At 47.7% G+C, this 123,881-nt stretch overlaps 6 protein-coding genes across 10 annotated transcripts; 3 read left to right on the top strand and 3 right to left on the bottom strand.

Moving 5' to 3' along the window:
* Positions 1–7,324: 7,324 nt before the first annotated feature.
* On the top strand, positions 7,325–26,090 carry DNAI3 (dynein axonemal intermediate chain 3). Its single transcript, XM_078622998.1, has 23 exons — positions 7,325–7,675; positions 8,497–8,659; positions 9,098–9,142; positions 10,384–10,565; positions 10,933–11,037; positions 11,484–11,630; positions 12,095–12,288; positions 12,466–12,582; positions 13,212–13,405; positions 15,012–15,136; positions 15,850–15,939; positions 16,241–16,330; positions 17,205–17,330; positions 17,957–18,030; positions 18,685–18,835; positions 20,188–20,275; positions 21,576–21,700; positions 22,436–22,499; positions 22,742–22,872; positions 23,217–23,496; positions 23,939–24,030; positions 24,388–24,549; positions 25,377–26,090. The coding sequence occupies exons 2-23, from the start codon at positions 8,515–8,517 to the stop codon at positions 25,509–25,511; spliced, it is 2,862 nt and encodes a 953-aa protein (XP_078479124.1). The 5' UTR covers positions 7,325–7,675; positions 8,497–8,514; the 3' UTR covers positions 25,512–26,090.
* A 41-nt stretch (positions 26,091–26,131) lies between these two features.
* TRAPPC5 (trafficking protein particle complex subunit 5) lies at positions 26,132–30,788 on the bottom strand. The gene is made up of 4 exons (XM_078622986.1): positions 30,112–30,788; positions 28,829–28,985; positions 27,688–27,804; positions 26,132–27,480 (listed from the first exon to the last, which is right to left on the bottom strand). Exons 2-4 carry the CDS (start codon positions 28,979–28,981, stop codon positions 27,184–27,186), a joined length of 567 nt encoding a protein of 188 aa, XP_078479112.1. The 5' UTR covers positions 28,982–28,985; positions 30,112–30,788; the 3' UTR covers positions 26,132–27,183.
* Positions 30,789–31,178: 390 nt separating this feature from the next.
* TMEM205 (transmembrane protein 205) lies at positions 31,179–36,666 on the top strand. Of its 4 annotated transcripts, none has more exons than XM_078622970.1 (5): positions 31,179–31,219; positions 32,865–32,986; positions 34,316–34,479; positions 35,198–35,371; positions 36,014–36,666. In XM_078622970.1, the coding sequence occupies exons 2-5, from the start codon at positions 32,887–32,889 to the stop codon at positions 36,188–36,190; spliced, it is 615 nt and encodes a 204-aa protein (XP_078479096.1). In that variant the 5' UTR covers positions 31,179–31,219; positions 32,865–32,886; the 3' UTR covers positions 36,191–36,666. The 4 variants fall into 4 exon arrangements, with proteins under 4 accessions (XP_078479096.1, XP_078479104.1, XP_078479083.1 ...); XM_078622978.1 differs by lacking the exon at positions 31,179–31,219 and adding an exon at positions 31,595–31,948; XM_078622957.1 differs by lacking the exon at positions 31,179–31,219 and adding an exon at positions 32,001–32,128.
* A 2,397-nt stretch (positions 36,667–39,063) lies between these two features.
* Positions 39,064–65,987, bottom strand: LOC144740062 (tissue factor-like). The gene is made up of 7 exons (XM_078622947.1): positions 65,770–65,987; positions 51,566–51,653; positions 51,050–51,170; positions 50,302–50,492; positions 48,128–48,306; positions 40,083–40,242; positions 39,064–39,521 (listed from the first exon to the last, which is right to left on the bottom strand). The coding sequence occupies exons 2-7, from the start codon at positions 51,633–51,635 to the stop codon at positions 39,355–39,357; spliced, it is 888 nt and encodes a 295-aa protein (XP_078479073.1). The 5' UTR covers positions 51,636–51,653; positions 65,770–65,987; the 3' UTR covers positions 39,064–39,354.
* Positions 65,988–83,084: 17,097 nt separating this feature from the next.
* LOC144740034 (uncharacterized) lies at positions 83,085–89,861 on the bottom strand. Its single transcript, XM_078622920.1, has 4 exons — positions 89,702–89,861; positions 87,959–88,072; positions 85,360–85,548; positions 83,085–84,958 (listed from the first exon to the last, which is right to left on the bottom strand). Exons 1-4 carry the CDS (start codon positions 89,763–89,765, stop codon positions 84,501–84,503), a joined length of 825 nt encoding a protein of 274 aa, XP_078479046.1. The 5' UTR covers positions 89,766–89,861; the 3' UTR covers positions 83,085–84,500.
* Positions 89,862–98,589: 8,728 nt separating this feature from the next.
* Positions 98,590–121,797, top strand: LOC144740044 (TLC domain-containing protein 4-B-like). 2 transcript variants are annotated; one of them, XM_078622931.1, is made up of 7 exons: positions 98,590–98,744; positions 106,912–107,181; positions 110,575–110,664; positions 113,306–113,364; positions 113,848–113,942; positions 115,012–115,085; positions 116,487–121,797. In XM_078622931.1, the coding sequence occupies exons 2-7, from the start codon at positions 107,003–107,005 to the stop codon at positions 116,839–116,841; spliced, it is 852 nt and encodes a 283-aa protein (XP_078479057.1). In that variant the 5' UTR covers positions 98,590–98,744; positions 106,912–107,002; the 3' UTR covers positions 116,842–121,797. The 2 variants fall into 2 exon arrangements, with proteins under 2 accessions (XP_078479057.1, XP_078479064.1); XM_078622938.1 differs by lacking the exon at positions 98,590–98,744 and adding an exon at positions 98,780–98,800.
* The last annotated feature ends 2,084 nt before the right edge of the window (positions 121,798–123,881 follow it).

Here is a 123,881-nt window from a genome sequence, read left to right as displayed (position 1 = left end):
GCGAAAAAAACGTTCAACATACATACAAATGAGTATATCCACGCATGCCACCACTAAACTGTGGGCAGACCAGCACTGGCGAGCGCACTGCGTGGTTCACGTCGACCGAGTGGAATAGCTCGTGGCCGTTGTAAAACCGCCTCATCATCTGCGACAAAGAGCTTCACAGCTCATCGGTTTTCGCCAGGATAAATACATGATTTTGATATGCGTGACCCAGGTCACTCTTGCAAATGAGACTATATCCCGGTTCTCTTGAGTTCTCATCCGGAAAACAAAATCAACGTTGACCTTGGATTTGTCAATCGAGGCTCAAATTGTAAATGTTGTGGATTTGCTCTCCAACGCACCGGTGTGCTGTACTTGTAACGAATTGGCACGTTCTGTTTACGTGACAAACCTTACTAAATTGGCTGTGTCGAGTGGTGGCGGGTTTCAACGACACATTTATATATTTACGCGATATAAACCCAAACACACACCTCGATTGTGGATGATGAGAGGCTCCCATCGAAAGCCACGTGGGGCCCTCCCTGCGAGAGGCCAGCCCCATTGCCACACCTGAGCCCCCCCCCCACCCTCGGGCACCCGCGAGTTGCGATTCGATTCCCGTGCCACTTCTCCAGAGCCGCTCGATTCCCTATTCCCTTTGGTGTGGTTACGAATTGGAATCTTTTGCTTTCTTCGATTTATAGAACTCCTGTAGCGATTCCGATTGTTGATCCCATTTGGGGCCGTCCATAAATGACGTCACGCACCTAGGAGGGGGGGGGGGGTCAGACATTTGTGACGATGTGTGACGAGGGGGGGAGGGTGAGAAATGTGACGTCACGTAAAAATGCGCAACTTTAAATAAATACTAGCAGAAGTACCCGGCGTTGCCTGGGTGAAAAATATATTTCTTAATAACCTTACATATATACACAGAAGAAATAAATAAATAAAGTTGAATAACACTAAATCGATCATTAAACCACTTTAAAGGTGACGGATAAAAAAAACTGACATGCCTATTCCCATCGCGGGGCACGGGACGTGCCTCCTGGCAAATCCATCGCAAGCGAGCGTACACAGACGGACAGACAATTTTTGAGTACGACGTTTCGCTGGTAATTGCATCCAGCATCAGCGAAACGTCGTACTCTGAAATGGTAATTGTTGTGGTTTCACGCTTCAACACACCGGTGGGCTAAAGCAGTGAACTATTAGTCTTTTATCAACGTGACACTTTTTTACTGATTGGCCGTGTCGGGTGGTGGAGGGTTACAACACATTAATAAATAAGGCGATCTAAACCCAATAACGTTGTTTATGAATAATGGTCGCGAAAGCCTACGTGTTACAAATTGACTCACTTTACTTAATAACCAGGCTACAGTCTACATTATAGACTGCCAGTACACCCACCCAGCTTAATAACCAGGCTACAGTCTACATTATAGACTGCCAGTACGCTCACCCAGCTTAATGACTATTTGTACAGTCAACATTTAAAGAATCGATTCTTGGCGCGTCGGGTTTAAAAGTAATTACACAGTAGTTTTTTCATTGGTATGTAATGTTTGAAAGTTTTCAGAAGATTTTAAATGTATTTTCCCCCCGGGCAACGCTGGGTATATCGAGTTTATACCACAAAGTCGTCGCTTGACACGGGTGGGGTGTCGAGGCCTAGTACCGTGCAGAGCCTCCGGCCTCGCCTAGATTGCCCACCCGGCTGAGGCTGGGTACTGGGGCCGTTACCCCCCCCCCCCCCCCCGCGCTACAATAATACTATCTAATCGCTATAATTTTATTATTTACCGACCCTATAATAGTAATTGCACACATTGGGGTGGGGGGGGGGGAGTGAAGAGGACGTGAAACTTTGATGAATTTACCTCAGAGTCGCGTATTAATGTGTGCGCATATTTTTAACGGGAATTAAAAATGGCGTCCACCCCACAGCGAATGCGTCGCTACCCGTTGCCAGGAGCAACCACCGTGTTCCGCGCCGGTCGTCCAATGAAACTGCGTATGGTCCGGCGACACACAGACAGACAGACACACACACAGACAGACAGACAGATTTGCGATTTTATATATATAGACTAGCAGAAGTACCCGGCGTTGCCCGGGTGAAAAATATATTTCTTAATAACCTTACATATATACACAGATGGGCTGCTACCCCTTCCCCCCCCCCATCCACGATCTCCTCGGCCGCTGTGCAGTAATATGTACGGCCTATAGTGTGGTGGGGTGTCGAGGCCTAGTACCGTGCAGAGCCTCCGGCCTCGCCTAAATTGCCCACCCGGCTGAGGCTGGGTACTGGGGCCGTTACCCCCCCCCCCCCCGCGCTACAATAATACTGTCTAATCGCTATAATTTTATTATCTACCGACCCTATAATAGTAATTGCACACATTGGGGTGGGGGGGGAGTGAAGAGGACGTGAAACTTTGATGAATTTACCTCAGAGTCGCGTATTAATGCGTGCGCATATTTTTAACGGGAATTAAAAATGGCGTCCACCCCGCAGCGAATGTGTCGCTACCCGTTGCCAGGAGCAACCACCGTGTTCCGCGCCGGTCGTCCAATGAAACTGCGTATGATCCGGTGACACACAGACAGACAGACACACACACAGACAGACAGACAGATTTGCGATTTTATATATATAGACTAGCAGAAGTACCCGGCGTTGCCCGGGTGAAAAATATATTTCTTAATAACCTTACATATATACACAGATGGGCTGCTACCCCTTCCCCTCCCCCCCAGCCACGATCTCCTCGGCCGCTGTGCAGTAATATGTACGGCCTATAGTGTGGTGGGGTGTCGAGGCCTAGTACCGTGCAGAGCCTCCGGCCTCGCCTAAATTGCCCACCCGGCTGAGGCTGGGTACTGGGGCCGTTACCCCCCCCCCCCCCCCGCGCTACAATAATACTGTCTAATCGCTATAATTTTATTTTCTACCGACCCTATAATAGTAATTGCACACATTGGGGTGGGGGGGGGGAGTGAAGAGGACGTGAAACTTTGATGAATTTACCTCAGAGTTGCGTATTAATGCGTGCGCATATTTTTAACGGGAATTAAAAATGGCGTCCACCCGCAGCGAATGCGTCGCTACCCGTTGCCAGGAGCAACCACCGTGTTCCGCGCCGGTCGTCCAATGAAACTGCGTATGGTCCGGCGACACACAGACAGACAGACACACACACAGACAGACAGATTTGCGATTTTATATATATAGACTAGCAGAAGTACCCGGCGTTGCCCGGGTGAAAAATATATTTCTTAATAACCTTACATATATACACAGATGGGCTGCTACCCCTTCCCCCCCCCCAGCCACGATCTCCTCGGCCGCTGTGCAGTAATATGTACGGCCTATAGTGTGGTGGGGTGTCGAGGCCTAGTACCGTGCAGAGCCTCCGGCCTCGCCTAAATTGCCCACCCGGCTGAGGCTGAGTACTGGGGCCGTTACCCCCCCCCCCCCCCCCGCGCTACAATAATACTGTCTAATCGCTATAATTTTATTATCTACCGACCCTATAATAGTAATTGCACACATTGGGGTGGGGGGCGGGGGAGTGAAGAGGACGTGAAACTTTGATGAATTTACCTCAGAGTCGCGTGTTAATGCGTGCGCATATTTTTAACGGGAATTAAAAATGGCGTCCACCCCGCAGCGAATGCGGCGCTAGCCGTTGCCAGGGGCAACCGCCGTGGAAAACCAAACGGACCAATCGTGTCTCGCAAATCCCTCACATTTCGTCCAATGAAACTGCGTATGGTCCGGTGACACACAGACACACACACAGACAGACAGACAGATTTGCGATTTTATATATATAGATAGACAACACGTTCTACTTAATTAAATATACTTTTTGATAAATGATTTATCCTACAACAGCAGAGTGCAGCGCCACATTAAATACGCACTACAATGACAATAGTTTAAAGCGATTTGAAGCATGTTTTATTTTTTTGGGGAGGGGCAGAGCTTTGTGACGTCATATTTGAGGGAGGGGGGTCTGACTTTTTGTGACGCCGTGTGACCTGGGGGGGGGGGGGGGGTCAAAAAATCGTCCAAAATCGCGTGACGTCATTTATGGACGGCCCCTTTGCAATGACTAAACCGATCAGAAAATGCCGATGGAGCAGAATAGTGGTGGTGGGGGCGGGGGGGGATGGAATTCGCGTTCAGATTCTCCAAAGTAACTCTGAGATCATCATTAGACCTCCTCTGCCAATATCAAAATATAATAATAGGGGTTTTCCCCTTTTTTCTGGCAACATAACCCTATTCGTATATTTTGGTACTGGCAAAGGAGGTCTAATGATGTAGATGCTTACCCCAAGCCCTCATTACTTTGATAGTGCATTGTCTTTGAGCTGAACGCCTTTTGGCGTCCTCTGGTGTAGCACCAATTGAGACGAGGCTCAAAAGAAAGCTGTCTCTGGTGTGGACCAATCAGTTTCAAGGACAATGTAAATACTATCATTGTGTTTTTTGTTTGCATTTTGACCACAAGTATTGTGGTTAATGCAGTAACATGATTCCTTGTAAAAAGGTTTCAGTTTTGTTACTCTTAGGTTTTTTCAGTCAAGTCCCGTAGATAAAAAAAAATAACAGAAATAAAAATAATAATAAATCAATTATTTTGATTTCTATTATTATTTTTACCTACGTGACTTTACCGAAAAAACCTAAGAGTATGAATCCTTTCAGTCACGAAAGCTTCAAATCTTCATTATTTGTTTCTTTCGGTTAAGTCACGTCTAAAGATGAAATAATAAATTAAATTAAATAATAGAATACGACGTTTCGATTGCAACACAAGCAATCATCATCAGGTATAATGAAATAGCGACATAAAATCTAACCAGAAAACTATAGACAGACATATTAGCAAACAGATATCACCAAGATACATAGCGAGAGCAATACAGGTAACAGAGAGGGGTGATCGTCTCTGTGTGGTGGCCTTAAATAGACAGAGGGGGGGGGGCGGAGGCAGAGAGAGGGAGGAGGGTTAGAGAAAAAATTAGCATATCAATGAGTGGTCAACAGACGTGGTGCTGCGAATGCGATGGCACGGCAAGCAAGCCTGAAAATCAGAAGGACACACTAAAATTAAATAACCTAGTAAAATATCGAAATGTAATGTAATACAACACAGAGGGTCGGTCAACACACAATTAACGCATAGCCTGGTTGATTACGAATTTCAAAGATTGCTAAGTTAGAATTTAAGTGTGAACAATCTAAAGAGAGGACACAGGCAGAGAAAACAAGTCGCCAGAGAGAGAGAAAAAAGATAAGCTTAAAACTTCCCCGTAGAAGTGGTTCAATCTTAATTTTAGAACTTTCGTGACTGCAGGAATTATTATTTGTTTCTTTCGGTTAAGTCACGTCTAAAGATGAAATAATAAATTAAATTAAATAATAGAATACGACGTTTCGATTGCAACACAAGCAATCATCATCAGGTATAATGAAATAGCGACATAAAATCTAACCAGAAAACTATAGACAGACATATTAGCAGACAGATATCACCAAGATACATAGCGAGAGCAATACAGGTAACAGAGAGGGGTGATCGTCTCTGTGTGGTGGCCTTAAATAGACAGAGGGGGGGGGCGGAGGCAGAGAGAGGGAGGAGGGTTAGAGAAAAAATTAGCATATCAATGAGTGGTCAACAGACGTGGTGCTGCGAATGCGATGGCACGGCAAGCAAGCCTGAAAATCAGAAGGACACACTAAAATTAAATAACCTAGTAAAATATCGAAATGTAATGTAATACAACACAGAGGGTCGGTCAACACACAATTAACGCATAGCCTGGTTGATTACGAATTTCAAAGATTGCTAAGTTAGAATTTAAGTGTGAACAATCTAAAGAGAGGACACAGGCAGAGAAAACAAGTCGCCAGAGAGAGAGAAAAAAGATAAGCTTAAAACTTCCCCGTAGAAGTGGTTCAATCTTAATTTTAGAAATTCGTAATCAACCAGGCTATGCGTTAATTGTGTGTTGACCGACCCTCTGTGTTGTATTACATTACATTTCGATATTTTACTAGGTTATTTAATTTTAGTGTGTCCTTCTGATTTTCAGGCTTGCTTGCCGTGCCATCGCATTCGCAGCACCACGTCTGTTGACCACTCATTGATATGCTAATTTTTTCTCTAACCCTCCTCCCTCTCTCTGCCTCCGCCCCCCCCCCCCTCTGTCTATTTAAGGCCACCACACAGAGACGATCACCCCTCTCTGTTACCTGTATTGCTCTCGCTATGTATCTTGGTGATATCTGTCTGCTAATATGTCTGTCTATAGTTTTCTGGTTAGATTTTATGTCGCTATTTCATTATACCTGATGATGATTGCTTGTGTTGCAATCGAAACGTCGTATTCTATTATTTAATTTAATTTATTATTTCATCTTTAGACGTGACTTAACCGAAAGAAACAAATAATAATTCCTTCAGTCACGAAAGTTCTAAAATTAAGATTGAACCACTTCTACGGGGAAGTTTTAAGCTTATCTTTTTTCTCTCTCTCTGGCGACTTGTTTTCTCTGCCTGTGTCCTCTCTTTAGATTGTTCACACTTAAATTCTAACTTAGCAATCTTTGAAATTCGTAATCAACCAGGCTATGCGTTAATTGTGTGTTGACCGACCCTCTGTGTTGTATTACATTACATTTCGATATTTTACTAGGTTATTTAATTTTAGTGTGTCCTTCTGATTTTCAGGCTTGCTTGCCGTGCCATCGCATTCGCAGCACCACGTCTGTTGACCACTCATTGATATGCTAATTTTTTCTCTAACCCTCCTCCCTCTCTCTGCCTCCGCCCCCCCCTCTGTCTATTTAAGGCCACCACACAGAGACGATCACCCCTCTCTGTTACCTGTATTGCTCTCGCTATGTATCTTGGTGATATCTGTCTGCTAATATGTCTGTCTATAGTTTTCTGGTTAGATTTTATGTCGCTATTTCATTATACCTGATGATGATTGCTTGTGTTGCAATCGAAACGTCGTATTCTATTATTTAATTTAATTTATTATTTCATCTTTAGACGTGACTTAACCGAAAGAAACAAATAATAATTCCTGCAGTCACGAAAGTTCTAAAATTAAGATTCAAATCTTCAGTTTTGCTGTCAGAAAATAGTGTAAAACCCCCTATTATTATTATAACTCTGAGATCATCTCATCAATGTACCCAGTAAATAATCACGATTCTCGATTTGTATCGCGATTATCCGCACGTCGATTCCGATTCTAGCCGAGGTCGCCACGGCAACCGTGTCCAGGCAGCGGCGCCCCACGCGCCAGGCGAGGCGACTCGGCAAAAGGCAAAAAAAAGTTTAAATTCTTCCTCAAAGTCCGGTTTATTTGTTATAAAGTCTGAACGAAAAGACGCCGATTCATTGTTTTATTTCTGTTGTTGTTGTTGAGCTCGCGTCGACTGCCGTGCAGTGTTCAGGTATTGCACTATAACAGTGGGAATCGCCCATTAGTGGAGCGGTGGCGCAGCGGTTAGCGCACTGCACCGCACTGTCAACCCGGAGAACACCTCAGATCGAATTCCGGAGAACGGCTAACATCAGTGGCGAGTGGTGGTATCCTGCCCTCCGTCGCCCCTTCACCAATCCGCACTGGCCAGCGTGGTGAAGTATGGTCCAGCAAACTCCCCCCCCCCAGCCTACACGAGTAAAGGGCTCGATATACATTTATATTGGTAAATCAATATCGATACTCTTCTGTTCAGCGATCATACTTGGGATGGACTCCCTCCTGTCATGGCAATGTGGGATTTCCACAAGGTTCTGCTTCAGAGCTGTAATTAAGAGATGAGTACCGCGCACACGCCGTGGGAAACCAATTGACTTTAAACGTAGAATAACTGTACCTGCATTATTGTTATACTATAGGTCGGGTCAGCGTTTTGTGTGTAGAGTGCATGAGTTGCCTCGGGCGATCACGTGTGCGCATTCATTCATTTGAGTGAACGAATCCACACCGACTCATTCAGCCACCCACTCATCCATTCACTCAATCACCCACGCACTTACCTACTAACTATAGATACTAGCGCAGTCACTCTCCCACCCATATACTCATTAATTTATGCACCCACCCACTCCTACATCCATTCACTCACCTACCCATGCACAAACCCCACGCAGAAACTCATCATTTACCCACCTAATCACTCACCCACTCGTTCACTCTCACTCACATTCATTCATTTGTTCACCCACATCACATGGCTCATCCGCTCCCTAACCCACTGATTAATTCATTCTCCCGCACATGCACTCACTCATCCAATAGTTCGCTGACCCACTCATCCACTCAGTCATTCATTAATACACTCATCCAGCCATGCATATTCACTCGCTTCCTCACCAACTCTCATAAATATAACGAGTGTCATAATATTTTGCCTCTGCTAGCGACGATGGGAGATGAAGTGACCGTCTCTTCAAACAGGCTTCCTCGGGCTCCAGGATGCCAGGCATACGCAAGGAGAAGCCGGACGGCGTGGTCAAAAAAGGGTCCGCCAGGAAAGAACCCAAGCGTCCTCGCAGCAAAGACAGCTCCACATCCGCGCGTTCCACGGGCCGTGGCACGCAGCGATCAACGGCCTCCACCGGTGAGCGGGCCCACGGCAGTGCCATGGTTATCGGGTGTGCAGGTGGTTGCGCAACTGCACTGGGGGTTCATGGGCCACAGGGGCCTCAGACACTGGTCTGCACAGAGGGGGGCATTTGGACAGGGGTTCTCATTCCATCGCTCGCATCAGGGGTGTCCTCTGGGTATTTTGGCTTTCTCCCACATGCCACTCGTTCGTATTATTCGCCAAACATTCCAATACAGGACCCTGCTGAAATAAGAGTTGTAAGACTCAGTAAGGTTTTCCTGGATAGGCAGTGTTATTCGAGGCATTGTTATGATCATCAGCTGCACCAGAATTTTAAACCTGTTGCTGCTGATGAGTGTTGCAATTATGCTGCTGTTGCTGCATTTGTTTGATCATTGATTGATCGGTGATGTCGATGATTGGTAATGATGCAGATGTTTCATGTTTCAGACCTCAAGGATCAGCATGGCCAGGAGGATATGGTTGTGGAGTCGGGTGGGTGACAGCAACCATCACGGGTGCTCCACCCATCAAATTCCATCCTTCCTGGATGCACGGCCACCACTTACAAACCCATCGGCACCACCATCTTTAAAATCATAACCCCCATTAAAATCACCACCACCTCTGTAATCATAACCCCACTCATCGGTTTGGTAAAGTTTGTTTAAATAACCCCCGATGGGGAGGCATTTTGTCCAACAGTGTATTGACATAAGGGCTGTGTATGATCAGTGCCAGCTGGCACTGTGGTCTGAGTGCTCAAGCCTCAACCAGAGGGTCACAAGTTCAAATCCTGTTTGGGGGTTGATTCATCATCAAACATCAGTAATAATCGTCGAAGTGTCATCTTCATTCTTTCAAAAGTGATCACAGGGGTAGCACAAAATTTGTTGTAGGCCAACAGTAGCTGTTTCATAGAGGCAATTCTCTACTGTGGCAATGTGGAATTTACACCCTGGCTCCGGAATGCCAATGTGTACAGGCTTTGTGTGTAATATGTGCAATGTGTATATATGAGGGAATGGAATGATACGTTGATGATATCCATTCTTAAGCTCACGATACACGCTTAAGATCACCTGCGTTGTGTAATGTGTTCACGTGACTCCTTAAGCCACTAGAGGCACTATCATTACCTGCAGGTTAAATAAAAGAATGGATTTCTGCATCCGTAGCAATTTAACGAATCACCCGTTGTGGTTGTGGTAGTGTAGGGCAGAGGTCGCAATCGGGTACCCGATACCCGTACCCTACCCGATACCCGGCTACCCGTACACGGCCGGGTACGGGTAGCCGTTTGCGACCCTGGTGCGGCCGGGTACGGATAGGCCGTGAGTCACTGGTGAGTAACCGTTTGTCACTCATTTTCCAACGTCTTGTCTCTTCTCACAATTCAAGTAGAATCAACCCACCCGCGCCTGCAACATGGCTTCATCCCAGAGGTCGCAATCGGATACCCGATACCCATACCCTACCCGATACCCGGCTACCCGTACCCGGCCGGGTATCGGGTAGGTACGGGTACGGGTAGGGTACGGGTACCCGTTTGCGACCCTGGTGCGGCCGGGTACGGGTACGGGTAAGGAATCAAAACCCGTTTGCGACCTCTAGTGTAGGGGCAGTAAATAACCGTACAACCGGTACATATGTGCGTGTATGTGTTTACTGCGTGTATATGTGTACCGTGCTATGTGTGTGGTATGTGTAATTATTCCGGTGCTATGTGCGTGCAGCCCCTACGGGAGTGTTGCCCCTGTTCCTGTCCACGCAATCTCAGGAGCTGCTGGGGCTGCGTGCAGACGAGGATGTGACGGCGGCGGCGCCTGTGCGCCTCCTTCCCAAAGAGACGCTGCTCGCAGACGTGCGGCAGCGTGGAGCCACATCGGACCTCCACCCCTTCAGACAGACCCTGCAGGTACTGGCATGGACACAGGGGGCGCCGGCCAGTCTACTCTCTAGCTTACACATTTACTAGCTCACTCACGGACTGGCTCACTGACTAGCTCACTGGATAACTCGCTCACACAATCGCCCACCCACCCACCCTCTCATTCACTCAAGCACTCATCCACAAACTCGCTCAAACTCTCACCCCTCGAAAAACCTAAGCACTCACTTCAACCAACCACCCAATATTTGGCTCATTAAAATTTTCACTCAGTCATTCACTCCATTACTCAGTCATGTATTCACTTAATCACTCCCACATTCACTCATTCACAAATGCATGCACTCTCTAACTCATGCGCGCACTTACTAATTCACCCACTGTTGTGTCCCAGGACTCTGAGTGTGAGGAGCTGCTGATCGGATACGACCCTGATTTTCGCTATGGACAGAAATTTTACCTTGTCGTGACCAAGGAAGCCCAGGAGAACATCTTAAATGTAAGTACGCCAGACATGGTAGCATGGGGACATAAGGACATGGGAGCATGTGTACATGGAGACATGGGCTTATTGGGGTATGGGGACATGAAGACACAGAGACACGGGGATACAGGGGCAATAAATGATCTACAGTAGTGTAATTTAATATGGTGATGCTTGTGATGATGATGCTGTTGATGTTGATATTCGGCCTTCTACTACTGGTAATGATGTTGATGATAGTGTTGATCATGGTAATCTTCACAATGATCATAATAACCATGTTGACAATGTTGATTATGGTGATAGTGACGTTAATGCTGTTGCTTATTTAGATGATGAAGACGTTGGTGTTCCTGCTGCTGATCTTCAAGATAGTACTGATATAACATTCATTATCGTGCTGCTGCTATAGTTGGTGATGCAATCAGCGACGATGTTAATGATTGTTAATGTGATCACAGCCACCTCAGGCCCTCGATGAGCCCTCCTCCTCCCCGTCGGTCCCAGCTGGCAAGCTGGACTACCGCCCGCCATCGTCGCGTCCGTGGGTCTCCCTGGGCAGCGACGCTGACATCGACGAAGCCTCCAGTCTCCCAACCCGGCCCCAGGTGGAGCCTCCCTAGCCAGCGTGCCCTTGACTACTACCCTCACAGCAGTGCACTCACCTCACAGCCACTGGTTTCCCGTTAACATCCACCCTCATGGCACTCACTACCCAGCCAGCAGCGTGTCCCCTTAATATCTGCCCTCATGGCCTGTGCGCTCGCTGCTGACCTAGCAGTATGCATGGGCTGCAAGTCTCAAGTTTGAATGCTCATAATGGTCAGCTGTAATATGGAACAGCAACAACAGTGCAGCTTTTTTGCATTTCCCCCCAGTCTTATTTCACTTGTGTTGTCGGCTATGTTTTGGGCAGCACAGGAGAGTGCAGAAAAATCCATTGTTATACTCTAATGTACTGCGACATCTATGCTTCCCGCCTTGACCAATTCGCAAAGACCAGCATGTTTCTCTGTGTCCCCATGTTTCAGTGTTTCACGTGTCCCTGTGTCTGTGTGTCCCCGTATCCCAGCTGCGGTTCAGTGTGAGCCGTCCGAGGCGTGAGTTCGGGTCACCCCTCAAACTCTCGGATGCGGAGCCCGGGCGGATGCGTGGGGTCGACTGTGCCTCGTGTCAAGACCCCACATTCTCCCTGCGCCGGATGGAGGTGGACGCAGACACACAGGCCGTGCCGCTCACTCGTGAGCAGGGCAGCCAGACTACTTGGTGAGAGACACCTCGCCCAAACACTCACCCATCCACTTACTTACTCAACCATACACAAACCCACCCTCTCATCCAACTACTCACTCAATCATACACTTAGCCAAACCACGCACACACTCACTTATTCATCCACCTGCCATTCACTCATCCACCTGCCATCTCTCCCGTTTCTCACAGGCGGTACCCACGTAACGCCTGCACGCAAAGTGAGCCACGCACAATGTCTGAGGAGCAGCAATCCACCCTCCTCTCCTCCAGCAGCGTGCAGACCTTCCTATCCGCTGCACTGCCTCGGTACTATATGCAGAGGAGAAAGGAGAGGGGAGGTGGAGAAGTGAGACAGGTGCAGAAGGGAGATACAGGGAGAAGGGAGACATAGGTAGAAGGAAGACATTCCACAGACAGTGCTATGATCCTGGAAACCTGCATTTATACCTAGCCATGGACAACATTAGTGCCGACTGGATTCTTAACCTATCCTGGGCCTCCTTTAGGTCGAATCGACCTTAACTGAGTACCTAAAAGAGTGTTCATTGGCACTGGCAAGACAATGATGATACTGAAGCTGTTGCCAAGGATGATGATGATGATGCTGCTGGTTATGATGATGCTGCTGATGATAATGCTGCAAGTACTGCTGCTGTTGTTGATAATGATACTGCTATTGACGATTTTGAAAGCAGTGATGAGGCTGCTGCTGGTACCACTGATGATGATGCTGCTGGTATTGATAACGATGGTGGTGATATTGCTGCTGATACGAGTGTTGTTGTTGTGACTACTAATAGTATTGATGATGATCACGATGAGGCCATTGTCACTGATGATGCTTCAGCTCTCGATGATGATGATGATGATAATGCTGCTAATGCTAATGATGACAATGGTGATGGCGACAACGGTGATGGTGATGATGTGTGTAGAATGGAGATGGTCCTGCAGCAGGGCGTCATCGCGAACGTATTTGTGGACGAGTGGGCGGCGCTGGTGGATGAGGAAGGCTCAGGGTTCGGGGGTCATGCCATCACTCAGTTCCGCGAGCACCAGAGTTTCAGTGACCTAAGGCGCGGCAAGGGGCGTGCGGTGTCCTGCGTGGACTGGCACCCCAGCCTGCCCGGTAAGACGACTCGAAAACACCGGGCACTCGTGTACGGCTGAGTGCACCTAGGGGAGGCCCAGGATCGTTTCACACGTCACTCGCCAATGATGCGAGTCAGTGGTCAGGTTCATAGCAGGGTGTGCTAACCACTGCACCGCCACTCGCTTTGCCAGACTCAACACTCACACTCTACTCCAACGCCCACAAACTCAGGTAATTATACACAAGTAAAAAAAAGATTCCAATGTAACCTTCAATAGGCTGTTGGGGAAAGTGCTGTTAGCAAGCACCTATTAAGGCCGGAAATGACATACAGGAGGGTAAATCTTAACTTAAAGCTTTCGTGACTGCAGGAAATCATATTCTTTGCGTCTTTCTGTAAAGTCACGTAGATAGGTTAAAAGAAAATAACCAAAAACTACGACGTTTCTATTGCAACACAAGCGGTCATCATCACTGCTTGTGTTGCGATCGAAACGTCGTAGTTTTTTGTTATTTTCTTTGAAACTATCTACGTGACTTTACAGAAAGACCCAAAGAATACAGGAGGGTAGTCGGCCAGCGCTCTACTAGCGCTTCCCCCAACATAAATATACATACACGTGCACTAACCCACACACACATTCAAAATACAAAGATCCTCCATTTAGTCGACATAGAATGCAGGTGAAATTGCCGTAATTGGGCACCTATTGTGGCCAACATGGCCATCGTTATGGCCGGGATGGCACATAAAGAGGAGGTGTGGCCTGGACTGATTTTTACATATTGCATGAGGTTCTTATTTAAGACTTAGTTGATCTAGCAAAGGCCCAGGCCAGAGTCATTCATTCACATATGTTCATGCCAGTGACGTGCGGTGAGGTTAATGGCTGTGGAGGCACTGGCTAGTGTCAGAGCCAGATTCACACACTGAGGGGGGCGTGGCCTCACGGAGGGGGCGTGTCCTCGCTTAGGAAGGCGTGGCCTCACGGAGGAGGGCGTGGCTTCACTGAGGGGGCGTGGCCTCGCTGAGGGGGGCGTGTTAGACACGTCCCCCTCAGTGAGGCAGATGTGATGGCTGCCTCCCCTGGTGCTTTTTCATTGCAGTTTCATGACGAGACCAGCGAGCCTAAATTAAATAAATATCTTTATACACATACGTGAAATAAGTTACCTGGAGTATGGAAGGCGAGGACATGAAATAAAGGGGTCAACAAACATTACATTGGTGACATACTGAGATAGTAACAGGCACGCGCTTATTGCCCGCGCTCCATCCAGTTACTGAGGGGTTGCGCAATCAGAGGGGAGGCTGAGCTCGCCGCTGCCTCACCTCTCGTCTCTTCCTGTATTTGAAGCGGAGCTCCGCAAATTTGGTGATTTTTGACTATAAAAATGATTGGAATGGTACAGAAATGACATTTATAACACAGATCAGTGGAAAAATCTTAATATTTATTTGATTTGATTATTCTTTTTTTTTGTTACTTTTCGTAACAGCTATTTTCATTGGGGTAGACAGGTGACGCTCTGCCTCCCCTGCCTCCCCTGACTGCACGTCCCTGGTTCATGCACACACATGTTAATTATGATGCTGCTATTCTGTTTATGGTGCTGATGATGGTGATGCTGGTGGGTCCAGGAGTGGTGTGTGTGTCAATGGTGGAGCGAGCGTCATTTGACGAGAGGATTGACCGCTCCTCACACCTCATCGTGAGCCCCTCCTTGCTCCTCATTTGGAGCTTCACGGACCCCATTCACCCCCAGGTGAGCATAGCTCTGACATGAACCCTCACGCTAACAGCAGCCCTGACTTGCACTACGCTGACCTGAACACTAGCACAATAGCCCTGACCCAAACACTAACCCAAACACTCAAAGCAACGTTATCCAAATTTTTGTTTCCGACATTAACCGAGCCATGAGCCTAACGCTAATTCTAGTATAAACAGTGCCAATAACATTCACCCTAACATATACATTAGCACTCAATTTTACCCAAGAACTATCAATAGCCCAAACACTGATCCTAACACCAAATATAAAAATTCCCTGTCCATGACACTAATCCTAGCAAGATATTACCCCTTACACTAGCCCGAATACTCACACTAATCTCAATGTGCGATAGTGTGTCGGTGTGTGATGGTATGGTCTGGCATGTGTTGATGTGCACTGGTGTGTGTTGGTGTGCATGAGTGTGTGATGAGGTGTGTTGGTGTGTGACAATGCGTGTTGGGGTGAGTTGTTATTTTTTCGTTTGTTTTTGGATGTGTGTGTGTGTATGTTGCTAAGTAATGGGGTGTATGATGGTATGTATTAATGTGTGACCATGTGTGATGTTGTGGTTTTGTACAATTATGAGTGTTGGTGTGTGATGGTGTCTGTTGGTGGGTAATGGTGCATGTTATTGTGCGATTATATATGGTGATGTGTGAAGGTGTGCGATGGTGGGTGATGGTTTTTACCTCCGAGTGCAGCTACTTCTGGAAGCACCAGAGGACATCCTCAGTTTCCAGTTCTCTCCCACTGACTCCAACATCATCGCTGGGGGTTGTTTCAACGGACAGGTAACATGGATCTCGCCACACCGCTCCGTCCACACCAGCTGTCCACATCCTCGTAGTAGCCGTTGTGGCCACCGCACTCAGACTATATCACTATGGCTATACCACTGTGAACACCCCACACCACCTCCACCACCCCACTTCAAGAATATTACTCTGACCAATCCAATCAGACAACCACACCTCCTTGAACACACCACCATAGCCCCCACTGACCACACACACCACTTCCACCAAACCACGCCACCCACATCACTCTGTAGTTTTTTTGCAAGGCGCTGGCTGACGCTCCCCATTGTGGCAGGTGGTGCTGTGGGATATCTCGGAGCACGTGGAAAAACTACAGCTTGGCAGGACGGGCGGACACCAGAATGGGCTCACCAGAGGAGCACGGGTGAGAGGGCTCCTACCACACCACAGGTCACCTCACCACTCTGGGCCACACCACCCAATCCTCGCCACGCGACTCAACACAACATACTGGGTTCCATTACACCACACTACGCTAATCTCACCGCACAACGCCGCCAGATATCCGAGAATGACACCAAAACCCACCAGGTCCCACCACATTGTAGCACACTTCACCACAATAACCCCGATCACATCACACCTCACCACATCTCATCTAAAGACACCGTCTCTGTCACTTTTGTGACCCTGTGTCTCCGTGTCCGTGTGTCTTGATGTCTGTGTGTCTTGGTATCATGTCCCCATGTCTCTATCTCCCTATATCCTTTTATCCACATTTTCCTATGTCTTTGTGTCTCTATATTTCCATGTACTGTATCTCCAAATATATCCATGTTCCCTTGTATTTATAACACCATGTCTCTATAGCTCTATGTTTTCCTTGTATATCTGCATCTCTTTGTCTCCATGTCTGCGTGTCTCTATCCCCCCATAACCTAATGTGTCAACATGTATCCGAATCCTCGTGGTTATATATTGTATATCCATGTATCCTTGTCCCCACATCTTGTTGTCTCCATGTTATCATGTGCTTGTGTCTCCATGGCTCTATCGCCTCATGTATGTGTCCTTGTCTCCAAATTGTCATGTCTCTATCCCATTCTATGCCTGTTTCTCTCAGTCTCTGTGTACCTATGTATGTTGAATGTCTTTCGTACTGCATGTAGCCAACTGTGCTAATCGGAGGTGCGGGGGAAGGACAAAGAAACTAAACACAAAGCAGTTCCCTCCCATCTCTGCGTCTCTATGTCCTTAAGTTCCCTTGTGTTCACATCCCCGTGTCCCCGTGTCCTCAGCGCTCGTTTGAGGAGGACGAGGCGTCTGTGGAGGACGTCCGCCTGCGCTGGTGCGCCGTCTCCGCCATTGAGCACGGACACAGAGCGCCCGTCTCGCACGTGCAGTGGCTGCCGGCGCACTTTGAGGTCATGGCACTTACCGCTGCAGCGCTCGTGCTGACACGACGTATTGGAAATCACTAGCATGAGCACAAGCATTTTATAACTGGAATTCACACTAACATCCGAGCAGGTGCCTCCGTGGTAGAGTGAGCAGCTTGCAATCGGAAGGTTGCGAGTTCAGATTCTGATTGAGGGTTGACTCAGTCCATCGTCCCTCTGGGATCATTAAAATGCGTACCAGTCCATCGGGGGGAAGTCAGCAATGGTTGCCCTTCATATAGATTCACCCCTGCCATAGGAATTTCGTATTGAATTTCCACCACTGGTTCAGGTTGTAATTAGGAGCTGTGCACAGCCTTAATGCTCATTTGGGCAACAAATTATTGTATCTATTAACAGTAGCACTTATATTCACACTAGTAGCACGGGTAGTAGTTTCACACTAACAATATAGCAATCGCAGTAATACTGACACCCAGTTCTCTCTTGCTAGAGGATTCTCTTTGGGCTTAAACTCAGAGGTACTCGAATGTACAGAGGGCACCAGGCCCATGAGACCTTGCCTGGCATCAGGAGCAGCAAGCGGCGGGGAGGATCTTGAGGCATGCAGATGCTGATGCTGCACGTGTTATGGATTCCCCCGTGGGTAGGTGACGCGGGCGGGTGCTGCTGTGGAGAACGAGAGTCGGATGTGCCTACAGCTGCTCACGAGTGCCACAGACTGGTACAGCGATCCCCCCGCGCCATCTCCAACAGTAACAGCTGGCAGCTAATCCTGCTATTTTCTGTTGTTGCTGCCGTTGTTTCTCCGAATATTGCTGCTACTGCTGCTGTTGTCACTGCTGCCTCTGTTGCTGATGTTAATGGTGATGCTGCTGCTCAATGCTGCGTCTACAATTAATATTCTTGCTGATGTGAATGTTTTTGATGTTACTACTGCTCCCGCTTACAGCTGATGCCATGCAGGCCTCTTGGTAGGCGCTGTCACCAAACACTTGCTTCAATAGTCTTTGAAAGCCGACATGCGTTTGCTTTGACTTGTGTGTGATGATGTGTTTTTTGTTGAAGTGCGGTAATGTAGTGGTTAGAGCACCATATAACGAACATGGTGAGCCAAGTTTGATTCCCATCCATGGCCAACGTCAGTGGCAAATATCTGAACCAGTTCTGGGCCTCCCCTAGGTTTACTCGGCCATAAATTAGTATCTGGAGTGGTGTGTTAAACATCACCACTGCGGGGAGACAAAGGCAGCCGGGCGTGGTGCTAGGCTCAGCAGCCATTTGTGCGTGTGCCCTATTAGCCTTCATATGTACTCGCTAACAGCACTTGTCCCAATAGTCTGGTGAGGCTATATTGTGTGTGTGTGCGGGCACTCAGCTCCATCCTCATGTGGGACGTGCGTCCGGGCAGAGCAGCGCCACCCGGGCCCGGCGACAAGAAACGCTCAGAGCATCGGCAGATCGACGATCCCAGCGGGGTCCCCACCACCTTCAAACACCTGAACCTCACCTGGAGACCTCTCCTTAAGGTCACCCAACTCCCAAAGGGGTGCATGGGGAGGTCCCTGGGAGAGGGCCTTACCCCAACACTCATGCACGTGCGGAATGTGTGTATGCTCGTCCCAACTGTGCAAACTTCGCATGATGGACAGCACAGGTGGTGCATCTGCCAGTCATCTTAGTTAACTGTTAACATGTGAGTATGTCCCGTGAACTCCTTCCAGTAAGCCTTCGATACTTCACATTACATCAAAGTGCACCTATTCTGGCACAAATGCAGTGTTGATGTCACCACCACTTAGTCGCACATGCTGGTTCTTGTTGATTGCACAGAATTGCTGGACAATTTCTACAAGAATTGTATTTGTGTTCCATAATTCCATCGTCGGCAATTCCTTGCAGAAATCGTGACTCTTCTGAGAGTGATTCCCATAATAACATCTCCATGAGCTGTGATGATATTCTGACGGGGTTACTGTGCCGTCTCATGGCAATTCAAAGAATCGCCGCTAGAACCCAGGACCCATCCAGGAATTGTCTCATGAATACAGGACACTCGGAGTTGACAGAGCCTTTATAAACAAATTGTCTTGAGACTCGGTGAGGATTTCCTGGGTAAACAAGCGCAATCCTATTCATTTGAATGGAAATTCCTGCATCTCTATCGTCGGAAGAATTCCAATTGATTTCAATGCAGATTATTGGATTTCCATTAAAATAAATGTAATTCCATTGCATGATCATTTTACAGCCAAGGGATTGTCCATGGATCCCCATTGATTTCAATGTGTGTGTGTGTCTGTGTTATGTATGCTCTGTGAATTGTGTGTCGTTTATAAACGTGTGTGTATGGTGTCTACATCAGGGGTAGCCAACTTGTAGTAGACCAAGAGCCAAAAAGTACCTATGAGTTCTGCAAAGAACCAAGTGGATATATATAATTATGTAAATATTACTCTTTGGTTCTTTCGGTAAAGTCACGTGTGTTGCGCCCGAAACGTCGTGATTTATTTTATTTTCTATCTACGTGACTTTTTCCGAAAGAACCAAAGAGTATGGATTCCTGCAGTCACGAAAGCTTCAAATCAAGATTATGTATATATGTATATACTGACAGTTTTCGGCACAGCACAGGAGACATTCATGATTCTTTGCTACCGTGATCGCACGTTCTATGTTATGCCCCTTCGATAGAGCCGCATGTGGTGGATTAAATAGTCGCTTGCAGCTTGGGAGACGCCAGTTGGCCATCGCTGGTCAACATGCTATGTTCTGTGTATGCTGTGTATGTGCTGTGTATTACGTGCTGTGTGAGCTGTACACTGTGACATGCTGCTGCTGTGTATGCTGCTTGTGTTGTGCTGTACTATGCTGCCTACAGGTGACCCTGCCGAGGCTGGAGTCGGGTGGGGAGTACAACCCCGTGTGCTGCAGCCTGCAGGAGCGCAGCCTCCCAGAGCCCTCCCACGGTCAGTCCTAGCACCTAGCCCTCACCCTATCACTAGCCCTGATACTAACACTAGCTCTAACACTATCACTAGCCCTCACCCTATAACTAGCTCTGACATTATCACTATCCCTCACCCTATCACTAGCTCTGACACTAACACTAGCTCTAACACTATCACTAGCCCTCACCCTATCACTAGCCCTGATACTATCACTAGCCCTGACACTATCACTAGCTCTGATACTAACACTAGCTCTGACACTATCACTATCTCTCACCCTATCACTAGCCCTGACACTATCACTAGCCCTCACCCTATCACTAGCTCTGACACTAACACTAGCTCTGACACTAACACTAGCTCTAACACTATCACTAGCCCTCACCCTATCACTAGCCCTCACCCTAGCACCATCCCTCACCCCATCACTAGCCCTGACACTAACACCATCCCTCACCCCATCACTAGCTCTAACACTATCACTAGCCCTCACCCTATCACTAGCCCTGATACTAACACTAGCTCGAACACTATCACCTAGCCCTTACCCTATCACTATCCCTTACCCTATCACTAGCTCTGACCCTATCACTAGCTCTAACACTATCACTAGCTCTGACCCTATCACTAGCTCTGATACTAACACTAGCTCTCACCCTATCACTAGCTCTCACCCTATCACTAGCTCTGAAACTAACACTAGCCCTCACCCTATTACTAGCTCTAACACTATCTCTCACCCTATCACTAGCCCTGACCCTATCACTAGCTCTGACACTATAACTAGCCCTGACCCTATAACTAGCTCTGATACTAACACTGCCCTGATCCTATCACTCTCCCTGATACTAACACTGCCCTGACCCTATCACTATCCCTGATACTAGCACTAGCCCTGACCTTATCACTGATCCCTGACACTATTAATATCCCTGACCCTATCACAATCCCTGATGATATCACTAGTCTTGTTACTATATAGCATTGCAAAGTACTGTATGTTAAAACAATGTCATGACTGAAAGTTGTAGACATGTCTTCATCTATCAGTGCATTTATAAAGGGATCTACATTACAATCATATGTATTATCTATCATTCTCATTATATGAGCTTTTATTCGTCTTAAATGACATCACCTAGGTTACACCTCTGTTTTAATTTACACTGATATATATTCTTACGTTGGTCATTCATGTATATACTTCGTTTTTGTAAAGTGCTCTGAGATGCCTGAATTGTTGATGTAAAGTACGCTATATAAATTAAGCCTGATTGATTGATAACCACAAGCCCTTAACCCCCTTACCCCGACCCAGAGCGGGGAGGTGTGGGGACCCAGCGAGGGGACGTCCCTGGGTATGGGGCGATGCACAGAGTGGCCTCCGCCAAGCAGCCACAAGCCCTGGACGCAGTCAGCACGCGTCTGCTAGTGGGCACGCAGGCACGCTGCCTACATGAAACATGCACACGCTGCCTACACGTCATACACATGACCTATATGGCAAATACGCACGCCACACGGTACACACACTTTACATACATTACGTCATGCCACACCTAGGCTAAAGACAAATCACATACATGTTATGCTCATGCTACTCAGAAACCACATACACACTACCAGCATGCCACGCACGTGTTACCTACACGACGCATACACACTTCCCACATACTATCTACACATTACATGCCACATAACACACATATGGCATACCCAGGCGATAGACCCATCACATAGATGCCATATACAAGTCCCACACACCGCACACATACGGCCTACACACGACATACGCATCACATCACCTGCAGACCATGACATCTACATGCTTGTGCACACACGAGTATGTGTGTGTGTAGCAAGCAGTGTTGCAGTGGTTAATGTACTGAGCTACAAATCCAGCGCCCCAAGTTGGATTCCCAGCCGCAGATAACATCGGGGGTGGGGGATATCTGAACCTGTTCGTGGCCTCCGCAGGGTCGACTCAGCCTTAAATGAGTGCCTCGTGCAGTGTATAAACATTGGCACTGGGGGCGACGAACGGCAGCTGTGCATGAAGCTGCCCTTGTGTGCCGTGTCGGCCTTAATAGATGTTCACAAAAAATAACTTGCCCCAACAGTCTCTGTAGGTTACATGGTGCGATATTTTTCTTTGTTCCCCTGTGTCTATGCTCCTAGGATGGGGAGTTGGTCTGCACTGACTGGCGCCCAGAGAAGGACAATGACTCTGGCAAGCTCTCCAGTAAGTGCTGCTGGTACTGGCTGTGGTGCTGATAACAATGGCGGTAAGCAGTGGTAGTAATGGTGGCTGAGATGGTGGTGATCATGGTGGTAGTGCTGGGAGCATAAGTCGTGGTGGGAATGGTGATGATAGCGGTGGCCTTTAGTGTGGCGTCCTTTCCCAAAGTGCCCATATCCCCATGACTCCAACCTTTGCATTGTGACTTTGACTCTGTGCTCTCTGACCTTGACCCCGGGCCACAGGCACGAAGCCCCTGGCCGTGAGTGTGGTGCACGCGGGGCCAGTGCACACGGTGCAAGCGTCGCCGCTGCTGCCGGGCGTGCTGCTCACAGCCGACGACGACTCCTTCGCTTTGTGGAAGGAGGGCGGCACGGTGAGCGGGGGATGTGACGGCGGAGGTGATGATGATGATGTTGGTGGCAGTCGTGCTCGTGATAATGGTGATGATGATGTTGGTGATGGCACCTCCGATTAGCATGGTTGGCTATATACGGTGCGAAATAAGTTAAACATACATACATGCTGGTGCTGGTGGTGATAATAGTGTTGGATGTGGTTCTGCTATTGCAGATGCTGTTTGATAGTACCAATGCTGGCAATACTGTTTGTATTGTTCTTGCTGTTGCTGCTGCTGCTTCTGGTGTGTGTAGTGGTGCTACTGCTCTTAGTGCTGCATCTGCTTGCACTTCAGATTTTTCCGTCTGTCCGCGAGTGCAGGGAGAACCCCCTCTCCTGCTCCTGCTGCACGGTGGCGGTGGAACTGCTGCCGCCACCGCCAACACCACTGCTGGCGCCACCAACACTGCCCCTGGGGGCGGGGCACGCCGGGGCTACACGGCCGGTTGCTGGTCCCCGTCGCGCGCCGCCCTCGTGTTCCTAGCACGAGCCGACGGTGCACTGGAGGCGTGGGACCTCCTGGACCGCACACACGCGCCGCTCCACACGCAGGCTGTGTCACCGGCCAGCCTCACGTTCATCACCCCGCGGGCACTCGCACGTACGCACGGGGCGGACACAGAGGACAGCACTCGCACATTCACACCGGGGAGACAGGAGGGGACACATGCACCGCTGCACTCACAGGTGGTGCCACCGATCAGCACCAGGTCCATCGCCCCGCACTCACACACTGTATATGCACACGGGGAGACGGTTGGATATGGAGACAGGTGGAGACAAAGGGGGATTTGGGGCCACGTATGCAAGTATGTTGAGCTTCTTTCGCAGCGTATGTAGCCAACCGTACTAATAGGTGCCACGTGCATCCCCTGCACACGCAGGCAGTGCTGTGGTGGTAAATGTGATTTTTGTCGTTGATTTGAGCAATTATTGTCCCTTATAATTGTGTTTCAGTTGTACGTTTCAATTGTTATTGATGTTAACAGTTGTTAGTAATCGATATTTTCGTAGTTGTTGATGTTGTTGCCTTTGTGCCGTAGAGCGCCGGCAGCTGCTGGCCGTGGGCGACGAGCTGGGCACCCTGCACATACTGGAGGTGCCGCGTGCCCTACGGCACGGTGCCGCCTCCGAGGTGACAGCAGCGCCATCAGCAGCAGGGCCACCAGCATTAACACCGACAGCTGTACCAACACTAATACTAAAATGAACACGAGCATCAACGCCATGACAAGCACAGGCATTAATGTCAACACAAGCAGTAGCCCCGACATTAATCGTATGACCAACGTGAATGCTTAGCACCATCAAAATCACCAGCACCATTGCCAGCAGCACTATTAAAGCACAATACAAAAATCGGTGTAAGCAACACCATTAACCAGTGATAACGTTAACCAGAGCAGCAGCACGAATACCAATTTCTAACAATAGCACGAGCACCATCCCCGAGCACGAACCCAGCACCAGCTCTCTCCCCTGCCGCTGCCAGGTCTCCGCCATGCTCGCCTACCTGGATCGCGAGCGGGACCGGTTGGAGTTCACTCTGCAGCGCCAACAGCAGCGGGAACGCGAGAAGCAGCAGCAAAAAGCGGAGCAGCAGCAACAGGGACAACGGAGACAACAGAAGGGACAGGGCGAAGACAAGCAGCAGGTGAGGGAGACAGGGCAAGGGTGAGGAGATGAGACATGATGAACAGGTGAGGGAGATGGTTGGAGGGTCCATCTTTGTGTCTATATCTGTGTCATCCAGGACTAATTACTGGGAATAAAGATATATTACCAGTCTGTTGGTCAGACAGGACAAATGATCGGCATGTGGGTAAAAGAACGCCAAAATATGAAACACTTTCAAACAACTGTTGGCAGCTGCAGAACCCACGTGCCAACAAGGGCACTCGATGTTGATGGTGTTGAGGCTTTGTGCAAAACTAGTTACGACTGGCCAAGACTAAATAGCTGCCGACTTAGTGCTGATTGGAAGCGTATTATCAAGTAATGTACTGTTTAATTGCATGCCTACACATTCTTAAAATGTAAGTTTTAATTATCAGATAATTCCATGAATATCCAAAATTAGGCCTAAAACATACAAATTCTGAATAAAAATAAATAATTCCATCTCTTTGATGCATGTATTGTGTACGTGTTTATGTCTGTATCTGTATGGATATATATGTATGTGAGGTGCAGGTGGGGCATGGTGATGTAGTGGTTAGTGCACTACCTTACAAACCCGAGCGATCAGAGTTCATTTTCCATTGATGACCAACATCAGTGGCGAATATCTGAACAGGTCCTGATCCCCTCCCTGTATTATTCACCCAGAGGTGTAAACATCATCGCTGGGGAGACAAAGGTGGCCAAACGTGTAATTTAACACAACACGCCCATGTTGGCTTTCAACGGTGATCGCTAACAGCAGGTGCCCCAAGAAACTACGGAGGCTACACAGGCGAACTTTGTATTTGTGATGTGCAGGTGGCTACGGAGGCGAGGGAGCTGGAGCAACAGCAGCAGGATGAACTGGAGCGACGCACGTACGATGAGTTCCTGGAGCTGGAGAAACTCCTCCTCTCACAGCTCAACCTCGAGTCAAGGCTCCAGGAGGCATAGAGACAAGACCATCATCACCATCGGAATAAACAACATCGCGACCAACGCTGTCACTACCACCGCCCCCCCCCCCCGCAACACAGTTCCAGACAGCATTGAGAAGAGGCTTGCATCACCACGACCATATTATCTATATTATTATACAAACATATACACAGACGCACCCCTGCATAAAAAACACACTGGTAGCTACTAAGAAAACAAATAAAGATCCCTCCCCATATAGCCTTAACAGATGTTTGAGTCAAGTGCTGTAAGCGAGCACCTTGAAGGCTAGCACGGGACATGAGGGGATGGGCGGCCAGCACCACTCCCTAGTGGCGATGTTTACACACCGCACCAGGTACTCATTTGAGGCCGAGTCGACCTCGGGGAGGCCCAGGACAGGTTCAGATAATCGTCACTTGGTGTTGGCTGAGCGGGAATGGCACTCGGGTCGCTGGGTTCGTAGGGCAGCGCACTAACTACGATACTCCCGCTCCCCACTTAGACACACATACTAAGACACATCATAGGAATGCACTACATACACCAATGTACACAAGTGTTTCCATAAATAAATTTGCGTTCAGTATTTGATCAGGTGCCCCACACTTTCACAATACGCGGTAAACCTCATCGGTTATCATCCCTCTTTAATGAACACAATCGCAGGCCATGAGGTGAGTGAGCGGGAGACAGAGGAGACGCTGGTTGTGTTAATACCCCCAATAAACCCAACCAGATACAGGCGAACAGTTGAGGTGGTTCAGGACGGAGGTCACAGCGGATTCGGGTGAGAGATCATGGACGGGAGGGAGGGGGGGCAGGTCATGTGTGAGGTCACATTTGGTCATGGTAAGAGGTCATGACCTCAATCCAGTCATTCTCACTCGGTACCAGTCACCACCACTCATCCCCGCTTAGCTCCATGTATCCTGCAACAATCAATCTCCCTCTTCCCACATCGTTTCTCTCCAGCCAACCCCTCTCCTCACACCTCCCCTCTCCTACCCATTCACCTCCTCTTCCCATTCATCCCCTTTCCATTTTATCCGAGCTCACTCATCACCCTACCCCAAGGGATTTCAAACTTCAGTCATTACAACGAGCCAGTCCATCTTTGTACAATGTTGTCTGTTCAAACAAACCAAGTCTTTACATGCCGTTGGATGCTGTGCCTAATTTCAATCGGCACTCTACCCGATGGAGAATTTTGGTAAATGTGGAAAGGGAGATCGACCCCAGAAATGTTTATCAATATTTTCCGCTCAAATGCAAATCATTACACACTACACGCACACCTCACGATTGGTAAAAGAAGCTCAACACATCGTAAAGAGTGCTTACGTTTAATCAACACTCCACATAATTTTGCAGCAGATTGGTAAATGTGGAAGGGCGGACTGTTGTTCAGTTGCAAAAATTAAACTTTGGAAAAGAAAAACGCCGTACTCCCCCCACTGCTGTCGAGGCACCGCCCCATCTCCACTCTCCTGCTATCATGGACGTCAATGAGCATCGAGGGGCCTATTGTGTGCTCCACACGACGCAGAGAGCACTTTGAATCAGTGCTCTCTACATCACGGAGAAGTTTGGTAAATGTGGAAACGCAGACTGGGGTTGGATAAAAGCTACTTAACTTTGGGAAACCCTACCCACATCCCCTCCCCCAATCCTCCCCGCCTGCGCATCAGCGAGTATCAAGGGCCCTGTCGCGCGCCACCACGGCATCGTCAAATCGGATCATGAGGGTCGTGCCCTTGTGCCAGTGGGCGGTGACGCGCGCGGGGAACCCGGCATGAGCCAGCGCCGCCTCCACCACTCCCGCCGTGAACGACGCGCAGTTCAGCGAGCTGTTGTCACGCGGCACCGAGATGAAGGTGTTGATGAGCGGCTCGCGCTCGATGATGTAGTACGTCTTCACATCGTCGTTCGCCTGCTCCAGCTTGTCGGCCTCCTTGCCAAAGAGAGCCTTCCACAGGTTCACCTGCGGGGGCAGTCGAAGGGAAAGAGGTCATAACGAATTGGATGCTCGTTATTACTTGCAAGTTCAAATTCTGCTAGGGGGTTCACTCAGCCCATTATCATCAATAGCAGTGTCACTGGTGGAAATGTTAATAGTGGCAGTGTCAAAAATGGAAGTGTCAATGGCAGTCATGCAGGTGGCAGTATCAATGGTGCTGGTGGTGTCCACCTTAATGAAGAGCAGGGCCCCCAGGAGCCTCGTGTCCCTGCGTCCTGGCCGCTCCCTCAGCACCAGTGTGTCCAGCGATCGCGCACCCACGTGGCGGCCCAGCTCACTCAGCCTCGCCTGCACCGCAAGCAGGTGGCACTTGAGTTAGTGCAGCAAGGTGAGTGTAGGGGTCAGTTGGTGTAGCAAGGTGAGTGTAGGGGTGAGTTGGTGTAGCAAGGTGAGTGTAGGGGTGAGCTGGTGCAGCAAGGTGAGTGTAGGGGTGAGTTGGTGTTGGCTGGTGAGTGTAGGGGTGAGTTGGTGTTGGCTGGCGAGTGTAGGGGTGAGCTGGTGCAGCAAGGTGAGTGTAGGGGTGAGTTGGTGTTGGCTGGTGAGTGTAGGGGTGAGTTGGTGTTGGCTGGCGAGTGTAGGGGTGAGCTGGTGCAGCAACGTGAGTGTAGGGGTGAGTTGGTGCAGCAAGGTGAGTGTGGGGGTGAGTTGGTGTTGGCTGGTGAGTGTAGGGGTGAGTTGGTGTTGGCTGGTGAGTGTAGGGGTGAGTTGGTGCAGCAAGGTGAGTGTAGGGGTTAGTTGGTGCAGCAAGGTGAGTGTAGGGGTGAGTTGGTGTTGGCTGGTGAGTGTAGGGGTGAGCTGGTACAGCAAGGTGAGTGTAGGGGTGAGTTGGTGTAGCAAGGTGAGTGTGGGGGTGAGTTGGTGTTGGCTCGTGAGTGTAGGGGTGAGTTGGTGTTGGCTGGCGAGTGTAGGGGTGAGCTGGTGCAGCAAGGTGAGTGTAGGGGTGAGTTGGTGCAGCAAGGTGAGTGTAGGGGTGAGTTGGTGTTGGCTGGTGAGTGTAGGGGTGAGCTGGTGCAACAAGGTGAGTGTAGGGGTGAGTTGGTGCAGCAAGGTGAGTGTAGGGGTGAGTTGGTATTGGCTGGTGAGTAGGGGTGAGTTGGTGTTGGCTGGTGAGTAGGGGTGAGTTGGTGTTGGCTGGTGAGTGTAGGGGTGAGCTGGTGCAGCAAGGTGAGTGTAGGGGTGAGTTGGTGTAGCAAGGTGAGTGTAGGGGTGAGTTGGTGTTGGCTGGTGAGTGTAGGGGTGAGTTGGTGTTGGCTGGTGAGTGTAGGGGTGAGTTGGTGTTGGCTGGTGAGCGAGTCCCCGTGTCGCCCATCACCTGCAGCTCACTGACGGAGTAGACCCGCGCCTGGCTGTACTGCACCATCTCGGAGAAGAGCAGAGCGAAGGCGCTGAGAGCCACCTCGGAGCGACCGCGACCCAGACTCCGCTCCAGCAGACTCGACTTGCCCTTCGTGAAGCGGCTCTCCATACTCCTTCAACAAACAAACAACAGCACAAACGACCTCAACCATAGCTGAAACAAATAATACAATGGCAGTAAGTATAGTAGCGACTTCTATAGCTAACGAACATCGGGACCGTTGCAGAACTCTGCAGCAGCAAAGGCAACAACAGCTGTAGCTACAACAGTTGTAGCAATGGCTCAGGCGACAACAGCTCTAAGAACAACAATAATAATAAGCATAGCAGCAACCACGGCGATTTATCAGCAAATATTTAAGAAGTATCTGCAACTACAACAGCTTAAGCTACCAACAACTCGAGCAGCAACCATAGCAACAAAACCATAGAAGCGACAACAACAACTGCAGCAGCAGAATCTGTTGAAGCAGCAACAAAAACAACTGCAGCAGCAGAATCTGTTGAAGCAGCAACAACAACAACAACTGCAGCAGCAGAATCTGTTGAAGCGGCAACAACAACAACAGCAGCAGCAGAATCTGTTGAAGCAGCAACAACAACAACTGCAGCAGCAGAATCTGTTTAAGCAGCAGCAACAGCAACAACTGCAGCAGCAGAATCTGTTGAAGCAGCAGCAACAGCAACAACTGCAGCAGCAGAATCTGTTGAAGCAGCAGCAACAGCAACAACTGCAGCAGCAGAATCTGTTGAAGCGGCAACAACAACAACTGCAGCAGCAGAATCTGTTGAAGCGGCAACAACAACAACAGCAGCAGCAGAATCTGTTGAAGCAGCAACAACAACAACTGCAGCAGCAGAATCTGTTGAAGCGGCAACAACAACAACTGCAGCAGCAGAATCTGTTTAAGCAGCAGCAACAGCAACAACTGCAGCAGCAGAATCTGTTGAAGCAGCAGCAACAGCAACAACTGCAGCAGCAGAATCTGTTGAAGCAGCAGCAACAGCAACAACTGCAGCAGCAGAATCTGTTGAAGCAGCAGCAACAGCAACAACTGCAGCAGCAGAATCTGTTGAAGCAGCAGCAACAACAACAACTGCAGCAGCAGAATCTGTTGAAGCAGCAACAACAACAACTGCAGCATCTGTTGAAGCAGCAACAACAACTGCAGCAGCTGCTGGACTCCGATAGCGACACAAGCAGCAGGGGGAGCAGCAGCAGCAGCAGCTCCACCTCACCTCGCGTGACCTGCTGCTGCTGCCTGTGGCTTGGGCTGCTGCTGCTTCTGCTGCTGCAGCTGCCTCCTCTCTTGCCGGCGTCCTTGGCTTGGGCTGCTGCTTCTTGTTTCCTTCTCGTCTCTCTCTTGCTGCTCGCCTTGTTCAGCTGTTCCTGCTGCTGCCGCTGCTGTTGTTAATGTTGAACCTTCTATAGCTTCAGATGCTGGTTATCCTCTTGCTGATGCCGATTCTGCTGCTGCTTCAGATGTCTCCCTCTCTGCTGCTCTGTCTGCGACTCCCTGCCGCTCTCTCTCGGCTTCTCCCCCTGCTTCTCTCTCTCCCTGCTTCTCTCTCTCCTGCTTCTCTCTCCCCCTGCTTCTCTCTCTGCTGCGTCTCCCCCTGCTTCTCTCTCCCCCTGCTTCTCTCTCTCCTGCTTCTCTCTCCCCCTGCTTCTCTCTCTACTGCGTCTCCCCCTGCTTCTCTCTCTCCCCCTGCTTCTCTCTCTCCTGCTTCTCTCTCCCCCTGCTTCTCTCTCTACTGCGTCTCCCCCTGCTTATCTCTCCCCCTGCTTCTCTCTCTGCTGCGTCTCCCCCTGCTTCTCTCTCTCTCCCTGCTTCTCTCTCTCCCCCTGCTTCTCTCCCCGCTGCTGTTGCTGTCACGCAGATCGCGGAAGTGCCCTGGAACTGGATGGCGTTGACCCCGGAAGTTGATTTTATTTGTTATTCGGGGTCGTACACAAATGACGTCACGCGGTTTTGGACGCTTTTTGACGTCACAAAAAGTCAGACCCCCTCAAATATGACGTCACAAAGCTCTACCCCACCCCCTCCTCGTCACACATCGTCACAAATGTCTGAACCCCCCCTAAGTGCGTGACGTCATTTATGGACGGTCCCTTATTTAAAATGTTAATTATTTGGTCACTTGTGTTGATTGTCATGTTATCATTATTGAGGGATACATGTGTTGACACTGTTGTATTCACTGCTAAATGGAAAATAATGACGACAATGACGATAATTCTGCTGCCGCATGGAACTTGCCACCTGATGACGTCAGAGGGGGTGGGGCTTCCGTGACGTCACACACTTCGCCGTGACGTCACACACACACCGCCGTGACGCAAACGGTGAGCTCGGGATCATTGACGTTTCGGGCAACGGCCCTTCATAAATGTATACGCTACGAAGGGTTAGTCCCCGAAACGTCGCCTATTATTTATTTGTTTTTCGTGGTAGGCCACACGCGGTGTTATTGACGAATGTTACGTGTTGTTGTTGTTCGTTTGTGCTTGGACACTGCCACCGTCAACGCAGCAGCATCACCACGTGATGTGGACATGTGGTGATGTACTCATTAGGCAGAGGAAGTCATTCATTAATGCTGGAGCCTGGGCTTGAGCAGGCGCACGGAGTCCCAGACAGTGGGGGCAGCAGAGGGGAATGAGCGACCGCCCCATCCACGACAGAAAGCCTTGGTTGCTGGAGCAGAGAGTGCGTGGAAGGGTGTGGAGTGAGATGAGAGGGGAGAGGTAGGAGAGTGCGTGGAGGGGGAGTGGAGTGAGATGAGAGGGGAAGGGTAGGGGAGTGTGTGGAGGGGTAGGAGAGTGAGATGAGAGGGGAGAGGCAGGAGAGTGAGATGAGAGGGGAGAGGTAGGAGAGTGCGTGGAGAGGAGTGGAGTGAGATGAGAGGGGAGAGGCAGGAGAATGAGAAACCCACGATGCGTTCACCAATAAACTGCCACGGCACTATATTCTTAGGTTTTTTTCGGTAAAGTCACGTAGGTAAAACATCAAAATTAATGAAAATAAAATAAAAATCACGACGTTTCGGAGGCAACACAAGTCTCCGTCATCAGGTGGGACCGTCACAGCCAGATTAGCTGCATCAAGTGCCACGGCACTGTTGACAAGGCCGGTCTGCACATGACGTCACGCACCCCCGAGGTGACACTGAGTGTCCCCGCGAGACATTACGTCACGCGCTTGGGTGGTCCTCTCGGTTCGAACTTTGACCCCAAGCGCCAGGAGCTGGATCTGTTGAGTTAAACTCGCGCTCGCTCGTACAAACACTCTAATTCGTCTTAATTCGTCTTAATTAATACACTCTAATGCAAACACTCTAATTAGTGTTATACATACACTCTAATTAGTCCAACGCAAACACTCTGATTAGTCCGATACACTCGAAATAGTCGAATACGTCCACTCATGCGTACACCCTAACGCGCACACACACTGCAACTTGGTGACGTCAGGGTGGCCGTGAAGTCACCACGGCGTGTGTGCCAGGCTAGGTGCAGGTGTGTGTGTATAAAGATGTTAACGTGTGTGCAATTGTGCACAGTTCAACTGTGCAAGTTTTAATTTGTTTAACGATGTGAGACCAGGGGATGTGTGTTTGTCTCATTCGCAAGATGTCACTGGGTCACCAAATTTACAAAAGCAATAACAATAACAATACAGCGATGAAGCAGTATTGTGTTGTACAGGTATGGCTGGCCATGTGTGTGTGTACAGGTTCGATCCACGCTCACGGCCAACACCGCCAGTGACGATTATCTGAACCAGTCTTGGGCCTCCACTAGGTCGACTCAGCCTCAAATAAGTACCTGGTGCGGTGTGTAAACATGGCAACTGGGGAGACAAAGGCGGTCGGGCGTGGTGCTGGCCACCCACCCCCTCGAGTGCCGTGCCGACCAAAGGTACTCGCTAAACAGCACTTGCCCCAACAGTCTGTGAAGGTTATAGGGGGATCTTTGTGCGTGTGTACAGGTGTGTCCAGGTGTATGCGACAATGGCGATGGAGGGCGAGCCGGGTTTTGTGGTGAAATTCCTGTACCTCCTGACCCTCTCCACTGCGTGGGGCATGGGGATCTGGGTGACATTCATTTCAGGTATGAATGCTTTTTCATCACCATCATGAGCTTTAGCCAAATTTCTCCCAACCAGGTGGCTCCTACATTATGAGACCTCCTTTGCCAGTAGCAAGATATAGTAATAGGTTTTTACCCTTTTATCTGGCACCAAAACTGACACCTTTATACAAGGGATCATGTTTGCAATAACCACAACACAAGCCAGATACAAACCTATTACTTTATCTTGATACTGGCAAAGGAGGTCTCATATGCTTACCCCGAGCTCTTAATACTTTGATAGTGCGCTGTTTTTTAGTTGTACGCCTTTTGACGTCATCTGGTCCAACACCAATGGAGACTAGGCTCTAAGAAAAGCTGTCTCAGGTGTGGACCAATCAATTTCAAGGACAGTGTATATCATTATCAGAGTTGTCTATTTTTGTTTGCATTTTGACTGCTTGTGGTTATTGCAAACACGATCCCTTGTATAAAGGTGTCAGTTTTGGTGCCAGATTAAAGGGTAAAAAGCTATTACCAGGTGGCTCCTCCTTGTTTCTTCCAGTGTTAGTGTGTCTCTTCCCCAGCGTATCCTCATCTCTTCCCATATTTTCGCCTAACATTTTCACCATATCTCCATGTGTCTGCGCCTACATCTCCACCGTATCTCTCAGTTTCCCTGTGGCATCACCCATCGCTTCCATATCTGGTCCCTTTCTCTCCATATCCCCATGTTTCCGCGTCTCCCCAGGTCTACTCTTTCACCAACACATTCCAACCCCCATGTTCTCTCACCTGTTCAGGTTTCATGATACATGGATGCCGTGGTGGCTAGATGTGAACTACCTCGCCTGGTATACAGGAGGTCGTTGGTTCCATCCCAATCCTGACGTCTGTTTATTGGGAGTTTGCGGTGTCTCTCTTCCCGTGGTCATGTGGGTTTTTCTCCGGGTCCTCCGGTTTTTTCCCCTCCACATTTAGAAACATACCTTTTCGAGTATTAGGCTGCTATTCATTCCCAAATGATAAACCATGTCGTTGAGCTATCATGTGGCCAGGTCGCTCCTGAATAAGACCTATATAGCCCAGTTGGCCTTACCTGGTAACATACAATGTTTTAGTTTATCTTCTTGGTTCTTTCGGTAAAGTCACGTAGAATGGAAATAATAAAATAATAATAAGAAAAATTCTTTATTTTATTTTATTATTTCCCTTCTACGTGACTTTACCAAAAGAACCAAGAAGATGAATCCCTGCAGTCACGAAAGCTTAAAATCGAAATGTTTTAGTTTAGTTTAGTTTACTTCGCCACTCCATTCCCACCCCATGCACCCCCCCCCCCGCCCTCCTCGTGTTCTCTTTCCGCAGGTCTCATCATGCGTCAGCACCTGCCGCGCCAGTGGCTGCGCAGCGTACAGGGCCTCCTCTTCCCCATCTACTTCATGCTCGGCTCGTGCTGCTCCATCCTCAACCTCGCGCTCTTCGCCCTCTACCACCCGCGCGAGGCGCTCGATACGCAGGAGGTGGTGCAGGTCAGAGGTCGTAACTTGCTTCTCGCTTCTAACGCGGAGAGCACGGACGGCGTTGGCTTCTCACTTCCTCGCAAATGGCGTACTGTGACCGGTTCTTGCTTTCCACCAATCACAGATGGCATTTATTGTGTTTCTCATCTGATGAGCTCATGCTGATAACACAATTGCAAACTTGATTTGAAGCTTTCGTGACTGCAGGAATTACTCTTTGGTTCTTTCGGTAAAGTCACGTAGAAAGAAAATAAATTAAAGAGATGCACAACATTGACACACAGAGTGTATCTGCTGTGTGTCTCTCTCTCTCTGTGTCTCTGTGTTGTCTCTTTCTGCTTGTGTGTCTGTCTGTGTCTCCGTGTCTGTGTTGTGTCTCTCTCTCAAATTTAGCAATCTTTGGAAGAAGGTAATCAACCAGGTAAGGTGCTGACTGTTGTGTTAGCCGACTCTCTGTGTTGTATTGCATTGTATTTCTAAGTTCACTCGGTTTGTTTTCTACCTGATGACGATTGCTTGTATTACAATCGAAACGTCGTATTATATTATTAAATGTATTTTCTTTCTATGTGACTTTACCGAAAGAGTAACACAATTGCAATTAATTAAAATAAATAAACCATTTATTTTTGTGAATTGATAAATCTTCATATTCCAACCATCCACAGGTGTGTGGCTCCCTCCACTCACGATGCACGCCCCCCCCCCCAACCTCACATCTGTGTAGATGTGGCTGTGGCTCGTGTCCGTGGTGAGCTGGGCTCTCAACGCGCGCTGGTTCAGCGACACAACCATCGCGAGCCTTGAGAAGATGACCGCCATAGAAATAGAACACGGCATTCTGGGACAAGAGCCCGCCCAACCGATCAATAAGGAAGGGCCGCCTTCCGGCCAATCACAGGTGGGTGTGACGGTGGAAATTTTGAAGCGAATTTTTGCATTCTTTAATTAGACCGGTGGGGTGTGTGTCAATGTGGTCACAGCACTAACATTGTTTTAAAATTCATGTGTTCAATTCCCAGTAGGGGGTAAGATCAGCTCATTCATAATTTATGATCCACATATAACATCATCATCGTCATCACCCCCTTTGTGGTTAACAGTGTGTGTATTACACATAGCCTGACCAGCACCAAAGTAATGTGGAATATTTAACACCGGCTACAATGATGTATGCTGCCCCACGGTTATTGAGAGTAGGGGTATGTTAACTTTCTGATCTGCTCTTTGAGCAAGGGTAACCTGGTTTCCTACAGAGATGTAGGTGTTAGTCGATCCAATTAAAATGGTTCAAGTATAAAATACACAGTACAGCAGTGCGACAATGACCCATGACGAGAGATTGATTTCAGCTGGGACTATCCGGGTCGGTGGCCTGGAAAATATTTACACGCCTGGGATACCACATCCATTATACATTTTTCAATTACTGTGGCTACTCTTCACATGCCACCTCCAGTTCAGCAGCAACCCAGGAAATATTCAGTGAGAAATTAAGACCTGCCTATGAACACTAACCCCCAAGAGTTTTTTCACCATGCAGAACGCGCAGGACATGAAGGAGAAGTGTGCCCAGCTGGAGGAGCGCGACCAGAAGTACAGTCGCGCTGTCGGGCGATTCCGTCGATACCACAAGGCCTCCCTCTTCGCAAACTTCGTCAGTCTGGGCTGCACGGGGATCAGCCTGGCACTCGTGGCACAGCACCTCGGAGCTCTGTGAAGAGGGGTCCGAGTTGGCGAGTGGCCAGGAGAGTGGCTGGATAGGTATAAGGGTGGATCCATGAGTATAAGGGTGGGATGGTGAGTGGGTAGGCAGGTGATTGGGTGGGTAAGTGGGTGAGCAGGTGGGTGAGTGAACTGTTTTTAAGTGTTTAGTTTGTTGCTCTGACCCGCATCTCTGATTAGCGCGGTTGGCAATGTACGGTGCGAACGAAGTTCAACTAACATACATTTGGTGAAGGTGTTTGTAAATGGGTGAGTGGGTGGGGAGATGGGTAACATTAGTGAGCACTGAATGAGCAGTGAGTAGGTGGATGAAAGCACTGGTCTTGTAGTTGTTTTTGAAGCACGTCTTGATGCATATCTTTCTGTAACATTCCGTTAAATTTTTTACGTCCAATTGAGGTCACTTTAACACTACTCCTAATTGCGCCCTCCCCAAATCCCCAATTGTGAAAATTAAAACACTGAATCAGAGTCGTTGTCGTCCTTGTTATATTTGCATACATTTTTTATTTTTTTTAACAAAAACCAGATGCGCATGATCAATCGCTCCAAGGCACGGGATTTTGAGTTCAAGGTTAGTTTGGAGTTGTAGGTAGAGAATAGGGGTAAGTTAGGGTTGGTGTTTAACTATACAAAAGAGTCCGTGTCCACCACAACTCCTACAGCCAGAAACAAATACCCTGTTTAGAACGATAGAGCACCTATTGAGGTCTGCATGGCTCACAGAGTTCATGAGGCCAGTACCAAGCCCAGCCACCGTCTTCTCCCCAGTGCTTAGGATTAGATTCCACACTCATTTATGGCCCAGTCAACTTACGAGAGGCCCAATGCAAGGCTCAGATACTACATATCGCTGATGCTATGCACTGCAACTTGGAATCGAACCCAGGTCACTGGGATTGTAGTGCAGTGCGCAAACTATTACACCATTCCCTCACCCCACAAACACAAAGGTTGCCCATATAGCCTCAACACATTGTTGGGTTAAGTGCTGTTACCAAGCACCTATCAAGGACAGCACGGGACGAGGGGTTGGGTGGCCAACACCATGCCTGGCCCCCTTTGCCTCCCCAGTGCTGATGTGTTTCGACACTGCACCAGTTACTCATTTAAGGCTGAGTCAACCTACCACATACACACTCGCACACACACACACACACCTTGTTCCCTTCCAGTGTTCAAAGCAAGATAAACATTTTGTATAAGAAAATAAAACTTAAAAATATATATTTTTTAAAACCCAGTAAACTTGTTACCCCAGTAGTGTTCAGATTAAATGTACAACCTAAAGATAAAGCACACGTATACATATATTTAGATATTTACATACAGATACGAAGACATACACATGCAACACAGTCGAGATGTTTTTAGAATGTTTTGAGAATATAACTGTTACAATGAAGCATAGTGAACACTCACTCTTCAATACCAACCTTATCCCTAACGTGAACGTATACGAACCATAACAGTATCCTGAAAACCAACATCAGCCCTAAACATAACTCAATTGTTAATCCTAAATTTAGCCCTACCTCAAATACTATAACTGAAACCTAACTCGAAGCCGAACCCATTTGCGCTAAACCCAACACCAACCGTAATTCCCACCTTGAACGCCTAATAATACAACCACCCCTACACTTCTTTTTTATATCTCGATTTAAAGCTTTCGTGACTGCAGGGATTCATCTTCTTGGTTCTTTCGGTAAAGTCACGTAGAATGGAAATAAAAAAATAATAAAAAATACAACTTAATAAAATAATTATCACGACGTTTCGGCCACAACGCAAGCAGCCGTCCTCAGGTGAAGAACGCTGTCTTTCTGACAGACCTGTTCTTTACCTGAGGACGGCTGCTTGCGTTGTGGCCGAAACGTCGTGATAATTATTTTATTATGTTTTTATTTTATTCTTTTTTATAAATACGGAGATATTTTTCTTTCTCTGCTCCGGGTGCTTGGAGGAAGCCACAGTGACCGAGGTCACTTATCTCATTGTTCCGTTCTCCGCTCGGAAAATGTGTTTTTTTTGTTAAATTCTAAGATTCATCAATCTTCTGTCAGGAGTGTAAATTCAATATTGGCCAAACAGCACCATCTCAATTGCAGGCTCAGACATTTGCAGTAAATGTTGTTTGCGAGCACCTATTAAGACCGGAATGGTGCACGAAGGGGTGGTGTGGTCATTGCGATCCGCAGCTAACTGCATTCGTTTCCCAAGTACTCATATTTACACCCCCATGTCAGGTATTCATTTAAGGCTCAGTCGACCTAACCGAGGTACACAACAGGTTCAGATTCCTGGTAAGAGATGTTATTCATGTCCAGATATCGAACCCAGTTAAATTGTGTCGCCTGTCCATGCATTCACACATACATGTGACCTACACACAGATACATGTACACACGCACACACACTTGTACACAGAGATATACATAAATAGACATTTACTGTAAATACACCCCACAAAGACCTGTACACATGCATGTACAGCACACATGCGCATGCACAACCGGTACCTAGGTCAGTTTTAGCGTTAAGCTCACGTCAAATGTTCGGCTGAGAGCCAAGGCGAGCCACTTGCCCAGACCCAAATTTAGTACAGTGTACAACTCAGTCCACAGCCTAAATTAATAAAACCAGCCCCACTAAAGTCTCATGTCCCGGGCCAGTGGGAACAGTGGCAGCTCGGAGACAAAATGTGCCCCTTCCACGGACACTGATCAGTGAAAATAACCGCCGTTCACTTTTATCAAGATATCTCTTTGCACGTGAGCCAATGTCACGTGTCTTCCGACTACATTTGAGTGGATTTGGGTTTTTTGATTATGGTGATTGAAGGGAGTCGATGCAGCCACCTGCATGGTCGTTTCCATCATCTTTACCATCACCATCTTATAATCATGATCATGATCTTTCATCATCATTGTCATTCACTGTTAACGGCATCATCTTAAATTTCATCATCCTCATCACCAGAATTCATTACATCATCATCGTCGTCGTCCCCATCATCCACACCTTCACAGTCTCGTGTGTGCATTCACAGTCTCTGTTGTGTTCTTGCATGGGCACTGGATGGGTCCTTGAGTCGCTCCTGCTTGGTTTCTTGGGGGGGTCAGTCAGAGGTGGTGGGTGGGGGGGGGCAGTCCCCGGTTAATCCCTCTGGGCGGCGGCAGCCGTGTACGAGACGACCGTCCCGTTCCGTTCCGACTTGCGTTGCTGGCGGCAGTGGTGGCAGAGCCACACGATGAGGACGATGAGGGCGACGCCGATGATGAGGGCAGCGATGCCAGCCGCCACCAGGAATATCCACGCGTAGTCTAACAGGGAGCAAAGAAGGAGAATGAGAGTTGGGACAGGAAGAATAATGAAGTTGTGGAGGTTGTCAGGAAGTGAATGAAGGGGAGATTGAGAAAGAGGAGGATGGAGGAGATGGAGGTAAAGGTTTGGTATTACGGAGACAGGAAAGTAGTGAAGATGGGAGACATAAGTGGTGATGTAATCAATGACGTGAAGGATGTGGAGAAGGTGGCACAAGCAGTGAAGGAAAGAGGTGGTGTGTGTGTGTGTGTGCAAGCGCCGTTGTGTGTCTCGCTGTATACGTGTACAAGTGTGGTAGATGCACGCACGTGTGTTGTATATGCATATACGTGCGTGTGTGAAATCAGCCTCAAATGAGAACCTGGAGCGATGTGTAAACATCGTCAACGGGGAGACAAAGGAGGTCCGGTTCTGGTGCTGGCCCCTCACCTCCTCGCGTGCCGTGCCGGCCTTCACTAGGTGCTCGCTAACAGCACTTGCCCCAACAGTCTGTAAGGCTACACGGGATAACGTTGTCTATGTTGTATATGTGTGTACGTGTGTGCATGTGTGTGCACTACCGGGCTTTGCGAGCCCCGAGCGTGCACACTTCACGTCACTCTCCTCCCCACGGCGCTCAGTGTTGTCAACGTCCACCAGCAGCTGCACGTGGAAGCAGTACAGCTCGCCCTCATCCAGCCCCGTCAGCATGAAGGCGGCCTGGCGCGACTGGTATTCCTTCTACACACACAGACACAAGATCGACAACTGCCGTTGTGTTACTCTGGTGCTTGTGCCAGGCTACGTGCACCTTGAGGCCACGTGTCGAAGGCTTACTGGCAGGTTAAGGGACACACCCAGGTATGAGAGGTTTACTGACTGAGTTGACTGCCAGATGCACTGCCTGTGCTGCACACAGTACAAACTTGCTGTGTTTTAGCCGCTCGGTCCTTCAGGAGCCTCCTCCACAGAGGACGATCTTCATTTTACTGGTATCAGTTATCGGTAAGTTCACTCAACTCCACAGCCTTCTGTACTGCATCAGCCTATCTCTTCTCCAGCCTTGCCATGCCCCCCTGTTTGGCCAAACACAAGCTGCTTGGGAATGTGTTGGCTGTGAACGTGAGCTACAACACCCAGCCTCGCCTGCCGGAGCTCATCGATGGCACTGTGTCCAAATCTGTCAAGGTTCTGTAAGCTCCTCGCACAATCCAGCCAGATTATGAACCCAGGATGGATCTCAGGCAGGTCCGGCTGAATGTTTCGAGCTGGCTCAGGTGTTCACTTACAGTGTCCACGTTTTGCAAGCATTTGAAAAGAGGCAGCATGAGTGTGGTGAAGACTCGGGACTTTGTATGGAATGATGGGCGAGGCAGCTGCCACACAGTATGCCACACAGTATGCCACGGTCGATTAAAAGACAAAGCAGAGCTGCGCCCATGAGCACAGTGCGTACATACGGGACGTCCTCCACCCTCCTTTCCCACAACTATCCAAAACAAAAAAACCTGCCCCGGTGCTTTGTCTCACTCCCACACAAACATAAACACATGCACACATCTACACAAAGATCCCCCCATATAGCCCACATCGCATGTTCGGGCAAGTCCTGTTAAAGCAAGAGCTGTAATTTACTTAAACTTATTTATCCATGAGAGCCACGGTGAGCCATACGACTCTTTGTCAGGAGGGTCCTGCATTTGGTTTTATGTTTAGATGTTTCCAGCCAATTAATGACGAGCGTTTATTATACGTGCGGGAGAAAACCGGAGCACCCGGAGAAAACCCGCGCGTGCAAGGGGGCAACGCTCTATCTCCATACAGATGGAAAGAGATGGGGATTCATCGACTTGCTGTACCGCCATCTTATCCTTCTTAAAATTTATATAGCGCCGTGATGAAGGCGCCGAACAAAGAATTAACTATTTGTATAGCAGAGATGAGATGAGTTGATGAGACGGGTGGCAGTACATGAATGTGATGATCTGCGAAATAAACGATGATAAAAGCGACAATGAGTGGTTAATGACGAGTGAGTGTGATGAATGGATAGGGAAGTTGTGAAGAGTGGATGGAGTTGGTGATGGAGAAGGGAGGGAGAAGGGGAGTTTGCGCAAGCAAGGGAAAATAAGTGAATCTTGATTTAAAGCTTTCGTGACTGCAGGAATTCATACTCTTTGGGTCTTTCGGTAAAGTCACGTAATAAGTGAGTGTGTTTAATGGGAAGAACGAAAAATAGACAGTGAGGCTGACTGCTTGGTGTGTAGGGACAGCCTGTTCCAGTGCACGGGGGCTAGAGGCGAGAAAGAATGAAATCGTGATTGGGCACAAGAGAAGAGGGGGAACGGACAGAGACAGCTGGGATTGTGAACGGAGATGGCGAGTCAGGGTACGGCACCTCGGCACCCACTGGAAGGCAGTTTCACCACTCTCGCTGCCTCCACAGGGCTGGGATTACAGGCCCCGTGCATAGCCACCACCGCCCGGCTGGATACGAGGGGTGGTGTGGCCAGTGGCTTCATTTCCCCAGTGCTGATATTGATGCCTGTATCAGACACTCATTTAAGGCTGAGATTACATCAGGGAGGCCCAGTACTAGTTCAGATGTCAACTAGTTGTCACTGATATTAGCAGTGGCTAATTAGCTCAGGTCCCTGGCTTCATAGTGCAGAGTGCTACCATTCTTCATACACAAAGGCGCCACGTGTAGTCTTTAATAGACTGTTAGGGCAAGTGCTGTTGGCGAGCACCAATGACTGATGGCACAGCATATGAGGGAGTGAGCCAACACCGTGCCCGACTGCCTTTGTCTCCTCAGTGCTGATATTTACACGACACCATAGACTAATTTAAGGCCCAATTGACCTAGAGGAGGACCAAGACTGGCTCATATATTTGCCACTATTATTGGTCACAAACAGGAATAGAACTCGGGTAGCCAGGTTCCGCAGCACAATGCGCTTACCACCGCACTGCTGCTCCACAAGAGACACAGACACCTTCTGCACGTGACAAATGCATGCAAAAAGGCGATCGGGAAAACGGTTAATCAAGCAGCCAGATTACAGAGTGACTAGATGACTCTGTAACCAGATGACTAACCAAGACGCTGACTAATCAGACACCCATATAAAAATGATCTTCTCTCTTACGCACGTGTGGCTGAAAACAGACGATCATACAGGCAAGGAAAGTGATAACAAGATGAGACAACAACCAGTCAACAACCTCCTCACATGCACGGGTGTTGGGAAACAACAGCTACCCAGCGACCAGATAAACTCACACACGTGCAGGGATAACGGGCTCGATAACCAGATGAGGACAACCCAATCACCATCGCAACCAAATAACAAGGGCACTCGGATGACCGTAGCAATCAGATATAGCGAAGAGAACCTGGTGAGCATAGCAACCAGACATAGCGAAGATAACCTGCTGAGCATAGCAACCAGATATAGCGAAGATAACCTGCTGAGCATAGCAACCAGACATAGCGAAGAGAACCTGCTGAGCATAGCAACCAGACATAGCGAAGAGAACCTGCTGAGCATAGCAACCAGACATAGCGAAGAGAACCTGCTGAGCATAGCAACCAGACATAGCGAAGAGAACCTGCTGAGCATAGCAACCAGACATAGCGAAGAGAACCTGGTGAGCATAGCAACCAGACATAGCGAAGATAACCTGCTGAGCATAGCAACCAGACATAGCGAAGAGAACCTGCTGAGCATAGCAACCAGACATAGCGAAGAGAACCTGCTGAGCATAGCAACCAGACATAGCGAAGAGAACCTGGTGAGCATAGCAACCAGACATAGCGAAGATAACCTGCTGAGCATAGCAACCAGACATAGCGAAGATAACCTGCTGAGCATAGCAACCAGACATAGCGAAGAGAACCTGCTGAGCATAGCAACCAGACATAGCGAAGAGAACCTGTTGAGCATAGCAACCAGACATTGCGAAGAGAACCTGCTGAGCATAGCAACCAGACATAGCGAAGAGAACCTGCTGAGCATAGCAACCAGACATAGCGAAGAGAACCTGGTGAGCATAGCAACCAGACATAGCAAAGATAACCTGCTGAGCATAGCAACCAGACATAGCGAAGATAACCTGCTGAGCATAGCAACCAGACATAGCGAAGATAACCTGCTGAGCATAGCAACCAGACATAGCGAAGAGAACCTGCTGAGCATAGCAACCAGACATAGCGAAGATAACCTGCTGAGCATAGCAACCAGACATAGCGAAGAGAACCTGCTGAGCATAGCAACCAGACATAGCAAGGGCAACCGGATGACGGGTAAAGACGCCGATCCCTGTGGCTTTGTTTTGGAGGCAATTTTCTTTTGACGATGACGACTGTGATGATGGTGAATGATGATGATGATGATGTTTTTACTGCAGCCGATGATGACTTCACCTGCAGCTAGTGTTGCTCAGGGTGATGATGTCGATGATGATGATGCTGCTACTGCTGAGGTCAAGAATCATTCTGCTAGGATGATGGTAGCGACTTTCCTGCTGATGATGGCACAATGGTGATGGGGAATGCTGCTGATGATGATGCTGAACAATGATGCTGCCGCCGACAGCATCACTGTCTAGGCCAGAGGCGATTAAGTGGTTTTGCATCTTGAAGCGCGGCGAAGACCTCAAAGGAAACTTCGTGATGAGTAGGCAGAGGGGGCCGCTCCCCAGAAGAGGGAGTGGCGGTGCCGCCACCTCAACGGAGGTGAGTCGCGATAAACTCACACAACAGATAACACAACACCGGCGCAACAGGAGGAGGAGGACCGCAGGAATGCAGCGACTCCTGTTTTGCAGTCAATAGATCGACCACATTGGGAAAATCCAGGGATAGGCTCTGCCCACGCTCGCCCCACATACAGGCGCACACGCTTGCCAACTCGTCCGATTGCACGCAGGCCCAGCTCGCCCATTCACTCACTCGCTCGCTCATTCACTTGCTCACCCGCTCGCCCACTCGCTCACCTATTCACACGCGCAATCACTTACCTACTCGCTCATCCATCCATCCACTCACTTATTCACTTGCCTAACCACTCACTCATTCACCCACGCAATTACCTGTTCTCTCACCAACCCACTCATCCACCCATGCAATCTTTCATTCTCCCATTAATTCACTCAAATTTGGTTTAATTGCATGAGAGGAGTGCTCCAGTATTGCCAGAGCATTTGAGTAATACAAATCAACACCTAGACATCGAAACACCGAATGGTATACTCTTTGGTTCTTTCGGTAAAGTCACGTAGGTATAAAATAAAATAAATCACGACGTTTCGGGCGAAACATAAGTGTCCATCATCATGGGCTGCTGCCTCAGCAGCAGACCATGCTTTCCCACCTGATGATGGACGCTTATGTTGCGCCCGAAACGTCGTGATTTATTTTATTTTATACCTACGTGACTTTACCAAAAAACCAAAGAGTATGGATTCCTGCAGTCACGAAAGCTTCAAATCAAGATTGAACCGAATAGTATGTTTGGCTAACACCAATCACAGAGGATGTTTTTAGCTATAGGACGAAACTGGAGAAGCCAGAGGAAACCTCATGCAGAGGGAGACCATACAAACTTAACGCAGAAAGGCACCCATGTCAAGAAATGAACCAAGGCTCTTCTTTATGCGAGGCAAGAAGTGTTATCGATGCAAAACCCTGCCGCCCAGGAGTCCATGTTTCGCGAGATCTGATGGTATTGCGTTGAACTACACAATAGCTTACTGGACAGTTTTTATTACTTGAGCATTTTGGCACAACAACACAGGAAAGTGGAAATAAATGACGAAATTTTCAGTGGATACCTACAGGCTATCTGCCCTTGGATCGTGATGATGATGAGGACAGTTGTGATAGACCCTGGGCTAAGAAACGTATCTAGGTTTTCTCTGTGGAAAAGATGGCGACGCCATGAGGTGCCAACGCCTCGTGCCACTCGGCTCGGGCTATGACGGGAGTCCCGTGTGGGCCCAATAGTTCTACCTCTTTGCTCGCCCTCTTCGACCGTTCGTTCTGACCCCGTGCCCCTACTGGACATCTGTGAAAAAGAGCTTTATAGCTCATCGTATTCCTCCAGTATTAATACATGTTCTGATTATGACCAGTTTATCTTATTGGTTCTTTCGGTAAAGTCACGTAGAAGGGAAATAATAAAATAATAAAAATAAAACATAATAAAATACAATTTTCACGACGTTTCGGCCACAATGCAAGCAGCCGTCCTCAGGTGAAGAACAGGTCTGTCGGGAAGACAGCATCTGAATGAAACACCCCAGGCTTGGAGCGTATATTTAAGCTGGGTTGGAGGGGGAAGAGCGCCTTGACAACCCAGCTTAAATATATGCTCCAAGCCTGGGGTGTTTCATTCAGACGCTGTCTTCCCGACAGACCTGTTCTTCACCTGAGGACGGCTGCTTGCGTTGTGGCCGAAACGTCGTGAGAATTGTATTTTATTACGTTTTATTTTTATTATTTTATGATTTCCCTTCTACGTGACTTTACCGAAAGAACCAATAAGATGAATCCCTGCAGTCACGAAAGTTTTTAAATCGAAATTTATGACCAGTTTCTTTAAGAGCGACTCACAAATTGCGGGGAAAGAAAAGAATCCCTTGCTTTACTGTCGATCCGGATGTTTCGACCTCTCCCGGTTTGCAGTTACAACCGTGCAGGCCATTCTCTCCGGCGGGCTCAGGAATGTGTGTGTCTGGCCTGTGTCACTGGTGGATATGTTTGTGAGTGTGCGTAGAGTGTAAACGTTTCAAGACACCAAATAAATGACAATACAGTGGTTTGTATGCATTACGAGAAGGAGCCCAAACACAGGATGTGGTACTTGGCAATGTTGCACACAATAAAAGTTGAATTAAACAGGTGTCGATGAAAAACATAAATCCAGGCAGATAGATGGAGCCATAAAGTGTGAGAAGGAAAGGATTGAGAATGAGCGAAGCAGCGACTGGCTACACAAAGACACCTCTGGCAGAAATTTGTTCAGCGGAACCTGACAGAAATAAAGGAAGCTCATTATGAGGGTATAAATATGGCGGTCTAATGGTTACCGTATCATGCTACGAACCTGGTCACCCGGGCATGGCTAACATTACGAAAAATATATCTTAATCGAATCTGGGCCTCCCCTAGGTTCACTCAGCCTTAAAGGAGTATCTGCTGTGGCATGCAAACATCAGCACTGGGGAGAAACAGGTGGACGGGGGTGATTTTGGCCAATCCACCCCCCTCGTGCGCCGTGTCAGCCTTCATTAGGTGCTCGCTAACACCACTTGCGACAAAATAATGCATGCACAGCCGTTAGCAACGATGCGCGTCTGCTTGCCGCAACTTTCTCTGGACAACTTCATAATAATTCACAGCCGTCAGGGTACACAGGGCATCTCTATCTTTTTGTAGGGTGTAAAATATGCTTGGAGGTGTGGCAAGTTTGGTGTTTGACTGTTACGCATTACACTATGCGCGTGTGGTAAGCACGGACAGTCTTCAGGCACTGATGAAACTTGCAGGATTTGTTCCCCAGATTACTGTGACTCGGTAATTCTTTGGGTAAAATGTGTTTACACATTTATTGGTGGGGGGTTTTAAGCCACGGATTCCAGATCTGACAGAAACACCTACCTCTCAGTATTAGCTTAAAGCGGGGCAGGGAACCTATCGATCATTACTTCATTTCGTGCGGCCCGCAGGCAGATGAGGCCTACCACTTCAAAACGACCCGCAACCACAGTTACCTGTAACTGCATGCATCATAGCCACACCAGTCGGGTAATGGAGGGGAACACGTTCAACTTGATGAACAGCACTGTGATAATAATGATTCAAATGAACATTCGCGCTCAGCCACTTGATATGAAGAAGTGACTGAGCTGTTTGTTTGTGTGGCCACCAAAAGGTATTTGAAAGTCTTCTTTCAAAGCAGGCCCAGGCTACCTCTCAAGCTGGACTAGCCTGGGCCTGCAGTGTCCGTCCTCGAGTTGCTGATTGCTGTGATTGGGCCCTGAATTTGGTCTCACATGTTTCATAATGTGATTGGAGAGTTCAGTGCTTATTTCTTGCAGTCTTTAGTACCTGCCTTAGTCACTCACCCACCCATTCACTCTCTTGCTCACGCACACTCATTCACTCCCTCTACCCACTTCCTCACCGACCCATCCATTCACTTCATTGTCCACTCATACAACCCATCCACCCATTATCGCTCTTACACACTCACCCAACTCGCCCATCAACCCACTCTATAATTTACTCATTCACCCATTCAACCACCCGCTCATCCACTCACTTACCCACACACTTTCTTACCCACCCTTTCACTGTTTTGCTCACTCACCCACTCCCCCACCCACTCACCCACTCCCCCACCCACTCACCCACTCCCCCACCCACTCACCCACTCCCCCACCCACTCACCCACTCCCCCACCCACTCACCCACTCCCCCACCCACTCACCCACTCCCCCACCCACTCACCCACTCCCCCACCCACTCACCCACTCCCCCACCCACTCACCCACTCCCCCACCCACTCACCCACTCCCCCACCCACTCACCCATACACTCCCTCGTGCACCCACCCACCCGTCCGCTGCTGCCGTCTTTCCAGTAGGTGAGGTGGTAGTGGAGGTCTCCCGTGTAGATGTCGCCCATGGTCTTGTGGCTGCCGTCAATGTTGAAGTAGGGCGTGATCAGGTCTGCAACCTTCAGCTGGATGCTCCCATTCCGCCCGACTGCCTCGAACTGTGGCTTCCCAAGCTCAGCTGCTCGTGGAGACATGTAGACATGAGGACACGGAAACACAGGATCAAGGGGACACAGGGACATGGGGACAGCAAGACACGCGATCAAAGGGACATGGGACATGGGGACACGGACACACAGGATCAAGGGGACACAGGGACATGGGGACAGCAAGACACGCAATCAAAGGGACATGGGACATGGGGACACGGAAACACAGGATCAAGGGGACACAGGGACATGGGGACAGCAAGACACGGGATCAAAGGGGCACAGGGGCATCGGAAGAGGAAGACTCAGGATCAAGGGGACATAGGGACACGAGGACACGGAGACACGGGTTCCAGTGCACAAACACATTTGTAGATGATGCCATCAGCGCAGAGATATGGAGACATGTGGGTAAGGCAGTGTTTTGTGTCCCGTTTGTTAGTTTTGCCAAGTGCGGTAAGCCTACCGCCCCATGACCAGCACAGTCGTGATGTTACGCCCAAGACGACGGAACCGCTGTGACTGGTGTGCGTGTGGGACCATGATTGACATGCCTCTATGTATGTGTGTGTATGTAGAACTTTATGGAGTCGGAGCCATTCCCTGTTCACATTGAGGTGCGACAGGGATGTCCTCTGGCTTCCACATTATTCTACATCATCTTTGACCATGTAGTTCGAGAAGCTTTCCATGGCTGTACCGGGGGAATTTCCATCTGGTACAGATACAATGGGAGGCTGATCGATGCATGGGTGTGGTTGAGGGATGGCTGCCTATTCGTCACCATGTTATGTGTGCTGATGATCTGGTGATTGCTGCTCACTCAGAGGAGGAGTTGGAGGTGCTGCTGGTGCCACTAAGTGGTGGGGTCTTACCATCAGCTCCACCAAAACTAAGCAACTGCCTGGGTATTTTGTGCCACCAAACACTCCACCCCCTCAGCTCCCCATTGGTGATGGAGCAGTCGTGGAGAGAGTGGAGAGTTCCCATACCTGGGCATTCTGCTTATGACTAGCTCCGGTTTGACAGCAGAGGTCTCACTCCGAATCAGTCAGGCCGCATTATCTTTTCATCGGCTGCGTAACGCTGTGTGGAAGCTATCTGGTGTGTCGGTCCGCACGAAGCTTTGGGTCTTCTCAGCCACAGTCATGCCCTGCCTTCTCTATGCTTGTGAAACGTGGACCCCTCTAATGGCACATCTTTTCCGGTTAGAAACATTCAAGCAGGCCTGCCTATAATCCATCCTGGGTTTAACCCGGCTGGATTGTGTGAGGAACTCACAAATCCTTGAAAGATCTGGACATATTCCCATCAGTGAGCTCCTCCGGCAGGCAAGGCTGCGTTGGCTGGGCCATGTAGCCGCATGCTCAGCCACCGCATGCCCAAGCAGCTTCAGTTTGGCCACATAGAGGGGGCTAAACGGGCACAACATGGGCTGGAGAAGAGATGGACTGATGCGGTACGGGAGGATGTGGAGCTGAGTGGACTTGCCGACGACTGGTACCAGTGTCAAGATCGGCCTCTATGGAGGAGGCTCGGGAAGTACGCTGCTACTGGGCAGTTGGAGGCAGATGCCCTCCAGCAACAACGGAGGGCAGAGGAGCGACGCTCACAACAACGAGCGGAGTGCCGGGCGGCTAAAATACAGAAAGTTGGCACAGTAGGGGGTATTGCTCGTGCATCTTCCAGTCAGCCAACCCATGGCACCTGGGTGTGTCTCGAAACCGGTCAGCGAGCCTTCGACACTTCACGTGGCCTCAAAGTGCGCCTGGCCTGGCATAGGCGCCATCGTGACGTCACCGTCACTTAGAGTCGAATGGTGGGTTTTGGTATGTAAATCGTATTTAGCACTGTATGTAGCCAACCATGCTAATCGAAAGTACCCGTGATCTCATTGTACACCTGCTAAACCTGTGTAACAGGTGTGAAATTGTCTAATGCACCTGCTATCATGAAACTGCGATATCATTGTACAGTCATCCTATGTCTGTGGTATGCTATGGAATGCCGTGGTATCACCGTACTGTCGTCGTAGGGCACGAAGGAGGGCGACATGACCCAGGGTACGGTGTGCACTGCGCTGGAACCGCCCGGGATGGCACGCACACGAGCACGGTATGACAAGCGCGGGTCGGCCATGATGCTCGTGAGGTCACAGGTCGTTTCTATCGAGTCCGTGCACTCTGCCTTCTGCTTCCAGGTCGGCCACGTTGCACTGACGTGCACACACACACACACAGGCATTAGATGTGTGCACACGCACGAACACTCACAAAAGATACAAAGACTCCCCCCCCCCCCGCTGTCAAGCCTACACAGGCTTTGAGGTCAAGTGCTGTTAGTGAGCACAGGTGTATGACCACCTTTGTCTCCCCAGCGGTGATGTTCACACAAATGCACCAAAAAATACGTATTTAAGGCTGAGTCGACCAAGTGAAGGTCAATGACTGGTTTAGATATTCGTCACTGATGTTGGCCGTGAGTGGGAATCGAACTCGAGTCGCCGGGCTCATATTGCAGTGTGCTAACCACTACACTCCAAAAAAACTAAGATGTCCCGTATAGCCTTAATATACTGTTCAGGTAAGTGCTGTTAGTGAGCACCTATGAAAGGTTGAGTCGACCTCGGGGAGGCCCAGGACTGGTTCAGATAATCGTCACTGGTGTTGGCCGTGAGCAAGAATCGAACTCGGGTCGCCGGGCTCTTATCGCAGGGCACTGACCACTACACCACCGCTCCCCACTGCACAGAGGAGAGTGTCACCTCCTCACCCCAATAGCTCCACGTCGAACGTGACGGGGATGCCCGTGTCCTCCACTTGCCACTCCAGCAGCGTCTTGAAGTTGACGGAGACAAAGGAGAGGTTTGTGGGGACCGGGGGAGACCCAGAACCTGCAGTGTGAAAGTTAGAGTCTAGGTCAGGGGTATGGCGAAAAACTACAAGTCAGCATTAGGGATATGGTTAAGGCTGTTGGTCATGGTTAGGGTTGTGGGTTAGTAGTCAGTGTTATAGGTTAGGGGAATAGGTTACGGTTAGGGTTGTATTACAGCAGTGGTTCTCAACCTTTTTAGTACCAAGACCACTGATCCCCACTCCCCCAGCCGCCCCTACAGTCCCTTTCTGGTAACTAAGACCACAATATACATCACATGTCAATGCTGAAATTAGTTTAGGCGCTATGGATATCCAGATATTGTTAGCCAGTGTCTATTAAGAACCCCCCCATACAGTGCAAGGTAGACTGCTGTGCCGCGGTCTTGTTAGCGAGCGCCTATTAAGGCAGCACCTGAGCCAGGAGGGGCGCACGCCATGAGCAGCAACCACGTGACAGCAACGCGCGTCGTCACAGACTCCATCCCCCTCCTCCCGCTCACCTGGGGCAGACGGCAACATCACTCAGCGCTGCGTGGGTAACGAGAGTTTCGATTAAAACGTTAAGGGAGACGTCCATTCAAATCTTAACGAATGATCCATTCGAAATTAAATTAAAACGGTCCTTCCATGAGCATCCATTCTTAGGAGGTGGCTGCGTGGCTCGGAGGTGACCGCTGAGATCCTGGGTTCGAATGCATTTGTTATGATAATCACAACTATGTGACAGAAAATCAAGGCTGTAGAGGAGACCAACATTAGACACGAGACAAAATAACGAGGCAGACAGTGCCCACGAGACAAAAGATACAAACGAGACTTATACAAACATGCCAGACAGCACAGAGGAGACAGTGCAAATGAGAACGACTGTGCAATCCAGGCAGGTACAAACACATACAAACAAATTAGATAGAACAGATAAGACAGGCAGTACAGACTATACAGAATAACAGAGACAATACAAAAGAGACAAAGCAAACGAGTTGCATAATTACACAAGATAGATGTAGCGTACAGTACAAAGACGAACAAGAAAGGCAGATGATGCACATGCGATACTGTAGAGTAAAGTAGAGATGCAAATCGTGATGGTTAATACATTCGCTGAGGGACGTTGGAAGTGAATTGGTGTATTATACTCAAGTACCTGGACAATTATGAACCTGCTGAGAGACCGAGAGATTCACAGGACTAGGGATTACACCACGGGGACCCAGCAAGATTCTGGCTTTGCGAAAAGGCCACACAATGAATGTCCTGACATCATGAAGCCCACGCGAGTCACTAAAAACACAGGGCTGCAAAGCCAGACATTCAGCGGCGCCAGCTCAGTGACACTGACACAGCCATTATGGACACCCTGAGAGACACCCAGCCCCAGGGCTTGAACCCCTCATTAAACTAATCTCAACTTTTTTCATTTTACCAGGTAAGGCCCATTGAGCTGTATAGCTCTTTTTCAGAAGTGACCTAGCCGCAAATGATAGCTCAATGAAGTGGCTTATCATGTGCAAACTCATAGCAGTAGCCAAATGCCCTCAACGCACGTTTCTAATGGGTGGCATTGAGTTACTGACATTCCATATTTCTATGACAGGACCTAGGTAGTCCTGTGTTCAACAGTGAGGGTCAAGTTAAAATATCTCCCTGCCCAAACAAGTTTGGGGTGGCACTTAATTCTGTTGGAAGACTTGGGTCAGTAGTGGACATTCCACATTCCAATGATGAGGATCAGTGTATCATCTTCATATTACATTTTCGAAAGTAACAATTCATTTTTAAATAACCTCCTTGTTCAGAGATATTCCTAAGCTATATTCGGGGAAAAGAAACATGTACAAAACCCAACAGCGCTTACAGGAATTACATATCCAAAAGATTGATTGCAATGATTTAATGGGTTATAGCATTCCTAGTGGAGCTTGGTCCATAAATAACCTCAGTTGGGATGAGCACAGAGCATCGACGGTGATTCATACGTAAAAAAACAACAACCCTAAGACAGTATTTTCCCATATCTATGAGCCATTGACACAGAACCTCAGGGAGCCAAAGTCTGCCTCTATGAGCTACTGATACTATTCAAGTAAAATAAAAAATGAACCTAAAAGAGCCTTCGTCTGGCTTTATGAGCCAAGGAATCCTAAGAATCTCATGGCTGCACGAGGTTACGTAACGAGAACTCCCAATGGGACTTTGAACCCCACTCCCTGTCCGGCTAATGGAGATGGATGGCAAGGTCACACACAGACTCATAGATCTCAATTGTTTTCTTAAAGACTGAAGTGCTGTTAGCGAGCACCTATTAAAATGTACAAGAAGCACTTATTAAGGTGCACAAATTGGTGGTGTGGCCAACATCACACTTAGCCGTCTTTGTCTCCCCAGTGTTGATGTTCACACACCATAGTAGTTACTGATTTAAGGCTGAGTCGACCTAAGGGATGATCTAGACATATTCAGCTCTTACTTGCCACTGATTTTGCCTGTGGCTGGGAATCGAACCTCGGTCACCAGGGAACACCGTGCAGTGCGAAAAACACTGCTTTCCATACACACACATTGATGTCAACAAGTACATACCATACAAATATACAAAGACAAAGATCCTCCATATAGCCTTAACCGACTTTTGGGCTAAGTGCTGTTAGCAAGCACTTGTGAAGGCGGGGACAGCACACAAGCGGGTGAGTGGTCAGCACCACGCTCGACCGCATTTGTCTCCCCAGTTGCGACGCTTACACATCGCAGACGGGAATCAAACATACATACATATACGCACGTGCAGTGCACAAATCCAAGAACGCGAATTGGAGTAGGCGACGAAGCCTTTGTCGTTGCAGCACCAACGTTTTGGAACAAACCTCGTTTCCTCCCTTAACATCGTGAATCTTCCTTCCAAAAAATATCCCGAGGCAAAAGATTAGTGCCGGATACAACCCCGTTAGCAAATGCCAATTTTAACTTTGCTCCTTACCCGTGTATCAAAAGTTACTTTTTTTACATACTCTTAGTTCTTTCGGTAAAGTCACGTAGGTAAAAAATTTAATTAAAATTAATAAAAATAAAATAATAATAAAATCACTTATACATTTTTATTTCATTTTTTACCTACGTGACTTAACCGAAAGAACTAAGAGTATGAATCCTTGCAGTCACGAAAGCTTCAAATCTAGAATTACATTTTTTGCATCCAATTTTATCGAGGGATTGTAATTTGTATTTACATACTTTGTTTTATTTATCTTTCGTGGCTTTCTTACCTTTCCTACACTTTTCTCACCTATCGGTTGTTGTTTTGTTTGTTGTTGTTGTAACTTTCTGACCCGCCCCTACCGAACATCTGTGAAAAAGAGCTTCATAACTAATCGGAACTCTCCAGTCGAAATAAAGATTCTCATTCTGACAGCACACACTTACTGACAAACATCTAGACACACACGTATATGCACACGTCTTATATTTTGTTTTAGTGAAGCATACAACTTGAGTGAGCGCTGCAATTTTCCCTCCCTTCCCTCCTTGTGTTTCCATGGTTGTGGCAATGCCATTTGGCTGCCAATTCTGGCAGGAGCCCCAATTTTCTCGCACGATTTCGCTCCTCGGACTTGGCCTGAATTCTACACCAGAATGGAGGCCTAGGGGGAACATAACATCCCGGCACCGACCTGCCCCACTCCCAAGTGGAAAATCGAGAAATTCAGGAAATCATGGAAGTGTTACTTTCGTTAAACAACTGGAGTTGTTCGTAATTTGAGGATAAGCCACTTCAGATCAACTCGAGATCTGACCTCAAGTGGGCTGTCCATGGTAACGAAGTTTGTTGGTGTTTGTACAAAGACAAAGATACCCTGTGTTGCTTTAACAGACGTTGAAGGCAAGTGCTGTTAGCGAGCACCTATAAAGACTGGCACAGCACACGAGGGGTAGGTGGCCAACGTCATGCCCGGCCGCCTTTGTCTCTCTCGTGGCCATGTGTACACACCGCACCAGGTACTCATTTGAGGCTGAATCGACCTAGGAGAGCACCAGGACTGGTTCAGATAATCGTCACTGGTGTTGGCCATGAGCGGGAATCTAACTCGGGACCCCGAGATCGTAGCACAGCAGGCAAACCGCTACACACACTTATCAAATGTTTTATACTTACACGTACTATCATACATACAAGCACTGTCAATCAACAGACTAATGCGTATAAACTATTATTATAACTCGCTTTGTGGACAATCAAAGGGCATTTGACTCACTGGAATGTATTAGTCATCCTAGGTCTCACAAACGAAAGTGTAAAAAAAAGAACATTTCGATAACATTTCGATGTTTCAAAATACAAGAACAGGTCGATCGAAATTGCATGAAGAGAGTAACACGACCCCTACCAGGAGGGGAGTCCGGTAAGGTGACACGCTCTTGCCAAAGTTACTCATGGCGACAATCAAAGATATTTTGCAAACATCGGAGTTGAGAAATTAAAGGCATTTAACAAAAATGAAAAAGTTATCAACCTTGTTATATTCGCTCATAACAACCAATGGAAATGACCTTCAAGGAAATGACCGGAGGACTTAAGAAAGAAGGCTGCTTAGTTGGACTCAAGATAAATACGCGCAGGACCCGGGTGAATTGTTGAATCACGAAAATGCGAGGGACGGGCAATGATTTGGGAAGGCCTCATCTGACAGTGAGTCGATGATCACGGCTGACAATGCCGATCATCCAGAGCGGTAGTGCAGTGGTTCGCGTGCTGCACTACAAACCCAGCGGCCGAGTTCCTTACCTGCTCACACCCACCAACACCAGTGACGATTACCTGAACCAGTCCTGGGCCTCCCATAGGTCGACTCAGCCTCAAATGAGTACCTCGTGTGGTGTGGACACATCATCACGAGGGAGACAAAGGCGGCCAGGCGTGGTGCTGGCCACCCACCCCCTCATGTGCCGTGCCGGCCTTTATAGGTGCTCGCTAACAGCATTTGCCCCAAAGGATATACACACATATATAGCCATACACAGCTCAAGTGCGATCATGAAGGGGTTCATGGATCCAGGGTAGAGAGAGGACGTGATAGGTGCTAGGGATGTAACGATGCATCAGTCAATTAATATTGATTGTTAAGCTCATGACACATTAAACGCATCGCTTATCATGTTGCGTTTCGGATGCGTAGTACATAATGAGCTGCATCCATGATGAGGCACTACCATTCCCGACAATCTGAGTCTTGTGACTGAATCGCTAGAAATTATCAAGTCACCAGGGGATTGCATCGTGAGAGCAGTGTTGGAGGGAAACTGTGCATGGTATGGGAATGCTTGCATTTTTGAGTCGACCCTCACGGGAAAGCATGCGTCAACATATATAGTCGTGGCAACGAATGAAAAAAAACCTCTACAGGAAATAACTGCAGACTTTAATTGGCGGTCCGCAATGTTGGACTCAAAATAAACACGAGCAGCAAAACTAAAGACACGTGGCACGTGTTTGATAAGAGGCAATCGTTGTTGGAAGGGATAGAACTGGAAAATACATCAGGACATTATTACCTAGGGCAGGTACCGAAGGTGGACCAGGATCACAACGATGACTAAAATTAGGTGAGCGAGAAAACGCTGGGAGTACTTTTGGAAAACTGAAATAATGAAAAGCAACGCACCCAGTCCGCCTGGAGAGGAGAGATTTCAATCAGTGCCTGTTGCCCTGATATGGATCAGAATCTTGGGTACTTGAAAAGAAAAGATAAAAACTAAGCTGAAAAAGAGTTGAAAGAAGCATGGAGATACGCGTAATTGGAATTACGGGAAACACAGATGTGAGACGCGTTGATCAATGGGCGACAGCGTGCTATGGGAGACTGGTGTTTAGATGTCAGCAAGCGCCTTGGGTTTTTGTAAACTTGACAAGAGACAATGCACACGAATCGTTGGGGTACCTTGATGCAATGATGCTTCACGGGCTGTGCCTCGCAACCACAGTTCTAGTTCACGAGTGTCCATCACAGGGGCCTTCAGGGGCCGCACTGATAGCCGTGTCCCCTGACCCCATGCAGGGGTCAGGGGACACAACGGTTCGTGTTTTGGCCGCCTAAATATCGACGTTTGCGTGTAGTATTATTAGGATTATTACTCATGTTCGTTTCCAACATGCGCTGTAAATTTATAAATACAAGCCCTCGGGTAAATGCAGTTTTCACATTTTGTTCAGTCTGTGTCATTGTGAGTCTACGGTGACCGTTCAAGACTGGTTTCAATGAATGGTCCACATTGATTCATAATAGTACGTACAGTATTTTTAAAAAATAACATCGATGTACAAACCCTTTGTCAAGCCACTGCTGAGTGAAGGCCGAGTCAGTTACACGCCAAGTCATTTTGTGACCATACTTCACCACGGAGGCCAGTGCAGCTCGATGGGTGGGGAGGGGGGGGGCTTCAAGACTGGTTCAGATTGGATGACTCACCACTGATCTTAGCCATGGCCTGGAACGTAAATCAGACTGCCGGGACCATAACATTGTGGGCAAACCACCGAGCCAAGCCAACACTTCACTTGTTGCTGCTACTGGTGATGTTGTTATAGCTACTTTGCTGCTGCTGCTGATGTTATTGCTACCACCACTGATGTTGCTGTTTATGTCGGTGGTCGTCATTGCACTGCGCTGTGAACTCCGCGACCTGGGCTCGCATCAGTGGCGAGTGACATCTGAACCGGTCTTGGGCCCCCCACCTCCTAATGAGTGAAGGACTCCTGGTGCACTGGTTTCAATGTCAGCACCAGGGAGACAAATGTGGCTGGCCGTGAAACCACCGAGTCAAGCGAATACTCCCTAACAACCATGGTGTTAGTAGCGAGATATACTGTAATGTTTTAATAACTCTTACAAAAAAAAACATTCCTGCCCGCTTTGCGAACAGCAACAAGACTCCCCCTTTACTCGATGTTTATCATAGCAGCCACTCACTCTGCTGCCGAGGTGGCAGCGACCCAGGTCTCTGATATATTGTATGGTTGCTACAACCTGTTTTTATCTTGCTCTTTAGACTAATTGAGCTTCATAGTCTATGGCATTTCAAAATATTGTGCATAAAAAAAGCACTGCCATTTGATTGCCTACAAAACTACGTAGGATTCACCACCGCAACCTCCCTCCCCCAATGCTGCCTTTCCCACCTTTTTACAAATCGCTCCTCCTGCGTTTCCACGCCAAGGACCGTCGTCCGTCTTGCCGCTCAGAAAACCAGCTGGAGCTACGGCGTCCCAACCAAAGCTCCATCCATCCTCACCTCCCCTTGCTCTTCTCAACACGCCTCCTTCCACTTGGCAAGAATCATGCCCAGCTTCACGGCGAGTTTTCCGGCACCGGGCAGTGTTAATGATTGATGTAAAATGTTGCACGCCACAGCCAAAACAGTAAATGATTGTTTTTTGGGAAGATTGCCTGGAAAAATGTACTTTACAGTGCAATGCGTCGAAAATTACGCAGTTGAACGACAGCAATCTGATACTTAGTGTCATAATAGCCTCATAAATAAGCCTATCTCTGAACTGAAAATAATAAAAGAAAATAATTGTCATCCATATCAGCTTATTGGCCTTCTGGAGATGTGTGTTGTGTTGAAAGATCATTACAAATAATATTTTTACTCAGGTCTGGGTTCATAGCACATTGCGCTAACCACTGTCCCTGCCACTCCACCCTCAGAAACATGATTCCCTTGTTCAGTACGATGCACAGTAAATGCTGTTCAAGTTCGCTGAAGGTCTATCGTACATATGGAGTTCATTAAGGCCTCCTGCACCTACCATACGAGCATTTTACAACACGTTTAAGGAGTTCATTAAGGCCTCCTGCCCCTACCATACGAGCATTTTACAACACGTTTAAGACACCGACACCACAAGGGGAATGCTTTCATCCCACAGTGGATTGTTGATGGCTGCTGATGAATGCCTCACCGGTAACATTTGTGAATAGAATGATCCAGTCACTATGCAAGATTCAATCGTTTAACAATGGGCGGCATTATGCAATTTTTGGTCGTTGAAAACATTTGTATAACGCTGCCACACAACACGCGAATTGCCACCAGCGGCACACAAATGCTGGCATACAAAACCAAGCAACTCGACGGCATTTTACATGCCACAACCTGCCGGTGAAACTCAAGAGAAGTTGAGACCGGTCCAGAGTTTTCTGCTGAAATACATCATTTGGGATGGCCCATAAGTTGATGATTAATTTGTTATTTAATTTTACTTGATGCAAAAAAAACCCCCACCTTTATCCACGTGTAGTTAAGACACCTCGATGACTGTTCAAAAAGTATATTGGGTTAAGAAAGAACACAGCACTAGAAGATAGAAGAGATGATGATGATGGTCGGTGCTCGTGACTGGTCACAGCATGGCACCACCAAGGGAGGGGAACACACTCAACAGTGTGGATGGCCAACGCAGAGATGGGAGTAATGAGATTTTCGTAATAAACTAAACTATAAAGCAAACCATTTTTTAAAATTTTATCATGAAGATGCGTGGAAATTATATAGCTTCTTGTGGAGTCACTTTGTCTGATCAATCCGAAAATCGGGGGTGACATGGCCAAGCAGTAACGCGATTGGCTGTTTGTTGCAAAGGTTCACGGCTCGATTTCAGCACCTGCCCTGCTCATTACTGCGGCTGTATTTTACTTTCTACATTTTTTATTTTACCAGGTAAGGCCCACGGAGCTATTTCGATTTTTTTTAGAAGCGACCTGGTCACCAATGGCAGCCCAATGAAGTGGCTTATCACGTGGAAATTTATAGCAGCGAAATACTCTCAACACGTGTTTTTAAATGTGGAGGCAACATCCGCAGGACCCGGAGAAAAATTCACGCGACCGTGGAGAAAGAGACATGCAAACTCCCAATATACAGCAGCAGGCGTCAGGGATCAAACCCACGACCTCCTGTACACCAGGCGGGGTAGTTAACATCTCGCCACTGCGGCGCCCTGGGGCATTACATGACCGTGGCGGATGACGACGAAGAGGTGAACAGATGCCTTCATCCAGCAGTGGATAGATCATTGCAAACGATTTGACAACACACAGAGGGCAGTGGTTGGCAAGTGTACACGAAACTCAAGAGGCGAGCGGGCGGTGGGCACATCGCTGTTGACGTAGCAGATGAGTTTTATTTAGCCGACCTGCATTTAACCACAGGGCATTGTTACACGAGGAGCGACGTAGCCAGCGTTATGTTCACGTGTGATATGCAGACGCAAGCCCACGCAACATGCATTGCTTGCTGGGTGTTATAGAGGGAGCGCCTATGAGTTTTGGGTATGTGACGGTGGGGATGACAGCGTGCCGAACACGCACAGCCGCTCGTGTTTCCCTTCCCAAGTGTTGATATCTGTGACCTCTAAAAGCCCCATAATCATAATTGTATCTATTACAATAATCGTTATCGGCACCAACAGTATCGTCATTACAGTATCACCACCACAATCGTCATCACCACCACCATCATTATAAATACAATCTTCATCACCGTGATAAACACCATCACCGTCATCACTGCTATCACCACCACATCATCACTGCCATCGCCACCACCAAAAAGGCGCATGAACACGACAAAATTTTCGTTTTAGGGCCGAGTAAACCTAGAGGTGGCTCCAGGCCAAACATATGCGGACTGACCTGTCATGCTGTACTATCACTCACGCATACATACAAACATACATACAAAGATCCCCCATGTAGCCTATTGGGGCAAGTGCTGTTCGCGAGCGGATATGAAGGCCGGCAAGGCACACGAGGGTGACGGGTGGCCAACGCCCGGCCACCCGGCCACCTGACAGACACCGCACCGGGCAATCATTTCAGGCCGAGCCGACCGAGGTGAGACCCAGGACCTGTTCAGATAATCGCCACCGGCGATGTTGGCCTTGAGCGGGAATCGAACTCTGATCGCCAGGTTCGTAGCGCTAACCGCGGCACCACCACTCCAGATGTCACTCACGCACGCACCCAAGACAAAGATCCCCCGTATGGCCTGTAACAGACTGTAGGGGCAAGTGCTGTTAGCGAGGACCTATGAAGGCCGGCAAGGCACACGAAGGGGTGGGTGGCCAACACCACGCCCGGCCGCCTTTGTCTCCCCTAGTGTCGATGTTTACACACCAGGCACTCACACGCACGCACACACCTGGACGGCACAACACACAGCACATACACACAGTACCACCGTCTAAACGATAAAACAGCATTCGCCTCTAAGCTGGCGGTGACGGCCTCACCACCTCCCCACCGCGTCGCTTTGTGCCAGGCTAGGTGCACGCACCTCGTGGCGGCAAAGACGACGAGGCGACGCGTCTGCCGGTGGTGGCGGCTCTGGCAGGATGTGCGGGAGGAGGAGCACGCAGGTGCGACAGATGAACCGTGATGAATGGGACCCCCCCAGGGACCCCCCCCCCACCACCCCCCCCACACCCCCACCCCCCCACCCCAAGGGGTGGCAACATCCTGAACATCGCAGGCGGCCGCTTCTGATGCTGCTGCTGCTGCTGCTTGGCCACGTGGACCGCTGCCCCAGTCTGTTGGACTTCTTTCGCGCCGTACGTAGCCATACCGTGCCAATCGGAGGCGTTTGCCGGTCCTGTCTATGGAGGAGTTGTGTGCCCCCGACTGACATTTGAGACGTACCTACGTTGACCAGCGGGGTGAAGTATGGTCAAATAAACCCGACGACCTGCACGGCGTGGGTGGGTGGGGGGGGCAAGTCCTCGACTAGCAGCTGATTGAGACCACGGTTGTCGGTGAACATTAATAATAATTATAGAGACAAATCGAGATACTGTTATACCGGACACAAGAGACGATGACCCCCCCCCCACGACTAACTACAGCCCTAAGAGCTTTTGGGGGAAGCAAGTGCTGTTAGCGAGCACCTGTGAAGGCCGGCTCCGTGGCACACGAGGTGGTTGGGTGGCCAACACCACGCCCGGCCGCCTTTGTCTCCCTCACATGGCGAACTCGAGTCGCCTGGTTCGTCGCCCAGCGGCGCTAACCACTACGCCCACCGCTCCCCTCTTCACACTATAGACAAAGATCCCCCGTATAGCCTGTAATAGACTGTAACAGACTGCTGGGGCAAGTGCTGTTAGCGAGCACCTATGAAGGCCGGCACTGGCACGCGAGGTGATGGGTGACCAGCACGCACGCCCGGCCGCCTTTGTCTCCCCAGTGGCGATGTTTTACACACCGCACCAGGTACTCATTTGAGGCTGAGTCGACTTAGGCGAGCTCCCGGACCGGTTCAGATAATCGTCACCGATGGTGTTGGTGGCCGTGAGAATTCGTAGCGCAGCGCGCTAACCACTACGCCCACCGCTCCCCCTTCACGCCACACACACAACATATCGATAACCTTGACGGAGCGAATCGTGTACATTCCAATGATGTTCGATAACGAAGCAAGAGTTCAACCTATGCTTAAACTGAGACTTTATGTGTAAAGGGTAAAACGACGCGTGGTCTCTTGTTTGTTGGGGTCTCAACATGCCGCGTGGCCTAGAGGAGCTCCCGGATCATAGTCAAGGTTCGTTGTTGGTGGTGGTGGTGATGGGTGGTGATGGGTGGTGGTGGTGGTGGTTAGACACGCTAAAGTATAAATGCGATCTACACCCCCCCCCCCCACTCTTCATGATGAATGATATTGGTCGCGAAAGGCGATAACCGTGCCCCGTCTGAGCTTCTGGGTTGTGGTTGGTTCCAACGCACACGGAGCAGCAGCACTGCGGACAGCCCAGAGGGGGGTGGGTGGGTGGCTCGTGGTGGTCGCTGGTCCCAATGCTGCCCAAAGCCACCACCACTACCACCGCCACAATCACCACCGCCGCCACCACAATCACCACCGCCACCACCACAATCACCACCGCCACCACCACCACAATCACCACCGCCACCACCACCGCCACCACCACCACAATCACCACCGCCACCACCACTGCCACCACCACCACCACAATCACCACCGCCACCACCACCGCCACCACCACAATCACCACCGCCACCACCACCACCACAATCACCACCGCCACCACCACCACCACAATCACCACCGCCACCACCACCACAATCACCACCACCACCACAATCACCACCGCCACCACCACCACCGCCACCACCACCGCCACCACCACCACAATCACCACCGCCACCACCACTGCCACCACAATCACCACCGCCACCACCACCGCCACCACCACAATCACCACCGCCACCACCACCACCACCACCACAATCACCACCACCACCACCACAATCACCACCACCACAATCACCACCACCACAATCACCACCACCACAATCACCACCGCCACCACCACCACCACAATCACCACCGCCACCACCACCGCCACCACCACCACCACCACAATCACCACCGCCACCACCACCACCACAATCACCACCACCACCACCACCACAATCACCACCACCACAATCACCACCACCACAATCACCACCACCACAATCATCGTCGCCCCTAACTCTTTGGTTCTTGCGGCAAAGCCACGTGGGTATACAATACATCGTCGCCCCTAACCGAGTAATTCGCCTGCCGTGGGGTTGTGACCACCACCAACACATCCGAAAGGAACAAACGAAAGGAACGTCGCTCCATCAAAGTCACTTTGGTGCAGCACGTGCACGCAAAGACAAAGAACCCCCGTGTAGCCCCTGACAGACTGGTGGGGCAAGTGCTGTTAGCGAGCGCCTGTGAAGACCGGCACGGTACACGATGGGGGTGGGTGGGCAACACCACGCCCGGCCCCCTTTGTCTCCCCAGTAGCGATGTTTTACTCCACACACACACACCGCACCAGATACTCATTTGAGGCCGAGTCTACCTAGGGACAGGTCCAGGACCGGTTCAGATGCTCTGTGGTGTTGGTGGCCGTGAGCGGAGGAATCGAACTCGGGTCGCTGGGTTCGTAGCGCTAAACCACGACACCACCGCTCCCCACGTCCACAGACACAACTCTCGCACGTGACTGTACAACAATAAACTTGTTGTACAACAATAAACAACAATCCACTTGAGCAAACGAAGACACACACACACGCAGGAGCTCTCCCCCAGCAGTCAAACAACGTATGTGATATGGACACTGTACAGGAGCATAGGCTGCATATGCAGGTTTTTATTGTCATATATATAGATCTATCCATGCAGAAACAAACAGATGCACGTGTACACACACACAGACACAAACACAGACACACAGACACACACACAGACACACAGACACACACAGACACACACATACACACACACAGACACACACAGACAGACACACACAGACAGACACACAGACACACACACAGACACACACAGACACACACACAGACACACACAGAGACACACACAGACACACACACAGACAGACACACAGACACACACACAGACACACACACAGACACACACACAGACACACAGACACACACATACACACACACAGACACACACAGACACACACACAGACACACACACAGACACACACACAGACACACACACAGACACACAGACACACACACACACAGACAGACACACACAGACACACACACACAGACGGGAAGATGCACAAGGGGGGGGGACAAAGAGCAGGCACGCAGACAGCACCATAAAGACAAAGATCCCCCGTGTAGCCTGTAACAGACTGTTGGGGCAAGTGCTGTTAGCGAGTAGCAGCAGCAATGAAGGTCACTGACACTGTGGCACACGAGGGGGTGGGTGACCAGCACCACGCCCGACCGCCTTTGTCTCCCCCCCAGTGGCGATGTTTACTAGACACCGCACCAGGTACTCATTTGAGGCTGAGTCGACCTAGGGGGGAGGCCCGGGACCGGTTCAGACAATCGTCGCCGGTGGTGTTGGTGGCCGTGAGCGGGAATCGAACTCGGGTCACCGGGTTCACAGCGTAGCGCTAAACCGCTACACCGCCGCTCCCCACACACAGACAGACACACACACACAGACACACAGACACAGACAGACAGCTACACAGACAGACACACACAGACAGACACAGACAGACACACACACAGACAGACACACAGACAGACAGACACAGACACACACACAGACAGACACACAGACAGACACAGACACGCAGACACACACACAGACAGACACACACAGACAGATACACACACAGACAGAAACACACAGACACACACACAGACAGACACACAGACAGACACAGACACGCAGACACACACACAGACAGACACACAGACAGACAGACAGACACAGACACACAGACACACACACACGCACAGACACACAGACAGACACACACACAGACAGCACCACACGCACGCAGACAACGACGGTGAGGCGTGCAGGTAGGAACACACACACAGGCAGAGAGAGAGACACGCACGCACGCACGCGTGCAAAGACCGTGGCTTGACACACAGCAGACAGACACAGGCAGACACACACACACAGACAGACACGCAGACACACACACACAGACACAGACAGGCAGGGAGACGCGAGGGTACAGGGAGACACGTGGGTAGAGGGAGACACGTGGACACGGGGAAGGAGAGAGCTCACCTCAGCTCGCCTCCGCCGACATGCACTCGAGGAGGAGCCCAGGGTATGCGGAAATAAGAAGACGACTTCACTGTAACTCGTTATATGAGCTCACTCTCCCCTCACTCTCCACACACTCCTCCCTCCCTCTCTCCTCACTCTCCACCCCCTCACTCTCCACACACTCCACCCCTTCACTCTCCTCACTCTCCACCCCCTCACTCTCCTCACTCTCCCCTCACACTCCTCCCTCCCTCTCTCTCCTCACTCTCCACCCCTTCACTCTCCTCACTCTCCCCTCACTCTCCACACACTCCTCCCTCTCTCCTCACTCTCCACCCCCTCACTCTCCACACACTCCACCCCTTCACACTCCTCACTCTCCACCCCCTCACTCTCCCCTCACTCTCCACACACTCTTTCCTCACTCTCCACCCCTTCACTCCACACACTCCACACACTCTCTCCTCACTCTCCACACACTCCACACACTCTCTCCTCACTCTCCACACACTCCACACACTCTCTCCTCACTCTCCACACACTCCTCCCTCTCTCTCTCCTCACTCTCCACCCTTCACTCTCCACACTCTGTCCCCTCTCTCTCTCCTCACTGCCCACACTCTCTCTCCTCACACTCTCCTCACTCCCCACACCATCTCTCATCACACACTCTCCCCTCACTCTCCACCCCTTCACTCCCCACTCTCCACACCCTCACTCCTCACTCTCCACCCCTTCACTCTCCACACTCTGTCCCCTCTCTCTCTCCTCACTGCCCACACTCTCTCTCCTCACACTCTCCTCACTCCCCACACCATCTCTCATCACACCCTCTCTCCCTCCCTACTCACTCTCTCTTCACTCCCCACACTCCCCACACCCCCTCTTCCCTCACTCTCCACACTCTCTCCTCACTCCTCACTCTCCACACCCTCACTCCCCACACTGCCCACACTCTCTCCCTTTACTCTCTCCTCACTCAGTTTCATTTATTAGGTGTAGCCCTGTGAGCCATTCGGCTCTTGAATCGGGTACAACCGCAACAAACAAAAACATGAACAAGAAAACATCTTAAAGTGACTATGTGACTATGCGCAAACAGAAAAATCCAGGAAAAAACTGCAAAGTCTTACAGAAAACAAGCACCGTACACCAACACTGTGCAAAAATCCCAGTGGGATGCAAGTCAAACAACAACGACAACCACAAGACAACTTAGATTAAGGCCATCAGTCTAACTCCGTACTACAACAAACAAACATGGCCAAACCAAAAAACGTTTTCGAAATCACCAAAATAAAGCCATAAGCAATGTAACAGTGATCATAAGAACTGTGACCGAAATGTCACAATAAACGACATAAACAACATGTACCACCAAACCCTGCAGCCATAGCTGGCTGCATGAGTCACTCCACAACAGCAGGAGCATCAGAGTATCGACATTTTTCAAATGCACCTTTGAAGATCAGCACACTAAATCAAAACACAAGATCATACGTTGCAGCGGTCATCCGGAACGAAAACATTTGACTCCCCACACTCTCTCTCATCACTCCACAAACCCACACTCCACACACTCCACACACACTCTCTCATCACTCCACACACTCTCTCCCTTCACTCCCCACACCCACACTCCACACACTCCACACACACTCTCTCATCACTCCACAAACCCTCACTCCCCACACTCCACACACTCCACACACTCTCTCCCTTCAATCCCCTCACCCTCACTCCCCACACTCCACACACCTTCACTCCCCGCACTCTCTCATCACTCCCCACACTCCACACACACTCTCTCATCACTCCACACACTCCACACACACTCTCCCTTCACTCCCCACACAATCCCCTCATTCCCCTCACCCCACACTCTCCCCACACTCCCCTCACTCCTCTCCCCACACTCTCCCCTCACCCTCTCCCCTCACTCCCCCCTCTTCCTCTGTAATCGCTGTCCACGCCACTGGCACGGCTCCTTAATTGGACTCCCGCATCGGGGCGAAGGGACGGGGGGGGGGGCTCGCAGCTGATTGGCCCGCGCGAGCTGCAATGATCTCTGCAATGTCCCTTTACTTTCTGTTGTCATCAATCCAAGAGAGGCACTCTGAGTGATTTGACTCTTTTTTTTCAGGAGGGGTTCTGCCGCATCGAGTGTTTATTTTAAGTACTCGAATTTTTTATTTTGTGGGTTTACTCTTCAACAACGAACTGGCATATTTTGTTTACGTGGCAAACCTTACTATTTGGCTGTGCCGGGTGGTGGCGGGTTTAACGACACATTTATATTTACGATATCGGATCCATAACACCTCTATTATGGATTATTTGAAGATGTTTTCAGCCAATTAACAATGAGTGTTTATTGTGCATGTGGGATCAAAGCGGAGCACCTGGAGAAAACCCACGCGTGCGAGGGTTCAACGCTCTATCCCCAGGACAAGTGCTACTTGCGAGCATCTCTAATGATGGCGATTAGTAACCACTTGCTGTACTCCCTTCGCATGGCGAGCCACGGCATGGCACCTCCGATTAGCACGGTTGGTTACGTACGGTGCGAAAAAAGTTCAATATTTAATGGCACCTCCTGAACGCCCATTGAGAGGGACTTTCACAACACTTCTACGAACCCTCGCTGCCTCCACTTAGGGCTGGATTTACAGGCGACGTGCATAGCCAACTATCGCCCGCCTTGTGGTGTTACAGGCGCAACATAGTCCACTATATGCTTTGGGTCTTTCGGTAAAGCCACGTAGACAGAAACAAATACAAAAATATCGACGTTTCGATCGCAACATAAGCGGTCGTCTGAAGACTCAAAGAATATGAAATATGAATTCCTGCAGTCACGAAAGCTTTAAGTCAAGATATAGTCCACGATATCGCTCTCTTTTCAGAAGCGACCTGGCTATCACAAATGATAGCCCAATGAAGTGGCTCATCACGTGGGAATTTATAGCAGCCAAATACTTTCTAAACGCATGTTTCTAAATCACTAATCAGGTGAGAACTAATCAGGTGAGAACTAAATCGGGTGAGAACTCAAGAGACCAGGACATAGTATGTTAAACACGTAGGCTTTCGCAACCAATATCATCCATAATAGAGTTTTTTTTGGGTCACCACATCTACGCCTCTATATATAAGGAACGAAAGAGGTGGACTTCTCCACAAATCTGGCTGTCGCCTGATGAAGCTAGTTGTAATTACTGGCAAAACGTCGTACTCAGATTGTAAATGTTGTGGCTTGGCTCTCCAACACACCGGTGTGATGTACTAGTATACTCCACTATACACTACACTATACACTACTATACACAATACACTACACTATTATACACTACACTATACACTACACTACACCGGTGTGCTGTACTAGTGACGAATTGGCCACGTTCTGTTTACGTGACAACCCTTACTAGTTGGCTGTGTCGGGTGGTGGCAGGTTTTAACGACACATTTATATATTTACGCGATCTAACCCAACACACCTCTATTATGGAGGACATAGTCTCAGACTATGACAAAATCATTGTACAATAAAGTACGGTAATGAAGCGAGTAGAAATCTGTGTCGAGTGATATCTGAACCCATTCTGACCTACCTGCACTGACCAACGTGGTGAAGTATGGCTTAACAACCCCCACCCCATGATCGCAGTTGGAAGGCGTTCTTCCAGCAGTGGAATAATTATGTTTTGAGTCTTAAGACCGGTCCTATTCATTATTACGTTTATTTAGCCAGGAAAGCTTTACCGAGTCTCAACTCCGTACTAAAGATGGTCCAGTAGGGGGAGCTGTTGCTACCTATGATGCAAATACAGTCGAGTCATTTTCAGGTACAATGATACCCCGATTTACGTTTCCCGTTGACTTCGTTTCGCAAATACGTCGTCACTTTATTAACACCGCTACCCGATGTGCGTCGCCTCGAACCACACTCACGTCAACGGCGTTAGTCAACGGCGTTAGTCAACGGCGTTAGTCAACGGCGTTAGTCAACGGCGTTAGTCAACGGCGTTAGTCAACGGCGTTAGTCAACGGCGTTAGTCAACGGCGTTAGTCAACGGCGTTAGTCAACGGCGTTAGTCAACGGCGTTAGTCAACGGCGTTAGTCAACGGCGTTAGTCAACGGCGTTAGTCAACGGCGTTAGTCAACGGCGTCACGCTACCCGATGTGCGTCGCCTCTCACCCTTCGCCTCCACCTACCCACCCTGTGAATTGCTTCGAAATACGTCGTTTCGATATTCGACGCGCATCCCCGACGTTTTAGCCAATCACCCATTACATTGTTTTTTTCTTCAACATATAGGAGGAAACCGGAGGAAACCTGCATATAGAACAGGGGGGGGACAATACAAACGTCACACAGAAAGGACTTTGAATCGGGTATCGAACTCAGGACATTGTTGTTGAGGTTACCAATACGTCACCACAACGCTACTTGTAATGTTTGTGAAATCTGATTCTGCTGCTGCTGTTATTGTTGTTGCTGCTGCTGATGATACTGCCACTTCCTGCTGCTAATGTCGTTATAGCTACTTTTGCTGCTGATGATGATGAAGATGTTATTGCTACGGCCGCTATTGTTGCTGATGACTAAACTATTGCTGCCACTGCCAATGTCGGTCGTACTTATTGAACTCCGCGACCCGAGCTCGATATCTGAACCGGTCTTGGAGCAGCACTCTTGGACACCCCCCCCTAGGTCGACTCAGCCTTAAATTAGTATAGTACACCTGGTGCAGTGTGTATACATCTGCACCACCGGGGGAGACACATGCGGCTGGTCGCAATCACCCTCGCGTGGGCAATGCTGGCTTTCAAAGATGCTCGCTAGCAGCACTTACACCAAGAGCGTGTGCAGGCTACAACAAGGGGCATCTTTGTCTTTGTGAGAGATACCTTGATGCGCATTCCTGAGCGCCGCTCCCATTCCTGCGCTGAACGCGGGTACCCAGATAAGATCAAAGACAAAGATCTCCCGTGTAGCCTTAACAGACTGTAGGGGCAAGTGCTGTTAGCGAGCACCTATGAAGGCCGGCACGGCACACGAGGGGGTGGGTGGACGCAACCACGCCCGGCCGCTTTTGTCTCGCCTGTGACGATGTTTACACACCGCGCCAGGTACTCATTTGAGGCTGAGTCGACCTAGGGTGAGGCCCAGGACCGGTTCAGATAATCGTCGCTGGTGTTGGTCGTGAGCGGGAATCGTAGCATAGTAGCCGGGTTCGTAGCATAGCGCGCTAACCGCTACACTACATCTCCCCACACCCAGATGACACCGCCACCATCAGCACAACCATCACCTACAGCAGGAGCAGCAGCATCGTGCTTTGGCAATTTCAAAGCACGATGCTGCTGATGCTTCAAACTCGATCATAATCTACTTAATCATCATCATCATCTACTTAATAATCATCACAATCTACTTAATCACAATTGAAGCAGCAGTAGCAATATCATTGACACCATCAGCAAATACAAAAAGTGTCCTCCAGTACCAATATAAATTATATTTTATTTTTTATTTGAAGCTTTCGTGACTTCAGGAATCCACACTCTTTGGTTCTTTCCGTAAAGTCACGTAAGATGAAAAGCAAATAAATAAATAAATCGTGACGTTTCGATCGCAACACAAGCGGTCGTCCTCAGGCGGAAAAAAATAATCCAGCAGTGGAACTGCTGAACCAGCGAGAGAGCTGTTACAGCAAGAGGCTATTTATGTGGCGATAAGCAAGTGGGGTCTGAGCTGGAAAGGAATTCCATCCCCGGACGCAAGCACATCATTTTCCACTTCCATGGTGAATTTGATGGATGGGTGTATAGAATTGATGTGGTTGAAAAAATGGTTCAGTGCTGGCTGGCCATGTGGCAAGATGACGAAAGTGTCATCTACGTATCTCTTCCACAGGGAAGGACGTAGGGTGGATGTCAGGATGGCATCTGTTTCAAATTTCTTCATGAAAACATTCGCTACCACTGGTGATAAGGGAGAACCCATAGGAGTACCTTCATTTTGTTTGTAGAATGTACCATTTCAGATGAAGTAAGTGTTGGTAAGGCAGTGTCTCACCTAATTTGGTACATCAGGATTTAGTCCCTGTTGGTGTTAGGTACAGGTACCTTGGTGAACAAAGAGACTACATCCAAGCTGACAAGCAAATCATCTGGAGACAGTGAAATGTCCTTGATTAGAGAAACCAAGTGAGCTGAATTAAGTACTGCTGAGGTGGTCTTGCCCGTGAATGGAAGCAGGGTCTCAGACAGAAACCGGGCCAGTTTGTAGGTAGGTCAGTTGATGGTAGACCACCGTTGCGGTGGTTCTCTTGCGTGGACGCGCTTGCCTCACAGTGCAGTTGGCAGCGCCGCAAATTGTGCTACACATAGACATGACATTAACTTGCTAATCCCCCTAATCTCCCTGCCTAATCTCTCCCATCAACATAGTGCTAATCTCCCATTAACACTGCTGTGGTGCGCATATGCGAGAAACTCTTATGCGTCGACGGCAGTGGCGGCTCCTGCAAAATCTCTCAGGGGAGGCAAATGTCTGGATGATTGATAAGGATAAGGTCCACCCATGCAATGGATAAATTAACAGCTTAAGCATGTAAAGGCAACTTCACTTCTTTAATATTAATGAAAAATAAAGTGACTCTTACAATACATCTTGTTTGTTTCTATACTCACTATTAAAACAAACCACTCAGGTTTATTTTATTAAAGATTCCACTAGGTGGCGACAAATTATATTGTTGGATGAAACGTGCTTACGTATGATGACGTAAGCACGTATGATGACGTAAGCACGTTAGTGCGAGCCCTCCCGGAAGCCATAGAGAATGCATTGCAGCGCCCCCGTTCGAAAAAAAACATCTTTGAATGTAAGTCTATGGGACCACTCGGGGCGATTCTCAGCTGGAGGGAAATCGCCCAAAAAGAGGCGGTACTCCACAGAACGTAGCATGACGCTGATTGGACTATATCCAGCGGCACAGTGACGGCTAGCGTGACTCTGTGGTTGAATGCCATTGGTGGTGCGTCGCCCAATCGCCCTAATGAAGAAACCGCCCCTGGTCGACGGAACTTCATTTCATGCTAATCTCTCTCCCTAATCTCTCTTTCCCTAATCTCCCCCATTAACACAACTGACGTGCTTGCGTCCGGAGATGGAATTCCTTTCCAGCTCAGACCCCGCTTGCTTGCCCACCGCCACATAAATAACCTCTTGTTGTAACAGCTCTCTCGCTGGTTCAGCAGTTCTACTGCTGGATTATTTTTTCCGCCTGAGGACAACCGCTTGTGTTGTGTTCAAAACGTCATGATATATTGTTTTTTAATTAATTTTTCTACCTACGTGACTTTACCGAAAGAACCAAAGTGTTTATATTATATTATTGCGTGTTTTTTCAGGAGCTAAATGCCAATGTCCAGGTCTGCTCGCCACGAGGAGAGAGTTCGTATCCTGTAGTTTTGCCGGTTCCCCCACGACACGAATCACTACAGCCAACCCAAGCGAGTCCATACAGGCAAAGAGAATGCCCAATAGAGGTGTATGTGTCGTGTCACGATTCAGAGACAAGGGCTTCCAGGAGGCACCTTCTTTATTCAACAAAAGTCCACACTTCACAGGTTCGTCCTCATCACTCTCCATAGTCACCTCGCCTAGCCTCAACACAACCCGAACCGCGTAACACCGATGGCGCTGACCGAGACAGCCAACAACTATCTGGCCGCGTGATATCGAGCGAAGATGACAGCGACGACGGCGGCGAGACGACAGCGACGACGAGACGAGTCCACTCCCAGAACCGGCAGCCCTGAGCTCCCCGCTCTCGGTTCCTTTTATGCTCCCAGCAACTGCCTGGCTCCGCCCTGACCGCGCCTCCCTTCTCGAACCCGCTATCAGGTTCCAGGGGCCTCCAGATTGGGTCCTCCGTGACCCTTACCGCAGTTCCTCTACTCGGCCAACACCCCGCGTGCACGCCTTCACCGGCGTGTGCACGCTCCGTCCACCACAGTTGCATAAAGGTGTGCATATACAGGTAAGCATATTATCTTATCCGGAATGATCTCGTCAGATCTCGGAAGCTAAGCAGGATTTGAATCTTGGTAGTGCTTGGATGGGCGAACACCATGCATAAGATACACGTGTGTGGGGCAGTCGAGAACAATCCATTGCTATACTGTACAATACTCCCACGTAAAAGCCCCCCACTCCCCTTCAACCCGCACTGACCAGCGTAAGGAATCATCTTCTTAGGTTTTTTTCTCGGTAAAGTCACGTAGAAAGTAAAAGAAAATAAAAACAAAAATCACGACGTTTCGGAGGCAACACAAGTCTCCGTCATCAGGTGGGACCGTCACAGCCAGATTAGCTGTATCAAGTGATTAGCTGTATCACTTGATACAGCTAATCTGGCTGTGACGGTCCCACCTGATGACGGAGACTTGTGTTGCCTCCGAAACGTCGTGATTTTTGTTTTTATTTTATTTTACTTTCTACGTGACTTTACCGAAAAAACCTAAGAAGATGATTCCTTGCAGTCACGAAAGCTTCAAATCTAGCGTAAGGAAGTATGGTCACAAGAAACCCCTGCGATTGACACGGCGTGGGAAGGCCTCTCATTCTGCAGTGTGTTGACAAGGAGCGTAAATGTACAAAAATGTTCACACAGGTGTACACACACAGGTGTGTCTGTACGTGTGTGGGGAGCGGTGGCGCAGTGGTTAGCGCGCTGCACGACGAACCCGGCGACCCAGCCTTGATTCTCGCTCACGGCCAACACCAGTGACGATTATTTGAATCGGTCCCTGGCCTCCCCTAGGACGACTCGGCCTCAAATGGTCCGGTGGAAAGACAAAGGCGGCCGGACGTGGTGCTGGCCACCCACCCCGTCGTGTGCTGTGCCGGCTATCATCGGTGCACGCTTATAGCACTTGCCCTGTTAAGGCTATATGGGGGATCTTTGCCTTTGTACACGTGTGTGAGTACAGGGAGACCCACATCAGGCAAACCACCCCCATTCCATACATTCCTTACCAGATTAAACATTGTAATCACAAGCGCGTTACACAACGACAAAGGCACACTTCAGCACTTTGTGTGCACACGCGCACAAACTTTGTACAAATCTTCGGATACAAACACGAATCCCATGTACACACAGACAACGTATAATTATAATGTCACGGCCCTTTAATCAGTCTGTTGCGTGTACAAGGCACCCGACGGGAAGTGTATAGCAGTGTTTGATTTTGTTGAGGTTCTTTCAACATTCTGAAAAGAGTACAGAACAGGTTCGGATGCCCCTCACCACTGATAAAAGTTTGCCGTGGCCCGGAATCGAACTCGGGTGGCACGGGTTCGTAGCGCAGTTCCCACCAGCCTCGCGCGTACACACAATGCAAACCAAAGACAAAGATCCCCCGTATAGTCTCAACAGACTGCTGGGGCAAGTGCTGTTAGCGAGTAGCGCCTATGAAGGCCGGCGCGGCACACGAGGGGTTGGGTGGCCAGCACCACGCCCGGCCGCCTTTGTCTCCCGAGTGGCGATGTTTACTAAACACCGCACCAGGTACTCATTTTAGGCTGAGTCCACCTAGGAGAGGCGTAGGACCGGTTCAGACGCAAGGTTCGTGGCGCAACCCGCAAAGCTCCTAATCCACCGCTCCCCATACAATGCGTACCGCACTTGACCACGATACAGTCTATTGCCTGTACACACGCACACGTTCTAACTATTCAGTACAGCACAAAGATCCCCCATGCAGCCTTTAACAGTGCTGTCCGTGACCACCTATGAATGGGAATCATTTCAACGTTTAACGCGCTGAACAGCATTCGTTCAGTCTCGATGTGAGAGAGCGAACGACTCAGAGGCGTGAGGATGAACCATGCACAGAGAAAGCAAGGCACATCATGCGGTGAGTCGGTGACAACAATTGCCCAAGCTCAGGCAGTCCTCTATATATATTAAGGTATTATCGTGCATTAATTAATGTTTACTTGTGTGAGTAAAGCAGGAGACCGGGACAAAACTCCACCAATGCGAGGGGGAAACACCATATTTAATACCATCCCATGTGTAACCGGTTAAATGAAGGCGATCACTCGAGATAATGAATCTCAACGCGATCTCACCTGGTCAAATAAAAGAAAAGCAGATAGAATGAATCACCATGCACTTTCACGTGGTTAATCAGAGAATGCATCTACATATAAAATCCCCATTGGTTAAATAAAAAAATACGTCCATTGCAAGCGATAACATCATGAATCTCAATGGTTTCCTACCGAGTTAAAATAGGACAGACATTCAGAAGAGCGAATAATTCTCAATGGTTTTCTCGCGCGGTTAAATATATACTGTGTAGGGCATCTATAATTATATCTCGCAATAGACAAACCCGCAATCGTACGTTACGTTTGTGTGCCTGAGTTGCAACACTCAACTTATCTTGCACGAATTAACCAGTGTGTAATCACGAACACATTTGATGCTTTTACTTGGTAATCCAGTCAGAAATGTTCATTTAAAAGTTTACAACGCAAGCCGTGATGACACACGCCCCACGTTTGTGAGTGAGCACATGATACATCACACGTGGCTTGGCTTTTGCAATCACGGGTTTATGACGGGCGCGCGGTGGCCTAAACTGTTTTATTTTACCCAAATAAGGCCCACTGAATTATTTGGGGCCGTCCATAAATGACGTCACGCGATTTTGGACTATTTTTGACCCCCCCCCCCCTCGTCACACGGCGTCACAAAAAGTCAGACCCCCCCCCCTCAAATATAACGTCACAAAGCTCTGCCCCCCCCCCCACCACCAAAACCATTTTCCATTTTGAAAATAAAACATGCTTCAAATCGCTTTAAACTATTGTCATTGTAGTGCGTATTTAATGTGGCGCTGCACTCTGATGTTGTAGGAGAAAACATTTATTACAAAGTCTATTTAATTAAGTAGAACGTGTTGTCTATATTTATTTAAAGTTGCGCATTTTGATGTGACGTCACATTTCTCAAACCCCCCCCTCCCCTCGTCACACATCGTCATAAATGTCTGACCCCCCCCAGGTGCGTTACGTCATTTATGGACGGCCCCTATAGCTTTTCTCAGAAGCGACCTGGCCACAAATGATAGCTCAACGAAGTGGCTTATCACGTGGAAATGCATAGCAGCCAAATACTCTAAATGCGTGATGTTGATTCTAAATGTGGAGGGAAAAGCCGGAGGACCCGGAGAAAAATCCACGCGACCACTGGGAGAGAGACACCGCAAACTCCCAAATATGCAGGCGTCAGGATCGAGATCGAACCCATGACCTCCATACCAGCCGAGGGAGATAACATCCGGCCACCGAATTGCGGAGCTTTACACCAGCGTGTTTCATTCGGGATTGGTGGATCGCACACAAATTATTGACATCATCAGCCTCAGCACATTCCTTAGACCAGTATCATCAGCCTCAGTAACCATGCCACTATTATTAATACCACTACCACTATCGTCATCAGCAGTCTCATTCATTGCGTCAGTATCATCAGCAGCAACAGCATATTTATTCATTAACCACACCGACATCTTTATGAAACATCAACAGCACCCACCATCAGCAGCCTGTATTATCCACAAACTATTCACTACTCTTAGGTTTTTTTTCGGTAATGTCACGTAGGTAAAAATAAATAATAAACATAAATAATAAAAATCATAGAAATAATAATAGAAGTAAAATAATAAATCTTATTAATAATAAATCGCCTAAATAATAATAAATATTATTTTCTTTCTATTAATTGTTACTATTTTGGCTATTTATTTTATTTATTCATACCTACGTGACTTTACCGAAAAAACCTAAGAGTATGAATCCTTGCAGTCACGAAAGCTTCAAATCTAAAACTATTCACTTTCCATTATTGACCGTGCAAGGCCCAGCCCTGGCTACAGAGTCGCCAATGGAGCATAGTACCGCCCCCGCTCTCGCGTGAGCCGAGGCACACTTTGACTGCAGCGACTTGTATACGAGTCCACGACAAACGGGCTCTTCTATAGCCTGAAGGGGATGTCTCGGCAAAACAGCGGACTGGTGAGAAGAGTAGCCGCACTCTTTGAAGGTCAATGCTCTGTTTTCATTCCACAGACTTCAGTAGCTACATAACGGCGGCTGATAATGGCCAAGTCCTGAGTCTGGGTGTGTCGCATTTGGGGCGGCGCTCTACGCCCTGAGCGGCCTTTGAGCCAGAGACGGAAATTCCACATTCCTATGACAGGAGTCAGGGCAAACCAGCACCATTGACTTCACCTTGTATGGGTAGACCTGTGCGGAACACCGTCTATTCTTACCTGGCCCGCCGCAGCTGGGCAACACACCTGTACATCATCATTTCATTACACTGGATTACGAAATCACATTATTATCCTGGATTAATAATCAGCATTACTCATTTATTTAAGTAACCTCTAATATTTATGTACTCGATGACAAGTTGCATTATTTGCATTGCATCATTGGCAGATTACGCACTTTAATGTTCGGATACATCTAATTTCCCCGGATGAATAAGGAACACTAATTTGTATTTTCCCGAATGAATAACGTGGGCGATAACCCTCTTCCAGGAGCCAAGTTTTGCCCGCGTCACGGCGAGACACAGCGCGCAATTTTGGAAAGTTCCCACCGAATGAATCACGGCGCAGATGTCTCCTTTCTCGCTCCTCTGTTTCGTTCCGCGAAATCGCGAGGGGGTTTCCCGGAACGGCGCGCTCATCATGACCCCCCCCCCCCCCCGTGCACGGCAGGGTTGGTTTGCGACTCGCAAGACATTGCGCGGGCCACCCAAAAAAAAAAATCACGAATCCACGCGGTCTCGGCCACCAAGAGACCCAGATATCCATTCACCACTTGATGTTAGCCGTGAACGGAAATCGAGCTCAGAGGGTGGCAAAGTTTCAGAGCGCGCATGCGGAGACGCGCCACGCATCTTCGTAGCGTTGGTTGTTCGTGGGGTTCCTAATTTAGTTGTGAGGGAGAGTCATCATTCTTGCAACCTTCAATCCGGAGGGGATGTGGGGTTAAGGGGCCGCTTTGGGGAAGGGTGGGGGCGTGTTGATGATGTGGAAACCTGCGACCCACGACTATCTGACCCAAACTCGAACCCGCAGCAATACCAGCGCCTTGCCCGGCGCAATGCGACCCGCAATATTATTTTTTAAATCAATCATTGACGTCTATGTTTGTTCTCACAGTGTTCAAGCACTATCCTTCGTGAAATCTAAAAAGGTCTCTGCTCCTAAATACGAATTCCTTAAATGAAAGTGTTTAACCACACGTGGAACACATTACTTGCTCTGCTCACTACATAGTGGCTTCTATGTGGTAGTAATTTGTGTAAACGTTGTATGTTTTAATGACAAACAAAGTGAAAATATACCACCTGGAGCAGTTGGAAGTTCATATTTTAGCCATTCTAGCCAGACAGTAGTGAGATGTAATGTTGGAATTTGTGAAAGCTTCCCAAGCATGTGTGGCGTCTTTGAGACATTCGGAGAATTAAACCAGATTTCCACGGCACTCCTCGATACGCAGTCTAAACTCTACTCCTTGAATCGGGGCTCATCGGCTCTGTCTGCCAGTATTATGTAGATGTGTTCATGTTAGCAGGAAATGGATTCCAACATCATAACAACATAGCGTGTCCTGCAACATGTTTCAACAGACTCCTGCAATGTCTTATTCTAAAGCCGACTTTGTAAGTTGGGAGTGCCCTGAAAATGTCACCAACGCCTTTGCAAGCGTCAATGATGCTCGACTGTTTGTTAGACGCGAGCATCATCTTAATCTCCATTGCCACTGTACAGTGTTGTGCAATGCTGAATTAAGCAGGTGTGTGCCCAGCAGTGTAGACAGACACGTTACAGCTCTAAGGGTGCCATGGTGGCGAGATGTTAACTACCTGGCCAGGTATACAGGAGGTCGTGGGTTCCTGCCCCTGACGCCTGCTGTATATCTAGAGTGTGCATGTTTTCTTCCCGTGGTCGTGTGGATTTCTCCGGGTCCTCAGGGGGTTCCCTCCACATTTATAAACAGGCCTTTAGAGTATATGGCTGCTATAAATGTCCACGTGGTAAGCTATTTCGCTACTGAATAAGTATAACCCGTAAAAACAAAGTTTTTCACTATAAATCCTTTATATGCGTGGCAGCGAACTTAATATAAAGGATTTTAAAATATATTCGCCTGTGGAGGACGCGGGGATCGATCCCGCGACCTTGGCATGGGAAGCGAGGGCGCTACCAACTGCGCTACTCCGCCACGGCCTGTGGAGGGGTTACGCTCTGGGCTCTTACACTCTGACGTTCAGCCAAAGCCATGAATGCGTTCTATTTGAATATATGTAAAATATATTTTTTTTGCCTAAAAAGTGTAAAATTTTGGGAATTTTTTTTCACGAACAATAATTATCTGGCACAACGAGTCTGTGTGGAAAATGTCAGCTCGATTGGATCACGGGAAGTGGGTTAAAAAACGACCGAAAGATTTGCACGGTCCTAAGCAAGCAAGCACGCAAGCAAGCAAGCACGCGAACTTAATATAAAGGATTTAAAAAGAGCTGCGTAGCTCAGTGTGCCTTACCTGGTGAAGTAAAAATAGCAATAGTCGTCAAATAGGAGTAGGTGCTGCTACAATATTAGCACCACGATTTGACACGTACACATTGCTCCAACTCGAACTCCCTCGATGCGTGTATGTTAGCTGGTTCAATGTTGTCTGCACTGCACAGCGGTTTATGTAAATGCATCGTCTCACAAAGATAGCACCGTCTCACAAATCATCAGCCCGCGTCGTCCTTGAGTTCGTGAATGATAACGTAGTGAGTGAGTTCCTCTGGCGTATGTGTTGTTGTTTCGAGAAACCGACTTCGTAGGATCTGGAGAAGAAAAAGTCGATCAGGCGCTGTGCTAATTCACAAAACCTGTCTGCAGAACATTATTCGAAAGATCTTAACATCTTTACAAACAAACTTTACTGCCAATGTTATTGTTGAGTCTTCGTCGTAAGTGCAGGGCATCTTTAACTCGCATTATTGACGAGAGTGCTTCTCAGTTACTTTCGTCCCACGAGTTGGAAGAGAGCCACGCATGTGTGCCACCGCAGAGATTATTTGTGGCTATTGCACACCAAACACCCGATGGCAAGTTTTACAATCAACGAACCCAGCCACAGCAAAGTCTATCGTTATCTTTCACAATGACCCCAGATTGACAATCTCACACTTTAGATGTGTCTTTCAGCACCTGTCCTCCACACAATATGAACCTAGCTCTTATCCTTTGTTTGACCTCACTAGGAGGCATTTTAAATATATATATACATGTATCTATGGGACCTTTTGGCTTGTATGAAAATGATGAAAAAATAAGAATAGGTTTTACACTTTCTGGCAATAAAACAGTTGTTAAGATGTTTAAACACCAAATAGATACCTACTGCAAGGAATCACGTCTGCATTAGCCACACATATTTGTGGCAAAAATGCAAACACCCTCTGATAATTTATGCATTGTCTTTGAAACCGATTGACCTACACCGGAAACAGCTTTCTTTATGGCCTTGTCTCGCCCGCGGTGAACGCCATAAGGCAAGTATCAAAGTGTTAATAGCTCGGGTTGAGCAGTCATAACATATCCACGTCACGGGGTTAGGTGTATACACAGTAATCCGGTTTTACGTGCACGCCTGGCTTATTTAGAACCAAGGCCGTAGCCATGGAGTCAACATTGGGGGGGACCAAATCTTCCAGGGGGTCTAGGGCCCCCCCTCCCCCCAGAAAAAAAAATCTAAATTGAAAACAAATTTCCTGCCTAAAATATGAAAAATTCACTAGCACATAGGATGGACTTTTTATTTAAAAAAATAAACAATAATGTCAAATAGTGTATTGTATTACATCGCTCTGTTTTTTTCTTTTTTACATTTTCTTGTTTCATTGTATGTAATGACAGAGATTAGGGATTTATAATGTACAACCATAACCACAATCATATAAAGAGAAATCTATGCATTGTTATATGAAGACAAGTCCAGATATTGTGGCCAAGGTTTAGCAAATGTTTGTTTTTATTTACATAGCATAGATTTTTTTTTAAATATATTGTTTATAACAATATATTGAGGGGGGGACATCTTGAACATATTTGAATATTGGGGGGGATGTGTCCCCCCCAATATATATTATAATTACGGCCTTATTTTAGAACTCACTCGAGCGCGTGTACCAAACGCCTTGCGCGAACCGCACAGCGTCAGCCTAATTGTCGAGCACGAAGGGGGCCGACTGTCACGTGCGGCTCTTTGGCTGCCCCCTTGCGGGCAGCCGTTTGAATAAAAAAAAACTGAAATCTTAAAACAGAATTTAACGTAAAGATCATTGCTTAAATATGGTAGGGAATGGGTCACTATGGCTCGGGGACAACCACAATGTACGGTTAATCTGTATTGTTAAAGAACACCTAAGGGGGGGGGGGGGGGGATTAAATAGATCAAATTCTAGATTTGAAGTTTTCGTGACTGCAAGGATTCATACTCTTTGGTTTTTTCGGTAAAGTCACGTAGGAAAATTTTTAAAGAAATAAAATAGAATGAAAACAACTAAAATAAAATTGTGATTTGATTTGATTTAATTTTATTTTAGTTGTTTTCATTCTATTTTACTTAATACATTTTTTACCTACGTGACTTTACCGACAAAACCAAAGAGTATAAATATATCCGGTTTATTCCATCACCTATTTTGTTTATTTCACTCAGAAAGTGTCGTCCGCTGTATACCCGCCGTTGTGTCTGTGTGCAAGTCACCTCTGCGTGTGATGCGGCTCTCCAACTATTTTGGTCAAAGACAAAAACAAAAGAAATAAATAAAAAGTCACTTCCTCTTTTAAAGGTTGCGCCGACCCATGAGTCTGGAAGGTTCGCATCGCGTTTGCTCGCACCGATGAACACGACAAATGAACTCGACGACCCACTCAGCGGGGTGACCCACGGGTAGCCGACCCCATCCGTGAGAAGTTCACCAAATTTTCGGGGCGACCTGCTTCGGGAGTTCACATTCGGTGGGACCTGTGAGACGCTAAGTGACGGCGTTTGCCACCGACAGTCGCAAGAGGAGACGTGGCAGGTGCGTGGGTGTCCAGTGTGGGTGACGCCCCAGTAGTCTGGGTGTAAGGGTACACGGTACAAGCTACGTGTGGCCAAACAGCACAACCGGTACGGACAATGTGAATATGCGAAGAGGCACCGCTGCAACGCTTACGTGTAAGATACTTTTATTTTCAAGTGCACTCCGTAACATGGAGGCATGTTATGAGCGTTATATAAATACTCGCAACGCGCACGCCAATTTGTATGTGACCGTTTGTCGTTCCCTCCCTCCAGGAAGCCAGTCAGCAAAACTTTAAGCTTAATAGCGATTAAAAAAACCCTTTTACGATGAACAAAAAAAAACCTTTTCACCACTGTCCGCAAGGGGGCGCGCACGCGGCGCTCGTGCAGAATTACACAGTCTGATCCATTTACAGAGACCCCACTAAAATAATATGGGAAACGGATCGAAAACAGTACAGTATTACAAAGCTTCTACATGTCAGCATACCTGTCAACCCATACGGTCTACCCGTATTCCTGTACAAGTAAATTCAGTTTTTAGGTCCATTACGCCATACAGCCGTTTCAATACGGCAAAAAAATGTGTCCATTTGTTTGTGTTTCTCCATTGTGATGGGACTTTGTAGGATGAACGTTGAGATTTGTCAGGGCACGGGGTGAGCAATAAGGTCTGAATTGGTCTGTAATAAGGTAGGCACTGATAAGGGGTTGACAGGTATGTGTCACCCATATACACGTATTAAAGCCATCACTTTTACACTATTTAATTCCCTGCAGAAGAAGGGATTTAATACTGTGAAAGGGATGACTCCATATCTCACACAGCAGTGTTAAAATATCTAGATCTAATGCTGTACGTGTAGTTTCACAAACCGCACTGGCATGTGTGTTGGTAAAGCATTGCGAGTATAGGGGCCTTCGTTCAGCAGTTGATTGATAAAAGGGCTGTACATTGTATCATTATTATAACTTGATGAGTCAGATGTTGACTTTAAAAGATAATAACAACAACGTAAAATGCGAGTATTTTACTTGACCCACAGTGCACCATCACACGGCGAGCACTGTGATGTGTATAAGAGTCAGATAAGAGTGATCACCAATTATAGTACTTAACGTGTATAAAAATAGCATGCAAATCATATGCTAATATGCACATTAATAGCGGCAAACAAAACACCGACATACATTATGTAGAAAGAAAAGGTAAACAATCCAAACGAGATTGGGCCAATGAACGAGGCATTCGAGGATGGCTCTCCACGCTGATCGGTGCAGTTGGTGATTTGCACGATCAAACACGTTCTCAATTTGAGCTCATATTATGTCTTCGAGTGAGGCTTACAAACATTGAAAACAGCCCTCGTGAATATATATATAAAGCCTATATGTAAACTGTACGCATGCCTGTGTATTATCACAAGAAAGGCAATTGCCCTAACAGTCTAAAATCATAAACAAAAGATCTGTGTGTGTTGTACAATAATAATAATAATAACAATGCTCCGTTACACGTGCGTCTGCTATCCCTGTCATGGCCGCCATGCTAGGGACACCATTTTAGCCTTGAAGCAGACGCATCATAGTGGCCATGAAAAGTAGCCCGAGGCCTTGCGGGAGGCAAGCCGACAGGCCAGATGCGCTGTTGCCATCTCCTTTGTCAGGTGCGCTCTTGCCACTTGACTTGTTGCCAAGCGGGCTGTTGCCTCTTGCTTTGTTGATAGTTGGACTCTTGCTAGGTTGACTGTTGCCACTCGCTTTGTTGGTAGCTGGACTCTTGCTAGGTTGACTGTTGCCACTCGCTTTGTTGGTAGCTGGACTCTTGCTAGGTTGACTGTTGCCACTCGCTTTGTTGGTAGTTGGACTCTTGCTAGGTTGATTGTTGCCACTCGCTTTGTTGTCAGATGCGCCGTTGCCACTTGTGTTATTGCCAGGTGCGATGTTGCAGCGGTCCTTCTGGCAGCAGGTGACATTGACACTTTCAGGGCAATCCTTCCTGCAGCCTCTGGACACGTGATCTAAAGGGAGCAAGCGGTAAACCCGGGTCAGTACTTCGTCACATTGACAATGACCTGCTATGTGAATGTCCATGACAAACGTGAACATTCAGTAAAAAAAATAGCCACATGAGGCAATGAACAGAAGAGGTGCATTTTAGTGAGTGGAACAACTTGTGAGTCAAACACTGGCCCTAACAGAGCATGTTTGTTTGCATGTTCACCCCAAGTACGTGTGCTTAATGCAGACTTGATTCCTTGCAAGAGGTTTCCATTTGGTGTTTGGACATCTTAACACCTGTTGTATTGCCAGAAAGGGTAAAACATACTCTTTTTTTACATACCCTATCTATTCTTCCATACAGTTCCTATCAAACATTGACACGCACACAGACGGACTGAAACAGGGAACAAAAACGTACCCTCATGGACTTGGGTCGCAAAGCAAAAATGGCCACCTTTGCTGCACAATTTTGTCATCCTGTTTGTGCAGGCGAGGTCGGTGCAAATGAAGCACTCGAGCAAAGTGGAGCGCTTGTTGCATTCTTCTTTTTTGCAGCAGAAGAATTCCTCGGAGCACGACGCTACACAGCCTTTGGAGATTGCTACACCTGCAGAGCAGCGAGGGGAAACATCGTGAAGTATGAGGAGCAATTCAGTTCAGAACTCATAATTTTTTGGCTGTCGCCTGATGATGCTAGTTGTATCTTCATTTTGGAGCTTTCGTGACTGCAGGAATTATTCTTTGGTTTTTTCGGTAAAGTCACGTATAAAGATAAAATAATAAATTAAATAATAGCATACGACGTTTCGATCGCAACACAAGCAATCATCATCAGGTATAGTGAAATAGCGACATAAAATCTAACCAGAAAACTATAGACAGATATATAAGCAGACAGATATCACCAAGATACATAGAGCGAGCAACACAGGTACAGAGAGGGGTGATCGTCTCTGTGGGGTGGCCTTAAATAGACAGAGGGGGGCGGAGGGAGAGAGAGGGAGGGGGTTAGAGAAAAAATGTACATGTCAATGAGTACGAAGGCTTAGAGGGAGAAAGAACACACTGAATTAAATAACCTAGCAAAGTATCGAAATGTTATGTAAAACGACACAGAGAGTCGGTCAACACACAATTAACGCATAGCCTGGTCGATTACGTATTTCAAAGATTGCTAAGTTAGAATTTAAGTGTGAAAATTCCAAAGAAAGACAAAAGATAAAAACAAGAGGAACGGAGACACACAGACAGAGCAGAACCTAAGAACGACAAAAAACGAGTGTAGACAGAAAAAATTACACTAAATATACAGGCAGAGAGAGAGAACAAAAAACCCAGAGAGTGAGAATAAGGTAAACTTGGAACTTCCCCGTAGAAGTGGTTCAATCTTAATTTTGGAGCTTTCGTGACTGCAGGAATTATTCGGTTTTTTCGGTAAAGTCACGTATAAAGATAAAATAATAAATTAAATAATAGCATACGACGTTTCGATTGCAACACAAGCAATCATCATCATCAGGTATAGTGAATTAGCGACATAAAATCTAACCAGAAAACTATAGACAGACATATAAGCAGACAGATATCACCAAGATACATAGCGAGAGCAACACAAGTAACAGAGAGGGGTGATCGTCTCTGTGGGGTGGCCTTAAATATGTATCTTGGTGCTCCCTCTAAGCCTTCGTACTCATTGACATGTAATTTTTTTCTCTAACCCTCCTCCCTCTCTCTGCCTCCGCCCCCCTCTGTCTATTTAAGGCCACCCCACAGAGACGATCACCCCTCTCTGTACCTGTGTTGCTCTCGCTATGTATCTTGGTGATATCTGTCTGCTTATATGTCTGTCTATAGTTTTCTGGTTAGATTTTATGTCGCTAATTCACTATACCTGATGATGATGATTGCTTGTGTTGCAATCGAAACGTCGTATGCTATTATTTAATTTATTATTTTATCTTTATACGTGACTTTACCGAAAAAACCAAAGAATAATGATGCTAGTTGTAATTACTGGTGAAACGTCGTACTCAAATTATAAACGTTGTGGATTTAATCTCCAACACACGGGTGTGCTGTACTAGTAACGAATTGGCATGTTCTGGTTACGTGACAAACCTTACGAATCGGTTGTGTTGGGTGGTGGCGGGTTTAACGACACATTTATATTTACGCGATTTAACCCCAAAAAACCTCTATTATGGATAATATTGGTTGCAAAAGCCTACTTGTTCAACAGGTCAGATGTGTTTGTAGTTTTCTCTTAAATTCATAGCAATTGGCTTCCGATATCATGTCAAATATACAATTGATTGACGTGGAGCTGTTCTCGCAGAGCAGTGCAATCGCCAGTGCTAGACAACAGCTCATGGAAGCGGATGTTACAAAACTACTCTTAAATTCCGTTCAAGTGACCCGTGGTCCACACAGTATGGATACAGTTATATGCTGATGGTGTGAACAAAACTGTACAAAGGAGACATGATATTCAAAAAGATAAACAATACAATCAAAATTATAACAAAAATATTGGACCAAAAACAATTGATGATTTAATCTGTGGCCAAAAATCTTAATTAATATAATATTAATAGCAACACCCCCCCCCCCCCACACAAACATCCCATGCAATAGGTAGAGTCTATTGGGGAATCTACAGGTCTCGAACAAAGTCAAAGACCTCCCCATATAGCCTTAACAGACTCTTGGGGCAAGTGCTGTAAGTGAGCACCTACAAAGGCCAAAACGGCACATGAGGGGGTGGGTCGCCACCCAAACGCCCAGCCACCTTTGTCTCCCGAGTGGCGATGTTTAGACACCACACCAGGTACTCATTTGAGACTGAGTCGACCTACGGGAGGCCCAGTTCAAAGCATCATCATTGGTGTTGGCCATGAGCGGAATTAAACTTGTAGTGTAGCTGACCGCTAAACTATCACTCCCCACACTCGCATACATACAGACAGCCCATGAGGAGGAAGTCAGCCAGGAAGAGAGACCCCGGGCTCGCTACTCACTTGTTCCGTTGAAATCCGTGATGCACTGGTAGGCCTTGTCAGCTGGACACTCAATTGGTTTCGAATTCTTGCATTGATCGACGCCATTACACTCATGACATTTCAAAGCATGGCCTGAGAACAGAGAGTACAGAAGCGATGCCATTTTACAAAGCGTCTACTTGCAACGACATCTCAAGACATTTGAAGGCAGTGGAGTGACCCTCGTTGTGTAAACATAGTAAATGGCGTGAGACAAATGAGAGGCTCTTGTGCAGTAGGAACGGTAATTAAGACACTGAGTTAGGAGGCAGTCAGACATAGAGAACAAGAGGGAGGTCTTCAGCCTGGGCTTGAACAGAAATACAGAATGAGCAGTGAAGAAGACCAGGAGGCGAGAGTTGCAGACAGTAAGGCCAGCACAGGAGAAACAGCGACCTCCCATTGAGTGGAGGTCTCCTGGGGAATTCGATAAATATCGAGAGATGTTGCACAGATGGAAGCAGGAGGTCATGCAGAGTTGAGCGATGTGGAAAAGGAAAGTTCAGGATGAGTGGTTGTCACTAAGGACATGGACAAACTTAGTTAATTGTCACGTGCGAATGTTGAGCTGTAGTTCACAACATTCTGGTGAAGACACCGCGTGTATTTGTACTCCCAACGCCGTGCTCTCCTCATCCAGCAGTGGATTGACACGAGGGCTGTGCACGTGCGTGGTACCACTTTGTGTAAAAGTTACACAGAGTGGTACCTATTTTATCGACCCCCATCTATTCGAGTTTTTTTAAGAAGTAACATGAACATGTGTTTCTATATTTGTACAGCCAAATATAAAGTCACTAGTGGATGAAGGTCTCCCTACGTTATGTTCATCGTGCGGCGGATGGTTTAGCATACTCCAGCACGCTGGTTATTGCCGGTCGGTGAAGTGTTTTGTGAAGGACAACCAGAAATAGTTCAGATATCACTCACCACGAACGTTGCCACCTGTCCTTATTTAACTTGGACAGATTTCGGCACAAGCCAATTCTAGCTGTCGAGGTTTTGCAAGCGGCGTCTGTTTTCGAGTTGCAGGAATTTATTTCTACCGAAATATGGTGGAATTGTGTTGAACCTTTGCACAATATAGCTGCACAAGTTGGATCGAGCTCAGCTGACTGGGAAATGTGGCCGGATTTGGTCTGTGGAAAAAAGGTGGTAACTTTATTCGCCCCTGATGTTTGCCGTGTTCGGGAATACAACTCGGCGTGTGATGTTCATAGACCAGTGTGCTAAGCAGAACACCACCGCTCCTCCCAATCCTGTACTAGATATTGTACAGGGTATTAACATGCCCCGCCATCAGCTTATTACGTAAGAGGTAACGCATTATTTTACAGCGCGACACCACGAGTGATCTTGGGTGACACTTAAAGGAGCATTGTGCAAGTGTTGGAAATTCCACATTGAAATGGCTGGAACCAGTTTATCCATTGCACTACCACCACAAACTTTTCCACGAACTTGCCTTGCGCTTACTGTACTCCAAAAATGTCCTAACGTTGCATAGCAGGTGTTATATGCTGCCACGTTGCTTCATTGTCTTCAGAAGGGAGTGCAACACATGTTATTGTTGTACCGTACTCTGCTCAAATGTCTACGCTCCCCGCCTTCACCAATCACCCAGCTCGGTGAAGCACGGTCAAATAAACCCCCAAGACTCGAATGACTCGGGGAGGCCGTTATCCTGCAGCGGATTGACAAAGTCCTGCATTGATAACTCACCTGGGGCGAGCAGGAGGGCGAACAGGCAGGTGAGGAGAATGAGCAGGCGAGGAGTGACCTCCATCACGGCGACCTGGAGAGACGATGACGAGGAGTACGGAAGAGACGTGGGGCGTGTGGACCACCAAAGAGGTGATGGAGTGAGTGGAGAATGGAGTGCGGAACTCCACTGTCTATATATAGGGAGGAAAACGTAGCTGCGGTGGGATTGCGTTGAAATGCGCTCCTGTTAATCACCACTTCCGCCACACAAGAGCAATGTGCGCTCGGAGATTAGGTGCTTCCGCCGCCGTGTAGGTTTATTATTTGTGCGTTTTGCGAGATCGTTTTGCGAGATAACTCAGTAGCAACATCACCACAGCAACCGTTATTGCCATTAGACACAGCAGCAGTGGCTAGCATCGTCATTCTCATCGTCGATAGTCATTGCGATATCGGTGTAGGAAGAAGTTGATTTCACCCCCTTAACACAAACACTCATCCCCAGACTCAGGGGCCTTGTCGTTTCGTACAAAACTCAACACATTCGTCAATTGTTTGGTAGTTGGAAGGGACCAGGTTCTTCAGAGGATGAGGCCAAAGGATGCATACATGAACCAGCCCCATCACTGGCTAAGGGCGTAGTGTTGAGATACTCACAAAATGTGTCAATGTGGCTCTTGTGGGCATGTTTGGAACATTGTGGGAGGTTGATACCTAAGTGGTTTGAGTGGTTGCAGCCAAGACTTAGAAAAATCCTGGTTGTTTGGTATGTAGAGTCTTGAGTCAAGCAGCATTGCTGATTTTCTAGGTATCTGGTTTTGGTTGATTTCACGTTATTGTTTCATAACCCTGGCTCGTTTGACATGAGTGTTTCTTCCGGCGGTGGGCACTACTGAGTTATTTGTTTTGTTCGGGGTGATGCGAACCTGCCCAACCCGGCTCATGCCACTTAATACATCTCTATCGGTGTGCGAAACTTGCTCCAGTCTATTTGCTCAACCTGTAGTGGACATTCTCTCAGAATTATTACCCTCCACGTCACGTTGCTATGGAAGACGGCTTGCTTCCAAATGTCCAGTAGCGTCTTTCATGAAGTACTCCACAGATGTCGAATGGATACCACTGATACCAGTCATCAGTGAATCGACTTAACGTCAGATTCTCCTGCACTCATCAGAAGCTGCTTGTCCATGTGGCATATGGGCTACAAAAACCCAGCCAATAAATCTTCGCCGACTTGAGGACCTCGCTGATGGGAATGTGTCCAGAGTTTTCAAGGGTGTATGGGCTTCTCACACAATCCTGGATGGATTGTAGGTAGGCCAGCCTGAATGTTTCAAGCCAGCGAGTTCTAATATTAGGCATCAGCATTTCACACACAAAGACAAGGTCTGCAAGATTGTGACTGAGACGTCACGAAGGGTCACGTGGGGTGATAGGCTAGGACATCTTTCACAGCATTATAGGAGCCAATTAACAGGTACTTTCACTCGACTGATTTAGATTCAGAATCAGAATATTTATTCGGACTGGAGGAGTCTGATGTGCTGTGAATTCAATACAAAAGACGAGAAAGAGCGAAATAGTTGCTATAAATAAATATAAAAAGTATAGAAGTACATATTGCACAACTATATAACTTCCTGCCGATTTGGCAACACCAAATGTAAGCTTGGGCAAGGCAGCAAAACAACAGTCCCAGACCACACAAATACAACAGTGCCTCAATTACATTGCACATTAAAATGTAACTATTGATACACGGGTAAGGTTCAAAGTTAAGACCTCTGCCATGAACATACTGCACAGATAAAGTCCTCCCACCTCTATAATCTCCCCATTAATTGTGGAAAGGGGAATGAGTGGAGAGTTAAAAAAAACACAATACCCCAGGCAGGTGTTGTTACGTTTGGGTGTGGCCAGTGCCGGATTGAGCTAGTGCGGGGCCTGTAGCATATGGTGTAAAGAGGCCCTAAAATAAAACAAATATTAAAACACATTTCTAACTTGCATAGTAAAAATTTTTTCATTTGCTATACAGCCAGATAATACAACAAATCGCTAACCTTAAACACCTAGTCAATAAAAGTTGAAGGCAGTATAGTACTACAGTAATAGAGCATGGCTTTTTTGTTTACCATATAGTACTTGCTGGTCAATGTGGGTTGGTGATTGGGGGGGTGATTGTGACTTGACTTATATAATACCGTAAAATGTAATTACAGTATAGTATAGGAGCACGTAGTAAGTATAGTTGAAAGAGTTTGAGTTTGTTTGATTTGTAACACGGATGGTTCCGTTTCGGCAGTTTACCGGCTATTTTACAATGCAGATCCGTGGTGCATGAGCACAGCAGCAACACAAAAACATCAATATTGCAGACAACTAATACAGAGACTGTCCTTAAGGAATATTGCACAACTAACAAACGACATGAAGATGACGAAGGCTAGTCTGCTCATAGCTAGGGCTATGAGTGCATTCCAGTAAATTTGTAACATTCACAGGCAAGGTGTAGGTACGAAATTATCATTCACGGAAAAGTTACGGTGCAAGATAAGGTACGGGGTGTGGTCGTCTAATCGAAAAGTTTTTGCCACAGCCATTTCCTACATCATGAATTCAGAATTTACGTCATCGCCATGGCAACAACATTGTATCCCTGTACACATTGCAAGCACTTATTTGTTTAAAATATTAGTTACACTCTATTCATTTACATGAATGGGACGCCCATTACTTAGCCCTGTTCTCTCTCAACCATTAACATCCCACTGCTTGGCAAAGCATAATAGATATATTGAGCTATCATCGAAATACATATTAAACCCAAAAACACACAAGAACTAGCTGATTTCCGTATTTTTATTACGGACAAATTTGTTTCCGATAACTTTCTTTTAAACAAAATAATTGTGCTTTTGTAATGAGTTTTATTCAGGAGGCCTTGCTAAGTTTTGACAGTAGGAGGCGCCTACTCTTGCGAATGATGTCACGGGATATGTAACTTCCACTGAAGCAGTACACGCATATTGTGTTGGTGAATATTGAATGCTCTCCCCATGGTCGCGTGGATTTTTCTCCGGGCATGTTAAGAGTATTTGGCCGCTATAAATGTCCACGTGATAAGCCACTTCATTGGGCTATCATTTGTGTCCAGGTCACTTCTGAAAAATAGCTATCTCGCTCAGTGGGCCTTACCTGGTAAAATAAAATTATTTAGTAAATAGAATACAGCCGCAGTAATAAGCAGGGCGGCCGCTGAAATCGAGCCGTGAACCTCTGTAACAAACAGCCAATCGCGTTACTGCTTGGCCATGTCACCCCCGATGTAATGATTGATCAGACAAAGTGCTTCCACAGGAAACTATATAATTTCCACGGCATCACTTCAGTCCTTTTCTTACCAAAAAGTCCTTTCCCGTGATGTAATTTTGATGATACGTAACATCACTTTCAATACTATTAGAGGATTAAAATATCAAAATATAAATGATTGTTTTTCTGATGGAATTTTACGTAAAAATACGTATTCAATTACTATTAGTTAAATTATTCAAATGATAAGATGTAGTACGTAAACAGTGACAACTTCTAAAATGTAGTTAATTTAAATCTGAAAATACAAAAAACATAATTTCTACTTTAGTAACATTCTTTACATTAAAAAACTCAACACATTCGTCAATAACACTGTGTGACCTTTAAAGCGACGTTATATAATAGGAAACGCTTCGAGCAATTCCCATTCTTCATAGCGCATACAAGTTGTATGTGCTCTGGCAATTCTTCATAGCACATTTTTTTTAAGGTCAGTGTCATTGATGTTTTTTGTTTATTGTGCTTGTGCAGCACCGCCAATGCATCAGCACCATATAATGTATTTACTTTAAAGTCAATCGGCTGGAGCAAGATTCGTACGTAACTGTACCATGGTTATCTTTTTGCAGGTTAGAAAATGTAAAGTTCACAGACCTATCGTGAATACAACGACCACAAATCAAGCTGGTCCCAAAGCGGCAGTCAAGTTCCAGTAGATCATATTTACGTTTATCCCATAAACGTATCGTGGAATCTCAGCACACCTTTCTAGGAGGGCCTTGTATTGGCAGACGTTTGGGCACATTTCATCATGATTTGAGCTGTTTCCTGTGTGAAAAATGGAGTACGTATCTAGATAATTACATGATGTTGGGCCAAAACTCAACAACTTAAGGGCAGAAACAGTCTGCTTAGGGGTTTGCATCAAGTACCATGGCTGGGGGGAAAACGAAATCCGACTTTGTATTTCCGTGTCTGTCTGTCTTTGTGTCTCATGTTGTGTTTCTTGAGTCACTGTCTCTCTCTCTCTCGTGACCCTCTCCGTCTCGCTGTTGTCCAATCTGTGTGTTTATGCACTTCGTTGCTATCGATCCGTGGCTGTCATTCTCGTTGTCTATTTGTCTGTTTCTTCGTATCTCTTCGTATAATCTGTCTCAGAGGCCACATTTCTGTATCTCTGCGTGTCTCTGTGTCTATCGCTTTACGTCTGTCTCACGTCTCTACCCTCGTGAAAGCGTCTCGTTCTGTCTGTCCCTCTTTGGGGGAAAGTTTTTCCCACATCCCTCAACATTAACTTCCCAGGAACACCAACTCCTACTTGCTGCACTGCAATTCATAACAAATTCATATTCATAACAACCCCCTCCCCTGTCCCTCCCCCCCGGCCCCTCCCCTCCCCCCGGCCCCTCCCCCCCGGCCCCTCCCCACCGGCCCCTCCCCACCACACCCCTCCGGCCCCTCCCCACCACACCCCTCCGGCCCCTTCCCTATCAAGCCCTCTGTTCCTCCCCAACAGCCCCCCCCCCACCAAGCCCCGGCCCTTCCCCACCCCCCCCCGGCCCCTCCGTCCCCAACCCCCGGCCCCTCCCCACTAAACCCCCTCGGCCCCCCGGCACCTCCCCCCCCCGGCACCTCCCTCCCCGGCCCCTCCCACCCCGGCCCCTCCCTCCCCGGCCCCTCCCTGCCCCCTCCCTGTCTCCTCCCCACCAAGCCTTCTGTTCTTCCCCACCAGTCCCCCGGCCCCCCCCACCAAGCCCCGGCCCCCCAGCCCCTCCCCACCATCCCCCCGGCCCCTCCCCACCAAGCCCCCGGCCCCCACCGTCAAGCCACGCCTCCAACCACCACCACAAAGCCCCGCCCCTCATTAACCCCTGCGCGGCCCCTCCCCCCTGTTAACCCGCGGCGCGTGCTCGTATGATCGGTGACGTCACGCGTGCGAGAGCGCCGCGATTGGCCCCCTCCACCCCACGCGCCACGGCGCCTACGTCACCTGCGGCCACCTTGCTAAGGGGTTGGTGGTCGGCGAGGCAGCAGCGACAACAACAACAAACATGAAGCCGTGTTGGGGGGGTGACAAGTGCTGTCAGAGAGTAGCGATCACCTCTGAAGGCCGGCACTGTGGCACACGAGGTGGGGGAGGGGCAACACCACGCCCGGCCGCCTTTGTCTTACCCTAGTGTTTATGTGTTACACACCGCACCGGGTGCTCATTTGAGGCTGAGTCGATCTCGGGGAGGCCCAGGACCGGTTCAGATAATGGTCACCGGTGGTTTCTGGCCGTGAGCGGGAATCGAACTCGGGTGGCCGGGTTCGTAGCGCAGCGTAGCGCGAACTGCGACACTCCACGCTCCCCGTAGCAGCAACAACAGCAACAACAACAGCAGCTGCCACTCGCCACTAAGTGGCGGTGACATCACCAACGCTGCTTGTGTGCCAGGCCACGTGCACTTCGAGGCTGTCACGTCAAGTGTCGAGAAGGCTCGCAGCTGGCAGGAAGGTCACGGGACAGGCCCAGGTGCCTTGTGTTGATGGAGATGACTGGCAGATGCACCACCTATGCCCCCTACCGTGCCAACGCAAAAGCCCCATTCGTCAACAACACCGACTTATCGCATGAAAACAATATACTGGATGTGTGTGTGTGAGCGCAGAAGAACCATTGCCCAACACGTCGCCTATTATATATTTTAAGGCAGTGTTGCCAATGGGACCTTTTTGCCAGTATCAAAAGTATGAATAAAAGAATGGGCTTTACTTAAAGACAATGCAGATATTATTCTTGGGTTCTTTCGGTAAAGTCACGTAGAAAATGTTTCAAAATGATTTTTTTAAGTGACTTTACCGAAAGAACCAAAGAGTAATTCCTGCAGTCACGAAAGCTCCAAATCAAGTTGAATGCAGATATTATTGGAGCATAATTGTTTGCATGTTTTCCACAAAGCATGTGTGGTTTACGTGGACGTAATGCCTTGCAATAGGTGTCTTTTTGGTGTTTAGATATCTTAGCACCAGTATTATTGCCAGAAAGGGTAAAGACTATTTTTTTCATCGTTAAGGCAGTGTTGTTGAAGTTGTTGTTAATTGTGCTTGGGCACCATTGCCAACGCAGCAGCATCAAATGATTTGTTTATGAAAGGACACCGCTCTTCACCACTGCGGGCTTGTGTGTATTGAGAAAATACAAGCACCACAACAGACATGCATAGCTTGGATGGCCTTCATCAGGCATTTGGATTGACACTGGGTTGAATTATAAACGTATCAAGATATAATTTAGTAGAAAAGTCAGCACATTCGTCAATGGCACTGCGTTAACACACGAGCTATGAAGAATTGAGGGCTATTGCCTGAAACGTCGTCTACAAATGTTTATGGATATTTTTTAATATTTTGGCTTGTGCACCACTGCCAAACAGTATCCCCAAATAATTGTTTAATCACGAAGCATTCGGTAAGCTCCTGCAAGAAGGTATTAGGAGACCCATACCAAGTTGGCCACATTTTTTACATAAAAAATAAACAGGCATCTTCATATATCTGTTGCTCCATATGAAATAATTAAGCATTTTTACATATCTTGTCAGCCACACGGAATTGCTTCTGGGTGTGCATACTTTCAAATAGTAATGTACTTCAGAAATGTAAATGACCACTCGACGAATTGAATGTGTAATTTCCAGCACTGACCAGGGGCTGCCAAGAGCGATGAGCGTTGCTATACAACACTCCTTTGAGCAAAGCAGACGTCAGCTTTTTATCTTAGTTTCATGATAACGATTAAAGCATCATCATCATCAGCTATGGTCAATCCACTGCTGGACGAAGGCCTCCCCCTCACTGCCATTTCTACCCTTCCTGCGGATGTAATAAACTTGCTTTATTAATGCTAAATTACTAAAAAGTGCACTATTTTTTTCGTGAATGCGTCACAGATTATTTTTCACGTCCCGTCATTTAAAATGTTGTTATAATATATTTAGCAAAGTGGCAATTGAAAACCAATTACGGTGAATCTATTTGTGTTTGGGAGGAACATGTTCAGGAGCTAAATGCCAAATGTCGAGGTCTGCTGCTAGCCACGACGAGAGGGCTTCAGGGGAGAATTCGTGTCGTTTTGGTTTTCCTCCATTGAAGGGGCCCAGACTACAGGAGTTTACTATATGGTCCATATCTTCTTGGTTCTTTCGGTAAAGTCACGTAGAATGGAAATAATAAAATAACAAAAATAAAACATAATAAAATAATTCTCACGACGTTTCGGCCACAACGCAAGCAGCCGTCCTCATGTGGAGAGCAGGTCGTGAGAATTATTTTATTATGTTTTATTTTTGTTATTTTATTATTTCCATTCTACGTGACTTTACCGAAAGAACCAAGAAGAGGAATCCCTGCAGTCACGAAAGCTTTAAATCGAAATATATGGTCCATACTTTTGGTTGGCATGACCACCATCCCACTCCTGTGGCTTGTCTTTAATTGATGTATGTGTTTCTATGGGTTCACTATATGGTCCACAGTTTGGGTTGGCATGGTTACAGTCGCACTTATGTGGATTTTCGTGAACTTATCTCTCAGGGTCTCTATGTGTCTATGGGTTCACGACATTGTCCACAATTTTGGGTTGGCATGGCCACAATCGCACGACTCAAGGAGGATGTTACACATCGGCCGAATTGACCTTGTGACATTTTCGGCACGAACTGCGTTTAATGTACCACGAAAAACGTGGTACATTTAACATAGTCAGGGCGTCTCCCACCATCCCCCATCATGACGGTAACAACGTTGGAAGCAACAACAACTTCCACTCCAATTTAAGTTGTCTTGTGGTTGTTGTTTTACTTGCATCCCACTGGGATTTTTGCACACAGCGTTGGTGTACGGTACTTTTTCTGCAATATTTTGCTGTCTTTTCTTGGATTTTCTGTTTGCACATAGTCACATAGTCACTTTAAGATGTTTTCTTGTTCATGCTTTTTGTTTGTTGCGGTTGCACCCGATTCAAGAGCCGAATGGCTCACATGCCTCTACCAAATAAACGAAACTAAAAAACTGAGAAACTGAAACTAAAACTCTCCAACACCTTTTTTACAAGGAGTCATGTTTGCATTGACCACAATACCTGCAGTCGGAAAGCAAACAAAAAACAAAACTCTGATAATGTATGCACTGTCCTTGAAATTGATTGCTCCACACCCGAGACAGCTTTCTTTAGAGCCTAGTCTCACATGGTGTTGGACCAGATGACGCCAGATAAAAGGGTAAAAAACAATTATCATATTTTGTTACTGGCAAATGAGGTTCCAATGGGGTAAAACTCTCCATTCCCCTTTTCGATTTAAAGCTTTCGTGACTGCAGGGATTCATCTTCTTGGTTCTTTCGGTAAAGTCACGTAGAATGGAAATAATAAAATAATAAAAATAAAACATAATAAAATAATCCTCATTCACCCTCTCTTCTCTCCATTCACCCTCTTTTCTTGCCCTGACCCAACATGGGCGGTGGAGGCGGCTTCAGTGACGTCACCGCCGCTCGGGCTGCCACCGCCCCGCCCCCAGCAGCCGCGTGCGGGGGGCGGGGGGGCGGGGCTCTCACCGTCGGGGTTACAAGGAGGCATCGGCAAACCACACGAGGCGATCTCGTTGCTGTTGCGACTGCTGCTGATACTGCTGCTGTTGTTGCCTGCGACTGCTGCTGCTGTTGTTGTTGCCCGACACGACACGGACAAGAGAGAGAGAGGTGAGTTGTGGCCAAGCCTTCATCCACAAGCCGTGAGAAGGAACTCAACGCGCGGTGTGAGTGCAACAAGTGGCCTGGGCTCTCTGTGTTGTGTGTTGTGTTGTGTGTCTGTGTTGTGTGTGCGTGTTGTGTGTTGCGTGTCCGTGTTGCGTGTGCGTGTTGTGTGTCCGTGTTGTGTGTGTGTTGTGTGTGCGTGTTGTGTGTTGCGTGTCCGTGTTGTGTGTCCGTGTTGTGTGTGTCCGTGTTGTGTGTCTGTGTTGTGCGTGTTGTGTGTGTCGTGGTGTGTGTACGTGCTGTGTGTGTACGTGTTGTGTGTACGTGTTGTGTGTGTGTGTGTACGTGTTGTGTGTGTGTGTACGTGTTGTGTGTGTGTGTACGTGTTGTGTGTGTGTGTACGTGTTGTGTGTGTGTGTACGTGTTGTGTGTGTGTGTTCGTGTTGTGTGTGTGTGTTCGTGTTGTGTGTGTGTGTTCGTGTTGTGTGTGGTGTGTTGTGTCTGTGTGTGTACGTGTTGTGTGTGTGTGTGTGTACGTGTTGTGTGTGTACGTGTTGTGTGTGTCTGTGTGGTTGTTAGTCGGACGATGCCGCCGCAGGTAACTTTGCGAGACGGTGGTTCTGGCACCAGCAACAGGCGTCGTCTTCTCCAGTTTCATTCCTCATCCTCGTCGCGTTGGGGTTGTGGTCCCCTTACGTAATGGTGATGCCGCGTTATCTAACAACGCGAGGTGTGTGTGGGGGGTTACTCTGTCAGCAACATGACGAGGTTCATGACGATGGAAGCGATGATGGTGATTTATCCAGTAAATTGGATTTAATAATGAGATTTTGTTGCAACAAGTGTGCCAGCAACGCCATTGATAGCAACATCTATTGTGACGACGACCATCTTCGTCTTCGTCGTCAGCTGCTGTATAGAGGAGGAGGGGGGGGCGTGAGTGGTAACTCTGTGGTACAGAAGCGATTGAATGTTCGTCGTCGTGGTGGTGTCTGATGGAGCTGCTGCTGGGCCCTCTCCCCTCCACGTCCACCCCCCACGTGGAGCCTCAACCCCCATGGCCGAAGGCCCCCCCCCCCCACATAGTCAAAGAAGGAATCTCGGAGTTCTCATTCGAACGTCATTTATTGTGAAAATTCGGTCACAGTTCCTGTGATCACTGTTTCATTGCTTTTATGGCTTTATTTTGGTGATTTTCGAAAAGTTTTTGGTTTGGCCATGTTTGTTTGTTGTAGTACAGAGTTAGACTGATGGCCTTCATCTAAGTTGTCTTGTGGTTGTTGTTGTTGTTTGACTTGCATCCCACTGGGATTTTTGCACACAGGGTTGGTGTACGGTGTTTTTTCTGCAATAATTTTGCTGTCTTTTCTTGGATTTTCTGTTTGCACTCAGTCAAATAGTCACTTTAAGATGTTTTTTGTTCATGTTTTTTGTTTGTTGCGGTTGCACCCGATTCAAGAGCCGAATGGCTCACAGGGCTACACCTAATAAATGAACTTGAACTTAAGCAAGGGGGGCTGGCTGGCTGGGGGGGAGACGTCAGACTTTCACTTCTTTAAACTTGAAAACTCGTCGTCTTAACACGAACAAACCCGACCACTGGCACGGGACGGGTGGCTCACGTGGGCCGTTTCACGCTCGAGTCGACGGGGACTTCTTGGGGGTCGCTACTTGAGAGGCCCCCCCCCCACAACACAGCAGGCCAGGTCTGTCGGTCTCACGTCGTGGCTTTTGTGGTCAAACAACGCGATTCGTGTTGTACACAGCAACCAGCTGGCCTATGCCCATCCTGCTGCTGCTACGTGAGCTGGGTCGTGCATGGAGCACCACCAACAACAACAATGCCGTGGTGTTGTGTACAAAGTTGTTTTGATATTGACGTGGTGAGACGGGTACTGTGGATTAACACAAACCGTGCTGCTGTTTAGCAAGGAGGTGTGTATATCGTCTGCTTGCTTATCTATGTTGCCACTTATAGTCTCCACGAAGACGCTCAGGATTATTTTGTGTTGTGTATAAGATGATATTGCGTCGAGTAAGGACCCCGTGAATGAAAGAGTGGGGTCCCTTGCCTATAACATCTGACTCCTGATTAGACTCTGAATGTCGACACCGGTCCAGTCTTTGCTTGTATTGGGTCTTGTATGAAGGGGACGCATTGCACTGCTCATCTCTTATGTATAAACACGTGTTTTAGGACGACGTTTTGCGTATCAGAAGGCAGGCAAGAAAGATCATTTGAGCTGTACGTTTATACCTCCATGTCTATACACCTTCGCCAACCAACCCTGACCAGTGCGGTGAAGAATGGTCAAATCATCCCCCACAGCCTCAGGGGTGGGCTTCAGCAGTTTCTTAACAACAGGGTGTGCAACACAAAATTACACATCATCGTCATTATCGGTGAGGCACTTGTAGATTTCTCAGTGTTTGTTGTGACATTTATAGAATTAAATCCGTCAGGACATCTGCGACGTATACTTAATTTTTTGAAAGAGAATGAAACAAAACATTGCCTACTAATTAATCATGATGAAACACTCCAGAGGTCACCGGTTTGCTCGCCTGTCACGGAACTCGAGACAATGGGCAGATTTATTAGAATCCTCCTGGCTCTTGTGCACCCAGCTATATAAATCGGTGCGCCACAGGCAGATCGTGTGTCGTGGGGTCAAGTGACGGCAATTCCTACCTCTTCCAACATGTCAGAGTAACTCTGCAGAGCTATTCACGGAGTGTAGTGGTGTGAGCATGAAATTGCAGGGCTGCACCTTTACCTCGTATAAACCCAATTACAGGCAAACCTTATCGCGTCGTAACTATCAAGATGTCCTTTGCGAACAGTGCAGAGACGACTCACACCTCTACTCCGATCACTCAGAATGCGCCCCAGTCTCGTCAGATGTAATTTAAGCAAGATGAAGCGAGGTCAGTGCAGCAAAATCCATTGTTGCACTGTCATTCTATGCTGCCACGTGTATGCTAGCTACCATTTCCTTCACCAGCCCGCACTGCCCAGTGTGGTGAAAAATGGTAAACAAAAATAACATGCACGGATCGCATTCCGTGGGGAGTCCGTCATTCAGCGGTAGATTGAAAAAAGGGCTGTACAGGTACAACACCGAATCCACACATCTTCATCATAGCCATGATGGGCCCACTGCGGGATGAAGGCCTCACAAAAATGTCGATAACCGGTGAACTGGTAACTATTGTCATAAACGCTAGTCACGAACCGATAACGATTCCACTGGAATGTTGGAAATGGAAGCACGTGCCGATAGTTCAAGCAGCAGAACTGTGGTGGCAGCCCGAAGTGTAAATCGTGTCTGGGTAAATACAAGGTAAAGGTGCAGGGCTGCTACTGCAGGAAGGGCCTCCACCAGAGGGAGAGCTTGTGGGTATTTGGTCTCCTCTGTCACACTAACCAGGCATGTTGGTTAGTTGCGTATTCATTTGTACTGTTGGGTGGACAGAAGCAGGGGGTGGGAGTTGAGATTTAAGAAATTCTGCCCGATTGTTTCCACTGCCACGCAAGGAGATGCAGTTGAACCGGCGAACTCTGGCTGGCAAGTTTAGTGCGCTAACCATTACACAAAGGCAGCTGCCTGCATTTCTCAGTTTAAAAAGTTAACCTGTTTATATATCGGCACACTGGATACTGTTTTTAAGTTGTTATTCCGTTGACGGTTTAACAAAAAAAAACCCGAGTAATAATCAACCTAGCACATGCTTAAAAGTCAGCTAAGGTCACTTCTGCAAATGCTCTCCTGGTCTCTTGAAGTCTTGCTCACTTGTTTAAACAAATTAAACTTGAAATGTGCACATGAGCTGATTTCATCACTGTCCCCGCAGTGGACGTGTTGGTGGACACATTCCACCCGTTGGCGTAATTACTCGTGACCCCACATACTACACCACAGTGGTAAAATATCGTGGATACACTACTGTGTATGGTTTTGCAGTTGTGCTGTACAGCCCTCGGAGGTGCGTTTTCAGGTTGTACTGTGGGTTATTTGGCCACCATGCCAAACAACACGTGGTATAATCTGAAAATCCGAGAGCAACGGTGTGTGAATAGTTGGATTTGTGAATGGCTGGCACGCGTGTAGAAGATGTTTGTCTGTGATGTAAAGAAATCGACTCTTAACAATCGGCGATTATATCGAGATCCCATCACTGGCAACACAGATGGGTCGGTTACGAGCAGAACTCAAGTTTTATAGATTAGGATTGGTGATACGTGAGATTAGCCAGCTGGTGGCGTGAGCTTAATCAGTGACTGGAGGAGCAAGTTGGTCGAAGGGTGGAGGAGGATGTGATCGCAGGGTGAGTGCAGATTCTCACATTACGTAAGAATTGGCAGTGCCACCGTGAGAGCGTGAGATGCACTCTGATCGTGTGAGACTTGAGACGTCTGTAAAATCCGTGATTTCCTCTTTATGTGCATGGGAATTTCAGGCAACCAGGCAGCTTAGAGCAGGCTGAGAGCAGTCTCCCAACTCCAGCCCTCGTCACCTAACCGCGGTCTCTGCCTAATTCGTGATTACCAAAATTTTCTGTGCATATGCAAATCAAGTGACTGTGCACGGCATGCACCCGATGGTTCATCGTCATGGAATATTTATACCATGCCTCCAATATGGTACACCTCGTGCATCAGAGCAGAGAGGGGTATTTTAGATGATCACTCGGTAAGGAACTGATTGCAGACCATATGTAATGTTCAAAAACAAATACGGTAAAGACAGTATGTGCTCGAGTCTACCCTCGTTTGTCCACTTAATTTGATTTCAAAAGTTATTTGAAAATAAAGTCTTCAAATTAACCCTAAATTGTTGGTAATCACAGAAAACCTGAACCTTGTGGGTTGAGAAAACTGGCTTAAAGGAATAAAAAAAGCAAGAAACAGTTATTCTGTAGTAGCTATACACCTCTGTGTACCATGTCTTCTGGCTGTCCTCACCACAAATTTGAATATTTGTAGAAGATTACTTTTAAAGCTAGTCATGTATGCCATAATATCACTTTAGTGACAACAATGCATTGACATTGGGATGAATGAGAGTGATTTGGTGATGTCACCGGTGTAATGTAATGAAGCTCAAAAATAATTGTTTTCCTCGCATGGGACAGAAGCCTCGGTTAAGAGCTGCCAAAGAGATTGCTTTTAGGGTTGTTTTTCTTGAATCGCAAAGCTAAGCTCACACTGAACTATTTCTCCTCTACAAACCTTGTACAGTTAATTAAATACATTCACCAGTTAAATCGGCCAATACAGCCACTGTATTAGCATAGTTCAAAAACTAATACCACCTTTGTAATTTACTTATAAAAGAGGCACACCATATGTATAGCAGCACGTGTTTACCCATTGGCACACGTGTGTCCTGGCACAGAGAAGACGCCCAGTGCTCGGACTCGAAATCAGGTTCTCATCTGTGCAGGCTCAGGTCTGAAATTACCATTATTCACCCACTGATTAGAGAAAAAATGCACCCAGGGCTCGAACTCTCAATTTCATTGGCGCTGGCTTGAACATATCAATTCTGATGAGATAAAATAACCCATTTACAGGGCTGGAACCCAGGATTTGGCTGGTGGTGTTGTCTCGGTGCCTCTATCGGGCAGCTGTTATGAACCCACTGAAAAAAACACACCCAGACTGAGGACTTGAACCCAGAATGCTGGCGGTGCTGTATCGGTGCCTCTGACCCAACTATTTATGTACCCACTGAGAAAGACAACCAGTCCCAGGACTGGAACGCAAGATCTCGGCAGTGCTAGCTCTGTGCCTCTGACCTGTCCCCCTGAGAGAGACACGCAGACCCATGACTTGAATGCAGGATCTGAGTAGTTCTGTATGTATGTTTAACTTTTTTCACACTGTACGTAGCCAACCGTGCCAATCAGAGGTTTTGGCTCCGGCGATCAGAATCGACCTCCATTGTGGCCGCCTCATTCCTTTTTAAAGCTAAGGATCGTGGTGTCCCAGGCTTGCTGTGGTGTGTGGCTCGGCCGAGATTGAGTTTCACGTCAATAAACTTTAGCCTGGAGGCCTGGCGCAGAGTCAGGCGGTGTAACGTGACCACCACCACCGGTGGCGAGGGCGTCCCCTGCCTTTGGAGAGCTATTCTCAGCTGCTTTTGTAACGCCCCTTGCCGACCTTGGGAACCACGAAAGCAAATATAAAAATAACAATAGAAACATTAAATTAATAAAAGTCAAAGTACAGTTATTCCTTGATCTACGGAAACTAAATTTACGGAATTTAAATGTAACGTAACGTAGATATTAAGGAATGAAGTCGACATGCGTTACGCTAAATTGGCGTTTACGGAATTTAGAATTTCGATGTAAAGCTTTCGTGACTGCAGGGATTCATCTTCTTGGTTCTTTCGGTAAAGTCACGTAGAATGGAAATAATAAAATAATAAAAATAAAACATAATCAAATTCTCACGACGAATTTAGAATCTCTAACTTAATAGACTTATTTTGAGTATTATTAATATCCTATCATGAAATTGTAGTGATTTGAAGCTTTCGTTACTGCAGGAATTCATACTCTTTGGTTCTTTCGGTAAAGTCACGTAGATAGAAAAATAACTAATAGATCACGACGTTTCGATCGCAACACAAGCAATCGTCTTTAGGTGAAACAATTCAGCAGGCGGACTGCTGAGGCAGGAAGATATGTAGCGAGAGAGCGACTGGAACCAAAGGTTATAGACGTTTGTGGTGGGTATAACCCAAGGGTAAGTGGGCAGGGCTAGGGATGGAATTTGCAAGTAAATGTAAGATCACAAAACTCGCATACCTGGCTAATCCGAGGAGTGGAGGGAGGGGCTGTCGTAACGGGCGAGAGGGTGGGGGTGAAATCTAGAGGGAACAAGGTGATAGAGAAAATATCAAACTGGGCAAACTTAGAAATGTTATGCAACTCAGAGAGTCGGCCAACACAACAGTTATCACTTCACCTGGTTGAATATTGGTTGATCAACGTCCTTATTTCTTGGGGCTGAATTTGTTTTCTCCATAGGAACGTATCTCCAGTCATATAATGAAAGTCAATGGGGAAAATGGGGTTTGATATACGGAATTGCGCTGAAAATTAATCATTATGCTCGTGATGCTTTCGTTCAATAGTGTATGTAAGAATCGATCATCTGATAACGGTACATTGTAGCTGATTGCGCAAACAAAACAAACAAATAAACACAAATCAGGAAAACATTCCAAGAAAAAATAGACAAGAATGTAATCTTGAACCAAAGTGATTCTTACATTCCATATAAATTCATGTACATAATGGGATGCTATTTTTTTTAATCTATTGTCATATCGCTACCATGATTCCATTCAGAAATCCATCATCACTGTTGTTACTTCCTGGTCTATAAAATGAGCACCACTAAAATGTGGGAGTCAACAATTGTTGCCCATTGGATCTTCCTGTTCCTGCCACTGGTTCAGGCCTGGCCGTACAGACGAGTTTTGCCTATGCTTGCTTGAAACGGGAAACTTGCAATATTTGTTTTCAAATTTGCTTAACCAAGCACAGAGGAGGGTTCTGCTTGGGTCGTTTGGCCAATCCTTTGTTGATATTTCACCATACGGTGGGAATGGGGGGGGGGACCCGAGATAACCCAGCAATGTAAGGCATGGTCACACATCCCCAATCCAGAGCTCTTGAGGCAGGGGTCGGTGGGTCAGATAGATTTGTGAAACCCCCAGCCCGCTGGACTGTCAGGTGGCCAGGAGATGGCATCAATGTGAATGAACTGGCAGACCCGTTTGTGCGCACCATTGCACAATACAGTGCCCTCGTGTGCACGGGTTTTCTTTGGGCACTCCAGTTTACTCCCACACACAAACTACTCGTGAAAAAGGAATTGGCCAAACATCCGAATGCAGAATCTTTCTGAAAAACCTTTATAAGGCTTTCCTGGATAAATATTTCACAGTGGTTAGCACACTGCTCTGATTTATGAGTGGAGGGTTATATTTGGAGATGTTCTGACCACCCTGCTTCATCAACCATAACGGAGACAGCAATTGGAGGCCTTCAACCAAAAGTTAATTTACAAAGGTCTGTAAATTATTATTAGTATTATAATGTATTGCTTCACAGATCTCCACATTTTCTTCTGCTTTGTTGTCTCATTTTGCAGGGAACCGGACGTCAGCATTGTAAGGAGAGTGTGGGGGAGAGCTTCGGAGTGAGGAGCATCACAGCGAACAAGAGAGAGGGGAAGAGGGAAGATGTCCGGCATTGTGAGCCGCGTGTCGGAGGGCCAGACGGCCGTGAGCTGCTTCATCGCAGCTGCGAGCTTCGTGCTCTTCCAGGTGCTCTTCCACTGGGGCAGCGCCCTGCTGAGTCGTCCCTTCTGCGTCGACGTCGCCAAGATGTCGAGGCAGGCGCAGATCGAGTGGCACTCGAGGTGAGGGCTCCCACGTCTCGTCCGCGATCCATATTACCTGGCGCCAGGGCCGCAGCAGAGCCGAACAGTGACTCTCCTCACTTCATCACCACTGTCTCAATTCAGATTTTCCCCTTGGTTTTTAATTGACGTGTTCATTAGTGAACTTTATTAGTCTCATTACCACCACCTTTAGGTCTTTCCCTTTTTTCACCGGCCTCTGGGTGCCTCACCAATGCCAGTCTCGATAACCTGCCCTCCTCCATCCTCAACACATGCCCCGCCCATTGCAGCCTGGTCTTACAGATTACATCTACAATGAGCCGTCCAGATGAGGTTTTGGGTCAGAATAATTTACCCAGAAATGTTGACACCATGTGACTAAAATATATTTTCTCGAGTTGAAATGCAATGTTAGATTGGAAGTCATGAATAGTTCCGACTAAATACTGAACAATCTTTCATGATCATATGCGGTAGGCATAAACTAGAGCTGTACATTTGAACTGCCCTGTTACATTATACTACTCTACAAAAATGGTCTTGAAACACAAGAAATTTGGTCAGTGAGGAAGAGCTTTCTTCTTTCAAAAACGTACATGTACTGCAGTTTAGTGGTTACACATTACTGAGTGCTGGGGGAGTTTATCATGCAATGTGCAAACCACTATGCCATCACTCTACCCCTGATAACGAAATAAATGAGAGAACACAAATAGGTTATGTGGTTTGCATCTTCATCTAAGGTAATTTAGGCAACATTCTGTTTAAATCTGCACATTTAACTTCTCGCCGTGTGCATTGAAGGGAACGGTGCTGCATGGCTGAGCGAGGCAAGTGCAGTCAGTGCACGAGTGTCTCATCTGCCCTGGCTAACTCGCCACCGATTCTGGAGCTTGTCCGGGCGTAAAGAGTGAGCCCTGACTTTAACCACGAAGCCATGGATTCTTGTGCAGCTCTTCTAGACCATTGATGGTCCAAATGATCCATCGTGGACACGGAGAGCCTGGTTCCAGCCTAGCCTGGGTTAAGCTTTCATCGGAGTGACCGTGGAAATGAGGTGCGGGGGAAGAGTAGGAGCATAATGATTAATTGATTGACACTTATTCTTAAGCTCAAGATACGTGCCTGTGTAAAGGTCGATGTATTCGATTCCTATACGTTGTGATGTTTTTGTGTTATCCCTGCATCCACTAGTGGCCTCTACATTAACCCCGATTGTAAAAAAACAAATAAGTTTTACGATTCTTCGAATAGAATTATGACCTTGAATCACGACAATTCATTGCACCGCCGGGGTTGGGGAGAGTGGGCTGTGAGGTTAATCATAAGACCCCTTGTGAGCAGCTGACCATGTGTCGTAACTCCCTCCACTCCCAGCATGTCGTAACAGCCTTATCTCGAGATGCTATGCACACGACCAAAGTGTCAGTGTCTACCTGCTCGCACCAGCTTGGGGAGGTGACCATTTCCATGGACAGCTCTGTGCCAGTGGAGTGATCGGTCGAGAAGAACAACCAGTCGGTTGTATCTGGAGGAAAAGAGAAAAAACAATGTCTCGTGCCTGAACATGAAGAGCGAGAGGTTAGATTCTGAGATGGCCAGGGTGGGAGAGGTGGCGGCGATCGAGTTGAGAAGTCCTGGGACCCACTGAGTGTGGGAGTGCAGTATAAGGGAGAAACATCCACAGTTTAATCAGGACATCCAGAAAGGTAGAAGAATTCCCAAATATAGAAAGGGACTTCATTGATTTTAAATATGTTACACGTAGTTAAATCTCCATTATCCGTGGGCAGACTATCCTGGTTGTGGAATAACCATGCTTGATGATTAAAGGAAAATAGCAATCGAAAATGTTACAGTATTCCACGCTCATTCACACCTTTTACGCCCATGCTGCTTCTATTATTAGCTGCTCTTCACTCTTGACTCATGACCGATTACTTTAGGAACAATAAAACAAGGTGGCGCACATTCCACACCTTCACCCGCTGTGTACATGGGTAAAATATTAAATACGTTGTACAGTCTTTTCCATGATTTGCATTAACGATGTTTTTCTTTATCCGGGTGACACTTCCCCATGATCTTGGATATTTTAGAATTTACTTTACATGCACATGTTGCCTCTTATTGGTGTTTAGCGTGAAAATGACATTGTTTGGAAGTGCCCAGAGAAAACCCACAACTGCGCACAGGGAGAGAATGACTCAAACCGCCGCTAGGCAAACAAGGGCTGTTCAGAAGCAGCTTGCCTCGTGCAGGCCATACTCCTCTTTGCCCTTGAGGCGGTCGGGCGAGGGCTTGAGTGACCTCGCTGCTGTGGCCAATTCACTTAACGGTCCGCCCGGTTAAACATTTATGACGTCCGTTGGATGCGGTGCGGTGTGGAGCACAAACCGGGGTTTGGTCACCGGCTCCGTGCGCTTCCTTTATTTATAACCAGAAGGACGATGAGTTGACAGATCACCAGGGTCCATTGCCTCTTGTTGTTGTCATTGTAATAGCAACAATGGTAATAGGTTATGACGGAAAGCCGGAGCAGGAGGATCGTGCTTAAATTGGTATGTTTGGCCAATTATTTTTTAAAGAGTAAACTGATTCAAATTAGTTTTTTTTATCTCGGGTTAGATTGTGTGGTTAATACCTGATGATGCTGGATGTAATCCAGCTAAACGTCGTGTATAATTTTCAAAATTGTATTGCACTTTCAACAAACCGGTTCTCTGAAAAACAATCAATTGGCACGTTTGTGCGGGTGACAACTTGATTTGTTCGGCTGTGGTGGGTGGTGGCAGTTGCAAAGCTCTAATTGACATATCCAGACGAAAATTTTCATTATTAATCATAACATTGGTTGCGAAAGCCTATGTGTGAAATTAAAGGGCGTTTTTTTGTTGCATGGGTGGAAACCAAAGAACACATTCAGTCGTGCGTGCAACTGAATGTCTGCTTACTGCCATCTCCTGGCCATCTTCACACCCCAGTGGGTTTGGAACATTCACTGATATGCGTGATCTAGCAACCCTTGCCTCTCGAAGCACTGCTATATTTGCCTTCACTGTAATTTTTTTCCCCTCCGTTATCTTGATAACTGGAGGCTCTGGTAGCCACTTTCAGAGTGGGCTTTCTCTGGTCGCTTCTACACTATGTCCATCACTTCTGCTGGACCCAACACGTCCCATCAGTGCATTATTTCACATCATCTAACCACACCTTTCGTTCGTGGCATCTACCCCGTTTACTTGCAGCCACACGGATGGCCACAGATGACCCATCTTCGCTCTGAATGGTCTTCGACTTTCTCTCTCCACGTAGTTGTGCTGGATTGGAGGCATGAAATGACACTTGCCTTGACCGCTTGTCGTTGTTCTTGTGGTTGAGAGTTGTTTCCACCTGCCTGTGCTGTTGCAGGGTGGTGTCCACTGCCCACGCCTGCATCGTGGGACCCATCTGCCTGTACCTGCTGTGGTTCGACGACGGCGTCAACGCCGACCCCATCTGGTGGGTGTCCCCTACTGATCCAATGTAGCCCAGCGTAGCATAGTTGGGTCCTGCCAAGCTACCCACCAAAACAAATCTCTGCCTTTTCTAGCTCCGTGTATCCAAGGCTAGCTTTAGTGAAGCTCATTTTCAACGGTTAAATGCAGCCAACCGAGTCCAACCGGCCTAAACAAGTCCATCCCAGCTTTGCGTAGTCAAGCTTGAGTCGAACCATTTTAGCCGGACTAGAATACCCAGCGAAACTTAGCCTAGCCTATCGAAATTTTATCTAGCTTTTCTCACCCTACACTAGCCTCGCTTCCCTTTGCCTAGTCTAACCCAGCATAGACTCTCCACAAAGTCGTGCTACTCATTTTATCGACCCTTGAGAGATGATGGGGTCGAGTTAACTCCCGGTTGGTTTTTGAATTCACGACATCACAATGATATTTTATTTTACCAGGTAGAGCCCACCGAACTGTATAGTTCTTTTTCAGAAGCTACTTGACCACAAATTATAGCTCAATAAAGTGGCTTATCATGTGGACATTTATAGAAACTAAATACTCAAACGCATATTTCTAAATGAGGAAGGAAAAACCGGAGGACCTGGGGAAAATCCACGTGACCATGGGGAGAACATGCAAACTCAAAATATACAGACGTCCGGGTCGGGTTTGAACCCACGACCTCCTGTATACCAGACGAGGTAGTTAACATCTCGCCACCATGGCGCCCCAATTGTAAGGTGACCTCTCTGACCACAGCAACAGGCAGCCATGTGGGGACAACCCTGAGCCAAAATTAACACTGCCCAAGTCACGTTCCAGTGGTGATTCAATTACTTCTCTCGACAGCGTGCCTGGTAGAGGGCTATAAAAAACCCATCTGGACAGGCGATCTAACAATATCCATTTTTCTGTGAAAGCCCCACTGAGTCTCATGACTTGAGGACGATCCTACGTTGGAATGTTTATCCATTTTCTTTTCTAAACCCTTTCCATCTAAGGTCTAAAGTGTTTTATGCATAAGCTCGGTCATCCATCTCGAATGGTGGAGCATGATGACGCCCTTCAAGGTGATCCAATATGAAGCTTAAGTGTAAAGGTGTGTTGCGATCAGGAACTTGCACTATTGAAAACCCACTAAATTTATCACGGGGTTTTCCAAAAATAGAAGACAACACATTAAAAGCACTATTAGCAAATATGCCATCTCATTTTGTGCTTAGAGCTACCTGTTAGAAATATACAATTGCAATTTGCACTGAAGGCTACCCATTGGCTTTCATACTGCTGTTTACAGACTCCTGAAGACAAACGCATGTTTGCGAGTGTGCCTTCATGCTACAAAATCCAGATAAGCTAGTTTGCCTACATTTGATTTATTTATTAGCTTTATTTTAATGAGCACAGAGTGGTAGCGCAGTGCGCACTGTGTTCTGAACCCATTAGCCATCGGCCGATGGAAAGAAGCAATGATGAGGTGCAGTGGCATCAAGAGCATTGGCCACGTTGACCTCTTGACCTTGGTGAGAGCCAGTCTCCACGTAGTACAATAACCACCGTTTACTTCTCATGAGTGGTGATTCTTCCGTGTTTTATTCCTGGAACAAACTCTCACTGCGCATGAAACAATCTTCACTGACCTGCTTACAATCCTCCCTTAAGAGCCATCTGTTCTCCCTTTACTATCTTGCTGCTACTCCCTGCTCCGGCCCCCAGCTACGACCAGGCCTACCCCAAACCCCTGTCACTACCTGTACCACAACCCCTACTTAACCGCACCCAACTGTCCTTACTGTCACCATAACTACACCGCGGCTTTTAATAACCCCATTCTTTATTTTGACCACTTGTCTAATGTACAATTGTATCAGTATTGTAAAGCGCCTTAGACTAAGGCGCTATCTAACTCTACCTATAAGATGATAAAAAAACAATATAAGATGAGATCATCGTGATGGTAATGATGATGATGGCTATAGTTGACTTCAACTTGACCTTTGAGTTGTGATTAAAAGCAACACCTGGCCGGATGTGTCTGCACATGTGTATGTATACACAGTATTTATATACAAATGTGATTGTGTGTGTGTATATATGGGGAGCGGTGGCAGAGTGGATAGCACCCTGCACCATGAACCCAGCATCCCGAGTTCAATTACCAATCACAGCCAACACCAGTGACAATGATGTGAATCGGTCCTGGGCCTCCCGTAGGTTAACTCAGTCTTAAATAAGTACCTGGTGGGGTGTAACACGTTCCTTCGGAGTGGGCAGGTAGGAACTTGGTTGGACGGCGCATTCGTGCGATCCGTGTCGCGCGGCGCAAGCTGTGTGGGGCGTCGCGTCACATGGTGCCGAGCCCGCCCGAAGCGCTCTATGAAATACAAATCGAGGGCGTGGCTATGCACGACAGACACACAAATAATCCCTGGTGGGCAGTGTGGAACTGTTGTTCCTACCTGTATAAACATCAGTACTGGGGAGACAAAGGTGGTCGGGCATGGTGCCTGCCACCCCACCCCCTCGTGTGCCAGCCTTGATAGGTGCTCACTAACAGCTCTTGCCCAGACAGTCTGTGAAGGCTATACGGGGGGGGGGGGGGGTCTTTGTATTGGTGTGCACGTTAACATTAATTTGAGTTCTGTCCCACACAGGGGTGACCCCTCCAAAGTCCAGATCAGCATCGCCATCACCGCAGGATACCTGTTCTCAGGTGAGGCTCTAAACACGCGCACCGAAGCCACACAGACCACACACAAATCGCACATACACCATCCCTCACATTTACACTAACCCTACCACGATTACTCTGATTCCAACTCTCAATTTAGCCACGACTCTTAACGCCGATCGTAAACTTTAATCATAACGCTATTTTTCATACTAAAGCTAACCGTGGCCCTAAGACTAACACGAATCATAGCCTAACCATAATGCCTACTCTTAAATCTACATCTCACCATAATACTAACACTAACCATTTCCATAACCCGAATGCAATTTCTAGCCCTAAACCTCCCACTACCACGTACCATAAACCTAAAGATAACTCTAATACTAATCCTCACCCTTACCAAAACCTTTACACCAACTATAGTACCCCAGGCCGTTTCTGGTGCCTGTTTGTCCCTGTGCTCATGTACCCATGTGCCCCTGTGCTCATGTACCCATGTGCTGCCCCTGTGCACTCCCTCAGATCTGCTGGTGATCTTCGCCTACTGGCGCCTAGTGGGGGACAAGCTCTTTGTGCTGCACCACGCCGTCGCCCTCTCCTCCTGCTACTACGTGCTGGTAAGCCTGCCCAGGGCCAATAAAATACAAATATCCCCCGTGTAGCCTTAATAGGCTGTTGGGGGAAGTGCTGTTAGCGAGCACCTACGAAGGCCGGCACGGCACACGAGGGGGTGAGTGCCCTGCACCACGCCCGGCCGCCCTCGTCCACAAGTGCCGATATTTACACACCACAACAGGTACTCATTTAAGGCTGAGTCGACCCAGGGGAGGCCCATGACTGGTACAGATCATCGTCACTGGTGTTGGCCGCGAGTGGAAATCGAACTCGGGTCGCTGGGTTCGTAGCGCAGCGTGTTAACCACTGCGCCACTGCCCCCCACTACTGTGTTGGCCTGGGCCAACACGGTACCACCCAGTACCCCGCGGTACCACCCGGGAACACGCAGTACCACACACTACCTTAAAGTGCCACACAGGTACTATGCCTTATCACACATCGGCATACTAGACGACACGGTGCCACATGGAACCATAGAATGCTACACAGTGCCTTAGAACACCTATCTTGTTTCAAATTTCCATAAAACAGGCATATAATACAATACAGCGTAGCGGTGCATATAGTGGTTAGCTAACTGTGATTGATGAATGATATCTGAACCAGGCCCCCACCCCTTCATCAACCTGCATTGACCAGCACGGTGAAGTATGGTCAAACAACCCCCATGACTGACAACCGTGTGGAGAGGGCTTTATTATGATTTGCCACGGCCCTGCCAAAGGGATGTCGGTTATTATTTAGTGCGATAAATGCCACAAGTGCCATGCGATAACAAACCAATATACAATACCTTAAAGATACAATGCATCACAATGAAATAAACCACACAATGCAATAAAAAATGTTCTGGCTCTCAAAATAGGAATATGGAATATCCACCACAATCTCCACTCGGGGTCTGCCTACGAAGATGAGCACCGCTCCACTCTCGTTGATGTGGAGAGAAACCTGTATCTTGTTGGAGGAATCTGCCACACAACTGTGAGGCTTTCCCGGATAAGGGGTGAATGTATTCTGCATGATTAGCATTCACATACTTCTCCTTTCTTTTGTGCGTGGTTTTAGCAAGACGGTGTTTTGGCCTACTTTGCAAACTTCCGACAGATGGCGGAGCTGTCTACGCCCTTCGTAAACCAAAGGTAATGACACCACACGCCTCTCCGTGTACAGAAAGATACAATCCACGACTCAAACGGGCCCATGTTTCTTTATCAAAAGTGCATCCACAGCAATGCAGTTGAAATCTGCATCGGTGAAATAAAATGGTGCCGATTCAACCTCGCAAATTCCACAATAATCGTTAGCGTCGTGACTCAAGCAAGCCCGACTCTGCTAATGAGGCACTTCATGTCAAAATCGGTCCAGAGTCTGGTTGTGCTGGGTCACTTCTGCTGATATGATGCACTCACGGAAGGCCGTGGGGACGATCGGTTGTGTAAAAAAAAGTTTTATATTTTACGAGACGAGATTAATACACGACGGATACGTAGTGTCTGCTTATCGGTTTTGTCTCAAATCCCAGCTCATTGATAACATGATTTATTTATGATTTAAAAATTCAATTTTGCACGCTGGACTCTATGTAGTAAAGTTATCCAAAATATAGTTTACCAAGATCGTTTTTACCAATATGCGGGTGAACTTTTTGGCTCCCCTGTAAGTACATGCTTTGAGAGTTTTAATGTGGCAAGATTGTGTTGATTGTCTTTTATTTTTTTAAGTCTTAGGATTGTTCAACATTATCGTTTTCAAACGAGTGCACACACAGGGTAGTCTCTTACCATCCCATCTCAATTTCAGAAACATTGTGTTAATGTTGCCTATCTGATAATAGGTTTTCATCAGCATTTCAGTGAGATATCACTCACGGGCAAAGGAAAATAAGGGAAGGGCCTTGAGCAAGGGCAGGGAGTCGACAGTACTGGTGGCGAGTGTGAAGGGGGTCGCAGACGATAGGTGCAGCGGAGGGGATCGTGCGACCTCTCACTCACTTGAAGGTCGCTTGGAGGCTTCGACAAAAAACCCTTGGTTTCTGGAGCTAGAGTGTGTGGAGGAGAGTAGAGAGAGACTTGAGAGAGAAAATAGAGGCAGGGATGAGATCATGGAGGAGTACTCTTAGGTCTTTTCGGTAAAGTCACGTAGGTAGAAAATAAAAATAAATAATAAAAATAATTATAGAAATAAAAGAATAAATCACGACGTTTCAGAGGCAACACAAGTCTCCGTCATCAGGTGGGACCGTCACAGCAGTAAATTTAGCTGTGACGGTTCCCACCTGATGACGGAGACTTGTGTTGCCTCCGAAACGTCGTGATTTATTATTTTATTTATATAATTATTTGTATTATTTATTTTTTACCTACGAGACTCTACCGAAAAGACCTAAGAGTATGAATCCTTGCCGTCACAAAAGCTTCAAATCTCGAACTCACGGAGGAGCTTCATTCAGGCCACACCCTCCGCGCTGCAAAATAACCATTTGGACCTGAACGCCGTCGACAATCCCTCATTGTTCCTTCCCCTCCTCTGCCGGGCTCCAGGTGGTTCTTGGAGGTGCTCGGCTACCAGAAGTCGTCGCGCGCCTACGTGTGGAACGGCCTCGCAATGTCCGCGTCATTCTTCCTGGCGCGCGTCGCCACCATGCCCGTGTACTACACGCGCACGCTCAGCTGGCTGGGCACAGAGGCCGAGGCCCGCCTTGCCTGGGGCCACCGCCTCGCCTGGTGGCTCCCCAGCATCACGCTCGACCTCATGAATATCGTGTGGATGAAGAAGATCGCCCGCGGGTGCTACCGCGGCCTGCGCCACACCCTCGGGAAGGACTCGCGGCCGAAAGTAACGATGGAGGCCGCCAAGCGAATGCCAGAATCTTTGGCAAACGGGAAGACCGACTGACCCGACCGACTGACCGACCGACTTCGCGCATCCGTCTGGGTTTTTAATTACGATTCAAAAATACTGTTTGATTTTTATCCAATCCTATTTTTGGGTCAACGTTATTTTTGTACAGAATACTTGGGTGGTTTTTTTTTCTTCTTCTTCTTCTTCAGAGGAGGCGACAATGTCTGAAATCGCCCCCGAAAGTTATAAATGGTCGCGAGATGCGGGAATGGGCTAACGGGGAGATTGGTAACCAACAGCTCCATCTCCATGCACTCCACCAACCCCTCACCTCCGAGTCACTCCATTAGAGGGGCTTGCCTCATCATGGCCAGCACACCCTGGCAACGTTTTGAATTTGAACCCGTTATGTAGGTCAGTTGATCTTTAATGGGTAAATTAAGCGCTCTGTTGATGAGCGTTCTTTACGAGATGCCTTTTTACACTCCCGGGGTCACGTTTAAATCGCGAAGCACAACCGTGCTGAAGCACTAACCAGAACGATTGTATTGGTAGACACTCCCAATATGTCCGAATGACGGGGGCGCGGCCACAACCTTTGTGAGCTTCGACACGGTTATCCTGGTTTTTCAGACAAAAAGCCCATGCCTTAATGCGCCCCCTTGTTAAGATGCGATGCAATTAGAGAAAAAAAACAGCATCTACACACCATTGAGTTTCAAGATGCCACATACAAATGTGAAAAGCAGGTGCAGCGCTGAATTAAAAATACACAGCCCGGGGGGGGGGGGGCACACCACCCACACTCTACGCATAGTGTGACGGTGCTCAGGGTGGGGGGGGGCCTGTGGGCCCCCAGACCAGAATAATTAACTTAATCAGTTCCAACTTGTCAGTCCCATGTCTCCTTTGCCTGTCCTTCTGTGGTCGGTGTTTTTGTAAAATCTCACGATTCCAGCTGTCTTTTGAGCTGGCTGTATTACCCGCCCCTTTATCTTGCCGTGCAATTTCTTCGCTTGCCGGTCCCTGCCGTACAAAGCGCTTTACACCCTCTTTGGCACCCTGTGCGTGAGACTGGAGACTAATTGTCCACCTTTATCTTCTCACCTAATTTCACGGATCAGTTTTGTTATGTTAAAGTGTTAAATGTTCACTGGTAACCATTTACCATTCTCCGTTGAGAGCTGCCGATGGTGATTGGTTCACAGTATGGTATAGTCTAAACCTTTCGTAAACAGCTTTTCATTGTTTTGTCGCTAACCTGTCCTTTAAGGACCACTCCTACATTCTCGTGTCCATCTTCTGGCTTGGGGTCATCCACTTCGGTTACCAACCTCTGGGTGCCAATTCATTGCCCTTCTTGGTAACCCACCCTCCCCTGTGCTGACAGATATGGCAGGAGCACCACGCCACACAGATTCAACTCTATTGGTGTTGTAAAACAATGGGAACTGAAAAAGCTTCATTGCTTTGGGTGGTACCATTTTCAACTCTGGTCCATAAACTGTAACCCAGTCGGCCAAACCTCCGATGGCAAGCGCAGAGTCTGGCCCCAAGAAGGTTCCGGATGTGACCACTGCTTTATTTAGGCTTTTAACATTCACCAATTCGTCGATTCAAATTGATTCTTACACTGAAAATACACGCATCATATAATGTGTGCAAGAAATTATTTCTAATCCATTAATGTGGTGTGCGATTTATTTTGTGGTCAGCCTACAGTTTCATGGAAATCTTGTGGCCACTGTCACACAAGTTGCAATTGTGTATTTCCTCATGAATTACAATCGTAATGTAGTTGTCATTGTTCAACTTAAAATGCTGCTGTCGTTTATGCCAGTTCTCGCCACTCTTAGAGTCTCTATGTACGAAATGGGAGAAAATATTATTTGTGATTGGATTCATCACTTGGAACAATGATCATTCGTAGAATTGTGGCAGGGGTGATGTGTTCCTTAGTCTAGTTTTCGGTGTCGGTCGCATGGGCTGTGACTGACCCAGCCTTCAAATGTCTTGCTTTATCATTTTGCTAACTCGCAATAACCTGCTGTGTGTGCGCGAGTAGTTAAACTCAATCCGTCACATGTTCGAAAGCAGCGGTGGTGGTGTGTGTTTGATTTAGCTCCGCTTATGCTGTGATGCCCAACTTGGAGCTTCTCTCTCCACCTCGCCTTGTTCCCCACCCCTCTGACCCCCCCCCCCAGCTGCAGTGGGGCGTTGTTACTGACAATCAAATCACCTATTTATTGATGTTGACGTATTAAGTTTTCAATTCTTGTACAATGGGTACGAGAGTTCTATACTTGGGGGTTTGGGTAATGTGGAAGGCAGCCTTGGCAACACACGTTTGATGTTTACAGGGCGGCAACAGAGACCCACCGTTTGGTGTCTCTTGATGGGATAAAGGCACGTTAGCCCTGTCAATGGACCTATCAGACTGTGACATCATATTCTGTTCAGATTCCCGGCCTGTTTGATCACATGCTGATCTCACCAGAAAGTGATGCCACAGGAAGAGCCGCTTGCTCCAGGAAGTCGAGGCGCTGATCACCCTGCCATCACCCGATTCTTCTGCGGGTTTTGACGGGATGCCTTGGGGCGATGATGAAGAAAACGAGCGCTGAACTGAACGGGCGACTCTCTGCGGTCACAGTTACTCTGTGAGAATTGCGTTGTGCCGGGCCGGGCTTTAAGGTCTGCAAGAGACCCAGCGCCGACCGTCCGAGTCTGACCTTGTGCAGGGTCGTGTGAGTAGATTAGTTTGTGCAACTGTTTTGTCTGACGTGCGTGTCTGTGTGTGCGTGCGCACGCCACGTGTGCAAAGCACCAATAATACACTCGTCGGGCCCATTCCATTCCGCCTGCTGCCCCCTACAACCATAGTGCCTTAACACTTACGACACGGGTACTCTTACAAGCAGGGTACACGCGCTGCTAGAACAATTGGTGGTACGTTCCACTGAACATGGACTACCATTTTGTATGCGGTGGGTGCCTCAATGTGCGTGACGTTTAATTTGGGACCGAAACATTTTTGCACCGAGACTGGGGTGGTAGTGGTGGTGGTGGCTGCAGCAGTGGTGCGAAAGCACGTTGTGTTTTTAAGACGACCAAGCCAATAAAACAAAACTCTTGTCTAGGACTGTGTCTCCAGAGCTCTCCGGTAAAAGTTTGCAGCTTCCAATGGTGATAAAAACAATAACTTGAAAGTTATGTTAATGAGCCCTCCATCATTGTACTGCTCCATTGACGTACTTGCGGTCGGTGATGGCGAACATTCTAATACATCACTGTAGAGATGTCAGTAGAGGGCGCTATGACAGTATTTTATTTGAATGTTAAAGCTTCAAAATTCGTATCGGAGGAGACACCCAGCCTTGGCAATAGCTGGACAGTTGCACAAAACGGGCAACCTTGGTCATATGTTCACATTCATCACCATCCAAGCGTGGATTAAAAAGTTCGTCTGACTACATCCGATACCAACTACCGTATAGTCCCTAATCGGTTGACAAACCTCACCCAAGTGAAAGCCACTTGATTATACAATTGATTATCCACATAATTAAAGTGTTCAAAATGTACATCCGAAATATGGAACTGCCCAGCTGTTTGAATTTTTTTGGTTTGCGTCGCTTGACACCTGAGCGTGATTCGTCCCTGCGTCAGTGCCACCGTGTCATGCTGTGGCCAGATGCCAGCCCCACATCGCACCCACCTTCCTGCTCCTCTGTGTGCCGCTTCGCTTGTGCCTTTACTGCTCACGTGTTATGGACAACTTTTCAGCCAAGTGAAATCAAATGTATTAACAATGAGTCACTTAAAAGCAACCAGCCATGACTGCAGCAGTGGTTGCGGTGGTGATGGTCTTTTGTGAACGTTCCATCCCCACGATGTGAATGCTCTCCAACGCTCACGGTCAACAGGTCACCACGGCTGATGCCACCACAAGGTCACCAACGTAAGCCACTGAGGCCACCTCACTTCAATGATGCTTCCTTCTGTCGGTTCTTACCCAATTGACACCCCCACGTGGGTGACGATAAATGCTTGTGACGGATCACACACTTGCTATGGACTGGTTTAAACTTTTAAATAAGATAGGAGGCCAAGTTCCATGTCAAAAGGTTTTGATCAAACGAGCGCAGGGTGGTGGCGCTCATCTCGAGATGGCCCTGAACCAGTGGTGTAAATTCCACATTCCCATGGTTGGGGACAGTTATCCACGCAACCGCTGTTAAATAATTACCTCTTTTCAGAGTACTTTGTGGTTATTTATTATCGTCACGATCAGGGCAAAAGCTGTATTTTGAGTGTGATGTTTAGACATGTCTTAAACTGTGGTTCTCATATTGTAGTTACGTTGAATAATTTCTTAGTTCGCTCCAGTGATTATATGTCAATCGTGGCTAATCAAAGTTAGGCAGGACTTTACCTGACCCCAACGACCCCTCCTGCAAACAATGGTATAGCCCTTTGATTGCCAGGCGGTACATACAATCAATGAACGCTGGTGACAGTAGAGAGCTGTATCATGTTTAATGGTGCAGGGGTTCGATGATCAGCCTTCTCGGAGGTTCAAGTTGGTGTTTATGTCATGGAAACTTATCCAATCATTTTGGCTCAGGCGGGGGAGTGTTTCCAATACTCCATGGTTCGGTGTGTTTCGTGTTTGCCAAGTCACAAGATCTGTGTTTTGTGTTGAGAATTTGCGATCACGTTAATTGGACTGGACAAGATTGACACATGGAATGGCACACGCGGATGTGCATGGGGTGGCTGGAGTTTAGAAAACAAGTGCAGACACACCTTTAATAACCTGACCCTAAATAAGGAACATTTTGGAGAATCCGGAGATTTAAGGAGATGGGTGTGGGTGATGCACTTGGATGGGTGCAACCGTTAGTGTGCAACCCAGCCCCTAAACCTCGTGTCACTTCCTCACTTTGCTTCCCAACGCCAACTGTGGACAAGACCTCATCCCATTTTAATTAAAGGTCTGAGCGTGAATCTGTGAAGCCGTGCGAGTCGTCATTCCAACCGGGCACGTCAGAGTGTTATTCTGCTCGTACGAGCAGTCGGGCGACGCCGAGGTATACGCCACGAGAAGACGCAATGGCCCAATGTGGAGATGAAGTGATGGCATCGGCCCATGTGCAGGTGGAATATCGCATCGCAGGACCGAGAGTTTGCGACAGATTGGATGGTCTTATTACAGCGGTAGATTGATGGATTGCTGTTGATGATGACATGTTCATAAAACGAAAATTACATTTACTCAATCTTGATGTGAATCTTGATTTGAAGCTTTCGTGACTGCAGGAATCCATACTCTTTGGTTCTTTCGGTAAATTCACGTAGGTAATAAAATAAAAATATATCACGACGTTTCAGTCGCAACACAAGCGGTCGTCCTCAGGCGGAAAAAATATAATCCAGCAGTGGAACTGCTGAACCAGTGCTCATTTACTCTAAATATTGAGATAAAAATAGGCGTCTATAAGAGAGTACTTGTTTCAACCGTTTGCCAGTACCATTGTTGGCTGAAGGCCTCCCCACAGTCGGTCACTGGAGTTGTTTGGGCCGCGTGAGTGGTGATGCTGCAATGGACCGATTGGGTCACGTCTCCAACTCTCTCCGTCTCTGGCCGCGTGGCCTCGTCGGCGTCGATCGTGAAGATTCTGGCACGGGCCACAGTTCTTCGTGCAGGAAAGTGTTACCGAGGCTCAGTCGCCCTCCCCCGGCAGGGCACTTGCTACCGATAAAACCCGTGGTTCAAATGTGAAATGCCGATGCAAAGTGAGTCACGAGGCTTCGCTCCGGATGACAATTGCACTTCCAAATTCGGAAATGTTGAACTTATTTCGCACCGGACTTTAGCCAACCATGCGAATTGGGGGTATGTGATGGCAGCCTCCGGTCGACAGCGTGTTACAATCACAGCCACATGCTATTGCCGGGCTAACGGATACTCGTGTATCTCAACTTCATTCTAGAATTCTAGATTTGAAGCTTTCGTGACTGCAAGGATTCATACTCTTAGGTTTTTTCGGTAAAGTCACGTAGGTAAAAAATAAATAATAAAATAACAATACTAGAAATAATAATAGAAATAAAATAATAAATCACGACGTTTCGGAGGCAACACAAGTCTCCGTCATCAGGTGGGACCGTCACAGCTAGATTTACTGTATCAAGTGTGGCAGAATTCCAAGATACAAGCTCTTAAATACAAGTTAAGGGGGGAGGAGGGGCTTATCTGAATGTGGTAGCCAATTAATGGAATGTGTTGGGGGGGGGTGGGCAGGGCTAAAAGAACAATATGTGCACATCAGAGACATGACGTTTCGTTTCCCCAATGTAACAATCTCAACTTCATATTCTTTCAGTCCTTAAGGCATTCCAGTTAACCAGTGGAGGTGCAGCACGCATCATCGTTTGCTCTCCGGCTCTCTCTCGGCTTGCCTTTCTCTTCTCGCTCGTGTATTATCCTGCACCGTACTTCTCTCAGGCACATCGGCATCTTGCGCACCTCCGATTAGCACGGATGGCTCCGTACGGTGTGAAAGAAGTTCAACATCCGTAAATCCATGCCTCTTCGTCTTTCCTGCATCATCCTCGCGTATATTTCACTCTGCTGCTTTCTTTTCCGTTTCCTTCATCTTTCTTGGGTACATGCTGTACCCTGTTGTATCCTAGCCTTCTTCCATCATTGAGATATAATGAATGAAAACACCCCAAAGCGCAGCAAACTGCAAAACACCAGGTGTTGTTAAGTAATGAACTGGAGGGAGCTGATTTAAACAACCCTGCACGTCTGAACGTGAGGGGGCCTTTGACCTGAAATTAAGAATAACACTCCCAGAGCAGAAGGTTGGATGGCCACAGTGAGACGAATAAGAGCGTTGTATATCTCAAGGATGCAGACTCAGCTGAATAACAAGGCTGCAGGGGTCACCAGAAGTTCGCGTTCGCCTAGTTAAGACGAAAAGCTCAATTATTCTGTATTGCTAGTAAAGTAACGTTAAAGTCGGGATTTAACAACAGGATAGGCTAAAGTTATTGATATTCACACCCACTCCAATTAAACCAGG

This window comes from Lampetra planeri, chromosome 3 (assembly GCF_965212315.1).
Source record: "Lampetra planeri chromosome 3, kcLamPlan1.2.h2, whole genome shotgun sequence".
NCBI classification, from domain to species: domain Eukaryota; kingdom Metazoa; phylum Chordata; class Hyperoartia; order Petromyzontiformes; family Petromyzontidae; genus Lampetra; species Lampetra planeri.
This window is presented reverse-complemented; position numbering and strand designations above follow the sequence as displayed.

Bases quoted from the DNA above. Each gene is read 5' to 3' on its own strand.
- DNAI3 (XM_078622998.1), top strand. From the start codon at position 8,515: ATGCCAGGCATACGCAAGGAGAAGCCGGACGGCGTGGTCAAAAAAGGG. The intron at 12,583-13,211 runs GTACTATATGCA...TGATGTGTGTAG, and splicing joins CTATCCGCTGCACTGCCTCG to AATGGAGATGGTCCTGCAGC. The intron at 21,701-22,435 runs GCACGCTGCCTA...CTATGCTCCTAG, and splicing joins GTCTGCTAGTGGGCACGCAG to GATGGGGAGTTGGTCTGCAC.
- TRAPPC5 (XM_078622986.1), bottom strand. From the start codon at position 28,981: ATGGAGAGCCGCTTCACGAAGGGCAAGTCGAGTCTGCTGGAGCGGAGT. The intron at 27,805-28,828 runs GTGATGGGCGAC...CTTGCGGTGCAG, and splicing joins ACTCCGTCAGTGAGCTGCAG to GCGAGGCTGAGTGAGCTGGG. The intron at 27,481-27,687 runs GTGGACACCACC...CTGCCCCCGCAG, and splicing joins GGGCCCTGCTCTTCATTAAG to GTGAACCTGTGGAAGGCTCT.
- TMEM205 (XM_078622957.1), top strand. From the start codon at position 32,016: ATGACGTCACGCACCCCCGAGGTGACACTGAGTGTCCCCGCGAGACAT. The intron at 32,129-32,864 runs GTTGAGTTAAAC...GCGTGTGTACAG, and splicing joins AAGCGCCAGGAGCTGGATCT to GTGTGTCCAGGTGTATGCGA. The intron at 34,480-35,197 runs GTCAGAGGTCGT...ACATCTGTGTAG, and splicing joins ATACGCAGGAGGTGGTGCAG to ATGTGGCTGTGGCTCGTGTC.
- LOC144740062 (XM_078622947.1), bottom strand. From the start codon at position 51,635: ATGGAGTCTGTGACGACGCGCGTTGCTGTCACGTGGTTGCTGCTCATG. The intron at 50,493-51,049 runs GTGAGGAGGTGA...TGTGCACGTCAG, and splicing joins TTCGACGTGGAGCTATTGGG to TGCAACGTGGCCGACCTGGA. The intron at 39,522-40,082 runs GTAGTGCACACA...GCTCCCTGTTAG, and splicing joins CTCGGGGCTCGCAAAGCCCG to ACTACGCGTGGATATTCCTG.
- LOC144740034 (XM_078622920.1), bottom strand. From the start codon at position 89,765: ATGGAGGTCACTCCTCGCCTGCTCATTCTCCTCACCTGCCTGTTCGCC. The intron at 85,549-87,958 runs GTGAGTAGCGAG...GCTGCTCTGCAG, and splicing joins CACGGATTTCAACGGAACAA to GTGTAGCAATCTCCAAAGGC. The intron at 84,959-85,359 runs GTACGTTTTTGT...TGCTCCCTTTAG, and splicing joins TGCGACCCAAGTCCATGAGG to ATCACGTGTCCAGAGGCTGC.
- LOC144740044 (XM_078622931.1), top strand. From the start codon at position 107,003: ATGTCCGGCATTGTGAGCCGCGTGTCGGAGGGCCAGACGGCCGTGAGC. The intron at 113,365-113,847 runs GTGAGGCTCTAA...GCACTCCCTCAG, and splicing joins CGCAGGATACCTGTTCTCAG to ATCTGCTGGTGATCTTCGCC. The intron at 115,086-116,486 runs GTAATGACACCA...GCCGGGCTCCAG, and splicing joins ACGCCCTTCGTAAACCAAAG to GTGGTTCTTGGAGGTGCTCG.